The following is a 144,179-nucleotide window of genomic DNA, read 5'->3' as shown; positions in this document are numbered from 1 at the left end:
CAGGTAACTGGGGTGTAGCCTCTACTACAGATGTCAGGTAACTGGGGTGTAGTCCCCGGCCTCTACTACAGGTGTCAGGTAACTGGGGTGAAGTCCCCGGCCTCTACTACAGATGTCAGGTAACTGGGGTGTAGTCCCCGGCCTCTACTACAGATGTCAGGTAACTGGGTGTAGTCCCCGGCCTCTACTACAGATGTCAGGTAACTGGGGTGTAGCCCTACTACAGATGTCAGGTAACTGGGGTGTAGTCCCCGGCCTCTACTACAGATGTCAGGTAACTGGGGTGTAGTCCCCGGCCTCTACTACAGATGTCAGGTAACTGGGGTGTAGTCCCCGGCCTCTACTACAGATATCAGGTAACTGGGGTGTAGCCTCTACTACAGATGTCAGGAACTGGGGTGTAGTCCCCGGCCTCTACTACAGATGTCAGGTAACTGGGGTGTAGTCCCCGGCCTCTACTACAGATGTCATGTAACTGGGGTGTAGCCCCCGTCCTCTACTACAGATGTCAGGTAACTGGGGTGTAGTCCCCGGCCTCTACTACAGATGTCAGGTAACTGGGGTGTAGCCCCCGTCCTCTACTACAGATGTCAGGTAACTGGGGTGTAGCCCCCGGCCTCTACTACAGATGTCAGGTAACTGGGGTGTAGTCCCCGGCCTCTACTACAGGTGTCAGGTAACTGTGGTGTAGCCTCTACTCCAGATGTCAGGTAACTGGGGTGTAGTCCCCGGCCTCTACTACAGATGTCAGGTAACTGGGGTGTAGTCCCCGGCCTCTACTACAGATGTCAGGTAACTGGGGTGTAGCCTCTACTACAGATGTCAGGTAACTGGGGTGTAGTCCCCGGCCTCTACTACAGATGTCAGGTAACTGGGGTGAAGTCCCCGGCCTCTACTACAGATGTCAGGTAACTGGGGTGTAGTCCCCGGCCTCTACTACAGATGTCAGGTAACTGGGGTGTAGCCTCTACTACAGATGTCAGGTAACTGGGGTGTAGTCCCCGGCCTCTACTACAGATGTCAGGTAACTGGGGTGTAGTCCCCGGCCTCTACTACAGATGTCAGGTAACTGGGGTGTAGTCCCTGGCCTCTACTACAGATATCAGGTAACTGGGGTGTAGCCTCTACTACAGATGTCAGGAACTGGGGTGTAGTCCCCGGCCTCTACTACAGATGTCAGGTAACTGGGGTGTAGTCCCTGGCCTCTACTACAGATGTCAGGTAAGTGGGGTGTAGTCCCGGCCTCTACTACAGATGTCAGGTAACTGGGGTGTAGCCTCTACTACAGGTGTCAGGTAACTGGGGTGTAGTCCCCGGCCTCTACTACAGGTGTCAGGTAACTGTGGTGTAGCCTCTACTCCAGATGTCAGGTAACTGGGGTGTAGTCCCCGGCCTCTACTACAGATGTCAGGTAACTGGGGTGTAGTCCCCGGCCTCTACTACAGATGTCAGGTAACTGGGGTGTAGCCTCTACTACAGGTGTCAGGTAACTGGGGTGTAGTCCTTGGCCTCTACTACAGGTGTCAGGTAACTGGGGTGTAGTCCCCGGCCTCTACTACAGATGTCAGGTAACTGGGGTGTAGTCCTCGGCCTCTACTACAGGTGTCAGGTAACTGGGGTGTAGTCCCCGGCCTCTACTACAGATGTCAGGTAACTGGGGTGTAGTGCCCGGCCTCTACTACAGATGTCAGGTAACTGGGGTGTAGCCTCTACTACAGATGTCAGGTAACTGGGGTGTAGTCCCCGGCCTCTACTACAGATGTCAGGTAACTGGGGTGTAGTCCCCGGCCTCTACTACAGGTGTCAGGTAACTGGGGTGTAGCCTCTACTACAGATGTCAGGTAACTGGGGTGTAGTCCCCGGCCTCTACTACAGATGTCAGGTAACTGGAGTGTAGTCCCCGGCCTCTACTACAGATGTCAGGTAACTGGGGTGTAGCCTCTACTACAGATGTCAGGTAACTGGGGTGTAGTCCCCGGCCTCTACTACAGATGTCAGGTAACTGGGGTGTAGTCCCCGGCCTCTACTACAGATGTCAGGTAACTGGGGTGTAGCCTCTACTACAGATGTCAGGTAACTGGGGTGTAGCCTCTACTACAGATGTCAGGTAACTGGGGTGTAGCCTCTACTACAGATGTCAGGTAACTGGGGTGTAGTCCCCGGCCTCTACTACAGATGTCAGATAACTGAGGTGTAGCCTCTACTACAGATGTCAGGTAACTGGGGTGTAGTCCCCGGCCTCTACTACAGATGTCAGGTAACTGGGGTGTAGTACCCGGCCTCTACTACAGATGTCAGGTAACTGGGGTGTAGTCCCCGGCCTCTACTACAGGTGTCAGGTAACTGGGGTGTAGTCCCCGGCCTCTACTACAGATGTCAGGTAACTGGGGTGTAGTCCCCGGCCTCTACTACAGATGTCAGGTAACTGGGGTGTAGTCCCCTGCCTCTACTACAGATGTCAGGTAACTGGGGTGTAGTACCCGGCCTCTACTACAGATGTCAGGTAACTGGGGTGTAGTCCCCGGCCTCTACTACAGGTGTCAGGTAACTGGGGTGTAGCCTCTACTACAGATGTCAGGTAACTGGGTTGTAGCCTCTACTACAGATGTCAGGTAACTGGGGTGTAGTCCCCGGCCTCTACTACAGATGTCAGGTAACTGGGGTGTAGCCTCTACTACAGATGTCAGGAACTGGGGTGTAGTCCCCGGCCTCTACTACAGATGTCAGGTAACTGGGGTGTAGCCTCTACTACAGATGTCAGGTAACTGGGGTGTAGCCTCTACTAACAGATGTCAGGTAACTGGGGTGTAGTCCCCGGCCTCTACTACAGATGTCAGGTAACTGGGGTGTAGCCTCTACTACAGATGTCAGGAACTGGGGTGTAGCCTACTACAGTTGTCAGGTAACTGGGGTGTAGTCCCCGGCCTCTTACTACAGATGTCAGGTAACTGGGGTGTAGTCCCCGGCCTCTACTACAGATGTCAGGTAACTGGGGTGTAGTCCCCGGCCTCTACTACAGGTGTCAGGTAACTGGGGCGTAGTCCCCCGGCCTCTACTACAGATGTCAGGTAACTGGGGTGTAGTCCCCGGCCCTCTACTACAGGTGTCAGGTAAACTGGGGTGTAGTCCCCGGCCTCTACTACAGATGTCAGGTAACTGGGGTGTAGTCCCCGGCCCTCTACTACAGATGTCAGGTAACTGGGGTGTAAGTCCCCGGCCTCTACTACAGATGTCAGGTAACTGGGGTGTAGCCTCTACTACAGACTGTCAGGTAACTGGGGTGTAGTCCTTCTACTACAGATGTCAGGTAACTGGGGTGTAGGCCCGCGCCTCTACTACAGATGTCAGGTAACTGGGGTGTAGTCCCCGGCCTCTACTACAGATGTCAGGTAACTGGGGTGTAGTCCCCGGCCTCTACTACAGATGTAAAGTAACTGGGGTGTAGTCCCCGGCCTCTACTACAGATGTCAGGTAACTGGGTGTAGTCCCCGGCCTCTACTACAGATGTCAGGTAACTGGGTGTAGCCTCTACTACAGATGTCAGGTAACTGGGGTGTAGTCCCCTGGCCTCTACTACAGATGTCAGGTAACTGGGGTGTAGTCCCCGGCACTCTACTTACAGATGTCAGGTAACTGGGGTGTAGCCTCTACTCCAGATGTCAAGGTAACTGGGTGTAGCCTCGTACTACAGATGTCAGGTAACTGGGGTGTAGTCTCCGGCCTCTCTACAGATGTCATGGTAACTCGGGGGTGTAGTTCCCGGCCTCTACTACAGATGTGCTGGAACTGGGGTGTAGTCCTCGGCCTCTACTACAGATGTCAGGTAACTGGGGTGTAGTCTCCGGGCCTCTACTACAGATGTCAGGTAACTGGGGTGGTAGCCTCTACTACAGATGCAGGTAACTGGGGGTGTAGTCTCCCGGCCTCTACTACAGATGTCAGTAAACTGGGGTGTAGTCCCCGGCCTCTACTACAGGTGTCAGGTAATGGGGTGTAGTCCCCTTGCCTCTACTACAGGTGTCAGGTAACTGGGGTTGTAGCCTCTACTACAGGTGTCAGGTAACTGGGGTGTAGTCCCCGGCCTCTACTACAGATGTCAGGTAACTGGGGTGTAGTCCCCGCCTCTACTACAGATGTCAGGTAACTGGGGGGTAGTCCACGGCCTCTACTACAGATGTCAGGTAACTGGGGTGTAGTCCCCGGCCTCTACTACAGATGTCAGGTAACTGGGGTGTAGCCTCTACTACAGATGTCAGGTAACTGGGGTGTACTCCCCGGCCTCTACTACAGATGTCAGGTAACTGGGGTGTAGCCTCTACTACAGATGTCAGGTAACTGGGGTGTAGTCCTCGGCCTCTACTACAGATGTCAGGTAACTGGGGTGTAGTCCCCGGCCTCTACTACAGATGTCAGGTAACTGGGGTGTAGTCCCCGGCCTCTACTACAGATGTCAGGTAACTGGGGTGTAGTCCCCGGCCTCTACTACAGATGTCAGGTAACTGGGGTGTAGCCTCTACTACAGATGTCAGGTAACTGGGGTGTACTCCCCGGCCTCTACTACAGATGTCAGGTAACTGGGGTGTAGCCTCTACTACAGATGTCAGGTAACTGGGGTGTAGTCCTCGGCCTCTACTACAGATGTCAGGTAACTGGGGTGTAGTCCTCGGCCTCTACTACAGATGTCAGGTAACTGGGGTGTAGTCCCCGGCCTCTACTACAGATGTCAGGTAACTGGGGTGTAGTCCCCGGCCTCTACTACAGATGTCAGGTAACTGGGGTGTAGTCCCCGGCCTCTACTACAGATGTCAGGTAACTGGAGTGTAGTCCCCGGCCTCTACTACAGATGTCAGGTAACTGGGGTGTAGTCCCCGGCCTCTACTACAGATGTCAGGTAACTGGGGTGTAGCCTCTACTATAGATGTCAGGTAACTGGGGTGTAGTCCCCGGCCTCTACTACAGATGTCAGGTAACTGGGGTGTAGTCCCCGGCCTCTACTACAGGTGTCAGGTAACTGGGGTGTAGTCCCCGGCCTCTACTACAGGTGTCAGGTAACTGGGGTGTAGTCCCCGGCCTCTACTACAGATGTCAGGTAACTGGGGTGTAGCCTCTACTACAGATGTCAGGTAACTGGGGTGTAGTCCCCGGCCTCTACTACAGATGTCAGGTAACTGGGGTGTAGTCCCCGGCCTCTACTACAGGTGTCAGGTAACTGGGGTGTAGCCTCTACTACAGAATGTCAGGTAACTGGGGTGTAGTCCCCGGCCTCTACTACAGATGTCAGGTAACTGGGGTGTAGTCCCCGGCCTCTACTACAGATGTCAGGTAACTTGGGGTGTAGTCCCCGGCCTCTACTACAGATGTCAGGTAACTGGGGTGTAGTCCCGGGCCTCTACTACAGATGTCAGGTAACTGGGGTGTAGTCCCCGGCCTCTACTACAGATGTCAGGTAACTGGGTGTAGTCCCCGGCCTCTACTACAGATGTCAGGTAACTGGGGTGTAGTCCCCGGCCCTCTACTACAGATGTCAGTAGACTGGGGTGTAGTCCCCGGCCTACTACAGATGTCATTGTACCTGGGGTGTAGCCTCTACTACAGATGTAAGGTAACTGGGGTGAGTCCCCGGCCTCTACTATAGATGTCAGGTAACTGGGTGTAGTCCCCGGCCTCTACTACAGATGTCAGGTAACTGGGGTGTAGTCCCCGCCTCTCACTACAGATGTCAGGTAACTGGGGTGTAAGTCCCCGCGCCTCTACTACGATGATGTCAGGTAACTGGGGTGTAGTCCCGGCCTCTACTACAGATGTCAGGTAACTGGGGTGTAGTCCCCGCCTCTACTACAGATGTCAGGTAACTGGGGTGTAGTCCCGGGCCTCTACTACAGGAGGTCAGGTAACTGGGGTGTTAGTCCCCGGCCTCTACTACAGATGTCAGGTAACTGGGGGTGTAGCCTCTACTACAGATGTCAGGTAACTGGGGTGTAGCCCCTGGCCTCTACTACAGATGTCAGGTAACTGGGGTGTAGTCCCGGCCTCTACTACAGATGTCAGGTAACTGGGGTTAGTCACCGCCTCTACTACAGATGTCAGGTAACTGGGGTGTAGTCCCCCGGCCTCTAACTACAGATGTCAGGTAACTGGGGTGTAGTCCCCGGCCTCTACTACAGATGTCAGGTACTGGGTGTAGTCCCCGGCCTCTTACTACAGATGTCAGGTAACTGGGGTGTAGTCCCCGGCCTCTACTACAGGTGTCAGGTAACTGGGGTGTAGTCCCCGGCCTCTACTACAGATGTCAGGTAACTGGGGTGTAGTCCTCGGCCTCTACTACAGATGTCAGGTAACTGGGGTGTAGTCCCCGGCCTCTACTACAGATGTCAGGTAACTGGGGTGTAGTCCCCGGCCTCTACCACAGATGTCAGGTAACTGGGGTGTAGCCTCTACTACAGATGTCAGGTAACTGGGGTGTAGTCCCCGGCCTCTACTACAGATGTCAGGTAACTGGGGTGTAGTCCCCGGCCTCTACTACAGGTGTCAGGTAACTGGGGTGTAGCCTCTACTACAGATGTCAGGAACTGGGGTGTAGTCCCCGGCCTCTACTACAGATGTCAGGTAACTGGGGTGTAGCCCCCGGCCTCTACTACAGATGTCAGGTAACTGGGGTGTAGCCTCTACTACAGATGTCAGGTAACTGGGGTGTAGTCCCCGGCCTCTACTACAGGTGTCAGGTAACTGGGGTGTAGCCTCTACTACAGATGTCAGGAACTGGGGTGTAGTCCCCGGCCTCTACTACAGATGTCAGGTAACTGGGGTGTAGTCCCCGGCCTCTACTACAGGTGTCAGGTAACTGGGGTGTAGCCTCTACTCCAGATGTCAGGTAACTGGGGTGTAGTCCCCGGCCTCTACTACAGATGTCAGGTAACTGGGGTGTAGTCCCCGGCCTCTACTACAGATGTCAGGAACTGGGGTGTAGTCCCCGGCCTCTACTCCAGATGTCAGGTAACTGGGGTGTAGCCTCTACTACAGATGTCAGGTAACTGGGGTGTAGCCTCTACTACAGATGTCAGGTAACTGGGGTGTAGCCTCTACTCCAGATGTCAGGTAACTGGGGTGTAGTCCCCGGCCTCTACTACAGATGTCAGGTAACTGGGGTGTAGTCCCCGGCCTCTACTACAGATGTCAGGTAACTGGGGTGTAGTCCCCGGCCTCTACTACAGATATCAGGTAACTGGGGTGTAGTCCCCGGCCTCTACTACAGATGTCAGGTAACTGGGGTGTAGTCCCCGGCCTCTACTACAGATGTCAGGTAACTGGGGTGTAGTCCCCGGCCTCTACTACAGATGTCAGGTAACTGGGGTGTAGTCCCTGGCCTCTACTACAGAGGTCAGGTAACTGGGGTGTAGTCCCCGGCCTCTACTACAGATGTCAGGTAACTGGGGTGTAGTCCCCGGCCTCTACTACAGATGTCAGGTAACTGGGGTGTAGTCCCCGGCCTCTACTACAGATGTCAGGTAACTGGGGTGTAGTCCCCGGCCTCTACTACAGGTGTCAGGTAACTGGGGTGTAGCCTCTACTACAGATGTCATGTAACTGGGGTGTAGTCCCCGGCCTCTACTACAGATGTCAGGTAACTGGGGTGTAGTTTCCGGCCTCTACTACAGATGTCAGGTAACTGGGGTGTAGTCCCCGGCCTCTACTACAGATGTCAGGTAACTGGGGTGTAGTTTCCGGCCTCTACTACAGGTGTCAGGTAACTGGGGTGTAGTCCCCGGCCTCTACTACAGATGTCAGGTAACTGGGGTGTAGTCCCCGGCCTCTACTACAGATGTCAGGTAACTGGGGTGTAGTCCCCGGCCTCTACTCCAGATGTCAGGTAACTGGGGTGTAGCCTCTACTACAGATGTCAGGTACCTGGGGTGTAGCCTCTACTACAGATGTCAGGTAACTGGGGTGTAGTCCCGGCCTCTACTACAGATGTCAGGTAACTGGGGTGTAGTCCCGGCCTCTACTACAGATGTCAGGTAACTGGGGTGTAGTCCCCGGCCTCTACTACAGATGTCAGGTAACTGGGGTGTAGTCCCCGGCCTCTACTACAGATGTCAGGTAACTGGGGTGTAGCCTCTACTACAGATGTCAGGTAACTGGGGTGTAGTCCCCGGCCTCTACTACAGATGTCAGGTAACTGGGGTGTAGTCCCCGGCCTCTACTACAGATGTCAGGTAACTGGGGTGTAGTCCCCGGCCTCTACTACAGATGTCAGGTAACTGGGGTGTAGCCCCCGGCCTCTACTACAGATGTCAGGTAACTGGGGTGTAGCCTCTACTACAGATGTCAGGTAACTGGGGTGTAGTCCCCGGCCTCTACTACAGATGTCAGGTAACTGGGGTGTAGTCCCCGGCCTCTACTACAGATGTCAGGTAACTGGGGTGTAGTCCCCGGCCTCTACTACAGATGTCAGGTAACTGGGGTGTAGTCCCCGGCCTCTACTACAGATGTCAGGTAACTGGGGTGTAGTCCCCGGCCTATACTACAGATGTCAGGTAACTGGGGTGTAGTCCCCGGCCTCTACTACAGATGTCAGGTAACTGGGGTGTAGTCCCCGGCCTCTACTACAGATGTCAGGTAACTGTGGTGTAGTCCCCGGCCTCTACTACAGATGTCAGGTAACTGGGGTGTAGTCCCCGGCCTCTACTACAAATGTCAGGTAACTGGGGTGTAGTCCCCGGCCTCTACTACAGATGTCAGGTAACTGGGGTGTAGTCCCCGGCCTCTACTACAGATGTCAGGTAACTGGGGTGTAGCCCCCGGCCTCTACTACAGATGTCAGGTAACTGGGGTGTAGCCTCTACTACAGATGTCAGGTAACTGGGGTGTAGTCCCCGGCCTCTACTACAGATGTCAGGTAACTGGGGTGTAGTCCCCGGCCTCTACTACAGATGTCAGGTAACTGGGGTGTAGTCCCCGGCCTCTACTACAGATGTCAGGTAACTGGGGTGTAGTCCCCGGCCTCTACTACAGATGTCAGGTAACTGGGGTGTAGTCCCCGGCCTCTACTACAGATGTCAGGTAACTGGGTGTAGTCCCCGGCCTCCTACTACAGATGTCAGGTAACTGGGGTGTAGCCCCCGGCCTCTACTACAGATGTCAGGTAACTGGGTGTAGTCCCCCGGCCTCTACTACAGATGTCAGGTAACTGGGGTGTAGTCCCCGGCCTCTACTACAGATGTCAGGTAACTGGGGTGTAGTCCCACGGCCTCTACTACAGAGTCAGGTAACTGGGGTGTAGCCCCCGGCCTCTACTACAGAATGTCAAGGTAAACTGGGGTGCTAGCCTCTACTACAAGATGTCAGGTAACTGGGGTGTAGTCCCTGGCCTCTACTACAGATGTCAGGTAACTGAGGTGTAGTCCCCGGCCTCTACTACAGATGTCAGGTAACTGGGGTGTAGCCTCTACTACAGATGTCAGGTAACTGGGGTGTAGTCCCCGGCCTCTACTACAGATGTCAGGTAACTGGGTTGTAGCCTCTACTACAGATGTCAGGTAACTGGGGTGTAGCCTCTACTACAGAGGTCAGGTAACTGGGGTGTAGTCCCCGGCCTCTACTACAGGTGTCAGGTAACTGGGGTGTAGTCCCCGGCCTCTACTACAGATGCCAGGTAACTGGGGTGTAGTCCCCGGCCTCTACTACAGATGTCAGGTAACTGGGGTGTCGCCTCTACTACAGATGTCAGGTAACTGGGGTGTAGTCCCCGGCCTCTACTACAGATGTCAAGGTAACTGGGGTGTAGCCTCTACTACAGATGTCAGGTAACTGGGGTGTAGTCCCCCGGCCTCTACTACCAGATGTCAGGTAACTGGGGTGTAGCCTCTACTACAGATGTCAGGTAACTGGGGTGTAGTCCCCGGCCTCTACTACAGGTGTCAGGTAACTGGGTGTAGTCCCCGGCCCTTACTACAGATGTCAGGTAACGGGGGTGTAGCCTCTACTACAGATGTCAGGTAACTGGGGTGTAGTCCCCGGCCTATACTACAGATGTAAGGTAACTGGGGTGTAGTCCCCCGGCCTCTACTACAGATGTCAGGTACCTGGGGTGTAGTCCCCGGCCTCTACTACAGATGTCAGGTAACTGGGGTGTAGCCTCTACTACAGATGTCAGGTAACTGGGGTGTAGTCCCCGGCCTCTACTACAGATGTCAGGTAACTGGGGTGTAGTCCCGGCCTCTACTACAGATGTCAGGTAACTGGGGTGTAGTCCCCGGCCTCTACTACAGGTGTCAGGTAACTGGGGTGTAGTCCTCGGCCTCTACTACAGGTGTCAGGTAACTGGGGTGTAGTCTCTACTACAGATGTCAGGTAACTGGGGTGTAGTCCTCGGCCTCTACTACAGATGTCAGGTAACTGGGGTGTAGCCTCTACTACAGATGTCAGGTAACTGGGGTGTAGCCTCTACTACAGATGTCAGGTAACTGGGGTGTAGTCCCCGGCCTCTACTACAGATGTCAGGTAACTGGGGTGTAGTCCCCGGCCTCTACTACAGATGTCAGGTAACTGGGGTGTAGTCCTCGGCCTCTACTACAGAGGTCAGGTAACTGGGGTGTAGCCTCCGGCCTCTACTACAGATGTCAGGTAACTGGGGTGTAGTCCCCGGCCTCTACTACAGATGTCAGGTAACTGGGGTGTAGTCCCCGGCCTCTACTACAGATGTCAGGTAACTGGGGTGTAGTCCCCGGCCTCTACTACAGATGTCAGGTAACTGGGGTGTAGCCTCTACTACAGATGTCAGGTAACTGGGGTGTAGTCCCCGGCCTCTACTACAGATGTCAGGTAACTGGGGTGTAGTCCCCGGCCTCTACTACAGATGTCAGGTAACTGGGGTGTAGTCCCCGGCCTCTACTACAGATGTCAGTAACTGGGGTGTAGTCCCCGGCCTCTTACTACAGATGTCAGGTAAACTGGGGTGTAGTTCCCGGTCTCTACTACAGATGTCAGGTAACTGGGGTGTAGTCCCCGGCCTCTACTACAGATGTCAGGTACTGGGGTGTAGTCCCCGGCCTCTACTACAGATGTCAGGTAACTGGGTGTAGTCCCCGGCCCTCTTACTACAGATGTCAGGTAACTGGGGTGTAGCCTCTACTACAGATGTCAGGTAACTGGGGTGTAGTCCCCGGCCTCTACTACAGATGTCAGGTAACTGGGGTGTAGTCCCCGGCCTCTACTACAAATGTCAGGTAACTGGGGTGTAGCCTCTACTACAGATGTCAGGTAACTGGGGTGTAGCCTCTACTACAGATGTCAGGTAACTGGGGTGTAGCCTCTACTACAGATGTCAGGTAACTGGGGTGTAGTCCCTGGCCTCTGCTCCAGATGTCAGGTAACTGGGGTGTAGTCCCCGGCCTCTACTACAGATGTCAGGTAACTGGGGTGTAGCCTCTACTACAGATGTCAGGTAACTGGGGTGTAGTCCACGGCCTCTACTACAGATGTCAGGTAACTGGGGTGTAGCCTCTACTACAGATGTCAGGTAACTGAGGTGTAGTCCCCGGCCTCTACTACAGATGTCAGGTAACTGGGGTGTAGCCTCTACTACAGATGTCAGGTAACTGGGGTGTAGTCCCCGGCCTCTACTACAGATGTCAGGTAACTGGGGTGTAGTCCCCGGCCTCTACTACAGGTGTCAGGTAACTGGGGTGTAGTCCCCGGCCTCTACTACAGATGTCAGGTAACTGGGGTGTAGTCCCCGGCCTCTATTACAGATGTCAGGTAACTGGGGTGTAGCCCCCGGCCTCTACTACAGATGTCAGGTAACTGGGGTGTAGCCTCTACTACAGATGTCAGGTAACTGGGGTGTAGTCCCCGGCCTCTACTACAGATGTCAGGTAACTGGGGTGTAGTCCTCGGCCTCTACTACAGATGTCAGGTAACTGGGGTGTAGTCCCCGGCCTCTACTACAGATGTCAGGTAACTGGGGTGTAGTCCCCGGCCTCTACTACAGATGTCAGGTAGCTGGGGTGTAGTCCCCGGCCTCTACTACAGATGTCAGGTAACTGGGGTGTAGTCCCCGGCCTCTACTACAGATGTCAGGTAACTGGGGTGTAGTCCCCGGCCTCTACTACAGATATCAGGTAACTGGGGTGTAGTCCCCGGCCTCTACTACAGGTGTCAGGTAACTGGGGTGTAGTCCCTGGCCTCTACTACAGGTGTCAGGTAACTGGGGTGTAGTCCCCGGCCTCTACTACAGATGTCAGGTAACTGGGGTGTAGCCTCTATTACAGATGTCAGGTAACTGGGGTGTAGTCCCCGGCCTCTACTACAGATGTCAGGTAACTGGGGTGTAGCCTCTATTACAGATGTCAGGTAACTGGGGTGTAGTCCCCGGCCTCTACTACAGATGTCAGGTAACTGGGGTGTAGTCCCCGGCCTCTACTACAGATGTCAGGTAACTGGGGTGTAGCCTCTATTACAGATGTCAGGTAACTGGGGTGTAGTCCCCGGCCTCTACTACAGATGTCAGGTAACTGGGGTGTAGTCCCCGGCCTCTACTACAGATGTCAGGTAACTGGGGTGTAGTCCCTGGCCTCTACTACAGATGTCAGGTAACTGGGGTGTAGTCCCCGGCCTCTACTACAGGTGTCAGGTAACTGGGGTGTAGCCTCTACTACAGATGTCAGGTAACTGGGGTGTAGCCTCTATTACAGATGTCAGGTAACTGGGGTGTAGTCCCCGGCCTCTACTACAGGTGTCAGGTAACTGGGGTGTAGTCCCCGGCCTCTATACAGATGTCAGGTAACTGGGGTGTAGTCCCCGGCCTCTACTACAGATGTCAGGTAACTGGGGTGTAGTCCCCGGCCCTCTACTACAGATGTCAGGTAACTGGGGTGTAGTCCCCGGCCTCTACTACAGATGTCAGGTAACTGGGGTGTAGTCCCTGGCCTCTACTACAGATGTCAGGTAACTGGGGTGTAGTCCCCGGCCTCTACTACAGGTGTCAGGTAACTGGGGTGTAGCCTCTACTACAGATGTCAGGTAACTGGGGTGTAGCCTCTATTACAGATGTCAGGTAACTGGGGTGTAGTCCCCGGCCTCTACTACAGGTGTCAGGTAACTGGGGTGTAGTCCCCGGCCTCTATTACAGATGTCAGGTAACTGGGGTGTAGTCCCCGGCCTCTACTACAGATGTCAGGTAACTGGGGTGTAGTCCCCGGCCTCTACTACAGATGTCAGGTAACTGGGGTGTAGTCCCCGGCCTCTACTACAGATGTCAGGTAACTGGGGTGTAGTCCCCGGCCTCTACTACAGATGTCAGGTAAATATAATCTAATACAGAACTAAACTAGGACTCCCCCCCGACCAGACTCCCCCAGACTTGGTCACCATAAACCAATATAGTGCCGGTCCAGATCCCTGAACTGATACAGACCCAAGACCAATAGAGACATAGAGAGACGGCTGTAGCTGACATCTTCCTGACCCCCCCCACCCGGTCACAGATTGGAAGCTCCAATAGAATCGGAATAATACAACGTGCCCAGTCCTGTACGGCAGAGTCTGTGTTTCTTCTTCTCTATGAGTATTAGACCAGATATGACCTTATATTCTATGGGAGGATTATAGAGTTTCGTCTTATATTACTGGTGAGGTACTCAGAAAATCCTCAGGTTACAGATCTACATGGTGACTAATGGGACAATCCATGTAGGTTATATAGAGCCCAGGAGCTTGTGCGGCCGTGCAGCATATCCAGGTGTCACTCATCCTCCGTATTCCCCTCGTGTACAGAACCATTGCAGCATATCCAGGTGTCACTCATCCTCCGTATGTCCCCCGTGTACAGGAACATTGCAGCATATCCAGGTGTCACTCATCCTCCGTATGCCCCCCGTGTGCAGGACCATTGCAGCATATCCAGGTGTCACTCATCCTCCGTATGCCCCTCGTGTGCAGGACCATTGCAGCATGTCCAGGTGTCACTCATCCTCCGTATGCCCCTCGTGTGCAGGACCATTGCAGCATATCCAGGTGTCACTCATCCTCCGTATTCCCCTCGTGTGCAGGACCATTGCAGCATATCCAGGTGTCACTCATCCTCCGTATGCCCCCCGTGTGCAGGAACATTGCAGCATATCCAGGTGTCACTCATCCTCCGTATTCCCCCCGTGTGCAGGACCGATGCAGCATATCCAGGTGTCACTCATCCTCCGTATGCCCCCTCGTGTGCAGGACCATTGCAGCATATCCAGGTGTCACTCATCCTCCGTATTCCCCTCGTGTGCAGGAACATTGCAGCATATCCAGGTGTCACTCATCCTCCGTATGTCCCCCGTGTGCAGGACCATTGCAGCATATCCAGGTGTCACTCATCCTCCGTATGTCCCCCGTGTGAAGGACCATTGCAGCATATCCAGGTGTCACTCATCCTTCGTATGTCCCTCGTGTGCAGGAACATTGCAGCATATCCAGGTGTCACTCATCCTCCGTATGCCCCTCGTGTGCAGGAACATTGCAGCATATCCAGGTGTCACTCATCCTCCGTATGCCCCCCCGTGTGCAGGACCATTGCAGCATATCCAGGTGTCACTCATCCTCCGTATGCCCCCCGTGTGCAGGACCATTGCAGCATATCCAGGTGTCACTCATCCTCCGTATGCCCCTCGTGTGCAGGACCATTGCAGCATATCCAGGTGTCACTCATCCTCCGTATGCCCCCCGTGTGCAGGACCATTGCAGCATATCCAGGTGTCACTCATCCTCCGTATGCCCCCCGTGTGCAGGACCATTGCAGCATATCCAGGTGTCACTCATCCTCCGTATGCCCCCCGTGTGCAGGAACATTGCAGCATATCCAGGTGTCACTCATCCTCCGTATGTCCCTCGTGTGCAGGAACATTGCAGCATATCCAGGTGTCACTCATCCTCCGTATGCCCCCCCGTGTGCAGGACCATTGCAGCATATCCAGGTGTCACTCATCCTCCGTACGCCCCCCGTGTGCAGGAACATTGCAGCATATCCAGGTGTCACTCATCCTCCGTATGTCCCCCGTGTGCAGGAACATTGCAGCATATCCAGGTGTCACTCATCCTCCGTATGTCCCCGTGTACAGGACCATTGCAGCATATCCAGGTGTCACTCATCCTCCGTATGTCCCCCGTGTGAAGGAACATTGCAGCATATCCAGGTGTCACTCATCCTCCGTATTCCCCTCGTGTGCAGGAACATTGCAGCATATCCAGGTGTCACTCATCCTCCGTATGCCCCCCGTGTGCAGGACCATTGCAGCATATCCAGGTGTCACTCATCCTCCGTATTCCCCTCGTGTGCAGGACCATTGCAGCATATCCAGGTGTCACTCATCCTCCGTATGCCCCTCGTGTGCAGGACCGATGCAGCATATCCAGGTGTCACTCATCCTCCGTATGTCCCTCGTGTGCAGGACCATTGCAGCATATCCAGGTGTCACTCATCCTCCGTATTCCCCTCGTGTGCAGGACCATTGCAGCATATCCAGGTGTCACTCATCCTCCGTATGCCCCCCGTGTGCAGGAACATTGCAGCATATCCAGGTGTCACTCATCCTCCGTATGTCCCTCGTGTGCAGGACCATTGCAGCATATCCAGGTGTCACTCATCCTCCGTATGCCCCCCGTGTGCAGGACCATTGCAGCATATCCAGGTGTCACTCATCCTCCGTATTCCCCTCGTGTGCAGGACCATTGCAGCATATCCAGGTGTCACTCATCCTCCGTATGCCCCCCGTGTGCAGGACCGATGCAGCATATCCAGGTGTCACTCATCCTCCGTATGTCCCTCGTGTGCAGGACCATGCAGCATATCCAGGTGTCACTCATCCTCCGTATTCCCTCGTGTGCAGGACCATTGCAGCTATCCAGGTGTCACTCATCCTCCGTACGCCCCCCGTGTGCAGGAACATTGCAGCATATCCAGGTGTCACTCATCCTCCGTATGCCCCCCGTGTGCAGGAACATTGCAGCATATCCAGGTGTCACTCATCCTCCGTATGCCCCCCGTGTGCAGGACCATTGCAGCATATCCAGGTGTCACTCATCCTCCGTACGCCCCCCGTGTGCAGGACCATTTCAGCATATCCAGGTGTCACTCATCCTCCGTATGCCCCCCGTGTGCAGGACCATTGCAGCATATCCAGGTGTCACTCATCCTCCGTATGCCCCTCGTGTGCAGGACCATTGCAACATATCCAGGTGTCACTCATCCTCCGTATGTCCCCCGTGTGCAGGACCATTGCAGCATATCCAGGTGTCACTCATCCTCCGTATGCCCCTCGTGTGCAGGACCATTGCAGCATATCCAGGTGTCACTCATCCTCCGTATGCCCCCCGTGTGCAGGACCATTGCAGCATATCCAGGTGTCACTCATCCTCCGTATGCCCCCCGTGTGCAGGACCATTGCAGCATATCCAGGTGTCACTCATCCTCCGTATGTCCCTCGTGTGCAGGACCATTGCAGCATATCCAGGTGTCACTCATCCTCCGTATGTCCCTCGTGTGCAGGACCATTGCAGCATATCCAGGTGTCACTCATCCTCCGTATGCCCCTCGTGTGCAGGACCATTGCAGCATATCCAGGTGTCACTCATCCTCCGTATTCCCCTCGTGTGCAGGACCATTGCAGCATATCCAGGTGTCACTCATCCTCCGTATGCCCCCCGTGTGCAGGACCATTGCAGCATATCCAGGTGTCACTCATCCTCCGTATGCCCCTTGTGTGCAGGACCATTGCAGCATATCCAGGTGTCACTCATCCGCCGTATTCCCCGTGTGGATTAGAGCTGCTAACACATGCACCTGTGTGCAGTTTTTTGATTGGGAACAGCAGAAAACTTAGTATAAAATCCAGAGTGACAGAAGAAAGGGGACAGTCGTGTCGGGGAGCGAACTCTCCTGGCAATCTGAAGCATAACATCTAAGATGTTGCTCTAGGGACTAATTGAGTCTTTCAGTTTGCCCGTAGCTTTCAGGGTGGAAGGCCAAAGAGTAAGATAACTAGATACCAATTTTGCAGCAGAAAGCCCTCCAGAACCTGCAAGTGGCATTAGGCAACTTTTTTAATGTAACAAGAGGGCACATTTTGGTAAACCAGTCAACTGTTACCCAAACCATGGTCTTCCCCTTGGAGGGAGGAAGATCCATAATAAAGTCCATGGACTCGTGAGACCAGGACCTACTGGGCAGAGGAAGAGGTTTTAACAGTCCCCCAGGCAGTGACCAAGGGGTTTTGGCCCTGGCACAGGTCTCACAAGCCTTTATAAATTCTTGAACCTCAAATTGCCACAATAGCCACCAGCAAGAGCGAGACAATAAGTACCTGGTGCCTGCAATACCCGGATGACCATACAACACAGATGAATCAATCTCCTCCAACACTTTTAAACGAAGGTGACCTGGAACCAAAGGCTTTTTAGTGGGTAAAGTTGCAGGCGCAGTATGTTGTGAATTCAAAATAGAGGACAACAAATCACAGGACAAGGTAGCAACAACCACTAAAGGGGAGAGGATGTTCTCAGTTTCATCATCTGGGACATCACGGGGACCAAAACTCCACGACAGAGCATCGGCTTTAACATTTTGGGCTCCAAGGCCTAACATGCCTGGTGGGGGTTCAATATTTTGGCACTGTCCCAGTACAGGAGGTTTTTGTGATCATTTATGACCATTATCTGATGCCATGCTCCATTCAGAAAGTGTCTCCACTATTCTAAGGCCCACTTAATGGCCAGTAACTCCCTGTCTCCTACGTCATAATTTATCTCAGCAGTGGAGAACATTGTGGAGAAGAATGCCACAGGTCATAGGTTAGTATAGGGTTCCTTACCCTGAGACAGGACTACCCTAACCCCCGTCTCTGAGGCGTTTACCTCCACCACAAATGGCAATTCTAAGCAAGAATGTACTGTACCAGCGCTGTGGCGGGAGAAGAACTTTTCTTTAAAGTCTCAAAGGCTTGCTCAGGTCTGACTATCAGCGATAAATTTCAAATGAATTTCCAGTAGAAATTAGCGCACCCTAAAAATCACAGAATTTCATTCATCAAGGTTGGTTGAACCCAGTCAGCAATGGCTGAGACCTATTTGGGGTCCATCATGACAGAATTGGATGTAACCGAGAAATCTGACCTCTTGGACACCAAATAAATATTTTGACAATTTGGCATAATTGATTTTTGTGTAACCTGGATAACCCCTCTCTTACATGCTCCGGGTGTGACTTCCAGTCTGGGGAAAAGATGAGAGTGTCATTAAGGTAGATAACCACATAGCGACCAAACAAATCTCGAGAAACGTAATTTAAAAAGCGATGGAAGACATTGGGTGTGTTACTTAGTTCGAAGGGCATCACAAGATATTCAAAAAACCCACTCATCACCCTCTCTGATCCCAATCAAATTGTAAGAGCCGTGGAGGTCGATTTCAGAAAACCACTGGGCGCCTAACGCCTGGCTCAGAAGATTCATTATCAGAAGAAGTGGATGCTGGTCTTTGATGGTGATTTTGTTTAACTCCCTGTAATCAATGCTGGGCTGCAGGCCACCATCTTTTTTCCCACAAAGAAAAAACAGCACCCAAAGGTGTCACTGAGGGACGGATATGGCCTTTTTAAAGATTAACCTGAATGTGCTGACACATTGACTCTCGTTCTGGGCAGACAAGTTAAGAATACAACCTTTAGGAAACTTGACCCCATGAACAAGATCAATGGCGCAGTCATACGGGCAGTGTGGTGGCAAGGCGTCAACATCCCTGAAATCAAAAACATCAGTGAAAACAAGAATAGAATCTAGAAGATTTGCAGCATCACTCAAGTTACAGAGAGATGGAAAAACAAAACTGCAGGAATTTCCCCATTTGACTAGTTATGTAGTTCTCCGATGTACATCAAGTCAGCACATTTTTTCATTACAAAAAATCACTTCACTATGAGGATACCCGAACCTCATGGTGACTTCAGAAGTACAAGAATTGATTCTCCCTTCGCTCAAGGACCCCAACACCCAATCAGCCCCCAACACCGAAAAAGGAGAACACAAAGGAATACGTTTTAAAGCCAATCTGTACCCACAATCTGACCCCCAAACCACTTGTACCTTCGGATAGCTGCTTTTAACCCAAGATCTGTCATGCGGTCCGTTTGGCAGATGATGCAGTTATTGTCATAAAAATTTACTTTTAAACATGCAGCCCTGTGCCCTATGGGAGTGGCCTGGATTGTGTATGCCTTAGTCTGGCACACCCTCTCTGTCCCTCCTCCCCGCCCTCCTCATCATTAGGAATGCTCCAGGCAGATTGCCTTCTATTCCCCACCTGTGTCAGCACGGCACATGGGCTGGATCGTTAAGGACCTGTGCAATATTCAGCATGGAGAGAATGTTCCAGTGGCATTCCTAATGATGAGGGTGGGGAGGAGGGATGGAGGGGTGGTGCAAGGTTAGGGCACAGATACTTCCGTAGGGCACAGGGTTGTAAGTTTAAAAGTTGTTTTTTGGACAATAACTGCATCACCTGCCGAACGGACCCCAGGACAGATCTTGGATTAAAAGCTGCTATCCGAAGGTACAAGTGTTTTGGGGGGGTCAGATTGTGGGTACAGAGTCCTTTTAAACCTAAAGACAAAGTGACTGAGGTCCTCATGCTCCTGAGTCCACTATGGCCTTGCAACAAAAGGAATTATTCCATGAGATCAGGGTAACAGGTAGAAGAAACTTATCAACAAGATTAGGAGATACCTGAATGCCTGAGTGACCCTCCTGGACATCGCTCAGGCACTGGCCTTTCCATGCTGCTGGCTGGGTCTGGATTTGGCACTCTTCCATCGTGCCTTGGTTTCCCGCAGTGGAGACAGAGCATTCTCCAGGTGATGCTTCCTTCAGCCTGCAGCTGACATATATCCCAGCATCATAGGTTCCTCGTTGGACACTTGAGGAGGTAGTGGGGATGCTGCAGCTTTAGGTAGGGGTTGAAGAGGATCTAACAGACTGATTTGACTTGGGAAGGACTATGTAGAAACACAGTTAAAGACATAAAGTTGCTGAGGGTGTCAGGAATGGGGTGCCTAACCATTGCGTCTTTTATGGCATCAGACAGACCTTGGTGGAAGAGGCATATTCAGGCGGCCTTGCTGGATTGACGGGAGCCGAGCTTCTGCCAATGCTGTTCTGTAGGAATCCTTGTAAACTTGGTCTAAGGCCACAGAAAACCTCTCTACAGAATTCCACTCAGGGGCCTCAGGAGGGAGAGACAAGACCCAATCCTGAGGATACCCTTGAAAGAGAGAGACAAACACTGCGACTCTCTCAGCTCCCGGAGGAAAAGTGTTAAAATGGAAGTATAAGTAACAGGACTCTCTGAAGGTCTATAATCTTTCCGGATTTCCATAAAAGCAACCCGGGATCAGCATTTTAGGCTTGTGCTGGCCATTTTGGACAGGGGTGGCTGGTATAGACTGTGCTGGACTCAGTAGCGGTTCGGGTGTGATAATTCCAGGCATTCCTCTAAACTGGGTAGACCACTCGTCTAGATGGTCGACGACCGATGGTTTGGTACTCATGCCGAATCACTGTGAGCATCTATTTAGGTAATGGCCTGTTATAATGTCAGGACGGGAGACAAGGACGCAAGACAAGGTGAAGCCCTGACGCTAAACGCACCAAACTGTCCCTGCCTTTTGAAATAGTCAGCTCCTTAACAGGCCGGCCACAACCTGGAGACTGGTTGCTACTGTGCATAATAAACATACACAACATCTGGACCCATTGGCCAGGGAAGGTGAGGTCCCGGCCACGGCAACAACACTATGGACCCCACCGAGTGCCCCTAGCAACTGGCCGGGCTGGTTGTCAAGGACGAAATGGCGATTCCGGGCCGCCGGCTGCGTGCTGCTGCAGAGCGGGGAGCAGAGTGCGCTGGCTGGCTCCTGACAGGGGTATTTTTAAAGGATGTTTGTCACGGCCGCGGTGGCGTCCCGTGCTCCAGGCCCGGGGGGCGCCTTACCTCGCCCCGCTCCTGTCACCCGCTGTGCCGGCCGGCGCGTGCGTCCCCGCCTCCTAGGGCGCGCGTGCCGGCTGTCTAAGATGTAAAGGGGCAGGCCGCCCCTAATTGGTTGCTGCACATCACACTCTGCTATAAGTTCCAGCCCTGCCCCCTCCCAGGTGTTGGAGCCTCTACATGCTTTCCATAGAGTTTGGCCCAGCTCCCTAGTCCTTGTTCCTGATTCCTGTCCGCTACCTGGTCCCTAGTCCTTGTTCCTGGTTCCTGCTCCTCTGTTACACTATTGCTCCTGTGTTCAGCCTGTCACCTGCGGTTACGCCTACAGACCTCTGCCAGCACCATCTCCTGCCTACTGCTCCTGCCACGCCTCGCCTGCCGTCACCAGCAACCAAGCCAGGGGTAGCGACCTGGGGGTCGCCTGCCGCAGCAAGTCCATCCCGCCTTGCGGCGGGCTCTGGTGAAAACCAGCGGCCCCTTAGACTCCGCTCCCTGGTGAGGTTAGTGCCATCGCTGGTGACGGTCCAGTGGATCCACTACTCCAGGTGTTACAATGTTTAGTTCAATTTGTTCTGCTTTTTTTTGGGCTTTCGCATGGACGTCTGAAGGATACTCACCTTCTCTAAATCTACTGAATAGGTTCTCTGATTGCTCATGGTAGGTACCACTACTACTGTTAATCCTTCTCAGTAGTTGGCCATAGGGAACGTCTTCTTTTCCACTCTGTGGGTGTCAGGTTTTACCATGTAGAAGTGTATTAGAGGCTGTAGGTTTGCGCTCACTCATATACAGACGGAGACATCCAGGCAATCACCCCAGTGTATAGAATGTTTATAGAATTGACAGAGTGTAGATGAAGGATAAAGCCACAGAACTCCCATCATCCTCCCATATCATCAAAACATCATCTATGTATAAAAGATCCAATGAACAAAAGAGTTATTAAGGGAAAAAAACATCTTTACATTCAAACATAGGCAAAAAAATATCAGAATAAGTGCATGAGGCAGGGGTCCCCATGGCTGTACCGACCATCCGCTTATACCAGGATTCTTCTTATTCTTCTCAAGAATTATTGGTTAGAATAAATTCCAAGTCTGGAGCTTTGTGTGTATGGAGGAGGAATTAGTTGATGGTGACAGGACAGAGGTAAGTGGCTTACCCCCGCCTGCTGCTACAAGTGATCAGGACCCCTGCAGGTCCCGATCAGTCAGTGACAGGTCCTTGTCCTGTCACTGACTACCTTAAACGCTGCAATAGCTGTGCATCGCAGCAATTAAGGGGGTTAATGACAGGCAGCTGCAGGGCTGCGGCTGCCCGTCATTATGCCTGGATCTTTAGACAGTAATGTGTGCGGGACTGCAGCTGGCTGTCATTATGCCCGCATCCGGGGACAGTAATGTGTGCGGGACGGTAGCTGCCTGTCATTATGCCCGTGACTCTAGACAGTAACGTGTGCGAGACTGCAGCTGCCTGTCATTATGTCCAGGTCTGGGGACAGTAATGTGTGCGAGACTGCAGCTGCCTGTCATTATGCCCGGGTCTGGGGACAGTAATGTGTGCGGTATTGTAGCTATCTGTCATTATGCCGGGGTCTGGGGACAGTAATGTGTGCGGTATTGTAGCTATCTGTCATTATGCCGGGGTCTGGGGACAGTAATGTGTGCGGGACTGCAGCTGCCTGTCATTATGTCCGAGTCTTTGGACAGTAATGTGTGCGGGACTGCAGCTGCCTGTCATTATGTCCGATTCTTTGGACAGTAATGTGTGCAGGGCCAATCACAATGAAAAGGCCCTGCACACAATAAAACCCCTTCACAGCCAGGAAGGTTTATACACGCAGCAGGAACGTATATAGCCGTTTGGCTGACGTGAAGGGGTAAAACCTTTAGATAATAAAGAAATACAGTCATCATCAGGTGGAATTTCCGAGATGTTCACTACATTGGACGTTTTTTCTAACAAGGCCGTGACACTTTTGTTTCATGTTCCTCTTTCTTCCATAATTCTCTCTTCCCTCTGCCCCTTCTGCTCCATCTCCTGAAGGGACATCGGCCCTATTCACATTAGCTTTACTGGACGTTTCATCAGATTGAACCCTATCTGACTCGGTTGTCCAAAAATACGATTATTATTCTTTCTTTTTGTTGTTTTTTATCCCTTTTATCACACAAAAAAGCTTCTCTAACTGCAGAAGGAAGATGATGGTAGTTTATCCGGAGACGCAGTGGCGGAACTACCGCCATATCAGCCGTAGCTGTTGCTATGGGGCCCGGCGCATCAGGGGGCCCGGTGTCCGATCCTGTAATGGAGCAGGCCCCCTGAGCCGTCATTTGCAGCATCCGGCCACCGAGCGGGCCTCCCGGGTGCTGCAAATCCTTTCAGAAGATATGTTGCTTTGACTGTGAACTGATGAGCACTCACAGTCCGGCTGTATCTGCCAGTGGCTCCGGGCCCTGCCAATCACTCCTGCAGGGCCGCCATCAGGGGCCCGGCGCTGCCTCCCACACACTTCAGCCAACTTTGTAGAGTCTGGTATACAGAGAGGGCAGGGGAAGGGGACGAGAGTTGCTGAGGATGATTCTTTTGGGCTCTTGCATCAGCAGGACTCATCCGCTCCCCCTGCACTCTCTGTGGACAGGCTGCACAGGCTCACCCCCCTGGTCTCCCTCCTCAGCAGCTGACCCGCTGTGCCCTCTCCCAGGTGACAGGAAGAGGCAGAGACATGTGGGCCCCTCTCCTGCCTCCCCCTCCCTCCCAGCAGTTAGGTCTGTTCCCTCCAGTGCATAGCTCTGCAGTCGGTGCTGAGGGGGAGGGGCTGCAGGCAGGGCCTCTTTAACCAGAGGGCACATGGTGCACGTGCACTGGGACCACTGGTTAAAGGGGCCCCCCCGAGCAGGCCGGCCGTTGCTATGTGCGACCAGTGCGGTCGCACAGGGCTCCGGCCGCCAGCCTGTCAGGAGGGAGCGCCATGGATGGGTAATCTACTTACCCCTCCATGGCGCCCCCTGCAGGGCCCACCCGCTGCCCGCCCACCCACTGCCCCCGCCCGCTGCTGCTGTGGAGCTTCAGCATCAGCGATACTGACAGAGAGAGAGAGCCATTGGCTCCCTCCCTGTCAGTCACTCTTGTGGCCGCACTTCCTGCGGTCACAAGAGGCCGCACTCTCCCTCTAGCGCCCGACGTCACGGGAGCGTCGGCGCGAGGGTGAGGGGAGTGCAGCCTCTTGTGACCGCAGGAAGTGCGGCCTCAAGAGGGAAGAGAAGAGGAACGCGTGGACCTAGGTGAGTAAGTGTTTGTTTTTTTCAATGTTATATGGGGGAGCGCATATACTATGGGGGAGCACAGGGGAGCTATATACTATGGGGGAGCACAGGGAGCTATATACTATGGGGGAGCACAGGGGAGCTATATACTATGGGGGAGCACAGGGAGCTATATACTATGGGGGAGCACAGGGGGCTATATACTATGGGGGAGCACAGGGGACTATATACTATGGGGGAGCACAGGGGGCTATATACTATGGGGGAGCACAGGGGAGCTATATACTATGGGGGAGCACAGGGGTCTATATACTATGGGGGTGCACAGGGGAGCTATATACTATGGGGGAGCACAGGGAGCTATATACTATGGGGGAGCACAGGGGAGCTATATACTATGGGGGAGCACAGGGAGCTATATACTATGGGGGAGCACAGGGGAGCCATATACTATGGGGGAGCACAGGGGAGCTATATACTATGGGGGAGCACAGGGGAGCTATATACTATGGGGGAGCACAGGGGAGCTATATACTATGGGGGAGCACAGGGGAGCTATATACTATGGGGGAGCACAGGGGAGCTATATACTATGGGGGAGCACAGGGGAGCTATATACTATGGGGGAGCACAGGGAGCTATATACTATTGGGGAGCACAGGGGGCTATATACTATGGGGGAGCACAGGGGGCTATATACTATGGGGGAGCACAGGGGAGCTATATACTATGGGGGAGCACAGGGAGCTATATACTATGGGGAGCACAGGGGAGCTATATACTATGGGAGCACAGGGGGCTATATACTATGGGGGAGCACAGGGGGCTATATACTACTGGGGAGCACAGGGGGCTATATACTATGGGGGAGCACAGGGGAGCTATATACTATGGGGGAGCACAGGGAGCTATATACTATGGGGGAGCACAGGGGAGCTATATACTATGGGGGAGCACAGGGGAGCTATATACTATTGGGGAGCACAGGGGGCTATATACTATGGGGGTGCACAGGGGAGCTATATACTATGGGGGAGCACAGGGGGCTATATACTATGGGGGAGCACAGGGGGCTATATACTATGGGGGAGCACAGGGGAGCTATATACTATGGGGGAGCACAGGGGGCTATATACTATTGGGGAGCACAGGGGGCTATATACTATGGGTGAGCACAGGGGGCTATATACTATTGGGGAGCACAGGGGAGCTATATACTATGGGGGAGCACAGGGGGCTATATACTATGGGGGAGCACAGGGGGCTATATACTATGGGGGAGCACAGGGGAGCTATATACTATGGGGGAGCACAGGGGAGCTATATACTACTGGGGAGCACAGGGGTCTATATACTATTGGGGAGCACAGGGGGCTATATACTATGGGGGAGCACAGGGGGCTATATACTATTGGGGAGCACAGGGGAGCTATATACTATTGGGGAGCACAGGGGAGCTATATACTATTGGGGAGCACAGGAGAGCTATATACTATTGGGGAGCACAGGGGAGCTATATACTATGGGGGAGCACAGGGGAGCTATATACTATGGGGGAGCACAGGGGGCTATATACTATGGGGGAGCACAGGGGGCTATATACTATGGGGGAGCACAGGGGAGCTATATACTACTGGGGAGCACAGGGGGGCTATATACTATTGTGGGAGAGCACAGGGGGGCTATATACTATTGTGGGTGAGCACAGGGGGCTATATACTACTGGAGAGAGAGCACAGGGGGGCTATATACTAATGGGGGAGCACACAGGAGGGCTGTATATAACTGGAGGAGCACATGAGGGGCTATATACTACAGGGACACCTTAAAACTATGGAGGCACAGAGGGGTGTAACTATGTAGGGGTACAGAGGGGTGTAACTACTGTATAGGGGTACAAGGGACCTAACTACTGGATGTGTTGGAGCCTAAAATATTTGTCTGGCAGATTCTGGAGAGAAGATTCACAGCCAGGGGAAGACTTCAAGGTGGCCCAGGCTGGATGGAGAGAAAAAGAAAAGGTGACAGACTCTGATCGGAGAAGACGCCCCCGGTGAGTCACTGGATGTAACTGCACTCTGTTATAGGGTTGTAGTGTTAGGGGTCATGGTGTGGCGGTATTATGTAATGGTATCATAGGTGATATCTTTCTGTTTTGTTTAGTGCAGTTTTTATGTAATATGTAATCACTGTATGGTGGAAATAGTGTTATAAGGTAACTACTGTATGTATTGGGGCTCCTGATACAGTGTGGGGGCAAATTCAGTACATTATACAATGTGCCGAAAGGGAAGGGGGGGGGGGGGCCCACGCTTGATGGCTGTGCACTGGGCCCACCAATGTATTAAAACGGCCCTGGCTGCACAGTCCTGAACCGAGTGTCAAGGATAAAAAGTAAGTGTATAAGTGTGCCTGTGTTCATATTGGTATCTGTGTAATGTGTGTATAATAAGTGTATCTATTACTGTGACTGTGTGTATAATAAGTGTATGTATGTGTGACTGTGTATGTGTGTATAATAAGTGTATGTGTGACTGTGACTGTGTATAATAAGTGTATGTGTGACTGTATGTGTGTATAATAAGTGTATGTGTGAATGTGTATGTGTGTATAAGTGTATGTGTGACTGGGTATGTGTGTATAATAAGTGTATGTATGACTATGTGTATAATAAGTGTATGTGTGACTGGGTATGTGTGTATAATAAGTGTATGTGTGACTGTGTATGTGTGTATAATAAGTGTATGTATGATTATGTGTATAATAAGTGTATGTGTGACTGGGTATGTGTGTATAATAAGTGTATGTATGATTATGTGTATAATAAGTGTATGTGTGACTGGGTATGTGTGTATAATAAGTGTATGTGTGACTGTGTATAAGTGTATGTATGACTGTATGTGTGTATAATAAGTGTATGTGTTACTGTGTATGTGTGACTGTGTATGTGTGTATAATAAGTGTATGTGTGACTGTGTATGTGTGTATAAGTGTATGTGTGACTGTGTATGTTTGTATAAGTGTATGTGTGACTGTGTATGTGTGTATAAGTGTATGTGTGACTGTGTATGAGTGTATAATAAGTGTCTGTATGTGTGACTGTATTCATATTTATCTGTGTAATGTGTGTGTGTCTGCATCTATGTTATGTGTCTGTGTGTTAGTGGAGGTATATATGTAATCTGCCTGTGTTTGTATCTGTGTAGTTGGCATATTTGTATCCTGTAATGTGTGTGTATACATGTATTGTGGATCTGTGTATATCTGCCTGTGCTTGTATCTGTGTGATGTGTGTGTGTATACTTGTGTATATCTGCCTGTGTTTGTCTCTGTGTGAGTGTGTGTGTATACTTGTGTATATCTGCCTGTGTTTGTATCTGTGTGAGTGTGTGTGTATACTTGTGTATATCTGCCTGTGTTTGTATCTGTGTGAGTGTGTGTGTATACTTGTGTATATCTGCCTGTGTTTGTATCTGTGTGAGTGTGTGTGTATACATGTATTGTGGATCTGTGTATATCTGCCTGTGTTTGTATCTGTGTGATGTGTGTGTATACTTGTGTATATCTGCCTGTTTGTATCTGTGTGAGTGTGTGTGTATACTTGTGTATATCTGCCTGTTTGTATCTGTGTGAGTGTGTGCATACTTGTGTATATCTGCCTGTGTTTGTATCTGTGTGATGTGTGTGTATACTTGTGTATATCTGCCTGTGTTTGTATCTGTGTGAGTGTGTGTATACTTGTGTATATCTGCCTGTGTTTGTATCTGTGTGAGTGTGTGTGTATACTTGTGTATATCTGCCTGTGTTTGTATCTGTGTGAGTGTGTGTGTGTATACATGTATTGTGGATCTGTGTATATCTGCCTGTGTTTGTATCTGTGTGATGTGTGTGTATACTTGTGTATATCTGCCTGTTTGTATCTGTGTGAGTGTGTGTGTATACTTGTGTATATCTGCCTGTGTTTGTATCTGTGTGAGTGTGTGTGTATACTTGTGTATATCTGCCTGTGTTTGTATCTGTGTGAGTGTGTGTGTATACTTGTGTATATCTGCCTGTGTTTGTATCTGTGTGAGTGTGTGTGTGTATACATGTGTTGTGGATCTGTGTATATCTGCCTGTGTTTGTATCTGTGTGATGTGTGTGTATACTTGTGTATATCTGCCTGTTTGTATCTGTGTGAGTGTGTGTGTATACTTGTGTATATCTGCCTGTGTTTGTATCTGTGTGATGTGTGTGTATACTTGTGTATATCTGCCTGTGTTTGTATCTGTGTGATGTGTGTGTGTATACTTGTGTATATCTGCCTGTTTGTATCTGTGTGAGTGTGTGTGTATACTTGTGTATATCTGCCTGTTTGTATCTGTGTGTGTGTGTGTGCATACTTGTGTATATCTGCCTGTGTTTGTATCTGTGTGATGTGTGTGTATACTTGTGTATATCTGCCTGTGTTTGTATCTGTGTGAGTGTGTGTGTGTATACTTGTGTATATCTGCCTGTGTTTGTATCTGTGTGAGTGTGTGTGTGTATACTTGTGTATATCTGCCTGTGTTTGTATCTGTGTGAGTGTGTGTGTATACTTGTGTATATCTGCCTGTTTGTACAGTATGGGTTTGTGCATCCATTATATATTTACGTCATATATCTTTCTGTGTGATAGTACAATATGTTGTGTGTAGTGTGTGGATATGTGTATATATTAGTGGATTATCCTGTAATATGGGCGGTATGGGGGGGGGGGCATATCCGCTCACACTGTCCATATTCAGCCGCAGCCCCCACTGTACAATCCCGATTCCCAGCCAGTTGCTGTTTTGCAGAGGTAGCTGCCTTCACATGTATGGCATCCTAGTGGATTTCACTTCTCTGGCTCCCCGGCGTCCTGCTGAGACAGTTAGTGCGCTGTCCGGTCGCAGCCATGAATTGGCTGAGCAGGACGCCAGGGAGCCAGGTGGGAGCGCGGACAGGGACAGGTAGTGTATTAGCCGGAGAGCAGTGGGTTAAGTGGGAACGGGCCACAGACTTTCATTCTGCTGCGAGACTGTACAGCAATAGGGAATGACACTACAGAGTATCGCTGCGGATTAGACTGCAGAACTCACAGCATGAAATCCTGTATGTGTGAAAGCACCCATAGAATAGCCAGCCGCTGTACACTCCCTTGTAGCTGCATTAGGCCTGTGGCCTGCAAGGGAGTAGCTGTAGCCGACAGTGTCACATCCAGCTACTAGGAGGGCTACCTGCACAGGGAGGCCTAACTACTATACAGATGCACAGAGAGGGGCCTGACCACTATATAGGGGCATAGAGGGGAAATAGAGGGGCCTAACTACTATACAGATGCACAGAGAGCGGCCTGACCACTATATAGGGGCATAGAGGGGTCTAACTACTATACAGATGCACAGAGAGGGGCCTGACCACTATATAGGGGCATAGAGGGGTCTAACTACTATACAGATGCACAGAGAGGGGCCTGACCACTATATAGGGGCATAGAGGGGTCTAACTACTATACAGATGCACAGAGAGGGGCCTGACCACTATATAGGGGCATAGAGGGGTCTAACTACTATACAGACACACAGAGAGGGGCCTGACCACTATATAGGGGCATAGAGGGGTCTAACTACTATACAGACGCACAGAGAGGGGCCTAACCACTATATAGGGGCATAGAGGGGGCATAGAAGGGCCTAACTACTATACAGATGCACAGAGAGGGGCCTGACCACTATATAGGGGCATAGAGGGGCCTAACTACTATACAGATGCACAGAGAGGGGCCTGACCACTATATAGGGGCATAGAGGGGGCATAGAAGGGCCTAACTACTATACAGACGCACAGAGAGCGGCCTGACCACTATATAGGGGCATAGAGGGGTATATTGGGGGCATAGAGGGGTCTAACTACTATATGGATACAGAGGGGACTAACCACTACATGAGGGCACAGTCAAGGCATTATAGATATGGAGGATGATGATGGTGCAAGAGTGAGGAGCCTAAAATGTTTGTCTGGCAGATCCTACATGGAGGACTTGTGATTGAGAGAAGTCCTCATGATGGCCGCGCCGGATGGAGAAGAAGAGGAAAAGTGGGCATTGCCGATCGGAGTAGAAGCCCCTGTGATTCTCTCAAAGAAGACGTCTCCTGTGAGTGATTGGCTGTAACTGCACTGTAGTCACTTCTGGTGGCCGTAGCCTGGGTACAGCTGGTACTTCTCTATATGGTCTCTGTATAAGGTAATATTGGTCTTTGTACAGTGGATCTTATTCAGTAGTAGAGTGGTGGTATCAGTCAGTATATGGCGGTAATATTTGGCCCTTGTAAGCTGGTACTATTCATCTTACTGTACTGTATTTGGTGGTGATGTTAGTGGTCATGGTGTGGTGGTAATAGTTGCTCCTTGTATACTGGTATTATTAGTTATATTGGTCTCGGTATACAGGATTTGATTTATGTGACGGTGATAAATATGGTAATAATGTATGATCATTTTGGTAATAATTTTTGCTCCTTACATACAGGTTAGGGGGGGGGGGGGGGTACAATCAAAAGTTTGCTATGGGGCTCGGCCATTTCTAGTTACGCCCCTGCGGAGACGTCTTTCAGGAGCTAAGAGATTTGCTAGCGTTGGGCATGAGGCTCGATGATCCATGTTTAGTGATTAGCCGTGATCCAGGGTCACTTCTATAGAATAATGTGGGAGAATTCTTATTACATGTACCCAGACACCATTATGGAGTCATCCATAATGGTCGCAGGTTTATAGGTTTCATCTAATGATGGACCTTGGGACTTATACACATGTAGTTGCATCTATATCAGTCACAGGGCGGACATGCGCAGTATACGGGAATACTTGGACATGCGTGGTGGAGAGTCTTTTTCCTGACATGTGTAATAGGTGTTGTGAGGGACTTGGAGGAGCACCCTCATTACTGATCCAGAAGCACTTCTTTATTGGCTACAGTCGGGTACGTACGTAGAGACGTATATGAGCCCTTATTTTTTGCGAAACCAATTGTACTTTGCAATGACCGCCATTATTTTTCCATAACATATGCTGCGAAACCGGAAAAAAATCATTTGCGCTGTCAAATTGAAAAAAACCAAACAAATTTGTTTTGATTTCGGGGAGTTTTGCATTTACGCCATTCGCCCTGGGGTAAAACTGACTTGTTATATATGTTCCTCAAGTCGTTACGATTACAACGATATATAACATGTATAACTTTTATTTTAACCTGTAAAACATTCAAACCATTGTTACCAAATATATGTTCCTTACAATCTCTCCATTCCCGGCTTATAACGCTTTTATCCTTTGGTCTATGGCGCTGTGTCAGGTGTCAGTTTTTGCGCCATGATGTGATCTTTCTATCGGTACCTTGATTGCGCTTATATGACTTATTGATCACTTTTTATTACATTTTTTCTGGATTTGATGCGACCAAAAATGCGCAATTTTGCACTTTGGAATTTTTTGGCGCTGACGCTGTTTACCGTACGAGATCAGGAATGTGATTAATTAATAGTTCGGGCGATTACGTGCGCGGCGATAGCAAACATGTTTATTTCTTTGTTTAATTATTAATATATATTTATAAAATGGGAAAAGGGGGGTGATTTGAACTTTTAATAGGGGAGGGGGCTTTTTATTAATAAAAACACTTTTTTTACTTTTTTTTTTCATAAACTAGAAGTCCCCTGGGGTCTCCTATATAGACAGCACTGATCCCCTATATACACAGCACTGATCCCCTATATACACAGCACTGATCCCCTATATAGACAGTACTGATCCCCCTGGGGGACTTGTATATACACAGCACTGATCCCCCTGGGGGACTTGTATATACACAGCACTGATCCCCCTGGGGGACTTGTATATACACAGCACTGATCCCCCTGGGGGACTTGTATATACACAGCACTGATCCCCCTGGGGGACTTGTATATACACAGCACTGATCCCCCTGGGGGACTTGTATATACACAGCACTGATCCCCCTGGGGGACTTGTATATACACAGCACTGATCCCCCTGGGGGACTTGTATATACACAGCACTGATCCCCTGGGGGACTTGTATATACACAGCACTGATCCCCCTGGGGGACTTGTATATAGACAGCACTGATCCCCCTGGGGGACTTGTATATACACAGCACTGATCCCCCTGGGGGACTTGTATATAGACAGCACTGATCCCCCTGGGGGACTTGTATATAGACAGCACTGATCCCCCTGGGGGACTTGTATATAGACAGCACTGATCCCCCTGGGGGACTTGTATATACACAGCACTGATCCCCCTGGGGGACTTGTATATAGACAGCACTGATCCCCCTGGGGGACTTGTATATACACAGCACTGATCCCCCTGGGGGACTTGTATATAGACAGCACTGATCCCCCTGGGGGACTTGTATATACACAGCACTGATCCCCCTGGGGGACTTGTATATAGACAGCACTGATCCCCCTGGGGGACTTGTATATACACAGCACTGATCCCCCTGGGGGACTTGTATATACACAGCACTGATCCCCCTGGGGGACTTGTATATACACAGCACTGATCCCCCTGGGGGACTTGTATATAGACAGCACTGATCCCCCTGGGGGACTTGTATATACACAGCACTGATCCCCCTGGGGGACTTGTATATACACAGCACTGATCCCCCTGGGGGACTTGTATATAGACAGCACTGATCCCCCTGGGGGACTTGTATATAGACAGCACTGATCCCCCTGGGGGACTTGTATATACACAGCACTGATCCACCTGGGGGACTTGTATATACACAGCACTGATCCCCCTGGGGGACTTGTATATACACAGCACTGATCCCCCTGGGGGACTTGTATATACACAGCACTGATCCCCCTGGGGGGACTTTTATATACACAGCACTGATCCCCCCGGGGGACTTGTATATACACAGCACTGATCCCCCTGGGGGACTTGTATATAGACAGCACTGATCCCCCTGGGGGACTTGTATATACACAGCACTGATCCCCGTGGGGGACTGGTATATAGACAGCACTGATCCCCCTGGGGGACTTGTATATAGACAGCACTGATCCCCCTGGGGGACTTGTATATAGACAGCACTGATCCCCCTGGGGGACTTGTATATAGACAGCACTGATCCCCCTGGGGGACTTGTATATAGACAGCACGGATCCCCCTGGGGGACTTGTATATAGACAGCACGGATCCCCCTGGGGGACTTGTATGTAGACAGCACGGATCCCCCTGGGGGCTTCTATATACACAGCACTGATCCCCCTGGGGGACTTGTATATACACAGCACTGATCCCCCTGGGGGACTTGTATATAGACAGCACTGATCCCCCTGGGGGACTTGTATATAGACAGCACTGATCCCCCTGGGGGACTTGTATATACACAGCACTGATCCCCCTGGGGGACTTGTATATACACAGCACTGATCCCCCTGGGGGACTTGTATATACACAGCACTGATCCCCCTGGGGGACTTGTATATACCAGCACTGATCCCCCTGGGGGACTTGTATATACACAGCACTGATCCCCCTGGGGGACTTGTATATACACAGCACTGATCCCCCTGGGGGACTTGTATATAGACAGCACTGATCCCCCTGGGGGACTTGTATATACACAGCACTGATCCCCCTGGGGGACTTGTATATACACAGCACTGATCCCCCTGGGGGACTTGTATATAGACAGCACTGATCCCCCTGGGGGACTTGTATATACACAGCACTGATCCCCCTGGGGGACTTGTATATAGACAGCACTGATCCCCCTGGGGGACTTGTATATAGACAGCACGGATCCCCCTGGGGGACTTGTATATAGACAGCACGGATCCCCCTGGGGGACTTGTATATAGACAGCACGGATCCCCCTGGGGGCTTCTATATACACAGCACTGATCCCCCTGGGGGACTTGTATATACACAGCACTGATCCCCCTGGGGGACTTGTATATAGACAGCACTGATCCCCCTGGGGGATTTGTATATATACAGCATTGATCCCCCTGGGGGTCTCCTATATACACAGCACTGATCCCCCTGGGGGACTTGTATATAGACAGCACGGATCCCCCTGGGGAACTTGTATATAGACAGCACTGATCCCCTATATACACAGCACTGATCCCCTATATACACAGCACTGATCCCCTATATACACAGCACTGATCCCCCTGGGGGACTTGTATATACACAGCACTGATCCCCCTGGGGGACTTGTATATAGACAGCACTGATCCCCCTAGGGGACTTGTATATAGACAGCACGGATCCCCCTGGGGGACTTGTATATAGACAGCACGGATCCCCCTGGGGGCTCCTATATACACAGCACTGATCCCCCTGGGTGACTTGTATATACACAGCACTGATCCCCTATATACACAGCACTGATCCCCCTGGGGGACTTGTATATAAACAGCACTGATCCCTCTGGGGGACTTGTATATAGACAGCACTGATCCCCCTGGGGGACTTGTATATATACAGCACTGATCCCCCTGGGGGACTTGTATATACACAGCACTGATCCCCCTAGGGGACTTGTATATACACAGCACTGATCCCCCTGGGGGACTTGTATATAGACAGCACTGATCCCCCTGGGGGATTTGTATATATACAGCATTGATCCCCCTGGGGGTCTCCTATATACACAGCACTGATCCCCCTGGGGGACTTGTATATAGACAGCACTGACCCCCCTGGGGACTTCTATATACACAGCACTGATCCCCCTGGGGAACTTGTATATAGACAGCACTGATCCCCTATATACACAGCACTGATCCCCTATATACACAGCACTGACCCCCTGGGGGACTTGTATATACACAGCACTGATCCCCCTAGGGGACTTGTATATAGACAGCACTGATCCCCCTAGGGGACTTGTATATAGACAGCACGGATCCCCCTGGGGGACTTGTATATAGACAGCACGGATCCCCCAGGGGGCTCCTATATACACAGCACTGATCCCCCTGGGTGACTTGTATATACACAGCACTGATCCCCTATATACACAGCACTGATCCCCCTGGGGGACTTGTATATAAACAGCACTGATCCCCCTGGGGGACTTGTATATAGACAGCACTGATCCCCCTGGGGGACTTGTATATACACAGCACTGATCCCCCTAGGGGACTTGTATATACACAGCACTGATCCCCCTGGGGGACTTGTATATAGACAGCACTGATCCCCCTGGGGGATTTGTATATATACAGCACTGATCCCCCTGGGGGACTTGTATATACACAGCACTGATCCCCCTGGGGGACTTGTATATACACAGCACTGATCCCCTATATACACAGCACTGATCCCCCTGGGGGACTTGTATATAGACAGCACTGATCCCTCTGGGGGACTTGTATATAGACAGCACTGATCCCCCTGGGGGACTTGTATATAGACAGCACTGATCCCCCTGGGGGACTTGTATATAGACAGCACGGATCCCCCTGGGGGACTTGTATATACACAGCACTGATCCCCCTGGGGGACTTGTATATAGACAGCACTGATCCCCCTGGGGGACTTGTATATAGACAGCACTGATCCCCCTAGGGGACTTGTATATAGACAGCACGGATCCCCCTGGGGGACTTGTATATAGACAGCACGGATCCCCCTGGGGGCTCCTATATACACAGCACTGATCCCCCTGGGGGACTTGTATATAGACAGCACTGATCCCTCTGGGGGACTTGTATATAGACAGCACTGATCCCCCTGGGGGACTTGTACATACACAGCACTGATCCCCCTGGGGGACTTGTATATACACAGCACTGATCCCTCTGGGGGACTTGTATATACACAGCACTGATCCCCCTGGGGGACTTGTATATAAACAGCACTGATCCCTCTGGGGGACTTGTATATAGACAGCACTGATCCCCCTGGGGGACTTGTATATAGACAGCACTGATCCCCCTGGGGGACTTGTATATACACAGCACTAATCCCCCTGGGGGACTTGTATATAGACAGCACTGATCCCCCTGGGGGATTTGTATATATACAGCACTGATCCCCCTGGGGGTCTCCTATATACACAGCACTGATCCCCCTGGGGGACTTGTATATAGACAGCACTGATCCCCCTGGGGACTTCTATATACACAGCACTGATCCCCCTGGGGAACTTGTATATACACAGCACTGATCCCCCTGGGGGACTTGTATATAGACAGCACTGATCCCCCTGGGGGACTTATATATAGACAGCACTGATCCCCCTGGGGGACTTGTATATACACAGCACTGATCCCCTATATACACAGCACTGATCCCCCTGGGGGACTTGTATATAAACAGCACTGATCCCCCTGGGGGACTTGTATATACACAGCACTGATCCCCCTGGGGGACTTGTATATAGACAACACTGATCCCTCTGGGGGACTTGTATATAGACAGCACTGATCCCCCTGGGGGACTTGTATATAGACAGCACTGATCCCCCTGGGGGACTTGTATATAGACAGCACGGATCCCCCTGGGAGACTTGTATATAGACAGCACTGATCCCCCTGGGGGACTTGTATATACACAGCACTGATCCCCCTGGGGGACTTGTATATACACAGCACTGATCCCCCTGGGGGACTTGTATATACACAGCACTGATCCCCCTGGGGGACTTGTATATACACAGCACTGATCCCCCTGGGGGACTTGTATATACACAGCACTGATCCCCCTGGGGGACTTGTATATACACAGCACTGATCCCCCTGGGGGACTTGTATATACACAGCACTGATCCCCCTGGGGGACTTGTATATACACAGCACTGATCCCCCTGGGGGACTTGTATATACACAGCACTGATCCCCCTGGGGGACTTGTATATACACAGCACTGATCCCCCTGGGGGACTTGTATATACACAGCACTGATCCCCCTGGGGGACTTGTATATACACAGCACTGATCCCCCTGGGGGACTTGTATATACACAGCACTGATCCCCCTGAGGGACTCGTATATATACACAGCACTGATCCCCCTGGGGGACTTGTATATAGACAGCACTGATCCCCCTGGGGGACTTGTATATACACAGCACTGATCCCCCTGGGGGACTTGTATATACACAGCACTGATCCCCCTGGGGGACTTGTATATAGACAGCACGGATCCCCCTGGGGGACTTGTATATACACAGCACTGATCCCCTATATAGACAGCACTGATCCCCCTGGGGGACTTGTATATAGACAGCACTGATCCCCCTGGGGGACTTGTATATAGACAGCACTGATCCCCCAGGGGGACTTGTATATAGACAGCACTGATCCCCCTGGGGGACTTGTATATAGACAGCACTGATCCCCCTGGGGGACTTGTATATAGACAGCACTGATCCCCCTGGGGGACTTGTATATAGACAGCACTGATCCCCTATATACACAGCACTGATCCCCTATATACACAGCACTGATCCCCCTGGGGGACTTGTATATAGACAGCACTGATCCCTCTGGGGGACTTGTATATACACAGCACTGATCCCCCTGGGGGACTTGTATATACACAGCACTGATCCCCCTGGGGGACTTGTATATAGACAGCACTGATCCCCCTGGGGGACTTGTATATACACAGCACTGATCCCCCTGGGGGACTTGTATATACACAGCACTGATCCCCCTGGGGGACTTGTATATACACAGCACTGATCCCCCTGGGGGACTTGTATATAGACAGCACTGATCCCCCTGGGGGACTTGTATATAGACAGCACTGATCCCCTATATACACAGCACTGATCCCCTATATACACAGCACTGATCCCCCTGGGGGACTTGTATATAGACAGCACTGATCCCTCTGGGGGACTTGTATATACACAGCACTGATCCCCCTGGGGGACTTGTATGTAGACAGCACTGATCCCCCTGGGGGACTTGTATATACACAGCAATGATCCATCACATCGGTGATAGATTGCTATGGCCTGCTGCAGGCCATAGCAATCTATTGCCGAGCCGAGGCCCGGGCCGGCCAGAAGAATGGATCTCGGGGGGTCGATCGCGGGGGGGAGATCTGACCCACTAGACACCAGGGATGTTGTGCATAAAGCACTTCAATGGAGCTGTCAGGTTTGACAGCTGCATTCAAGTGCTTATTTAGCCGGCGCGGAAACGCGACCCGCGCCGGCTAATAGAGGCACTGCCCGGCTGCTCTGAACACCCCGCGCGGCACCATGACGTACCAGGTACGTCATGGGTCGCTAAGGGGTTAATAGAGATGAGCGACCCTGGAGCATGCTGGAGTCCATCCGAACCCAATCGTTCGCCATTGGATTAGCGGTGGCTGCTGAAGTATAGTATAGGCTGAATATAGTGCTGGGTGAGCACAGACATCACTGAGCCTGAGCGGGCACATTTCACAAACATATCTGGGGTGAGCACAGACATCACTGAGCCTGAGCGGGAACATTATATAGACATATCTGGGTGAGCACAGACATCACTGAGCCTGAGCGGGCACATTATATAGACATATCTGGGGTGAGCACAGACATCACTGAGCCTAAACGGGCACATTTCATAGACATATCTGGGTGAGCACAGACATCACTGAGCCTTAGCGGGCACATTATATAGACATATCTGGGTGAGCACAGACATCACTGAGCCTGAGCGGGCACATTATATAGACATATCTGGGTGAGCACAGACATCACTGAGCCTGAGCGGGCACATTTCACAGACATATCTGGGGTGAGCACAGACATCACTGAGCCTGAGCGGGCACATTATATAGACATATCTGGGTGAGCACAGACATCACTGAGCCTGAGCGGGCACATTTCATAGATATATCTGGGTTAGCACAGACATCACTGAGCCTGAGCTGGCACATTATATACACATATCTGGGTGAGCACAGACATCACTGAGCCTGAGTGGGCACATTTCATAGATATATCTGGGTGAGCACAGACATCACTGAGCCTGAGCGGGCACATTTCATAGACATATCTGGGGTGAGCACAGACATCACTGAACCTGAGCTGGCACATTATATAGACATATCTGGGTGAGCACAGACATCACTGAGCCTAAGTGGGCACATTTCATAGATATATCTGGGTGAGCACAGACATCACTGAGCCTTAGCGGGCACATTTCATAGACATATCTGGGTGAGCACAGACATCACTGAGCCTGAGCGGGCACATTTCATTGACATATCTGGGGTGAGCACAGACATCACTGAGCCTGAGCGGACACATTTCATAGATGTATCTGGGGTGAGCACAGACATCACTAGAGCCTGAGCGGGCACATTTCATAGACATATCTGGGGTGAGCACAGACATCACTGGAGCCGGGGCTATGTATTGTAGATTGTGCTGAAACTTTGCCATCACCATCACTCCACAGGTGCATGTGTTAGCAGCTCTGATCCAGGGCCGCATCTGCCATGAGGCGAAGTGAAGTCTTCGCCTCAGGCGGCAGCTCCCACGACCCTGCAGGGGGCGGCACTGGCCGCCCCTGCACAGTGAGCTTTCATGCATATATTATATACCTGACCGCTCACTGACTACAGGAGCAGAGAGATCAGCCATAGACTGATGTCTCTGCTCCTGTATGTGTATTCCGGGGCGTGCTAGGCTAATAGCGTACCGCCCACGGAATATACGTGCAGAAGCAGGGACTCCAGTGTGATGCCGGACTCCCTGCTCCTGCACTATAGGAGCGCCCCCTGCTGTCAGCTGTGTCTGTGTCCTCATTAGGAGGCGCACACAGCTGACAGGAGGCTCAGAGCAGAGAACTATCAGCCCTCTGCTCTGTGCCAGTCACTTCTAGGTCGCAGGCTGTGTTAGTGCTGCCATCTAGAAGTGATCTGGAGCAGCCAGTGATGTCTTCCTGGTCAGGCTGCTCCATGAGATCTGTGATCAGCCCGACCAGGAAGGACCAGGAAGCATCCAGGAGGCCACAGCAGCAGCAGCAGCAGCGTGGGTTGTGACACTCAGCGTGGGAACGATTGGTGAGGTGAGTAACTGGCCTGTTTGTTTGTTTTTTTACTTTGCTGAAGATGGGGGGGACACAGGGGGGATTATATGGAGATGGGGGGACACGGGGGATTACATGGAGATGGGGGGGACACAGGGGGATTATATGGAGATGGGGAGACACAGGGGGATTATATGGAGATGGGGGAGACACAGGGGGGATTATATGGAGATGGGGGAGACACAGGGGGGATTATATGGAGATGGGGGGACACGGGGGGGATTATATGGAGATGGGGGGGGACACAGGGGGGATTATATGGAGATGGGGAGACACAGGGGGGATTATATGGAGATGGGGGGGGGACACAGGGGGGGATTATATGGAGATGGGGGGACACAGGGGGGATTATATGGAGATGGGGAGACACAGGGGGGATTATATGGAGATGGGGGGACACAGGGGGGATTATATGGAGATGGGGGGGGGACACAGGGGGGGATTATATGGAGATGGGGGGACACGGGGGGGGGGATTATATGGAGATGGGGAGACACAGGGGGGATTATATGGAGATGGGGAGACACAGGGGGGGATTATATGGAGATGGGGAGACACAGGGGGGGATTATATGGAGATGGGGAGACACAGGGGGATTATATGGAGATGGGGGGACACGGGGGGGATTATATGGAGATGGGGGGGACACAGGGGGGATTATATGGAGATGGGGGGACACGGGGGGGATTATATGGAGATGGGGGGGACACAGGGGGGATTATATGGAGATGGGGGAGACACAGGGGGGATTATATGGAGATGGGGGAGACACAGGGGGGATTATATGGAGATGGGGGAGACACAGGGGGGATTATATGGAGATGGGGGAGACACAGGGGGGATATATGGAGATGGGGGGACACGGGGGATTACATGGAGATGGGGGGGGACACAGGGGGGGATTATATGGAGATGGGGGGGGACACAGGGGGGATTATATGGAGATGGGGAGACACAGGGGGGATTATATGGAGATGGGGGGACACGGGGGGATTATATGGAGATGGGGGGGACACAGGGGGGATTATATGGAGATGGGGGGACACGGGGGGGATTATATGGAGATGGGGGGGACACAGGGGGGATTATATGGAGATGGGGGAGACACAGGGGGGATTACATGGAGATGGGGGGGACACAGGGGGGGATTATATGGAGATGGGGGGACACGGGGGATTACATGGAGATGGGGGGGACACAGGGGGGGATTATATGGAGATGGGGGGGACACAGGGGGGATTATATGGAGATGGGGGAGACACAGGGGGGATTATATGGAGATGGGGAGACACAGGGGGGATTATATGGAGATGGGGGGGACACAGGGGGGATTATATGGAGATGGGGGAGACACAGGGGGGGATTATATGGAGATGGGGGAGACACAGGGGGGATTATATGGAGATGGGGAGACACAGGGGGGATTATATGGAGATGGGGGGGGGACACAGGGGGGGATTATATGGAGATGGGGGGGGACACAGGGGGGGATTATATGGAGATGGGGGGGGGACACAGGGGGGATTATATGGAGATGGGGAGACACAGGGGGGATTATATGGAGATGGGGGGGGGGACACAGGGGGGGATTATATGGAGATGGGGGGACACAGGGGGGATTATATGGAGATGGGGAGACACAGGGGGGATTATATGGAGATGGGGGGACACAGGGGGGATTATATGGAGATGGGGGGGGGACACAGGGGGGGATTATATGGAGATGGGGGGACACGGGGGGGGGGGGATTATATGGAGATGGGGAGACACAGGGGGATTATATGGAGATGGGGAGACACAGGGGGGGATTATATGGAGATGGGGAGACACAGGGGGGGATTATATGGAGATGGGGAGACACAGGGGGATTATATGGAGATGGGGGGACACGGGGGGGATTATATGGAGATGGGGGGGACACAGGGGGGATTATATGGAGATGGGGGGGACACGGGGGGGATTATATGGAGATGGGGGGACACAGGGGGGATTATATGGAGATGGGGGAGACACAGGGGGGATTATATGGAGATGGGGGAGACACAGGGGGGATTATATGGAGATGGGGGAGACACAGGGGGGATTATATGGAGATGGGGGAGACACAGGGGGGGATTATATGGAGATGGGGGGACACGGGGGATTACATGGAGATGGGGGGGGACACAGGGGGGGATTATATGGAGATGGGGGGGGACACAGGGGGGATTATATGGAGATGGGGAGACACAGGGGGGATTATATGGAGATGGGGGGACACGGGGGGGATTATATGGAGATGGGGGGGGACACAGGGGGGATTATATGGAGATGGGGGGACACGGGGGGGATTATATGGAGATGGGGGGGACACAGGGGGGATTATATGGAGATGGGGGAGACACAGGGGGGATTACATGGAGATGGGGGGGACACAGGGGGGGATTATATGGAGATGGGGGGACACGGGGGATTACATGGAGATGGGGGGACACAGGGGGGGATTATATGGAGATGGGGGGGACACAGGGGGGATTATATGGAGATGGGGGAGACACAGGGGGGGATTATATGGAGATGGGGAGACACAGGGGGGATTATATGGAGATGGGGGAGACACAGGGGGGATTATATGGAGATGGGGGAGACACAGGGGGGATTATATGGAGATGGGGGAGACACAGGGGGATTATATGGAGATGGGGAGACACAGGGGGGATTATATGGAGATGGGGGAGACACAGGGGGGATTATATGGAGATGGGGGAGACACAGGGGGGATTATATGGAGATGGGGGAGACACAGGGGGGATTATATGGAGATGGGGGAGACACAGGGGGGATTATATGGAGATGGGGGGACACGGGGGATTACATGGAGATGGGGGGACACAGGGGGGGGATTATATGGAGATGGGGGGGGACACAGGGGGGATTATATGGAGATGGGGAGACACAGGGGGGATTATATGGAGATGGGGGGGACACAGGGGGGATTATATGGAGATGGGGGGGACACAGGGGGGATTATATGGAGATGGGGGGACACGGGGGGGATTATATGGAGATGGGGGGGACACAGGGGGGATTATATGGAGATGGGGGAGACACAGGGGGGATTATATGGAGATGGGGGAGACACAGGGGGGATTATATGGAGATGGGGGAGACACAGGGGGGATTATATGGAGATGGGGGAGACACAGGGGGGATTATATGGAGATGGGGGGACACAGGGGGGGATTATATGGAGATGGGGAGACACAGGGGGGATTATATGGAGATAGGGGGGACACAGGGGGGGATTATATGGAGATGGGGAGACACAGGGGGGATTACATGGAGATGGGGGGGGGACACAGGGGGGGATTATATGGAGATGGGGGGGGACACAGGGGGGATTATATGGAGATGGGGGAGACACAGGGGGGATTATATGGAGATGGGGGGGACACGGGGGATTACATGGAGATGGGGGGACACAGGGGGGGATTATATGGAGATGGGGGGGGACACAGGGGGGATTATATGGAGATGGGGGAGACACAGGGGGGATTATATGGAGATGGGGAGACACAGGGGGGATTATATGGAGATGGGGGGCCACAGGGGGGGATTATATGGAGATGGGGAAGACACAGGGGGATTATATGGAGATGGGGAGACACAGGGGGGGATTATATGGAGATGGGGGAGACACAGGGGGGATTATATGGAGATGGGGGACACAGGGGGGGGATTATATGGAGATGGGGAAGACACAGGGGGGATTATATGGAGATGGGGAGACACAGGGGGGATTATATGGAGATGGGGGGGACACAGGGGGGATTATATGGAGATGGGGGGGACACAGGGGGGATTATATGGAGATGGGGGGACACAGGGGGGATTATATGGAGATGGGGGGGGACACAGGGGGGGGATTATATGGAGATGGGGAGACACAGGGGGGATTATATGGAGATGGGGGGCCACAGGGGGGGATTATATGGAGATGGAGAAGACACAGGGGGATTATATGGAGATGGGGAGACACAGGGGGGGATTATATGGAGATGGGGAAGACACAGGGGGATTATATGGAGATGGGGAAGACACAGGGGGGATTATATGGAGATGGGGGAGACACAGGGGGGGATTATATGGAGATGGGGAAGACACAGGGGGATTATATGGAGATGGGGAAGACACAGGGGGGATTATATGGAGATGGGGAGACACAGGGGGGGATTATATGGAGATGGGGGGGACACAGGGGGGATTATATGGAGATGGGGGGGACACAGGGGGGATTATATGGAGATGGGGGGACACAGGGGGGATTATATGGAGATGGGGGGGACACAGGGGGGATTATATGGAGATGGGGAGACACAGGAGGGGATATGAGAAGATGGGAAAACACAGGTGAAATTATAAGGAGATGGGGGGGACACAGGAGGGAATATGAGGAGATGGGGGACACGGAGGGCTAATGAGGAGATGGGGAGACACAGGGGGGTTTATGAGGAGATGGGGGGGACACAGGAGGAATATGAGGAGATGGGGGATTATGAGGAGATTGGGGGATAGGAGGATTATAGCTACATGGGGACATGGGAGGAAGATTTTGACTATATGCGGAGATGGAGGGGATTATAATAGGGGGAATTATTCATATTGGTGCACTATGGATAGGGTATTGTATAAGGGTGAAGAGAGTGTTGGTAAATTGTGGAGCCTAAAATGTCTGTCCGATAGATGCTGCTGGGACAAGTCATGGCTTACAGAAGTCTTCATGATTGAGCCGGATTCGAATGGAGAAGAAACGAGAAATTGAACGACTTGAATTGATGAGAGAAGACGTCACCTGTGAGTCACTGGATGTAACTGCACCCTGATCACTATACTGTCACTATGTGGGGGTAATGCTGGACTCTATACGGTAATTTTTTTCAGTAGCAGTACTGGTGGTATTGATCAGTCATTAAGATGGGGTAGTGTGTTCAGGATGTGGTGGTATTTTTCCCTTGTGTAGTGATAATATTGGCGATAATATTTTGTCACTACGGGGTGGTGATATGCAGTCATTATGTAGTGGTATTGGGTTTTTATATGATATTGATCTCAGTATAGGGGGGGGGGGGGCGCTATTTCAGTTCTCGCCTCAGGCAGCAGAAAAGCTAGAATCGGCCCTGCTCTGATCCACACGAGGGGCATACGGAGGATGAGTGACACCTGGATATGCTGCAATGGTCCTGCACACGGGGGGCATACGGAGGATGAGTGACACCTGGATATGCTGCAATGGTCCTGCACACGAGGGGAATACGGAGGATGAGTGACACCTGGATATGCTGCAATGGTCCTGCACACGGGGGGCATACGGAGGATGAGTGACACCTGGATATGCTGCAATGGTCCTGCACACGGGGGGCATACGGAGGATGAGTGACACCTGGATATGCTACAATGGTCCTGTACACGGGGGGCATACGGAGGATGAGTGACACCTGGATATGCTGCAATGGTCCTGTACACGGGGGACATACGGAGGATGAGTGACACCTGGATATGCTGCAATGGTTCTGCACACGGGGGACATACGGAGGATGAGTGACACCTGGATATGCTGCAATGGTCCTCTACACGGGGGACATACAGAGGATGAGTGACACCTGGATATGCTGCAATGTTCCTGCACACGGGGGGCATACGGAGGATGAGTGACACCTGGATATGCTGCAATGTTCCTGCACACGAGGGACATACGGAGGATGAGTGACACCTGGATATGCTGCAATGGTCCTGCACACGGGGGGCATACGGAGGATGAGTGACACCTGGATATGCTGCAATGTTCCTGCACACGAGGGACATACGGAGGATGAGTGACACCTGGATATGCTGCAATGTTCCTGCACACGGGGGGCATACGGAGGATGAGTGACACCTGGATATGCTGCAATGGTCCTCTACACGGGGGACATACGGAGGATGAGTGACACCTGGATATGCTGCAATGGTCCTGCACACGGGGGACATACAGAGGATGAGTGACACCTGGATATGCTGCAATGTTCCTGCACACGGGGGGCATACGGAGGATGAGTGACACCTGGATATGCTGCAATGGTCCTGCACACGGGGGACATACGGAGGATGAGTGACACCTGGATATGCTGCAATGGTCCTGCACACGAGGGGCATACGGAGGATGAGTGACACCTGGATATGCTGCAATGGTCCTGCACACGGGGGGCATACGGAGGATGAGTGACACCTGGATATGCTGCAATGGTCCTGCACACGGGGGGCATACGGAGGATGAGTGACACCTGGATATGCTGCAATGGTCCTGCACACGGGGGGAATACGGAGGATGAGTGACACCTGGATATGCTGCACGGCCGCACAAGCTCCTGGGCTCTATATAACCTACATGGATTGTCCCATTAGTCACCATGTAGATCTGTAACCTGAGCATCTATCTAACACACATAAGATATGACAATAAGGAGAGCGTATACATGACTAGGGGATAGTCTATCCGTCACCACCATCACCTCCCCCCCCCCCCCAATAAAGACACCACACCTTATTGGAAGGAAACGGCAGCCCCATTTATTTGCATAGAAGTCTTAATAACATTTTATTACAGTAACTGAGAACATTGCAGTAAATGTGGGCGGGGTTCTGGGAGGCAAACCACAACTACTCCACCATTAACATCATAAACCAGACCACACAATCGCCCGTTTACCTTCAGCCGCTGTCACCGGACCCAAAGACACTCACTGGGAGACCACCCCGGTAACCCTGCCCACGGGCACCAACTGTAGCTGGGTATCACCCCAGCCCCACAAACACTAAATACCATAACAGGTATCTATGAGGCTAACGTCTGCCTCCTCCCCAATCCACCGGATTAGGCAATTGCCGAGGCCTTCAAAAGCCCCTCCCACTTCGACCAACGCGACTATGAGTGACACCTTACACATGGTTCGCCCTCCACAACTCCAGTGCCCGCTCAACTCCCTCCCAGATCCCCAGATTCCATAAATCCTGCCCCATCTCATTAAGATGCACCCCAACCGCACCATCAGCGACTCCATCCTCCAAGTCCCTATGGTGCACAACAATGCCCCCATTATGAGCCACAAATCTCCCCACAACCTTGTTCACTGTAATCCTCGCTTTATTAAGGTTAGCTACAGACCTGGCCTGCCTCCAGGTCTGCCTGGCAACAATATCGGACCAGACAATGATGATGATGCCAGAAAAAGTCCACCATAGCCGGAGCAAGTGCAGCTTGATGTCCCTCATCAGAGCCCTCGAAGTTCGCACCCCCAAATCGTTTTCCCCAGCATGTATAACCAGTATGTCTGGCCCCCGATCTATACCAGCATAATATTGAATTTTGGGCAGCAGCTGCGACCACATCAAGCCGCCAACCCCCAACCACCAAACTGGCACATCGGACCTTGGAAAACCTAACTGTCGTCCTTCGGGCCTTACTGCAGCTTGTGCACCCCCTCTGCGCACATCGGAGTGCCCTGCGATCCATACCAAGCACAGGGAACCACCTAGGAAACAGAAGCAGCAGAAACATAAGTAACCCCCCCCCCCCTAAACACAACCAAGCAACCCCCACTCACACCAACTGCGGGCGCATATAAACCCCACCACGCCGAGACATTTCCGAAAAACCTGAACAAATTGGAAAACAGATAAAAGGGAACTGTCAGGATGCCGCAGCAGAGGACCCTCTCTGGGCGGACAAAGCATAATGAAATCTCTATAAGGATGCCTTCACACCTACCGGATTCACAGCGGATCTCACTTCTGCGGATTCGAAGCTAGAACCGCTGCGGATCCGGTATCAATTCATCCCTATGATAGCACATATTCGCAGCGGGATTAACATCCCGCTGTGAATATGTGCTTTAACTCCCTGGTGCCCGAAGCCCCTCCGTCGCATCCCCGTCGCATCCCCCCCATCCCGGCCACATCCCCCCATCAGCCCACCCTCAGCCCGCCGCCGCCCGCATCCTGCCGCCGAGAGCATACAGTACCTGCTCGGCAGCGTAGCTGCAGTGAGGCTCACGGCTCCGCTCCCGCTCAGATCAGCTGAGCGGGACCGGAGCCGGGAGTCTCACTGCAGCCGCGCCGCCGAGCAGGTAATGTATGCTCGTAGCGGCGGGCCTGAGATGGGCTGATGGGGGGATGTGGCCGGGATGGGGGGGATGTGCCGCCGCCGGGGATCGGGGATGCGACGGCGGGGCTGCGGGCACCAGGGAGTTAAAGCACATATTCACAGCGGGATGTTAATCCCGCTGCGAATATGTGCTATCATAGGGATGAATTGATACCAGATCCACAGTGGTTCTCGCTTCGAATCCGCAGAAGTGAGATCCGCTGTGAATCCGGTAGGTGTGAAGGCACCCTAAGGGTGCCTTCACACCTACCGTATTGCAGTAGAAAATCCGCTGCGGATCCGCAGCAGATTTAACTAAATGAATGAAAACAGCATTAAATACGCACTGTCAAATCCGCTGCGGATCCGCAGCAGATTTGTAAGTGCGGATTTAATGCTGTGTTCATTCATTTAGTTAAATCCGCTGCGGATCTGCTGCGGATCCGCAGCGGATTTTCTACTGCGATATGGTAGGTGTGAAGGCACCCTAACTCTGAACTGGGCACACCGCCGAGCCCATCCATGCCCCAAAACGCACCACCAAACCTTTACCCCTTTGGTCAGTCTTAGTCTTTCCCAAATGGCATTCCAGGACCGAACCCCGAAGCACCGTGCACTTCGCCGACAATCCCCCCACCCTAACCTTAATGGGCGCAACCAATTCTGACACTCTGAATGCCCCAAAAAACGCCAGCGAAAATACCAAAGTAAACAAACAACCCTCATATGCCAACGAACAGACCGACGGCACCACCTTTGCCAAGCGGAGCAACAAGGGCAGGGACACCGGCCTACGCGCGTCCCTCACCACCCTGCCTCTCCGAAAACCCTGTAACGACCTGGCAACCAAAAAAGACTTAGTCATGTCACGCTCCCTTCTCGCCTGAAACCAAAAGGCCAAGGTCGACCCCTGAGGGAGACATGCCTTCCTCGTAAACCCTCGACCAAACCCCCCGAAAGCCAGGCATCCGACCACCGCTCTGCACTCCAACGCCCCTGCAGAAACGCCCCGTAACTGTGTCCCCCTGCCGCGTCAGTAAACAACTTCAGGTCAGTGCTAGAAACCACCCCCTCCATCACGATATTGCGGCCGTTATATTTTCCCAAAAACTCCCTCCACACCAGTAGATCCTCCTGCAACTCAGCCAAACATAATGATAAAGGCGCCCCACCCCCACAGTGGCCATAGCAAGCCGCCTACAAAAGATCCGCCCCATGGGCATGATCCTGCAAGCAGAGTTGAGACATCCCAGCAGCGACTGAATCACCCGCAAGCGCAACTTACGCCTACCGCAAGCCCCAGACAGCGCCTCCTTAAGCTCGGCTAGCTTGTCATACGGCAACCGGCATTCCCAACACACCGTATCGATGACAATCCCCAAAAAATGTATGACCGTAGCAGGCCCTTCCGTCTTCTCTGGCGCAAAAGAAACCCCAAACCACTTCGCTAACGGCTCCATAGTCTGCAAAAGCACGGCACAAACCCGAGCCCCCCCCCCAGGCCCCACGAACAAAAAATCGTCGAGATGGGCCTCCTGCAGCACCACCCACTCCAAAAAGGTACCGAAGGTCTCAAAAAGAGTGCACGAAATAGAGCAGCCCATGGGCAAACACATATGCACAAAAAACTGTCCCTGCCAACAACAAACCAACCAACGAAAGCTATCAGGATGCACAGGCAACAGCCTAAAAGCAGACTCTATCTGATTTTGCTAGTAAAGCTCCTCATCCGTACCTGTGCACCCACCGCAATGCCACATCCAATGAATTATATGAAACAGAACACAACGTCGGATCGATACCATCGTTCACCGACGCACCAACCGGGTGCGAAAGGTGGTGAATGAGACAAAACTTGTTCGGCTCTTTCTTAGGCACCAATCCCAACGGATAAACCCACAACCCGACAGCGGGCACGTATCAAAAGGCCCCGCCATCCGGCCCAGTGCAACTTCTTTAACAACTTGTCCGTAACGACTTCCGGCCCTGATAGCGTACAAACCAGATTACGCCCCACACCACTCGGAGCCCCAGCCGGACCTGGGATCTAAAACCCATCCAGAAAACCGTCACCAAGTAAGCGAGCCGCCTCCCTATTTGGGTACTGCCCAAGAAACAGCAACATCCTTTCCACCCTCACCGGCGTTGCCCCCTTTCTGGTTAGTTTCCCCAGCTCTCCCTTTTCCCTTCCGGAAAAACCGAGCGAGGCTGTGAGCGCCCTCACAGCCGGAGCACTCGTGCTTATAACGGCAGTCGGAGGCAAATTTACAAAGCCCTTTGTTAAACTGCCAACAACAGCCCCGCCCTCCTGACGCCGACTGCCCAGGGGAAGAACCTGGGCTGCCGGCAGCATCCATAGACTGCCCAGACCCCGTACCTTTTTGACGCCGCCATAAGCCGCATCCACAAACTGATATCTTTGTGGTCCCAGAGTATTGAGGGACGAACCGCCTTATGCTGGCGGAATTGCTCATCGTACCTGAGCCACGCGTTACCCCCCATACACTCTATAGGCCTCCCCGATGGAGTCTAGGTAGCAGAACAGCCCGGGACAATGTTCCGGCGCCTTCTCCCCCACCATGCTAGCGAGAATAGCGAAGAACTGAAGCCAACTCAAACAAACGTCCGCTGGATAGACCGGTAACGCCTACGCTCCTCCTCCTCCTTGTTACACTCATTTGGCTTCACCCGATGTAGATTAAACTTTTCAAGGGGAAGTAGAGAAAATATCTCCACATATTCCCCTTTCCAAATCCGCTCCCTAACCTCTAGCTTCAAATGGGCCCCCAAGCGCACCTTATCCACCACTTTGTCCGCAGCCACTGGCGCCATCCCTGGCCCGACACCAGCTGCCCCACCGCTAACAGCCACCGATCCCCCAGATGCATCCCCGCCTGCAGCCGTACTACCAACACCAGGCCCCCCAACGACTCTCAGACCTGCTGACGCACCGCCAGCCTCTGGAATACCGGCAACCGGCCCTTCAAGTGCAACTACACCTGCCGGCGCCCTCCCCGCCTCCGTCACCCCCAGCCAGAGGAGCCCCGCACAAGCCCCGGTGAACCAGCCGCCTGCGCCACGCCCTGCCCTAACAAGGCCTGACCCCCTTGCAGAAAGGCCTGGACGCCATGTTAAGAGAAATGTCCCCCCAACTCCCGTGTGTGCTGCAACGGTGGTACACTCACCCAACTGCACCGAGGTAGAGGACTTCCGGTTCCGGCGCACGACTAATGGCCGCAGCCTAACTGAGCTCCGCACCACCCCAAGCTGAAGCGCTCCCCCCGCACACTTACCGACCGCAGAATCGGGGCATCAGACCCTCATCCGAACCCCTGTGACACCGGGTGTCGGATGGACAAGTTTGTGCGACGCGGCGGGGAGGAGAAACAGAAGCAGTCCCCTCAGACCAGGCAGCCCTGTGAGACGGAGAGGGGGAAGGACAAGATGGCGCTTCCGCCGCAGACACAGCGCACAGTGCCGAAACCGTCAGCCGACAGACAAGCTGAGGAGGATGACAGCGACGTGCCTCTGACTCCACTGAGTGCCTGCCTCTTAGACACAGACGGTGAGCCTCTTCTACCTGGTTTAAACCTTACCTGCAAAGCGCTGGCCATAGAGGTGGCAAATATCCTATCCCCAGACCTTAAGTCCTCACTGGAATCTACAGTAGCAGCATCTCTTACTCAGCTCCAGGGAGAGGTAAAGCACCACTCCAAGCAGATCTCAGAACTACAAGAGAGGATGAGTGTGGTTGAGGATGAGCTGATTACAGCTAAAAGCCAGCTCCAGAGAACTCTCAGACAGAACGCCTACCTCAGAGATAAGACCGACGATTTGGAGAACCGCTCCCGTAGGAGCAACCTGCGTATTGTTGGCCTCCCTGAGACTATCCCGGTATCGCAGCTCATGGAAATATGTTCTACAGAATTGCCTGCAGCACTAGGTCTGACAGCCACATTTATGGTAGAAAGGGCCCATAGGATTGGCCCTCCTCTTCATCAGGCACCAAACTCGAAGCAACGTGCCCACAATAAGCCGCGACAAATTATAGCAAAATATCTAAACTACGCGGACAAAGCTCTGCTGCTTCAGACCTATAAGAAAGCAAACACAGATCTGCTCCTGAGAGGCCATAAAGTGCTCCTTTTTCACGATTACTCCGCGGAAGTGGTGAAACGACGCAAGACTTTCTCGCAAATCTGGACCACCCTGGTTCGTAAACAAATACGCTTTGCCCTCCTGTTTCCAGCTGTGCTGAAAATCTTCCGTGCTGACGGCTCATTCCAACTTTACCAATCACCGTAAGAAGCCTGGGCTTTCCTGGACTCGCTCAAGGAACCGGCCGCGTCGCCAGCAGACAAGACAAAGCGGCGCAGAACAGACTCACCACCGTCAGAACAAGCACCGGACATGGAGGTCGCGACCTGAGAACACTATGCCTGGGGAAGGCAACTTCTTTAGATCCGCGTATTACTGATAGGTGGTATGGCACGAGCCATCATATATGTCACTCCTCTACTGTTACCTGATCTGTTTCAGAACCTCCCCTCCACATCTCCCCGCGAAATACCTCATTCCCTCTCACTTCTTTGCCCCCTCTCCTGCCATTTATACCTCTGATACCGCCGTATCTCTTTCCTAATACTGCAACCTTCCTTTTCTTTTTTTTTTCTTATGAGCTCTTCTGTTTCTAAGTAAGATAACGCTCATAGGGAGCTTAACCCCTTATTTCTTTTTCCGCTGCCGCCCTGATTATTACGCATATTTTGACACCATGCTGCTTCCTGTGAGGGAGTTACTCCACTCATATTCTGAGTGGGGTTCCCTCGCGGAAAGCAGCGTATGGAAGACACCACCATAACGCCTTAGGGGCAAGAGTAGGGGTGGATAACGGCCTAGGTTAGATACATACATGTTGTAACACCTAGCGGCACGGGTTTAGCGAGACCCCATTTACGTTTAGTGTGAAAAAAGTGAAGTCCACTATGTGCTGGGATTCGCATGGGTGGAAATTTAGTTTTCTGTTACTTGTTTTTCTATTGTTCAGTTGTAACCTGTTCTTTGTTTTGCCCTGTGTAGAAATGAACCCAAAAATGATATCTGTAAGGACGAAGTTGAGTGAGGCCGACCGACAAATCAGATCGATACCGCCTGTGATCCGGGACACACAGCGTTTTCAAAATCGGGTATGAAAATCACATCATGGAATGTGCATGGGTTACGATCTCCCAGTAAGTGATCGTTAGTACACCTAAAAAAACTAAGATCAGATGTGGCTCTATTAGAAGAGACGCATCTAACTAAAGCTGATTTTTTTAGACTAAAAAAATGGTGGGTAGGTGAAGTCCTGGGATCCCCGGCGGTAGATGGTAAAGGTGGGGTGATCATCTTACTGCATAAACAGCTAGAGGATGATCAAGGCAGGTTGATCCGTATCTTACTAGACTCCCCGGCGGGGCGCCTATCACTATACAACGCATACGCCCCCAATACCAAACAGACACCCTTCTCAGTAGTCTCAGTGGCAGAGGATAGGAAAAGAACCACTCCCGTAAGCTATATAGGAGGGACGGAAAAGACCCTGGCGCATTTTCTTGAGATAACTGGGCTGCAGGATACATGGAGATATCTGTCACCAGAAGGAAGGGAGTACTCACATTACTCCCATTCCAATTTGTCATGGTCCAGGACAGACTACACCTTGGTGTCACAACCTCTTCTCAGTAGAGTCGATAAAGCTGACATCCATGACCTGGTTATTTCAGACCATGCGCCAATCAGTCTACTTCTTAAAGAATCGTTCCCGAAAGGAACCGACATTATCTGGCGATACCCCGCATATTTGGCGGCAGATGAGGACTTCCGTCAACTACTAAAACATTGGTGGATGGAATTCACCCTCAACAATCCTAAACAAGACTGTTCCCCAGTCACACACTGGGAGACTGCGAAAGCTGTCATTAGAGGGAAGATAATAGCTCACGCAGACTCACTGAAAAAGAAAGTTAAACAATCATATCACACACTTACCCAGTCCCTAAGGAAAGCTTACACCCACTTCCTAGCTAATCCTACCGAACAGAATAAACTGGGATGGGCGGCGGCGAGGAAGAGCTTTGAGGTGGCACAAAAAAGGGCTAGACGGTATCACCAGAGACCAACAATTAGCCAAATTATACAGTTTTGGGAATAAGTCAGGGTCATTGCTAGCAAATTTAGCAAGAGGGCAAAGGAAATGGTCGCATATTAAAAAGTTAGTAGATAAGGCAGGAGTATTACATAAGAACCCGGAAAAGATCTCGGACATCTTGCAACAATATTATAGAGATCTTTATACACAAGCACCTCTCCAGACGGAGGAAGGCAAAAAGTTTTTACAGGGCCTTTCCTTACCCCGTCTAGACGAAGAAACACTGAACGCCCTGAATGCCCCCATAACAGTGGAGGAACTCACCTCAGTCATTAAAGCACTCCCAAACCACAAGGCGCCTGGCCCCGACGGCTACACAGGCGAATTTTATAAAGCCCTGGTCTTAGATGTAGCCCCCTCACTACTAGATACTTATAACTCTATCATAACGAATAAGACAATGATGCCAACGGGTAATGTGGCACTGATCAAAGTAATCTACAAACAACGCAGAGACCCCACCCATCCTGGCTCCTACCGCCCGATCTCATTGATCAATGTTGACCTAAAAATCCTCTCTAAATTGATGGCGAACTGCTTGGCCCTAGTGCTTCCTGATCTGATATGCCAACATCAAGTGGGCTTTATTAAAGGCCGCTCGGCCGTTACAAACATACGGACGGTGCTATCGGTCCAAGACGAAGTCATGAAGAGGAGATACTCCAGCCACTCCCCAGCCCTGTTGGCAATCGACGCGGAGAAGGCGTTTGATAACGTCAGCTGGGGATGGCTGGAGTTGTCCCTTGACAAATTTGGTATCGTAGGTCCTTTTCGTGACTTCCTCAAAACAATTTATACAAATCCAACAGCCAGAGTACACACTCCAGGATTTTTATCAGCCATCTTCCCCCTCCAAAAAGGGACGAGACAGGGCTGCCCCTGTCTCCCCTCCTATTTAATTTAGCCATGGAACCTATAGCCCAACACCTTATTACTTCTGATACCTTCCAGGGCATACGTGTGGGAGCCAGGGAGGTGAAGGTCGCCTGCTTTGCCAACGATCTTCTTCTATTCCTTGAACACCCAGAACGCCACACTGAGAAAATACTCAAAACCTTAGAATATTATGGGACGTTCAGAGGTTACAAAATAAATGCAAGCAAGTGCCAACTACTATACTTATCCCCACACTCTGCTTACCATCGCTCACCTCTGCTGCACTCCATTACCTGTAATACATTAGTTTACTTGGGAATAAAGATTGGCAAGACCCCGAGTTCCATCTATAACTTAAATTATCCCCCCCTCATCAGAAAAGTTGAATTAGAACTACAGAGATGGATGACCCTCCCATTGTCCCTCTTAGGTAGGATACATCTCATTAAAATGATGAGCTTCCCAAAACTCTTATATCCAATCCAAACTATACCGATGTTGATAAAACACATAGACATAAATAAAATTACCGCTCTCTTTAACGGTTTTGTATGGCAAAAAAAGAAAGTGAGAATAGCATACTCCACTCTTTGCTTGCCAAAAGTAGATGCGGGAACACAACTCCCGAACGTGCGACTATATAACCTGGCAGCACCGATGAGACATGCCAGGGACTGGATCTTCAGTACCAGCCATTTCTCAAATCTGCTGCTAGAATCTGAACTGGCCGCCCCATGGGCCCTCACTGCGCTTTTACATATGAAATACACAGAGATGCCTCCTCCCCTCAGGGCCAATGTATTGTTCAGAGACAAGGTGGCAGCCTGGAAGCATACCCGAAAACTATACCGCCTACCTTTCTCCCTGTCAAAGTTCTTCCCTCTATGGCACAACCCGACTTTCCCACAAGGTCACCAAAACTCCCTTTTCACATATTGGAAAGTACACAATATAAATTCCTTGGCAGACTTGCTAAATACTGAGACAGGTACATACCGCACCTGGGAAGAAATATCCACCACTTATGGCCTGCCCCCGACACAGAAACTACAATATATGCAAATTCTTAGCTTCTGTAAAGTGAGAGTTAAATTACTCCCTATAGCAGAAAAACCTGGTAACTTTGACCACCTGATGACACCCACGACTACCAATCTCTCACTGTCACAATTGTACCACCTGCTGTTAGAAGAACAATCACAAGGTTTGTCTGACAAGGTCTTGGGTCGCTGGACGGGCGACATCTCAGAGGAAGATCTAAGAACCAAGCTGTTAAAGGGTCTGACACTTGTCCGATCAGCTACACAAATGAGCGTCTAAGAGAAACGCACCTGAGAATACTCCACAGGGCAATTTATACATTTAATTTCCAACGCAAAACGCCATCAGAATCCTATCTGCAACATTGCCCTAAATGTAAAACCCCAGCCACTACTCTATTTCATGGCCTGTGGACCTGCCCAGCGACCCAGACCTATTGGGGTCACATACGAGACCTAATCTCCACCATATGGGGTAAAACACTCTCATTATGCCCACTAGGCTTCCTGTTTCATTATCTCCAGGAAGACCCCACAGCTGAAAGCAATACGGTTATCGCCACCAAGGGTATACATCTACTGCTCTTAATAGCAGTCAAGAACATTTTGCAACACTGGTTAGACGACTCCCTCCCCTCTATAGCAGAAACTATTAAGACATTTAAAGACACACTACACTGGGAACTATTACACGTCCTTAAGACGAAGGAACAATCAACAAAAAACTTTATCCTAAAGTGGCGCAAGTTCATAGAACACGTTCTCAATGTAGAGGAGAGGAATAACATCATGGAGCATTTTAGGCTCACTGGTTGGTACTGTACAGAGGACCTCAAGGGTACATTGGGTGTGTTGAAGGTGTTAAGTTCTTCCTCAGGTTTGGTCTACCAACGCTAGGATCAACAGTCGGTCGGTCTCACTCACTCGTCCATTTCTGTTCCGTATACTACATCCTCTACTAGGACCTCTACCATTTTGGTAGGTATACTGTATAGTTTCTATGTTTGAGACTTGTACTCCTGCTGGATGCCTCCTCAGACAATCGCATTTGTTCCAGGGCCAGTTCCTCTTTTAGAGTTTGTTTTATTGTGTCGTTTTTTTTTTTTTTTGTTTTTTTTTTTGGATTAACCTAGCTCTTGCCAAATTTTAGGCGACAGTTATCTAAGGGAACTGATTCCTCAACGCTCATGTGCATGACTTATGGCCTGCTGAGCATGACCCGTTAACAAGTCTCGGACGCTAGGAATACTTCTGGAAGGCAATACCCTAGAAGGCGACTACCAGAAATGATCAGACTTGCTTAGGACATTATACCTCGGCTTGGCAATCATTGTATATAATGTTATGAAACAACGAAGTGTTTCTGTATCAGTATTTGTGTCGTCTTAAGCCATGTACATGCTCTTGTTTTCTGTAAAATATCTCTTTTCTGAACGCTAGTGAAATAAAAAATTTTCTTGAAAAAAAAAAAAAAACTGCACTGAGGTAGACCTCGCCGTCTGGACACTGAAACTTGCAGCCACATAAATCTCCTGTTGCGCAGACCCAGGCCAGGTCGTCCTGCCACGGTGCCTCAGGTCTCCTGATCACTGAGCGGGGGCCAGGCCGATCCCCGGAGGGGCGGCAGGAACCCATGGGAATGCTGCTGGAGAATCTTCCACTTCCCCCTCATCCCTGATGCAGTCTTCCAGACTGTCTGCGCTGAAGGCATGGCTGGCATCACCCTCCCTGCTGCTGTCTTCCACCTCACCGCTCACTGACTCGTTGTCCAGACTCCGGCCCCCGAGGAGCGGGGCCGCCACCACCCACACCTGGTAGGGCCGGGCATACCCACCAGCAGCCGCTCTCCTCCCAGCTGACTCTGGCTGAGTGGATTGTGGATTATACTCTGTGGACTCTGGCTGAGTGGATTATACTCTGTGGACGCTGGCTGAGTGGATTATACTCTGTGGACTCTGGCTGAGTGGATTATACTCTGTTGTCTCTGGCTGAGTGGATTATACTCTGTGGACGCTGGCTGAGTGGATTATACTCTGTGGACGCTGGCTGAGTGGATTATACTCTGTGGACTCTGGCTGAGTGGATTATACTCTGTGGACTCTGGCTGAGTGGATTATACTCTGTGGACGCTGGCTGAGTGGATTATACTCTGTTGTCTCTGGCTGAGTGGATTATACTCTGTTATACCACCGGCGCCCGCTAGGGGCGCCCCGGAACGCCTTGCCTCTGTATACCATCCTTATTGCAATAAACCTGGCTAAGATTATACTCTGTGGACTCTGGCTGAGTGGATTATACTCTGTGGACTCTGGCTGAGTGGATTATACTCTGTGGACTCTGGCTGAGTGGATTATACTCTGTGGACGCTGGCTGAGTGGATTATACTCTGTGGACTCTGGCTGAGTGGATTATACTCTGTGGACTCTGGCTGAGTGGATTATACTCTGTGGACGCTGGCTGAGTGGATTATACTCTGTGGACTCTGGCTGAGTGGATTATACTCTGTGGACTCTGGCTGAGTGGATTATACTCTGTGGACGCTGGCTGAGTGGATTATACTCTGTGGACTCTGGCTGAGTGGATTATACTCTGGCTGAGTGGATTATACTCTGTGGACGCTGGCTGAGTGGATTATACTCTGTGGACGCTGGCTGAGTGGATTATATTCTGTTGTCTCTGGCTGAGTGGATTATACTCTGTGGACGCTGGCTGAGTGGATTATACTCTGTGGACGCTGGCTGAGTGGATCATACTCTGTGGACGCTGGCTGAGTGGATTATACTCTGTGGACTCTGGCTGAGTGGATTATACTCTGTGGACTCTGGCTGAGTGGATTATACTCTGTGGACGCTGGCTGAGTGGATTATACTCTGTGGACTCTGGCTGAGTGGATTATACTCTGTGGACGCTGGCTGAGTGGATTATACTCTGTGGACGCTGGCTGAGTGGATTATACTCTGTGGACTCTGGCTGAGTGGATTATACTCTGTGGACGCTGGCTGAGTGGATTATACTCTGTGGACGCTGGCTGAGTGGATTATACTCTGTGGACGCTGGCTGAGTGGATTATACTCTGTGGACGCTGGCTGAGTGGATTATACTCTGTGGACGCTGGCTGAGTGGATTATACTCTGTGGACTCTGGCTGAGTGGATTATACTCTGTGGACTCTGGCTGAGTGGATTATACTCTGTGGACTCTGGCTGAGTGGATTATACTCTGTGGACGCTGGCTGAGTGGATTATACTCTGTGGACGCTGGCTGAGTGGATTATACTCTGTGGACGCTGGCTGAGTGGATTATACTCTGTGGACGCTGGCTGAGTGGATTATACTCTGTGGACGCTGGCTGAGTGGATTATACTCTGTGGATGCTGGCTGAGTGGATTATACTCTGTGGACGCTGGCTGAGTGGATTATACTCTGTGGACGCTGGCTGAGTGGATTATACTCTGTGGATGCTGGCTGAGTGGATTATACTCTGTGGACGCTGGCTGAGTGGATTATACTCTGTGGACTGCTGGCTGAGTGGATTATACTCTGTGGACGCTGGCTGAGTGGATTATACTCTGTGGACGCTGGCTGAGTGGATTATACTCTGTGGATGCTGGCTGAGTGGATTATACTCTGTGGACGCTGGCTGAGTGGATTATACTCTGTGGATGCTGGCTGAGTGGATTATACTCTGTGGACGCTGGCTGAGTGGATTATACTCTGTGGACTCTGGCTGAGTGGATTATACTCTGGCTGAGTGGATTATACTCTGTGGATGCTGGCTGAGTGGATTATACTCTGTGGACGCTGGCTGAGTGGATTATATTCTGTTGTCTCTGGCTGAGTGGATTATACTCTGTGGACGCTGGCTGAGTGGATTATACTCTGTGGACGCTGGCTGAGTGGATTATACTCTGTGGACGCTGGCTGAGTGGATTATACTCTGTGGACGCTGGCTGAGTGGATTATACTCTGTGGACTCTGGCTGAGTGGATTATACTCTGTGGACGCTGGCTGAGTGGATTATACTCTGTGGACTCTGGCTGAGTGGATTATACTCTGTGGACTCTGGCTGAGTGGATTATACTCTGTGGACGCTGGCTGAGTGGATTATACTCTGTGGACGCTGGCTGAGTGGATTATACTCTGTGGACGCTGGCTGAGTGGATTATACTCTGTGGACTCTGGCTGAGTGGATTATACTCTGTGGACTCTGGCTGAGTGGATTATACTCTGTGGACTCTGGCTGAGTGGATTATACTCTGTGGACTCTGGCTGAGTGGATTATACTCTGTGGACTCTGGCTGAGTGGATTATACTCTGTGGACGCTGGCTGAGTGGATTATACTCTGTGGACGCTGGCTGAGTGGATTATACTCTGTGGACGCTGGCTGAGTGGATTATACTCTGTGGACGCTGGCTGAGTGGATTATACTCTGTTGTCTTTGGCTGAGTGGATTATACTCTGTGGACTCTGGCTGAGTGGATTATACTCTGTGGACGCTGGCTGAGTGGATTATACTCTGTGGACGCTGGCTGAGTGGATTATACTCTGTGGACGCTGGCTGAGTGGATTATACTCTGTTGTCTTTGGCTGAGTGGATTATACTCTGTGGATGCTGGCTGAGTGGATTATACTCTGTTGTCTTTGGCTGAGTGGAATATACTCTGTGGACGCTGGCTGAGTGGATTATACTCTGTGGACGCTGGCTGAGTGGATTATACTCTGTGGACGCTGGCTGAGTGGATTATACTCTGTGGACGCTGGCTGAGTGGATTATACTCTGTGGATGCTGGCTGAGTGGATTATACTCTGTGGACTCTGGCTGAGTGGAATATACGATGTGGACTCTGGCTGAGTGGATTATACTCTGTGGACTCTGGCTGAGTGGATTATACTCTGTGGACGCTGGCTGAGTGGATTATACTCTGTGGACGCTGGCTGAGTGGATTATACTCTGTGGACGCTGGCTGAGTGGATTATACTCTGTTGTCTTTGGCTGAGTGGATTATACTCTGTGGATGCTGGCTGAGTGGATTATACTCTGTTGTCTTTGGCTGAGTGGAATATACTCTGTGGACGCTGGCTGAGTGGATTATACTCTGTGGACGCTGGCTGAGTGGATTATACTCTGTGGATGCTGGCTGAGTGGATTATACTCTGTGGACGCTGGCTGAGTGGATTATACTCTGTGGATGCTGGCTGAGTGGATTATACTCTGTGGACTCTGGCTGAGTGGAATATACGATGTGGACTCTGGCTGAGTGGATTATACTCTGTGGACTCTGGCTGAGTGGATTATACTCTGTGGACTCTGGCTGAGTGGATTATACTCTGTGGACGCTGGCTGAGTGGATCACCTGGTCTATAAGCATCTAGGAGGGAGATCTTTACCCTGCCTCTCCCCCACAGTGCAGGAAGTCCTATATCTTAGCGGTGATACTTTGACCTTCCCCTTTAGATGTTCTGTATACGCTCTCCGAGCTCTGCTGCTGCCTTTTTTGTCATATCCTTAGCAGATTGTTTGGCCAATGTGGATCGCTTATCCGGTTTGTACTGAGCGCACTCCTATGTGGATATTCAGGTGAACAGAGATGCTTATACAATTTTAGCTAACGTGGACTGACGTGGGTGATACTACATGGACGATATGACGTGGGTTATATGATGTGGGTGATACGACGCGAGCGATACAACGTGGGTGATACGAAGTGTATGATACTACATGGGTGATATGATGTGAGTGATGCAACGTGGGTAATGCGGCGTGGGTGATACGACGTGGGTAATGCGACGTGGGAGATATGACATTGGTGATACTACATGGGTGATATGATGTAAGTGATGCAAAGTGGGTAAGACGACGTGGGTAATGTGTTGCAGGCAATAGGGCGCGGGTGATGCGACGCAGGTGATATGACATGGGTGATATGATGTGAGTGATGCGATGTGGGTGATACTACGTGGGTGATATGATGTGAGTGATGCGACGTGGGTGATATGACGTGGGTAATGCGACGTGGGTGATACTACATGGGTGATATGATGTGAGTGATGCGATGTGGGTGATACTACGTGGGTGATATGATGTGAGTGATGCGACGTGGGTGATATGACGTGGGTAATGCGACGTGGGTGATACTACATGGGTGATATGATGTGAGTGATGCCATGTGGGTGATATGACGTGGGTAATGAGACGTGGGTGATACTACATTGGTGATATGACGTGAGTAATGCGACGTGGGTGATACTACATGGGTGATATGATGTGAGTGATGCGATGTGGGTAATATGACGTGGGTAATGCGACATGGGTGATATGACGTGGGTGATACTACATGGGTGATATGATGTGAGTGATGCAATGTGGGTGATATGACGTGAGTAATACGACGTGGGTGATATGACATGGGTGATATGATGTGAGTGATACGACGTGGGTGATATGACATGAGTAATGCGATGTGGGTGATACTACATGGGTGATATGATGTGAGTGATGCGATGTGGGTGATACTACGTGGGTGATATGATGTGAGTGATGCGACGTGGGTGATACTACATGGGTGATATGATGTGAGTGATGCGATGTGGGTGATACGACATGGGTTCTAAGCCTTTCACCAAGATACACCAGGTGTATCACTACCAACACCTATATCTGTTGTTATGAATTGGATGAGCACTCTCCTATTTCTCTTTTGCATCCTTGTAACATTTGTTTCTATCCCACCAGTCTGATAAGACGGAACACTACAATCCTCCCATATAATATATGGTCATATCTGGTATAATACTTATAGAGAAGAAGAAACACAGAATGTGGACTAAGCATATCCCATTATAAGCCAAACTAATACAGACCCCAGACCAGACCCCATCAACTAATACAGACCCCAGACCAGACCCCCATCAACTAATACAGACCCCAGACCAGACCCCCATCAACTAATACAGACCCCAGACCAGACCCCCATCAACTAATACAGACCCCAGACCAAATATACATCAACTAATACAGACCCCAGACCAGACCTCCATCAACTAATACAGACCCCAGACCAGACCTTCATCAACTAATACAGACCTCCATCAACTAATACAGACCCCAGACCAGACCCCCATCAACTAATACAGATCCCAGACCAGACCCCATCAACTAATACAGACCCCAGACCAGACCCCCATCAACTAATACAGACCCCCATCAACTAATACAGACCCCAGACCAGACCCCATCAACTAATACAGACCCCAGACCAGATATCCATCAACTAATACAGACCCCAGACCAGACCTTCATCAACTAATACAGACCCCAGACCAGACCCCATCAACTAATACAGACCCCAGACCAGATATCCATCAACTAATACAGACCCCAGACCAGACCTTCATCAACTAATACAGACCCCAGACCAGACCTCCATCAACTAATACAGACCCCAGACCAGACCTTCATCAACTAATACAGACCCCAGACCAGACCTCCATCAACTAATACAGACCCCAGACCAGACCTCCATCAACTAATACAGACCCCAGACCAGACCTCCATCAACTAATACAGACCCCCATCAACTAATACAGACCCCAGACCAGACCCCCATCAACTAATACAGACCCCAAACCCCCATCAACTAATACAGACCCCAGACCAGACCCCATCAACTAATACAGACCCCAGACCAGATATCCATCAACTAATACAGACCCCAGACCAGACCTTCATCAACTAATACAGACCCCAGACCAGACCCCCATCAACTAATACAGACCCCAGACCAGACCTCCATCAACTAATACAGACCCGACCCCCATCAACGAATACAGACCCCAGACCCCCATCAACTAATACAGACCCCAGACCACATATCCATCAACAAATACAGACTCCCATCAACTAATACAGACCCCAGACCAGATATCCATCAACTAATACAGACCCCAGACCAGACCTCCATCAACTAATACAGACCTCAGACCAGATATCCATCAACTAATACAGACCCCAGACCAGACCTCTATCAACTAATACAGACCCCAGACATGACCCCCATCAACTAATATAGACCCCCATCAACTAATGCAGACCCCAGACCAGACCTCCATCAACTAATACAGACCCCAGACATGACCCCCATCAACTAATATAGACCCCCATCAACTAATACAGACCCCAGACCCCATCAACTAATACAGACTCCCATCAACTAATACAGACCCCAGACCAGATATCCATCAACTAATACAGACCCCAGACCAGACCTCCATCAACTAATACAGACCTCAGACCAGACCCCCATCAACTAATACAGACCCCAGACATGACCCCCATCAACTAATATAGACCCCCATCAACTAATGCAGACCCCAGACCAGACCCCCATCAACTAATACAGACCCCAGACCAGACCCCCATCAACTAATACAGACCCCAGACCAGACCCCCAACAACTAATACAGACCCCAGACATGACCCCCATCAACTAATATAGACCCCCATCAACTAATACAGACCCCAGACCAGATATCCATCAACTAATACAGACCCCAGACCAGACCCCCATCAACTAATACAGACCCCAGACCAGACTACCATCAAGTAATACAGACCCCAGACCAGACCCCATCAACTAATACAGACCCCAGACCAGATATCCATCAACTAATACAGACCCCAGACCAGACCTTCATCAACTAATACAGACCCCAGACCAGACCTCCATCAACTAATACAGACCCCAGACCAGACCTTCATCAACTAATACAGACCCCAGACCAGACCTCCATCAACTAATACAGACCCCAGACCAGACCTCCATCAACTAATACAGACCCCAGACCAGACCTCCATCAACTAATACAGACCCCCATCAACTAATACAGACCCCTGACCAGACCCCCATCAACTAATACAGACCCCAGACCAGACCTCCATCAACTAATACAGACCCCAGACCAGACCTTCATCAACTAATACAGACCCCAGACCAGACCTCCATCAACTAATACAGACCCCAGACCAGACCTCCATCAACTAATACAGACCCCAGACCAGACCTCCATCAACTAATACAGACCCCAGACCAGACCTCCATCAATACAGACCCCAGACCCCCATCAACTAATACAGACCCCAGACCAGACCCCCATCAACTAATACAGACCCCAGACCAGACCTCCATCAACTAATACAGACCCCAGACCAGACCTCCATCAACTAATACAGACCCCAGACCAGACCTCCATCAACTAATACAGACACCAGACCTTCATCAACTAATACAGACCCCAGACCAGACCTCCATCAATACAGACCCCAGACCCCCATCAACTAATACAGACCCCAGACCAGACCCCCATCAACTAATACAGACCCCAGACCAGACCTCCATCAACTAATACAGACCCCAGACCAGACCTCCATCAACTAATACAGACCCCAGACCAGACCCCCATCAACTAATACAGACCCCAGACCAGATATCCAACAACTAATACAGACCCCAGACCAGACCTCCATCAACTAATACAGACCCCAGACCAGATATCCATCAACTAATACAGACCCCAGACCCCTATCAACTAATACAGACCCCAGACCAGACCTCCATCAACTAATACAGACCCCAGACTCCCATCAACTAATACAGACCCCAGACCCCCATCAACTAATACAGACCCCAGACTAGACCTCCATCAACTAATACAGACCCCATACCAGACCTCCATCAACTAATACAGATCCCAGACCAAATATACATCAACTAATACAGACCCCAGACCAGACCCCCATCAACTAATACAGACCCCAGACCAGACCTCCATCAACTAATACAGACCCCCATCAACTAATACAGACCCGACCCCCATCAACTAATACAGACCCCAGACCCCAGACCCCATCAACAAATACAGACTCCCATCAACTAATACAGACCCCAGACCAGATATCCATCAACTAATACAGACCCCAGACCAGACCCCCATCAACTAATTCAGACCCCAGACCCCCATCAACTACAGTAATACAGACCCCCATAAACTAATACAGACCCAAGTCCAGACCCTCAACAACTAATACAGACCCCAGACCAGATCTCCATCAACTAATACAGACCCCAGACCAGATCTCCATCAACTAATACAGACCCCAGACCAGACCCCCATCAACTAATACAGACCCCAGACCAGATCTCCATCAACTAATACAGACCCCAGACCAGACCCCCATCAACTAATACAGACCCCAGACCAGACCTCCATCAACTAATACAGACCCCAGACCAGATATCCATCAACTAATACAGACCCCAGACCAGACCCCCATCAACTAATACAGACCCGACCCCCATCAACTAATACAGACCCCAGACCCCCATCAACTAATATAGACCCCAGACCACATATCCATCAACAAATACAGACTCCCATCAACTAATACAGACCCCAGACCAGACCTCCATCAACTAATACAGACCTCAGACCAGACCTCTATCAACTAATACAGACCCCAGACATGACCCCCATCAACTAATATAGACCCCCATCAACTAATGCAGACCCCAGACCAGACCTCCATCAACTAATACAGACCCCAGACATGACCCCCATCAACTAATATAGACCCCCATCAACTAATACAGACCCCAGACCCCATCAACTAATACAGACTCCCATCAACTAATACAGACCCCAGACCAGACCCCCATCAACTAATACAGACCCCAGACCAGATATCCAACAACTAATACAGACCCCAGACCAGACCTCCATCAACTAATACAGACCCCAGACCAGATATCCATCAACTAATACAGACCCCAGACCCCCATCAACTAATACAGACCCCAGACCAGACCTCCATCAACTAATACAGACCCCAGACTCCCATCAACTAATACAGACCCCAGACCCCCATCAACTAATACAGACCCCAGACTAGACCTCCATCAACTAATACAGACCCCAGACCAGACCCCCATCAACTAATACAGACCCCAGACCAGACCTCCATTAACTAATACAGACCCCAGACCAGACCTCCATCAACTAATACAGATCCCAGACCAAATATACATCAACTAATACAGACCCCAGACCCCCATCAACTAATACAGACCCCAGACCAGACCTCCATCAACTAATACAGACCCCCATCAACTAATACAGACCCGACCCCCATCAACTAATACAGACCCCTGACCCCATCAACTAATACAGACCCCCATCAACTAATACAGACCCCAGACCACATATCAATCAACAAATACAGACTCCCATCAACTAATACAGACCCCAGACCAGATATCCAGCAACTAATACAGACCCCAGACCACACCTCTATCAACTAATACAGACCCCAGACATGACCCCTATCAACTAATATAGACCCCAGACCAGACCCCCATTAACTAAAACAGACCCCAGACCCCCATCAACAGATACAGACCCCAGACCAGATATCCATCAACTAATACAGACCCCAGACCAGACCCCCATCAACTAATACAGACCCCAGACCCCCATCAACTACAGTAATACAGACCCCCATAAACTAATACAGACCCAAGTCCAGACCCTCAACAACTAATACAGACACCAGACCAGACGCCCATCAACTAATACAGACCCCAGACCAGATCTCCATCAACTAATACAGACCCCAGACCAGATCTCCATCAACTAATACAGACCCCAGACCAGACCCCCATCAACTAATACAGACCCCAGACCAGATCTCCATCAACTAATACAGACCCCAGACCAGACCCCCATCAACTAATACAGACCCCAGACCAGACCTCCATCAACTAATACAGACCCGACCCCCATCAACTAATACAGACCCCAGACCACATATCCATCAACAAATACAGACCTCCATCAACTAATACAGACCTCAGACCAGACCTCTATCAACTAATATAGACCCCAGACCCCATCAACTAATACAGACTCCCATCAACTAATACAGACCCCAGACCAGATATCCATCAACTAATACAGACCCCAGACCAGACCTCCATCAACTAATACAGACCTCAGACCAGACCCCCATCAACTAATACAGACCCCAGACATGACCCCCATCAACTAATATAGACCCCCATCAACTAATGCAGACCCCAGACCAGACCCCCATCAACTAATACAGACCCCAGACCAGACCCCCATCAACTAATGCAGACCCCAGACCAGACCCCCAACAACTAATACAGACCCCAGACATGACCCCCATCAACTAATATAGACCCCCATCAACTAATACAGACCCCAGACCAGATATCCATCAACTAATACAGACCCCAGACCAGACCCCCATCAACTAATACAGACCCCAGACCAGACTACCATCAAGTAATACAGACCCCAGACCAGACCCCATCAACTAATACAGACCCCAGACCAGATATCCATCAACTAATACAGACCCCAGACCAGATATCCATCAACTAATACAGACCCCAGACCAGACCTTCATCAACTAATACAGACCCCAGACCAGACCTCCATCAACTAATACAGACCCCAGACCAGACCTCCATCAACTAATACAGACCCCAGACCAGACCTCCATCAACTAATACAGACCCCCATCAACTAATACAGACCCCTGACCAGACCCCCATCAACTAATACAGACCCCAGACCAGACCTCCATCAACTAATACAGACCCCAGACCAGACCTTCATCAACTAATACAGACCCCAGACCAGACCTCCATCAACTAATACAGACCCCAGACCAGACCTCCATCAACTAATACAGACCCCAGACCAGACCTTCATCAACTAATACAGACCCCAGACCAGACCTCCATCAATACAGACCCCAGACCCCCATCAACTAATACAGACCCCAGACCAGACCCCCATCAACTAATACAGACCCCAGACCAGACCTCCATCAACTAATACAGACCCCAGACCAGACCTCCATCAACTAATACAGACCCCAGACCAGACCTCCATCAACTAATACAGACACCAGACCTTCATCAACTAATACAGACCCCAGACCAGACCTCCATCAATACAGACCCCAGACCCCCATCAACTAATACAGACCCCAGACCAGACCCCCATCAACTAATACAGACCCCAGACCAGACCTCCATCAACTAATACAGACCCCAGACCAGACCTCCATCAACTAATACAGACCCCAGACCAGACCCCCATCAACTAATACAGACCCCAGACCAGATATCCAACAACTAATACAGACCCCAGACCAGACCTCCATCAACTAATACAGACCCCAGACCAGATATCCATCAACTAATACAGACGCCAGACCCCTATCAACTAATACAGACCCCAGACCAGACCTCCATCAACTAATACAGACCCCAGACTCCCATCAACTAATACAGACCCCAGACCCCCATCAACTAATACAGACCCCAGACTAGACCTCCATCAACTAATACAGACCCCATACCAGACCTCCATCAACTAATACAGATCCCAGACCAGACCTCCATCAACTAATACAGACCCCAGACCAGACCTCCATCAACTAATACAGACCCCCATCAACTAATACAGACCCGACCCCCATCAACTAATACAGACCCCAGACCCCATCAACTAATACAGACCCCCATCAACTAATACAGACCCCAGACCACATATCCATCAACAAATACAGACTCCCATCAACTAATACAGACCCCAGACCAGATATCCATCAACTAATACAGACCCCAGACCAGACCCCCATCAACTAATTCAGACCCCAGACCCCCATCAACTACAGTAATACAGACCCCCATAAACTAATACAGACCCAAGTCCAGACCCTCAACAACTAATACAGACCCCAGACCAGATCTCCATCAACTAATACAGACCCCAGACCAGATCTCCATCAACTAATACAGACCCCAGACCAGACCCCCATCAACTAATACAGACCCCAGACCAGATCTCCATCAACTAATACAGACCCCAGACCAGACCCCCATCAACTAATACAGACCCCAGACCAGACCTCCATCAACTAATACAGACCCGACCCCCATCAACTAATACAGACCCCAGACCCCCATCAACTAATACAGACCCCAGACCACATATCCATCAACAAATACAGACTCCCATCAACTAATACAGACCCCAGACCAGACCTCCATCAACTAATACAGACCTCAGACCAGACCTCTATCAACTAATACAGACCCCAGACATGACCCCCATCAACTAATATAGACCCCCATCAACTAATGCAGACCCCAGACCAGACCTCCATCAACTAATACAGACCCCAGACATGACCCCCATCAACTAATATAGACCCCCATCAACTAATACAGACCCCAGACCCCATCAACTAATACAGACTCCCATCAACTAATACAGACCCCAGACCAGACCCCCATCAACTAATACAGACCCCAGACCAGATATCCACCAACTAATACAGACCCCAGACCAGACCTCCATCAACTAATACAGACCCCAGACCAGATATCCATCAACTAATACAGACCCCAGACCCCTATCAACTAATACAGACCCCAGACCAGACCTCCATCAACTAATACAGACCCCAGACCAGACCCCCATCAACTAATACAGACCCCAGACCCCCATCAACTAATACAGACCCCAGACTAGACCTCCATCAACTAATACAGACCCCAGACCAGACCCCCATCAACTAATACAGACCCCAGACCAGACCTCCATCAACTAATACAGACCCCCATCAACTAATACAGACCCGACCCCCATCAACTAATACAGACCCCTGACCCCATCAACTAATACAGACCCCCATCAACTAATACAGACCCCAGACCACATATCCATCAACAAATACAGACTCCCATCAACTAATACAGACCCCAGACCAGATATCCAGCAACTAATACAGACCCCAGACCACACCTCTATCAACTAATACAGACCCCAGACATGACCCCTATCAACTAATATAGACCCCAGACCAGACCCCCATTAACTAAAACAGACCCCAGACCCCCATCAACAGATACAGACCCCAGACCAGATATCCATCAACTAATACAGACCCCAGACCACATATCCATCAACAAATACAGACTCCCATCAACTAATACAGACCCCAGACCAGATATCCATCAACTAATACAGACCCCAGACCAGACCCCCATCAACTAATTCAGACCCCAGACCCCCATCAACTACAGTAATACAGACCCCCATAAACTAATACAGACCCAAGTCCAGACCCTCAACAACTAATACAGACCCCAGACCAGATCTCCATCAACTAATACAGACCCCAGACCAGATCTCCATCAACTAATACAGACCCCAGACCAGACCCCCATCAACTAATACAGACCCCAGACCAGATCTCTGTAACGCCCGGAGTAGTGGATCCACTGGACCGGCACCAGCGATGGCACAAACCTCACCAGGGAGCGGAGTCTAAGGGGCCGCTGGTTTTCACCAGAGCCCGCCGCAAGGCGGGATGGACTTGCTGCGGCAGGCGACCCCCAGGTCGCTACCCCTGGCTTGGTTGCTGGTGTCGGCAGGCGAGGCGTGGCAGGAGATGGCACAGGCAATAGTCTGCAGATGAGAGAGCACGTGACAGGCTGGACACGGGAACAGGTGGAGTGACAGGGGAACAGGAACCAGGAACGGGGACTTGGGACCAGGTAACGGACAGGACTCAGGAACAGGGACTTGGGACCAGGTAACGGACAGGACACAGGAACAACAGGGAGCTGGGCCAAACGCTATGGGAAGCATGTAGAGGCTCCAACCCAGGGGACAGGGCATGCTGGGATTTATAGGGGAGTGATTGGGTGCAACTACCAATTAGGAGCGCACTGCCCCTTTAAATCTGAGACAGCCGGCGCGCGCGCGCCCTAGGAGGCGGGGACGCGCGCGCCGGCCGGCAGAGACCGCGACATGCACGGAGGAGAGGTGAGGCGCCCCAGGGACCGAAGCAGCAGCAGCGCCGGGTCCCTACACAAGGACCCCGGCGGCTGCACGGGACAGGAGGCGGTCGCGGCGGCAACCCGGAACGCGGGAAGCCGCCGCGGCCGTGACAATCTCCATCAACTAATACAGACCCCAGACCAGACCCCCATCAACTAATACAGACCCCAGACCAGACCTCCATCAACTAATACAGACCCGACCCCCATCAACTAATACAGACCCCAGACCCCCATCAACTAATACAGACCCCAGACCACATATCCATCAACAAATACAGACTCCCATCAACTAATACAGACCCCAGACCAGACCTCCATCAACTAATACAGACCTCAGACCAGACCTCTATCAACTAATACAGACCCCAGACATGACCCCCATCAACTAATATAGACCCCCATCAACTAATGCAGACCCCAGACCAGACCTCCATCAACTAATACAGACCCCAGACATGACCCCCATCAACTAATATAGACCCCCATCAACTAATACAGACCCCAGACCCCATCAACTAATACAGACTCCCATCAACTAATACAGACCCCAGACCAGACCCCCATCAACTAATACAGACCCCAGACCAGATATCCAACAACTAATACAGACCCCAGACCAGACCTCCATCAACTAATACAGACCCCAGACCAGATATCCATCAACTAATACAGACCCCAGACCCCTATCAACTAATACAGACCCCAGACCAGACCTCCATCAACTAATACAGACCCCAGACTCCCATCAACTAATACAGACCCCAGACCCCCATCAACTAATACAGACCCCAGACTAGACCTCCATCAACTAATACAGACCCCAGACCAGACCCCCATCAACTAATACAGACCCCAGACCAGACCTCCATCAACTAATACAGACCCCAGACCAGACCTCCATCAACTAATACAGATCCCAGACCAAATATACATCAACTAATACAGACCCCAGACCCCCATCAACTAATACAGACCCCAGACCAGACCTCCATCAACTAATACAGACCCCCATCAACTAATACAGACCCGACCCCCATCAACTAATACAGACCCCTGACCCCATCAACTAATACAGACCCCCATCAACTAATACAGACCCCAGACCACATATCCATCAACAAATACAGACTCCCATCAACTAATACAGACCCCAGACCAGATATCCAGCAACTAATACAGACCCCAGACCACACCTCTATCAACTAATACAGACCCCAGACATGACCCCTATCAACTAATATAGACCCCAGACCAGACCCCCATTAACTAAAACAGACCCCAGACCCCCATCAACAGATACAGACCCCAGACCAGATATCCATCAACTAATACAGACCCCAGACCAGACCCCCATCAACTAATACAGACCCCAGACCCCCATCAACTACAGTAATACAGACCCCCATAAACTAATACAGACCCAAGTCCAGACCCTCAACAACTAATACAGACACCAGACCAGACGCCCATCAACTAATACAGACCCCAGACCAGACCTCCATCAACTAATACAGACCCCAGACCAGATCTCCATCAACTAATACAGACCCCAGACCAGATCTCCATCAACTAATACAGACCCCAGACCAGACCCCCATCAACTAATACAGACCCCAGACCAGATCTCCATCAACTAATACAGACCCCAGACCAGACCCCCATCAACTAATACAGACCCCAGACCAGACCTCCATCAACTAATACAGACCCGACCCCCATCAACTAATACAGACCCCAGACCCAAATCAACTAATACAGACCCCAGACCACATATCCATCAACAAATACAGACTCCCATCAACTAATACAGACCCCAGACCAGACCTCCATCAACTAATACAGACCTCAGACCAGACCTCTATCAACTAATACAGACCCCAGACATGACCCCCATCAACTAATATAGACCCCCATCAACTAATGCAGACCCCAGACCAGACCTCCATCAACTAAAACAGACCCCAGACATGACCCCCATCAACTAATATAGACCCCCATCAACTAATACAGACCCCAGACCCCATCAACTAATACAGACTCCCATCAACTAATACAGACCCCAGACCAGATATCCATCAACTAATACAGACCCCAGACCAGACCTCCATCAACTAATACAGACCTCAGACCAGACCCCCATCAACTAATACAGACCCCAGACATGACCCCCATCAACTAATATAGACCCCCATCAACTAATGCAGACCCCAGACCAGACCCCCATCAACTAATACAGACCCCAGACCAGACCCCCATCAACTAATGCAGACCCCAGACCAGACCCCCAACAACTAATACAGACCCCAGACATGACCCCCATCAACTAATACAGACCCCAGACCAGATATCCATCAACTAATACAGACCCCAGACCAGACCCCCATCAACTAATACAGACCCCAGACCAGACTCCCATCAAGTAATACAGACCCCAGACCAGACCCCCATCAACTAATACAGACCCCAGACCAGACATCCATCAACTAATACAGACCCCAGACCAGACCTCAATCAACTAATACAGACCCGACCCCCATCAACTAATACAGACCCCAGACCCCCATCAACTAATACAGACCCCAGACCCCCATCAACTACAGTAATACAGACCCCCATCAACTAATACAGACCCCAGACCACACCCTCAACAACTAATACAGACACCAGACCAGACCCCCATCAACTAATACAGACCCCCATCAATTAATACAGACCCAGGACCAGACCTCCATCAACTAATACAGACCCCAGACCAGATATCCATCAACTAATACAGACCCCAGACCAGACCCTCAACAACTAATACAGACCCCAGACCAGACCTCCATCAACTAATACAGACCCCCATCAATTAATACAGACCCAGGACCAGACCTCCATCAACTAATACAGACCCCAGACCAGATATCCATCAACTAATACAGACCCCAGACCAGACCCTCAACAACTAATACAGACACCAGACCAGACCCCCATCAACTAATACAGACCCCCATCAACTAATACAGACCCAGGACCAGACCCCCATCAACTAATACAGACCCCAGACCAGACCCCCATCAACTAATACAGACCCCCATCAACTAATACAGACCCCAGACCAGACCTCCATCAACTAATACAGACCCGACCCCCATCAACTAATACAGACCCCAGACTCCCATCAAGTAATACAGACCCCAGACCAGACCCCCATCAACTAATACAGACCCCAGACCAGACATCCATCAACTAATACAGACCCCAGACCAGACCTCAATCAACTAATACAGACCCGACCCCCATCAACTAATACAGACCCCAGACCCCCATCAACTAATACAGACCCCAGACCAGATATCCATCAACTAATACAGACCCCAGACCCCCATCAACTACAGTAATACAGACCCCCATCAACTAATACAGACCCCAGACCAGACCCTCAACAACTAATACAGACACCAGACCAGACCCCCATCAACTAATACAGACCCCCATCAACTAATACAGACCCAGGACCAGACCCCCATCAACTAATACAGACCCCAGACCAGATATCCATCAACTAATACAGACCCCAGACCAGACCCCCATCAACTAATACAGACCCAGGACCAGACCTCCATCAACTAATACAGACCCCAGACCAGATATCCATCAACTAATACAGACCCCTGACCAGACCTCGATCAACTAATACAGACCCCCATCAACTAATACAGACCCAGGACCAGACCCCCATCAACTAATACAGACCCCAGACCAGATATCCATCAACTAATACAGACCCCAGACCAGACCCCCATCAACTAATACAGACCCCAGACCAGACCTCCATCAACTAATAAAGACCCCAGACCAGACCTCCATCAACTAATAAAGACCCCAGACCAGATATCCATCAACTAATACAGACCCCAGACCAGACCCCCATCAACTAATACAGACCCAGGACCAGACCTCCATCAACTAATACAGACCCCAGACCAGATATCCATCAACTAATACAGACCCCAGACCAGACCCCCATCAACTAATACAGACCCCAGACCCCCATCAACTAATACAGACCTCAGACCAGACCCCCATCAACTAATACAGACCCCAGACCCCCATCAACTAATACAGACCCCAGACCAGATATCCATCAACTAATACAGACCCCAGACCAGACCCCCATCAACTAATACAGACCCAGGACCAGACCTCCATCAACTAATACAGACCCCACACCAGATATCCATCAACTAATACAGACCCCAGACCAGACCTCGATCAACTAATATAGACCCCCATCAACTAATACAGACCCCAGACCAGATATCCATCAACTAATACAGACCCCAGACCAGACCCCCATCAACTAATACAGACCCCAGACCAGACCCCCATCAACTAATACAGACCCCAGACCCCCATCAACTAATACAGACCTCAGACCAGACCCCCATCAACTAATACAGACCCCAGACCCCAAACAACTAATACAGACCTCCATCAACTAATACAGACCCCAGACCAGACCCCCATCAACTAATACAGACCCCAGACCCCCATCAACTAATACAGACCTCAGACCAGACCCCCATCAACTAATACAGACCCCAGACCCCCATCAACAAATACAGACCCCAGACCCCAATCAACTACAGTAATACAGACCCCCATCAACTAATACAGACCCCAGACCAGACCCTCAACAACTAATACAGACACCAGACCAGACCTCCATCAACTAATACAGACCCCCAACAACTAATACAGACCCCCATCAACTAATACAGACCCCCATCAACTAATACAGACCCCCATCAACTAATACAGACCCCAGACCCCCATCAACTAATACAGACCCAAGACCAGACTCCCATCAACTAATAAAGACCCCAGACCAGACCTCCATCAACTAATACAGACCCCAGACCAGACCCCCATCAACTAATACAGACCCCAGACCAGACCTCCATCAACTAATAAAGACCCCCATCAACTAATACAGACCCCCATCAACTAAAACAGACCCCCATCAACTAATACAGACCCCCATCAACTAATACAGACCCCAGACCAGACCTCCATCAACTAATACAGACCCCAGACCAGACCCTCATCAACTAATACAGACCCCAGACCCCCATCAATTAATACAGACCCGACCCCCATCAACTAATACAGACCCCAGACCCCATCAACTAATACAGACCCCCATCAACTAATACAGACCCCAGACCACATATCCATCAACAAATACAGACCCCCATCAACTAATACAGACCCCAGACCAGACCCCCATCAACTAATACAGACCCCAGACCAGATATCCAGCAACTAATACAGACCTCAGACCAGACCTCCATCAACTAATACAGACCCCAGACATGACCCTCATCAACTAATATAGACCCCAGACCCCCATCAACTAATGCAGACCCCAGACCAGACCCCCATCAACTAATACAGACCCCAGACCAGACCCCCATCAACTAATACAGACCCCAGACCAGATATCCATCAACTAATACAGACCCAAGACCAGACCCCCAACAACTAATACAGACCCCAGACCAGACGCCCATCAACTAATATAGACCCCCATCAACTAATGCAGACCCCAGACCAGACCCCCATCAACTAATACAGACCCCAGACCAGATATCCATCAACTAATACAGACCCAAGACCAGACCCCCAACAACTAATACAGACCCCAGACCAGACGCCCATCAGCTAATACAGACCCCCATCAATACAGACCCCTGACCAGACCCCCAACAACTAATACAGACCCCAGACCAGATATCCATCAACTAATACAGACCCCAGGCCAGACCCCCATCAACTAATACAGACCCCAGACCAGACCTCCATCAACTAATACAGACCCCAGACCAGACCTCCATCAACTAATACAGACCCCAGACCAGACCCCCAACAACTAATACAGACCCCAGACCAGACGCCCATCAACTAATACAGACCCCCATCAACTAATACAGACCACTGACCAGACCCCCAACAACTAATACAGACTCCAGACCAGATATCCATCAACTAATACAGACCCCAGACCAGACCCCCAACAACTAATACAGACCCCAGACCAGATATCCATCAACTAATACAGACCCCAGACCAGACCCCCATCAACTAATACAGACCACTGACCAGACCCCCAACAACTAATACAGACTCCAGACCAGATATCCATCAACTAATACAGACCCCAGACCAGACCCCCAACAACTAATACAGACCCCAGACCAGATATCCATCAACTAATACAGACCCTAGACCAGACCCCCATCAACTAATACAGACCCCAGACAGACCTCCATCAACTAATACAGACCCCAGACCAGATATCCATCAACTAATACAGACCCCAGACCCCCATCAACTAATAAAGACCCCAGACCAGACCTCCATCAACTAATACAGACCCCAGACCAGATATCCATCAACTAATACAGACCCCAGACCAGACCCCTATCAACTAATACAGACCCCACACCAGACCCCCATCAACTAATACAGACCCCACATCAGACCTCCATCAACTAATACAGACCCCAGACCAGATATCCATCAACTAATACAGACCCCAGACCCCAAACAACTAATACAGACCCCAGACCAGACCCCCATCAACTAATACAGACCCCAGACCAGACCCTCATCAACTAATACAGACCCCAGACCCCCATCAACTAATACAGACCCCAGACCCCCATCAACTAATACAGACCCCAGACCAGATATCCATCAACTTATACAGGACTAATAGGATGGAAGACGATAGGACCCTTATTACTATCGAGTGTTGTACACTACCCCCCCCCCCCCTCTGCTTCCAGGTCCACTTACCTGTATTACATGCCACACGGTCCAATCCCACCAACCTGCGGCTGCCCATTGTCTATAATCACCAAGTATAATGTTATAGGGCTTTGTTGTTTTTGCTTTCTTCACTATTTTTACAAGTTTGGCATACTTTACTATTGATGGTTCACAAGAAGACAAAAAGAAAGAGAACCCAGAGGGCGGCCATTAGTTTCGGGGTGGGCAGAGCGGAGGTACAGGTTTAACCTGTCAGACAATGGTTACTGAGGAACAGGAGAAAAAAACTAGAGACACAGCAGCACGGGCATCAGATGGAGACGGCAGCAGGTGAGTGACTGCTACAGGTGCTCCTACAGATGGAGACCGCAACAGGTGAGTGACTGCTACAGGTGCTCCTACAGATGGAGACGGCAGCAGGTGAGTGACTGCCACAGGTGCTCCTACAGATGGAGACGGCAGCAGGTGAGTGACTGCCACAGGTGCTCCTACAGATGGAGACGGCAGCAGGTGAGTGACTGCCGAAGGTGCTCCTACAGATGGAGACCGCAACAGGTGAGTGACTGCCACAGGTGCTCCTACAGATGGAGACAGCAGCAGGTGAGTGACTGCTACAGGTGCTCCTACAGATGGAGACAGCAGCAGGTGAGTGACTGCCACAGGTGCTCCTACAGATGGAGACCGCAACAGGTGAGTGACTGCTACAGGTGCTCCTACAGATGGAGACCGCAACAGGTGAGTGACTGCCACAGGTGCTCCTACAGATGGAGACAGCAGCAGGTGAGTGACTGCCACAGGTGCTCCTACAGATGGAGACGGCAGCAGTTGAGCGACTGTCACAGGTGCTCCTACACATGGAGACGGCAGCAGGTGAGCGACCGCCACAGGTGCTCCTACAGATGGAGACGGCAGCAGGTGAGTGACCGCCACAGGTGCTCCTACAGATGGAGACGGCAGCAGGTGACTGCCACAGGTGCTCCTACAGATAGAGACGGCAGCAGGTGAGTGACTGCTACAGGTGCTCCTACAGATGGAGACGGCAGCAGGTGAGTGACTGCCACAGGTGCTCCTACAGATGGAGACGGCAACAGGTGAGTGACTGCCACAGGTGCTCCTACAGATGGAGACGGCAGCAGGTGAGTGACTGCCACACGTGCTCCTACAGATGGAGACGGCAGCAGGTGAGTGACCGCCACAGGTGCTCCTACAGATGGAGACCGCAACAGGTGAGTGACCGCCACAGGTGCTCCTACAGATGGAGACGGCAACAGGTGAGCGAATGCCACAGGTGCTCCTACAGATGGAGACGGCAGCAGGTGAGTGACTGCCACAGGTGCTCCTACAGATGGAGACCGCAACAGGTGAGTGACTGCCACAGGTGCTCCTACAGATGGAGACGGCAGCAGGTGAGTGACCGCCACAGGTGCTCCTATAGATGGAGACGGCAGCAGGTGAGTGACTGCCACACGTGCTTCTATAGATGGAGACGGCAGCAGGTGAGCGACTGCCACAGGTGCTCCTACAGATGGAGACAGCAGCAGGTGAGTGACTGCCACACATGCTCCTACAGATGGAGACCGCAACAGGTGAGTGACTGCCACAGGTGCTCCTACAGATGGAGACGGCAGCAGGTGAGTGACTGCCACAGGTGCTCCTACAGATGGAGACGGCAGCAGGTGAGTGACTGCTACAGGTGCTCCTACAGATGGAGACGGCAACAGGTGAGCGACCACCACAGGCGCTCCTACAGATGGAGACGGCAGCAGGTGAGCGAATGCCACAGGTGCTCCTACAGATGGAGACGGCAGCAGGTGAGCGAATGCCACAGGTGCTCCTACAGATGGAGACAGCAGCAGGTGAGTGACCGCCACAGGTGCTCCTACAGATGGAGACGGCAGCAGGTGAGTGACTGCCACAGGTGCTCCTACAGATGGAGACGGCAACAGGTGAGTGACCGCCACAGGTGCTCCTACAGATGGAGACGGCAGCAGGTGAGTGACTGCTACAGGTGCTCCTACAGATGGAGACGGCAACAGGTGAGTGACCGCCACAGGTGCTCCTACAGATGGAGACCGCAACAGGTGAGTGACTGCTACAGGTGCTCCTACAGATGGAGATGGCAACAGGTGAGTGACTGCTACAGGTGCTCCTACAGATGGAGACGGCAGCAGGTGAGTGACTGCTACAGGTGCTCCTACAGATGGAGACAGCAGCAGGTGAGTGACCGCCACAGGTGCTCCTACAGATGGAGACAGCAGCAGGTGAGTGACCGCCACAGGTGCTCCTACAGATGGAGACGGCAGCAGGTGAGTGACCGCCACAGGTGCTCCTACAGATGGAGACAGCAGCAGGTGAGTGACCGACACAGGTGCTCCTACAGATGGAGACAGCAGCAGGTGAGTGACCGCCACAGGTGCTCCTATAGATGGAGACGGCAGCAAGTGAGTGACTGCCACACGTGCTCCTATAGATGGAGACGGCAGCAGGTGAGCGACTGCCACAGGTGCTCCTACAGATGGAGACAGCAGCAGGTGAGTGACTGCCACACATGCTCCTACAGATGGAGACCGCAACAGGTGAGTGACTGCCACAGGTGCTCCTACAGATGGAGACGGCAGCAGGTGAGTGACTGCCACACGTGCTCCTACACATGGAGACAGCAGCAGGTGAGTGACCGCCACAGGTGCTCCTATAGATGGAGACGGCAACAGGTGAGTGACTGCTACAGGTGCTCCTACAGATGGAGACGGCAGCAGGTGAGTGACCGCCACAGGTGCTCCTACAGATGGAGACGGCAGCAGGTGAGTGACTGCTACAGGTGCTCCTACACATGGAGACGGCAGCAGGTGAGTGACCGCCACAGGTGCTCCTACAGATGGAGACGGCAGCAGGTGAGTGACTGCTACAGGTGCTCCTACAGATGGAGACGGCAGCAGGTGAGTGACCGCCACAGGTGCTCCTATAGATGGAGACGGCAACAGGTGAGTGACTGCTACAGGTGCTCCTACACATGGAGACGGCAGCAGGTGAGTGACTGCTACAGGTGCTCCTACAGATGGAGATGGCAGCAGGTGAGTGACTGCTACAGGTGCTCCTACAGATGGAGATGGCAGCAGGTGAGTGACCGCCACAGGTGCTCCTACAGATGGAGATGGCAGCAGGTGAGTGACTGCTACAGGTGCTCCTACAGATGGAGATGGCAGCAGGTGAGTGACCGCCACAGGTGCTCCTACAGATGGAGACGGCAGCAGGTGAGCGACTGCCACACGTGCTCCTACAGAATGATACAGAGGCATAGCCAGGTGAATTGCTTTGTTACAGAGAAAAGTGATCCTGATGTCTTACCGGAATGTAATAATACATTACATTATTGGTGTGTAATAATATTACAGGTTATAGTGACTACAGTCTGTTGTGTAATAATATTACAGGTTATAGTCACTACAGTCTGGTGTGTAATAATATTACAGGTTATAGTGACTACAGTCTGTTGTGTAATAATATTACAGGTTATAGTCACTACAGTCTGGTGTGTAATAATATTACAGGTTATAGTCACTATAGTCTGGTGTGTAATAATATTACAGGTTATAGTCACTATAGTCTGGTGTGTAATAATATTATAGGTTATAGTTTGGTGTGTAATAATATTATAGGTTATAGTCACTATAGTTTGGTGTGTAATAATATTACAGGTTATAGTCACTACAGTCTGGTGTGTAATAATATTACAGGTTATAGTCACTATAGTATGGTGTGTAATAATAATACAGAATATAGTCACTATAGTCTGGTGTGTAATAATATTAACCCTTAGGGGACACAGCCAGTTTTCATTTTTGCATTTTCGTTTTTCCCTCCTCGTGTATATAAGGCCATAGCGCCTGCATTTTTCCACCTAGAGACCCAAATGAGCCCTTATTTTTTGCGCAACTAATTGTACTTTGCTATGGCAGATGTAATTTTTGCCTAAAATGTGCCGGGAAACCAGAAAAAAATTATATGTGTGGTGAAATTTAAAAAAAAAATGTTTTTGTTTTATTTGGGGGGGGGGGGGTTGTTTTTACTATGTTCGCCCTGGGGTAAAACTGACTCGTTATATATGTTCCTTAAGTTGTTACGATTACAACGATATGTAACATGTATAACTTTTATTTGATTTGATGCCTTGTAAAAAATTAAAACCTTTTAAAGAAAATATATGTTCCTTAAAATCGCTCCATTCCCGGCTTATAGCGCTTTTATCCTTTGGTCTATGGGGCTGTGTGAGGTGTCAGTTTTTGCGACATGATGTGTTCTTTCTATCGGTACCTTGATTGCGCATATATGACTTTTTGATTGCTTTTTATTACAATTATTCTGGATTTGATGCGACCAAAAATGCGCAATTTTGCACTTTGGGATTTTTTTGCGCTGACGCCGTTTACCGTACGAGATCAGGAATGTGATTAATTAATAGTTCGGGCAATTACGCACGCGGCGATAGCAAACATGTTTGTTTATTAATTAATTTATTTATTTTTATTTATAAAATGGGGAAAGGGGGGTGATTCAGACTTTTATTAGGGGAGGGGTTTTGTGTTATTAAAAATACATTTTTCTTTTACTTTACACATATACTAGAAGCCCCCCTGGGGTTAGGGTTATTCCCCCTGGGGTTAGGGTTATTCCCCCCTGGGATTAGGGTTATTCCCCCCTGGGGTTAGGGTTATTCCCCCCCTGGGGTTAGGGTTATTCCCCCCTGAGGTTAGGGTTATTCCCCCCCTGGGGTTAGGGTTATTCCCCCCCTGGGGTTAGGGTTATTCCCCCCCTGGGGTTAGGGTTATTCCCCCCCTGGGGTTAGGGTTATTCCCCCCTGGGGTTAGGGTTATTCCCCCCTGGGGTTAGGGTTATTCCCCCCTGGGGTTAGGGTTATTCCCCTGGGGTTAGGGTTATTCCCCCCTGGGGTTAGGGTTATTCCCCCCTGGGGTTAAGGTTATTCCCCCCTGGGGTTAAGGTTATTCCCCCCCTGGGGTTAGGGTTATTCCCCCCCTGGGGTTAGGGTTATTCCCCCCCTGGGGTTAGGGTTATTCCCCCCTGGGGTTAGGGTTATTCCCCCTGGGGTTAGGGTTATTCCCCCCTGGGGTTAGGGTTATTCCCCCCTGGGGTTAGGGTTATTCCCCCCTGGGGTTAGGGTTATTCCCCCTGGGGGACTTCTAGTATATGCACTCTGATCTCTCATAGAGATCCATGCAGTATAGTTATACTGCATGAATCCATGAGATCGGTGTTCTATTACTTTTGGCTGCTGCAGCCAAAAGCAATAGAATGCCGAGCCGGGATCAGCGCCATTATGGAGCAGACCCCGGCCCGGGATGGATGCAGGGATCGCCCCCCCCCGCAATCGCGCCGCAGGGGGGCGATCCCCCCACTAGACCACCAGGGATGTATAACAGCAAGTATTTAGAAGCAGCTGTCAACTTTGACAGCTGCTTCTAAGTACTTAATTAGCGGGCACGGCGATCGGACCGTGCCCGCTAATAGCCGCGAGCCCGGGCTACATGCGGCACCCGGGATCGCAGCAGTTCAGAGGGGGGTCGCCGCGCGACCCCCCTCTGAACTCCCATAGCGGCACGAGGACGTTCAATAACGTCCTGGTGCAGCTATGGGTTAATATAGGTTATAGTCACTATAGTCTGGTGTGTAATAATATTACAGGTTATAGTCACTATAGTTTGGTGTGTAATAATATTACAGGTTATAGTCACTACAGTCTGGTGTGTAATAATATTACAGGTTATAGTCAATACAGTCTGGTGTGTAATAATATTACAGGTTATAGTCACTATAGTCTGGTGTGTAATAATAATACAGGTTATAGTCACTATAGTATGGTGTGTAATAATATTACTGGTTATAGTCACTATAGTCTGGTGTGTAATAATATTACAGGTTATAGTCACTATAGTCTGGTGTGTAATAACATTACAGGTTATAGTCCCTATAGTCTGGTGTGTAATAATATTACAGGTTATAGTCACTATAGTCTGGTGTGTAATAATATTACAGGTTATAGTCACTACAGTCTGGTGTGTAATAATAATATAGGTTATAGTCACTATAATCTGGTGTGTAATAATATTACAGGTTATAGTCACTACAGTCTGGTGTGTAATAATAATATAGGTTATAGTCACTATAGTCTGGTGTGTAATAATATTACAGGTTATAGTCACTATAGTCTGGTGTGTAATAACATTACAGGTTATAGTCACTACAGTCTGGTGTGTAATAATAATATAGGTTATAGTCACTACAGTCTGGTGTGTAATAATAATATAGGTTATAGTCACTACAGTCTGGTGTGTAATAATAATATAGGTTATAGTCACTACAGTCTGGTGTGTAATAATATTACAGGTTATAGTCACTACAGTCTGGTGTGTAATAATAATATAGGTTATAGTCACTACAGTCTGGTGTGTAATAATATCACAGGGTATAGTCACTACAGTCTGGTGTGTAATAATAATATAGGTTATAGTCACTATAGTTTGGTGTGTAATAATATTACAGGTTATAGTCACTATAGTCTGGTGTGTAATAATATTACAGGTTATAGTCACTATAGTCTGGTGTGTAATAATATTACAGGTTATAGTCACTATAGTCTGGTGTGTAATAATATTACTGGTTATAGTCACTATAGTCTGGTGTGTAATAATATTACAGGTTATAGTCACTATAGTCTGGTGTGTAATAACATTACTGGTTATAGTCACTATAGTCTGGTGTGTAATAATATTACAGGTTATAGTCACTATAGTCTGGTGTGTAATAACATTACAGGTTATAGTCCCTATAGTCTGGTGTGTAATAACATTACAGGTTATAGTCACTATAGTCTGGTGTGTAATAATAATACAGGTTATAGTCACTATAGTCTGGTGTGTAATAATATTACAGGTTATAGTCCCTATAGTCTGGTGTGTAATAATATTACTGGTTATAGTCACTATAGTCTGGTGTGTAATAATATTATAGGTTATAGTCACTATAGTCTGGTGTGTAATAATATTACTGGTTATAGTCACTATAGTCTGGTGTGTAATAATATTATAGGTTATAGTCACTATAGTCTGGTGTGTAATAATATTACTGGTTATAGTCACTACAGTCTGGTGTGTAATAATAATATAGGTTATAGTCACTACAGTCTGGTGTGTAATAATAATATAGGTTATAGTCACTACAGTCTGGTGTGTAATAATATTACAGGTTATAGTCACTATAGTCTGGTGTGTAATAATATTACAGGTTATAGTCACTATAGTCTGGTGTGTAATAATATTACAGGTTATAGTCACTATAGTCTGGTGTGTAATAATATTACTGGTTATAGTCACTATAGTCTGGTGTGTAATAATATCACAGGGTATAGTCACTACAGTCTGGTGTGTAATAATATTACAGGTTATAGTCACTATAGTCTGGTGTGTAATAATATTACAGGTTATAGTCACTATAGTCTGGTGTGTAATAATATTACAGGTTATAGTCACTATAGTCTGGTGTGTAATAATATTACAGGTTATAGTCACTATAGTCTGGTGTGTAATAATATTACAGGTTATAGTCACTATAGTCTGGTGTGTAATAATATTACAGGTTATAGTCACTATAGTCTGGTGTGTAATAATAATACAGGTTATAGTCACTATAGTCTGGTGTGTAATAATATTACAGGTTATAGTCACTACAGTCTGGTGTGTAATAATATTACAGTTTATAGTCACTATAGTCTGGTGTGTAATAATATTATAGGTTATAGTCACTACAGTCTGGTGTGTAATAATATTACTGGTTATAGTCACTATAATCTGGTGTGTAATAATAATACAGGTTATAGTCACTATAGTCTGGTGTGTAATAATAATAATAATAATATAGGTTATAGTCACTATAGTCTGGTGTGTAATAATACTATAGGTTATAGTCACTATAGTATGGTGTGTAATAATAATACAGGTTATAGTCACTATAGTCTGGTGTGTAATAATATTATAGGTTATAGTCACTATAGTCTGGTGTGTAATAATATTACTGGTTATAGTCACTACAGTCTGGTGTGTAATAATAATATAGGTTATAGTCACTACAGTCTGGTGTGTAATAATAATATAGGTTATAGTCACTACAGTCTGGTGTGTAATAATATTACAGGTTATAGTCACTATAGTCTGGTGTGTAATAATATTACAGGTTATAGTCACTATAGTCTGGTGTGTAATAATATTACAGGTTATAGTCACTATAGTCTGGTGTGTAATAATATTACTGGTTATAGTCACTATAGTCTGGTGTGTAATAATATCACAGGGTATAGTCACTACAGTCTGGTGTGTAATAATATTACAGGGTATAGTCACTACAGTCTGGTGTGTAATAATATTACAGGTTATAGTCACTATAGTCTGGTGTGTAATAATATTACAGGTTATAGTCACTATAGTCTGGTGTGTAATAATATTACAGGTTATAGTCACTATAGTCTGGTGTGTAATAATATTACAGGTTATAGTCACTATAGTCTGGTGTGTAATAATATTACAGGTTATAGTCACTATAGTCTGGTGTGTAATAATAATACAGGTTATAGTCACTATAGTCTGGTGTGTAATAATATTACAGGTTATAGTCACTACAGTCTGGTGTGTAATAATATTACAGTTTATAGTCACTATAATCTGGTGTGTAATAATAATACAGGTTATAGTCACTATAGTCTGGTGTGTAATAATAATAATAATAATATAGGTTATAGTCACTATAGTCTGGTGTGTAATAATAATATAGGTTATAGTCACTAGTCGGACCGACGGGAAGAGAAGAAGACAGCCGCAGCGGGGAACGAGGTGCTAGGTGAGTTGTTTTTGTTATTTTTTTTTTCTGTCTGGGGGGCATCTACAAGGGGAGAGCGCACAGGTGGACTATATACTACAGGGGGGACCTCACAGGGGGCTATATACTACTGAGGGGGCTATATACTACTGGGGCGAGCGCACAGGGGGCTATATACTACAGGGGGGACCTCACAGGGGCTATATACTACTGAGGGGGCTATATACTACTGGGGGGAGCGCACAGGGGGTTATATACTACAGGGGGGACCTCACAGGGGCTATATACTACAGGGGGAAAGCACAAGGGGGGCTATATACTACTGGGGGGGACTTCACAGGGGGCTATATACTACTGGGGGGAGAGCACAGGGGCGCTATATACTACTGGGGGGAGCTCACAGGGGGCTATATACTACAGGGGGACAGCGCACGGGGGGGCTATATACTACAGGGGGAGCTCACAGGGGGCTATATACTACAGGGGGGAGCTCACAGGGGGGCTATATACTACTTGGGGGGAGCTCACGGGCGCTATATACTACTGGGGGGAGCTCACAGGGGGCTATATACTACAGGGGGAGAGCTCACAGGGGGCTATATCTACAGGGGGAGAGCACAGGGGGGCTATATACTACTGGGGGGAGCTCACAGGGGGCTATATACTACTGGGGGACAGCGCACAGGGGGCTATATACTACAGGGGGAGAGCGCACAGGGGGGCTATATACTACTGGGGGGAGCTCACAGGGGGCTATATACTACAGGGGGAGAGCGCACAGGGGGGCTATATACTACAGGGGGGAGCTCACAGGGGGCTATATACTACAGGGGGAGAGCGCACAGGGGGGCTATATACTACTGGGGGAGCAACAGGGGGCTATATACTACTGAGGGAGAGCGCACGGGGAGGCTATATACTACTGGGGGGAGCTCACAGGGGGCTATATACTACTGGGGGACAGCGCACAGAGGGCTATATACTACAGGGGGAGAGCGCATAGGGAGGCTATATACTACTGGGGGGAGCTCACAGGGGGCTATATTCTACAGGGGGAGAGCGCACGGGAGGCTATATACTACTGGGGGGAGCTCACAGGGGGCTATATACTACAGGGGGAAGCGCACAGGGGGGCTATATACTACTGGGGGAGCAACAGGGGGCTATATACTACTGAGGGAGAGCGCACACGGGGGGCTATACACTACTGGGGGAGCAACAGGGGGGCTATATACTACCAGGGCTGTCACCCTCTTTGTACCTAATATCAAAGGCCTGGTGACAGAGAAAAAAATGCCAGTTTTCCCGCTAATAAGCAGCAATTCTATATATAAATAGTTGAACGTTTGTGACAAAGTAACAAAACACGTTTCCTACTGATGTTCAGCTCGGACCTTCACCTGACAATAGACCCCGGTAAGTGACCTTCACTAAAAGTTGTTGAGTACCCCTGGTCTAGTGTGTAATAATATCACAGGTTATAGTCTGGTGTGTAATAATATCACAGGTTAAAGTCTGGTGTGTAATAATATTACAGGTTATAGTCTGGTGTGTAATAATATTACAGGTTATAGTCTGGTGTGTAATAATATTATAGGTTATAGTCTGGTGTGTAATAATATTATAGGTTATAGTCACTACAGTCTAGTGTGTAATAATATTACAGGTTATAGTCACTACAGTCTAGTGTGTAATAATATTACAGGTTATAGTCACTATAGTCTGGTGTGTAATAATATTACTGGTTATAGTCACTACAGTCTAGTGTGTAATAATATTACAGGTTATAGTCACTATAGTCTGGTGTGTAATAATATTACAGGTTATAGTCACTATAGTCTGGTGTGTAATAATATTACAGGTTATAGTCACTACAGTCTGGTGTGTAATAATATCACAGGTTATAGCCTGGTATGTAATAATATTACAGGTTATAGTCTGGTGTGTAATAATATTATAGGTTATAGTCTGGTGTGTAATAATATTATAGGTTATAGTCTGGTGTGTAATAGTATTACACGTTATAGTCACTATAGTCTGGTGTGTAATAACATTACAGGTTATAGTCACTATAGTCTGGTGTGTAATAGTATTACACGTTATAGTCACTATAGTCTGGTGTGTAATAACATTACAGGTTATAGTCACTATAGTCTGGTGTGTAATAATAATACAGGTTATAGTCACTATAGTCTGGTGTGTAATAATATTATAGGTTATAGTCTGGTGTGTAATAGTATTACACGTTATAGTCACTATAGTCTGGTGTGTAATAACATTACACGTTATAGTCACTATAGTCTGGTGTGTAATAATATTACAGGCTATAGTCACTATAGTCTGGTGTGTAATAATAATACAGGTTATAGTCACTATAATCTGGTGTGTAATAATAATACAGGTTATAGTCACTATAGTCTGGTGTGTAATAATAATATAGGTTATAGTCCCTATAGTCTGTTGTGTAATATTATTACTGATGATGTCCATTTCTGGTGACCGGGCTGCCCAGTCCTGGAGCTCCATGATGTTCATGTCTGGTGACTGGGACGGCTAGTACTGGAGCTCCATGATGTCCATGTCTGGTGACTGGGCTGACCAGTCCTGGAGCTCAATGATGTCCATGTCTAGTGACCGGGCTGGCCAGTCCTGGAGATCAATAATGTCCATGTCTGGTGACCAGGCTGGCCAGTCCTGGAGCTCCATGATGTCCATGTCTAGTGACCGGGCTGGCCAGTCCTGGAGATCAATAATGTCCATGTCTGGTGACCAGGCTGGCCAGTCCTGGATCTTAATGATGTCTATGTCTGGTGACTGGGCTGCCCAGTCCTGGAGCTCCATGATGTTCATGTCTGGTGACTGGGCTGCCCTGTCCTGAAGCATAATGATGTCCATGTCTGGTGACTAGACTGCCCAGTCCTGGAGCTCCATGAGGTTCATGAATGGTGACTGGGACGGCCAGTCCTGGATCTCAATGATGTTTATGTCTGGTGACTGGACTGACCAGTCCTGCAGTTCCATGATGTTCATGTCTGGTGACTGGACTGACCAGTCCTGGAGCTTCATGATGTCCATGTCTGGTGACTGGGCTGGCCAGTCCTGGAGTTCAATGATGTCCATGTCTGGTGACTGGGCTGGCCAGTCCTGGAGATCAATGTTGTCCATGTCTGGTGACCGGGCCGGCAAGTCCTGGAGCCTAATGATGTCCATGTCTGCTGACTGGGCTGACCAGTCCTGGAGCTCAATGATGTCCATGTCTGGTGACTGGGCTGACCAGTCCTGGAGCTCCATGATGTCCATGTCTGGTGACCGGGCTGCCTAGTCCTGGAGCTCAATGAAGTTCATGTCTGGTGACCGGGCTGGCCAGTCCTGAAGCTCAATGATGTCCATGTCTGGTGACCAGGCTGGCTAGTCCTGGAGCTCAATGATGTCCATGTCTGGTGACGAGGCTGGCGAGTCCTGGAGCTCAATGATTTCCATTTCTGGTGACTGGGCTGGCCAGTCCTGGAGCTCCATGAAGTCCATGTCTGGTGACTGGGCTGACCAGTCCTGGAGCTCAATGATGTCCATGTCTGGTGACTGGGCTGACCAGTCCTGGAGCTCCATGATGTCCATGTCTGGTGACCCGGCTGACCAGTCCTGGAGCTCAATGATGTTCATGTCTGGTGACTGGACTGACCAGACCTGGAGCTCCATGATGTTTATGTCTGGTGACTGAGCCAACTAGTCCTGGACCTCCATGATATGCATGTCTGGTGACTGGGCTGGCCAGTCCTGGAGATCAATGTTGTCCATGTCTGGTGACCGGGCTGGCCAGTCCTGGAGCTCAATGATGTCCATGTTTCGTGACCGGGCTGGCCAGTCCTGGAGCTTCATGATGTCCATGTCTGGTGACCGGGTTGACCAATCCTGAAGCTCAATGGTGTCTATGTCTGGTGACTGGGCTGGCCAGTCCTGGAGCTCCATGATGTTCATGTCTGGTGACTGGGCCGGCTAGTCCTGGAGCTCCATGATGTCCATGTCTGGTGACTGGGCTGCCGAGTCGAGTTCAATGACTTACATGTTTGGTGACCGGGCTGGCCAGTCCTGGAGATTAATAATGTCCATGTCTGGTGACCGGGCTGGCCAGTCCTGGAGCTTAATGATGTCCATGTCTGGTGACTGGGCTGCCCAGTCCTGGAGCTCAATGATGTTTATGTTTGGTGACCGGGCTGCCCAGTCCTGGAGCTCAATGAAGTTCATGTCTGGTGACCGGGCTGGCCAGTCCTGAAGCTTAATGATGTCCATGTCTGGTGACTGGGCTGACCAGTCCTGGAGCTCCATGATGTCCATGTCTGGTGACCGGGCTGCCTAGTCCTGGAGCTCAATGAAGTTCATGTCTGGTGACCGGGCTGGCCAGTCCTGAAGCTCAATGATGTCCATGTCTGGTGACGAGGCTGGCGAGTCCTGGAGCTCAATGAAGTTCATGTCTGGTGACCGGGCTGGCCAGTCCTGAAGCTCAATGATGTCCATGTCTGGTGACCAGGCTGGCTAGTCCTGGAGCTCAATGATGTCCATGTCTGGTGACCAGGCTGGCGAGTCCTGGAGCTCAATGATTTCCATGTCTGGTGACCGGAATGGCCAGTCCTGGAGCTCCAGGAAGTCCATGTCTGGTGACTGGGCTGACCAGTCCTGGAGCTTCATGATGTCCATGTCTGGTGACCTGGCTGACCAGTCCTGGAGCTCCATGATGTTTATGTCTGGTGACTGGGCCGACTAGTCCTTGACCTCCATGATATGCATGTCTGGTGACTGGGCTGGCTAGTCCTGGAGATCCATGATGTTCATGTCTGGTGACTGGGATGGACAGTCCTGGAGCTCCATGATGTCCATGTCTGGTGACCTGGCTGACCAGTCCTGGAGCTCCATGATGTTTATGTCTGGTGACTGGGCCGACTAGTCCTTGACCTCCATGATGTTCAGGTCTGGTGACTGGGCCGGCTAGTCCTGGAGCTCCATGATGTCCATGTCTGGTGACTGGGCTGGTCAGTCCTGGAGCTCCATGATGTCCATGTCTCGTGACCGGGCTGCCCAGTCCTGGAGCTCCATGATGTTCATGTCTGGTGACTGGGCCGGCTAGTCCTGGAGCTCCATGATGTCCATGTCTGGTGACTGGGCTGCCGAGTCGAGTTCAATGATTTACATGTCTGGTGACCGGGCTGGACAGTCCTGGAGATCAATAATGTCCATATCTGGTGACCGGGCTGGCCAGTCCTGGAGCTTAATGATGTCCATGTCTGGTGACTGGGCTGCCCAGTCCTGGAGCTCAATGATGTTTATGTCTGGTGACCGGGCTGCCCAGTCCTGAAGCTCTATGATGTCCATGTCTGGTGACTGGGCTGCCCAGTCCTGGAGCTCCATGATGTTTATGAATGGTGACTGGGACGGCAAGTCCTGGTGCTCCATGAAGTCCATGTCTGGTGACTGGGTCAGTCAGTCCTGGAGTTCCATGATGTCCATGTCTGGTGACTGGCTGGCCAGTCCTGGAGCTCCATGATTTCCATGTCTGGTGACTGGGCTGGCAAGTACTGGAGCTCCATGATGTACATGTCTGGTGACCAGGCTGCCCAGTCCTGGAGCTTCATGATGTCCATGTCTGGTGACTGGGCCGGCTAGTCCTGGAGCTCAATGATGTTCTTGTCTGGTGACTGGGTTGCCCAGTCCTGGAGCTCAATGATTTCCATGTCTGGTGACCAGGCTGGCCAGTCCTGGAGATCAATAATGTCCAAGTCTGGTGACCGGGCTAGCCAGTCGTGAAGCTTAATGATGTCCATGTCTGGTGACTGGGCTGCCCTGTCCTGGAGCTCCATGATGTTCATGTCTGGTGACAGGGCTGGCCAGTCCTGGAGCTCAATGATGTTCATGACTGGTGACTGGGACGGCCAGTCATGGAGCTCAATGATGTTTATGTCTGGGGACCGGGCTGGCTAGTCCTGGAGCTCCATGATGTTCATGACTGGTGACCGGGCTGGCCAGTCGTGGAGCTTAATGATGTCCATGTCTGGTGACTGGGCTGCCCTGTCCTGGAGCTCCATGATTTCCCTGTCTGGTGACTGGGCTGGCCAGTCCTAGAGCTGAATGATGTCCATGTCTGGTGACTGGGCTGGCCAGTCCTGGAGCTCAATGATGTCCATGTCTGGTGACCAGGGCTGTCAATTCCTGGAGCTCATGATGTTCATGTCTGGTGACCGGGCTGGCCAGTCCTGGAGCTCCATGATGTTCATTTCTGGTGACTGGGCTGGCCGGTCCTGGAGCTCCATGATGTCTATGTCTGGTGACTGGGCCGGCCAGTTCTGGAGCTCCATGATGTCCATGTCTGGTGACTGGGCTGCCCAGTCCTGGAGCTCCATGATGTTCATGACTGGTGTCTGGGACTTCCATTCCTGGAGCTCAATGATGTCCATGTCTGGTTACTGGGCTGGCCAGTCCTGTAGCTCCATGATGTCCATGTCTCGTGACTGGGCTGACCAGTCCTGGAGCTCAATGATGTCCATGTCTGGTGACTGGGCTGACCAGTCCTGGAGCTCAATGATGTCCATGTCTGGTGACTGGGCTGACCAGTCCTGGAGCTCCATGATGTCAATGTCTGGTGACCGGGCTGACCAGTCCTGGAGCTCAATGATGTTCATGTCTGGTGACTGGACTGACCAGTCCTGGAGCTCCATGATGTTCATGTCTGGTGACTGGGCTGGCCAGTCCTGGAGCTCAATGATGGTCATGTCTGGTAACTGGCCTGGCCAGTCCTGGAGCACCTTAATCTTCTTTGCCTTGAGGAACTTTTGATGTAGAGATGGATGGATGAGATGGAGCCCCATCTTGATGCAAAATGTCACCCCTTTAATGATTAGGAATGTAAGAGGTAGCTAAAACTTCTTGATATTTTAGGCTATTGATATTACCTTCCACCCTGCAATTGTTTTGCACACCCCATACCATGATCTTTCCACCACCAAACCTAACTGTTTTCTGGGTGTATCTTGGATCCATATGGGTTGCAGTTGGTCTCCTACAGTATTTGCGGCGGCTGTGGTGTAATTCAACTGAAGATTCACCTGAGAAATCAACCTTCTGCCACTTTTCCAGTGTCCATCTGTGTAGCAGTCTGTGGGCCTTGACAAATGCCACACGTTTTTTTACTTGCCTTTTATTTAGTATTTCTGGTCACTGATTCCACCATGAAGGACATTTTCAGACATATTCTTACAAAGTCTTCTAGTTGACACAGGGATTTGAGGGCTGGCTTTTGATTTTTGAACCAAGAAACGTTTCACCTGAGCTGTTGTCTTGTGGTTTCAGCTTTTATATGAGTCATTTCCAAAACCAATGGACGAATTTTAAGTCAGGTTATAAGCTTTGGTTTCCACAACATGGAGAAGCGACAGAACTTCTGTCAGGGATTGTAGATAGATGATAGATAGATAGATAGACAAGAAAAAAAGCCGCAAATCCAAGGTTTGTGTGGCGGGTGCTGAATGGGTTTAGTCCCTGGCTCGGGATCCCTTCAACAGATAGCAACAGATCCCTTCTACAGCATGCCAGCTCAGATGGTGAAAAACAGTGTAATTTATTCCAAAATAAGTACAAAACAGGAGATGCAACGTTTCGGTTTTCTCACAAAATGCTTGAAAATGGTTTTGTGAGAAAACCGAAACGTCGCATCTCCTGTTTTGTACTTATTTTTGAATAAATTGCACTGTTTTTCACCATCTGAGCTTGCGTGCTATGGACTCTTGCTATCTAGGTAGCTAGCTAGCTAGATACAAAGCAATGGTCCGCAGCACACCAGCATAGATGAAAAAAATGGGTTTATTGGCAAAAGTGCAAAATACAAAGTACAACGTTTCGATTTCCTCTCAAAATCGTTTTCAAGCTTGGCCGAGGCACTTACTCTGTAACTGATAACTGATGGCCCGATGATGGTTCCTGTGTATTGGGAGGATAGGATAACTGATGGCCGGATGATGGTTCCTGTGGATGGGAGAGATAACTGGTGGCCGGATGATGGTTCCTGTGGATGGGGGATGGGAGAGATAACTGGTGGCCGGATGATGGCTCCTGTGCATGGGGGATAGGAGAGATAACTGATGGCTGGATGATGGTTCCTGTGGATGGGGAGGACTGGAGATAACTGATGGCCGGATGATGGCTCCTGTGCATGGGGGATAGGAGAGATAACTGATGGCTGGATGATGGTTCCTGTGGATGGGGAGGACTGGAGATAACTGATGGCCGTAGGATGGTTCCTGTGTATGGGGAGGACAGGAGAGATGACTGAAGGCCGTATGATGGTTCCTGTGTATGGGAAAGACTGTAAACTTTGATGACCAGAATGTCCCCCCCCCCCCCCCCCCGGCTTGGTATGTGGCCGCACCCTTTTACATTTTGACGATCACCTTTTCCAGCTCCGCACTGAGGCGGGCTTTAATATAAGTATTCAAACCATCCAAATAGATGACAAGTCATCTTCAGTTGAGGTAGAATCTCCTGGGGGTATATAGAATCTCCCACAATTACTCTGCCATATCTTTTTCACAGGGAGGTCACTCGACTGGGTTAGCATTTTGCTCTAGGCACAAATGGTAGAGTGAATATTTACCCTGCTGTCGGAGGACTTATACGTTGCCATGTCACAATGAGAGATATAGCAGGACAAACAAGTGTACCGTGTCAGGCATGTGAACTTTGTCCAGTCTGCACATTCCTACAAAATTCTCCAGTCCACCAAAGGATTGTGAGTGTAGACTTACCCCAGCCCTGGAGATTATACTGTCATTTACAGTAAGCTCTGATATGTCCTCGGGCATGGGAAAAGCTTCTGATTGGACCAGGTCTCACTCCTGAGACCCTGTGTGATCCTGAGATACAGCCGGGGGAGTGGCCAGTGGCTGGCAGGGACATTCAATACTTCTATAGACTCTAATACAATGGATACGTCAGAATTGATTGATTTGATTAACTACCAGGGAGTGAAGCATGTTGTCAGGCCCTCCTCCCGGCTTTATCTCAGGATCGCTGGGGTCTCGGCAGTGATATGTCTGAAAAAGGGTCCTATTAGACAATCACTGCAAACCAGAGCCCTCTTCTTCTAATCTCAGCAAAAGAACGAGCGATATAACATTTAGCCGATATTTAGCGAGCGATTAACAATAATTTTATGGTCAGTTTAAAATATGTGATTAATGAGACGAGAACAATTTCGATTGTTGCCTCATTTACACCAAACAGTTGTTTAACCCCTGGCCGCACCAGTCAGTTGTTGTACGTCCTGGCAGGAGGTTACTTTCCGCACCAGGAGGTACAATAACTCCCGGTGCCCACTATCTACATACACAGTGATCGGAGCCGCAGCTTAACTGCCAACTGATAGCTGAGAGTTTAGTGTTACTGTTCCTGGACCACCAGCACCAGCACCAGCACCAGCGGTCACCGACATTAGTGGTTCAGTAACAATCCACTGATGCCGGTGATAACAAAAGTAAAACCCCCAGTCTCGGTCTCCACTGATATCTGGGATCCAGGGGAAACTGTGCCAGAGCTCCTCATCCCTGCCTCCAATACCATCCCCCAACTCTCGCCACCGCATCCACCGGACCACCAGCCCCAACCTCAGCACCCCCTCATGCGATCGCCACCACCGCCTGCCTTAACCCCGTCTCAATCCCATCCGCCGCACAACTGGAAGCTGATCATCTCAGGAGAAGTACAGAGCATTGATGCAGGTTCTGGTCCCTCACCAGGCAAAAGCTGTGAGATCAGAGCCTGCACCCGGGGGCTATGTTCACACTACGTAAGTCTCCGGATGTAGCGCGTTCTGTGAATAAGCGGCCGGAGACTTACGTAGTTTGCGTACAATGGGAAGTATAGGAAGTACGGCCGCACAGTTCACACTACGTACAAACTTACGCCAGGATCGTACGCGGCGGCGTAAAAAATGAGCCAGACCATTGTTTGAGGACGAAAATGTCGTAACTTACGCCCGTAGCGTAACATGCGGTCCCGTACGGAGTGGTGATTTCTTCTTTTTTGCAGCTTTTTGTGCCGATCCAAAAGGTTCTGTGGGGTGTCCGGGGCTAGGCGAAGCTTTCCAAGTAAAAGACCGCTGTCAAATCGCTACGTAGGGGGCTCGGGAAGCGTAAGTAGACTCCTGGTGTCAGTTCGCGCTCCGTACGTAGCCGGCAGCAAGTAGTGTAAATCCCCGGCCGGAGTTTAACGCGTATATGTCCGGCCGCGAAAATATGCGGCCGAACATATACGCAGTGTGAACATAGCCATATAGTGTAAAAACACACATAATATTAAATACCCCTTCCCCTGTGATCTCCTAGTGATAAGTGAGCTCTTAGTTTCCCATAGTTTTGGTAGTGTCCGTCAGTAAGCGTCCATTAGTAAGCATCAGTCAACGCCCGTTAGTAAGCGTCAGCGTCCATTAGTAAGCGTCAGTCAGTGTCTGTTAGTAAGTACCAGTGTCAGTCAGTGTCCGTTAGTAAGTGCCAGTGTCAATCAGGGTCCGTTAGCAAGCATGTCAGCGTCCGTTAGTAAGCACCAGTGTCAGTCAGCGCCATTAGTAAGCGCCAGTGTCAGCCTGCGTCTGTTAGTAAGTATCCGTTAGTAAGAGTCAGTCAGCGTCCCTTAGTAAGTGTGAGTAAGTGCCAGTCAGCATCCATAAGTAAGCGTTAGTTAATGGCCATTAGTAAGCATCAGTTAGTGTTAGGACTCGAGCCGTGCATTCAGCTCCTGGCATCGCAGATGTGTGCGGCCAAAGCATTCATAACAACCGCTCAGGTCGGTTGCTGGGGGCGCGATGACGACGTCCATAGCAGCCGGACTGCTTCTCTTGTTTTTCACCTACTCTGCTCTGCTATTCCATGTTGTAGCAGAGGCCGGGGTGTCACTCCCCTGGCTGATCAACTTAGGTGTTGGGAGCGCTCACTGATTGTTGACTGACAGCTGACTCACCAGTAAGCTGTCAGTATCTGTGCAGGACCTGGTGCCTCAGCTCCAATCAAGCCTGAGGCTGGGACTACAGGTTCCATAAGTACCAGCATTTGTATCATGTTGCTGCCTGTGATAGTATCTAGCCCCTAGTTTACTTGACCTAGCGGTTTCCTGCATTTATTCTCTGGTTACCTGACTTCGGCTATTAACCCTTTGACTTCCCCTCTGGACACGATTTTTGTACTTTGCTGCTCGGTTGGTTTTGACTTGGACTCTTGACTTTCCCCTTATTGTGTTGTGTATTGTCTTGTTTTGTTCTGTGTTCCACTCAGTTAGATCAGTGACTGCCGTCCAGTTGTCCGTTGCTATTAGAGCTTCTGAGGCAAGCAGGTAGGGGCAGTGGGGCGGGTGCCAGCTTCAGGGCTCACCTGTCCTTGTGTTTCCCTGTCCCTATCCTAACAGTCAGCATCCGTAAGTAAGCGTAAGTCTGTGTCCATTGGCAAGCATCAGTCAGCATCCGTAAGTAAGCGTTAGTCAGTGTCCATTGGTAAGCATCAGTCAGCATCCGTAAGTAAGCGTAAGTCTGTGTCCATTGGCAAGCATCAGTCAGCATCCGTAAGTAAGCGTTAGTCAGTGTCCATTGGTAAGCATCAGTCAGCATCCGTAAGTAAGCGTAAGTCTGTGTCCATTGGCAAGCATCAGTCAGCATCCGTAAGTAAGCGTTAGTCAGTGTCCATTGGTAAGCATCAGTCAGCATCCGTAAGTAAGCGTTAGTCGGCGTCCATTAGCATCAGTCAGCATCCGTAAGTAAGCGTTAGTCAGTGTCCATTGGTAAGCATCAGTCAGCATCCGTAAGTAAGCGTTAGTCGGTGTCCATTAGCATCAGTCAGCATCCGTAAGTAAGCGTTAGTGAGTTTCTGTTAGTAAGCGTCAGTCAGCATCCGTAAGTAAGCGTTAGTCAGTGTCCATTGGTAAGCATCAGTCAGCATCCGTAAGCGTTAGTCAGTGTCCATTGGTAAGCATCAGTCAGCATCCGTAAGTAAGCGTTAGTCGGTGTCCATTAGCATCAGTCAGCATCCGTAAGTAAGCGTTAGTCAGTGTCCATTGGTAAGCATCAGTCAGCATCCGTAAGTAAGCGTTAGTCGGTGTCCATTAGCATCAGTCAGCATCCGTAAGTAAGCGTTAGTCAGTGTCCATTGGTAAGCATCAGTCAGCATCCGTAAGTAAGCGTTAGTGAGTTTCTGTTAGTAAGCATCAGTCAGCATCCGTAAGTAAGCGTTAGTGAGTTTCTGTTAGTAAGCATCAGTCAGCATCCGTAAGTAAGCGTTAGTGAGTTTCTGTTAGTAAGCATCAGTCAGCATCCGTAAGTAAGCGTTAGTGAGTTTCTGTTAGTAAGCGTCAGTCAGCATCCATAAGTAAGCCTCAACATTGGTTAGAAAGGGGCAGTAAATGTCCGTGCATTTGCTGGTAGAGCAGGAGTGCACACCGAGACAGAGGTGCTCCTTCTCTTCTGAGCTCTGCACCCGCACAATACTTTGTGTTCACAAATGGGGTATTTCCGTACTCTGGAGAAATTGCTTTACGAATATTGAGGCTTTTTTTATTCAAGATTTTTGAAATTTGAAAAATATGGGTTTTCAGCAAAGTATAAGTGTGAAAATTGTGATTTTTTTTTTATTTTCACAGCCCAATTTTGCAAAAAACTTTAAAAAGCCTTTGTAGTCCAAATGCTCATTGTACCTATTGTCACATTCCTTAAGGGGTGTAGTTTTCAAAATGGAGTCACCTGTGGGGGTATTCCCGTCTATTCACCAAGCCCATGAAATAATATGTTATTTCTGTTTTTTTCAGCAATGGGACGCTCTCATGGTCTGCCGTGCCTCCTGCTGCTCTCCCTGGCAATCAGTGAGTATAGGTTACAGCAAGACAATAGGGGTTCATAGAAATAATCCATGAAAATGACCAATGAAAAGTGTCCAAGTAACTGTGGTGGGAGAATGATCCAGAAGAGCACAGTAGGGAAGCAATTGTATCCGTCTCCTGCCGTGCCTTACTTGTTTTTGTGTCTCACAAGGACCTTCCTGCTCAGCCAATAGTTGCAGCAGGATCCCGCGCCCATCTGATTGGCTGAGTGGGAAGGTCCTAGTGCAACACAGACACATGGTAGTGGAGCAAGGTGGTAAGGGCCCTATTACAACAAACTATTATTGGCTGTACATGGCTGATTATAGGCCAAAAATAGTTTGGTGTAATAGGTCATGTTAAAAGGCAACAATTATCCGACATACACAATTTTAGCTGATAATTGTCTGTAAATATGACCTATCAAAACAATCACGATAGAGAGGGTCCGCTGGCTGTCGTTCCATGTAACAGGAGTGGCAGCAGCAGACCACCCTTCGCCCCCCCCCCCCCCACTCGCTGTCTGTGTGTCTAACAGCACAGACAATGAGCAGGGAACGAGGAGGAAGCGATTGCTGGCCTCACAGCTCAGCGCCTCCTCCTCTGCATCGCTACGTGTAATATGGCCCTAAGTGGAGGCTGTTTTTTTTTTTTATTTGCCCCTTCAGCTTGGTTAATTAAAAAAAAATTCTAAGGAATGTCTCTTTAACTGACTACAACATGTAGAAAAACAAAATATTCCAATTCTTGTTTGATTTTCATCTAATTTTTCTTCTTTCTCCCTCCCCAGCCCTGTGCACAGCCGGAGTCCCTGGAACAGAGTTCATCACGGCTTTCATGCAGAACCATAACAGAAGTTCCGGCAATCCCACCCTCAGCCTGTCTATCACCGCCTTACAGGACAACACCGCAGTCAGTGTCAGGATCAATACCATCAGCGCCAATTCATTCAATCCAAGGTTTAGCTTAAAAAAACTGGAGAAAAACACAATTGAGCTTCCATCTAAGATCCAGCTGATGGATTCTGTCAGTTCCTCATATGTTGTGTCAGTCACGTCCAATAATCCGGTATCGGTTGTTTCCATGAATTCCAAGCCACAATCCTCGGACAGTGCATCTTTATTTCCATTGACGGTATGAAAACTTCCAGTAAATTTATAGAAAAGATTCTTTACCATAGATAGAATATTTATGGTTTTGGATCCATCTTTTTTGATGGTGGCCTCAGTATCCTGTGCTTCCTACATTCTCTCCTTTACTTTCCATACTCTGTCCTTTTTCCATCCTCAGACCTTCTTCATACGTTGTTAGTCATCATCAGTTTCAAGATTAAATACCCCCAAATCTCTGGGTCACTAATCTGTACAATAAGGCCCCTAGACCAAGTCATGGAGTCATGATGATACCATTAAGATGCAATGTTCCTACTGATTCTGTGTAGGCAGCTGCTCAGTCTTTATCCACCACTGTTCCTCGTCCATCTTCTGGACATGGCCCAATTATTCCAGGATTTAATAAAGCAGATGCCTTCATCTTTCAAGATTTTGATCCAAATTCTAGATTTTTAGATCTACTCTCAATACCTCAGTGGATCATACACAGATTACTGCAAGAGTAATATCTGTACCCCGGCTGTGGTGCCCATTATCAAAGCGTACCTTGGAGCAAGGACCATATGTCTGTAAAAAATGCATTATGGGTCATGGAAATAGAAATCAAACAACAGGCCCTTCTGTCCCAGTTGGTAAAAGCAATTACTAAATTGAGGCACCCGACTGGATCACTTCTATAGGGCCCTTATGGTCTATGTATATCATCACTATATCTGGCTACATACTGTATATATCCTGGGGCTCTGGGATTTCTATAGTAGGATGCCCCCCTAACATGATCTAGAGCCTAAAGCTGTGTAGATTCTTAACTAACATTCATACTACAGATATTTTCGGATACCACGGACGCGTCGGATCCCATTGAGCCTTTGTATCGATGAGAAATAAACCACAGCCAACAGTTATTCATCTATAGAAAGATCACGGGGAGGAATACTGCAGCTATCATTTGAGTCATCTTCTGTAAATATGGCCACCTTTAGCCTTTAGTCAACAAAGTTATATATTTTCCAATATTTTACATGCAAGATATTTTTCTAATGGTTCATTAGATGTAGAACAACCTGTTTTACGGCTGTGCTTTTATGTTGTGAACCTTGGAAAGGGAGTTTTTGCAATGCGATGAATGTGAACTATGCTCTTAATAATGTTTACTTAGCACTATATTATTGTACAATGTTGCTGGCAGATAGTGAAGGGATAACATGACACACACATACACACACATACATATACACACACACACACACACACACATACATATACACACACACACACGCACACACATACACACACACATACACACATACATATACACAAACACACACATACATACATACACACACACATACATATACACACACACACACACACACACATACATATACACACACACACACACGCACACACACACATACACACACACACATATACACACACACACACACATACACATACACACACACATTATCTCATTTAGATCTTTACTGCTATCTGCTTGTGTTTTTTTAGGGGGGGAAAGCTATAGTTTTCATTGCCACTTAGGTTAACATTACAAAAAGTAGTATTCTACCCTGCCTGAGGGGGGAGCGGTCGTACTTTAACATTTGTGGGCTAAGATGGAGGAACAGCATCAGAGCTATGGTGGGACCTAGGTTTACAATGATCCCATTGCTTTCCTTCCGGCCAGAGATTTGTGTCTTAGATGTCATAGCTTTCAAGACCTGCATCTGCAATAGGAAACTGTAGCTCAATTTTTTTAATTTCAACATTTTTAAGAATCCCACCAGCTTGAACTCAACCAATATGAACATTATCGGTCAGGGGAGAAAGAACACAGGGATAAGCACCACACTCTGCATGGGATATTCCTTAAAATGCCTTTCACGCCAAATAAATTTTTATCCATTTTATGTAGTCTGGTCCTGAACTCCTTGCCTCATGCTTGGCTTTCCATACCAGAGTGTGGCGCAGGGGAACCTTTTTCACAAAAATTGTACAGCCTTCTCATCATAGGTGTGGAAACAGGGGACTGCTCTGTGGGATATTAAAGGGGTAGTCCGGTGGGAGGGGCATTTTTTTCCTGGGGCCGGGGAGGAGGTGGCTGAGGGAAACGACATCCACTCACCTCCTTGGTTCCAGCGGCGGGTCCCGCATCGCAGCGCTCCGGGCCCCGGCCGCTTCCATGTTGTCTGACACGGGCCCGAGACGTGACATCTCAGGTCCAAGTTTCAAGTCCGCTCAGATATCACCTCCTTCACTGAGTGGCTGAGTGGACCTGAGACGTATCGTCTTAGGCCCGCGTCAGACACCAGGAAGCGGCCAGGAAGCGGGGACCCGAGCGCTGCAATGCGGGACCCGCCGCTGGAACCAAGGAGGTGAGTGGACGTCGTTTCCCTTAGCCACCTCCTCCCCGGTCCCAGGAAAAAATGCTCCCCCCCGCCGGACTACCCCTTTAATGCTCACTTTGCTGTGATGAGATTGTGGTGAACCATTGGTCTCATCAATACTGTAGGTGAATATCTCCAGCTATTTTCCACAACTAACTCCTCTGTGCCAAAATTTGATGCAGCAAAAAGATATATCAATATGTAAACTTCATTCCCTTGAGCGTCCACCATCATCCATGACTGGGGTTTTATGTTGATCATATTGTTCATTCCACGCTTCCATGTAATTGTCCCTCATCATTGTTTCTCTATAGGAGTTGGGAACAGAATATTACATTATTACTCCCCCTGAAGGGTCATTTAAAGAGTTCGCTATTATTACAAAAGAGCCTACAACGCTGACCATATTCCCGACTGGAGTGTTGTCTTATTCTGGTAAAAACTACAGCAAAGGAAAGTCCATTACAGTCTCACTTGAGAGCTATCAAGCAACTCAGTTCCAAAGTGAGGATGACCTTAGCGGCACCAAAGTTCTGTCAAGCAAGCCAATTGCTGTTCTGAGTGGCCACACCTGCTCCTATAAGTTCACCAAGTGCAATCATGTCTATGAACAGCTGCAGCCCACATTCATTTGGGGAACAAAGTTTTTCATACCAACTGTATCATTCCAGACCAAGTATGATCTCGTGTATGTCACAGCTGCCACCCAGAACACCCTTGTGACCTATCAAGCTGGATCCCAGGAGAACAGCAAGGAACTAGATGCTGGAGATGTCATGGAAGTTCAGCTCAAGGCGAATGCTCCACTATTCATTGACTCAACAGAAGGCATCCAAGTCATGTATTATAGTGCTGGTGGCCGCAAAGGAACAGCAGAATACGACACATTTCTTATGACCGTCCCAGATGTGACATCCTTTTGTACTTCATTCCAAACTCTGGCTCTGGAAGAATTTAGCAATGAAGCCATTCTTGTTGCTAAGACGTCTGAAGTAGAAAGCATAACTGTGAACAAAGCTTCTCTAGAGAACATCGAGTGGAGCCCAATTCAAGGAACTGAGTATTCCTGGGGGGAATTCCCAATGACGTTACGTTCCAACCAATTCGTCTTTGAGAGCAGCAAAAGTCCCTTCAGTTTGAGTGTTTTTGGGATATCCAACCTAAACGCATTTGGTGAAATCGCTACTTGCATCGCTGGTAAGTTGATTTGACCTCTCATTCACCAGATCCTTCCTTTCTAAGAGCCCTATTCCACAGGAACGTGGAATAATCAGCCGAATCGGCCCCATTCGGCCGATTATCGCTCGGTGGAATGGAGAGAATGATCAGCCGATGATCGTGTCATTGGCTGATCGTTCATTTAGGGCCAGACCTAAAATCATCGTTCCCCCACCGCGCATCGCTACGGTGGAATAGCGGTGCGCGGCGGGCGACCGACGATTTGAGAAGCGCAGCATACATTACCTGCCCGGGCTTCTCCTCCGCACCGTCTTCCTCCCCGGGTCCCGCACGCTCTAGCTTCAGAATGGCCAGTCCCAATCACAGGCCGGGACCGCTGCGGTCTGTGATTGGCTGAGCGGCCTGTCAGCTGACAGGCCATTCTAAAGCCATACCGCGCGGGACTCGGGGAGGAAGACAGAGCGGAGGAGAAGCCCGGACAGGTAATGTATGCTGCAAGGACATCGGTAACGATGTCCCTGCAGCCCTCACTCATCGATCATCAGCCCGTGGACTAGGCCCAGTAAACGAGCGACGATCTAGCAGATCGGCGCTCGTTTACATAGTTGATCGGGCCCTGCTCAGCCTGTGGAATAGGACCCTAAGGGTATTATTACACGCAGAGATTATCGGCTGTACTTGACTGATTACCAGCTGTTGTGGCCGATAATCATTTTGTGTAATAGATCATGTTTTAAATCAACGATCAGCTGACATGCAGGATATTTATTTAAAGCATGACCTAAATTTAGTTAACGATAGCAAAGGTCTGCTGGCTGTTGCTCTGTGTAATAGTAACGACAGCAGCAGACGACCACTCTCTCCTAAGGGCCACTCAAACAATCTAAAGATCATCAGGGCAGCCCCTCCCGCTGCTTCTTGGAGCCCTCACGCTGAATGTCTGTGTGTGTAATAGCATAGACAGTGCACAGGGAATGAGGAGCAAGCAAGCAAGCACTGACCTACTTTAAGCTATATTCCCTTTATGTAATAATAAAAAAATTCTATTCATTATTTAGGCTCCTCCAGACCATCATGTAGCCAAATCACCTGCAGGAAAAAAGAAGTCTGTAAAATCGATCATGGTAAAGCTGTTTGCCAAGGAACTGGAGAAGCCACTTGCTGGGCATGGGGAGACCCGCATTACCACACATTTGATGGGAAGAACTATGATTTCCAAGGCACATGCACTTATACTATGTCCAGAACCTGTGATCCCGACCTTCCATTCTTTAATATTGAGACTATGAATGAAAATCGAGGCTCATCTCATGTGTCGTACCTTAAATCTGTAAACATCCAAGTTTACAATTATAATATCACTGGCGTCAGGTCTGAATTTGGAGTAGTGAGGGTAAGTGTATAGTATTTCTATGAATAGTCAGGTCAATCACCTCTGTTTCTTGATGAGTCACCAGGAGAACTCAAAGATACAAAGTATAATAAATCAACATTATTTATCAAATTTTACTAATGGTTTAACACCAAGACTTCTAAGACCCTTACTGATCCTGAACATTAAAGGTCTGCAGCACTGGTATAACACTGCATTCCCTTCATTGTATCTCCTTGTCAGCTGGCTCCCCGTAGAACAGTGATATAGCTGTTACTGTAGTCAATGAAGCCAGCTGTCGCTTCCAGCACTGTGAGGTGACTGGGAGCACCACAGGGGAGAACTATGGAGGGGTCATGGCACAACACTAGAGCAGCATATTCCCCATTCTAGAGGCTGAACCTCCATGGATCAAAAAGTGATAGTATATCCTTTTAACACTTCTATACTGACACAGCTTGTTTCAATTAAAGTGTCACTGTTGTTTTGAAAAACTTTTGGCATGTTCACACCTGTACCGATCATGAGAACGAGTGGGAAGAGGATCGTGCTGCAGTGTCTCCTCTCCTGGTTCTGTGTCACAAGATATGAGTCGGGCTCTATAGACTTCCATAGGCAATCAGACAGAGGCCGACCAATGACGCAGACCGATCAAAAACTTTTGACATGACATGTCAAAAGTTTTTTAAAACAGAAGGTACACTTTAAAGTTGTTTTTTTATTTTATTTTTTTTAAATAATCCACCCCCATATGCAAAAATATACCATTGTTACACCAACTTTCCACCAGACTGAGAAAAGTTTAAGGGCCCTAGGCCAAGTATTTTGTGATGTTATCCCACCTCTGCGACCTCCTACCCCATGTGTCCACCTTTCTTAGCCATATGTGTGAAGCCCTCACCAGTTATGCATATGGCTGTTATGGAGAATCTACTGGTTCTTACCAAGAGAGTCACACACATTTATAGCTACCTCTTCTCATCCATCAGTGCTATTGGGTGGTTTAGACTGCAGGGCAAACGTCAGACACACTCAAAAATCCTTTTATTTAATTTTCTCTGATTTCTTCGTTTAATAGGTAAATAATCAGATTGTTCAGCTTCCCATTTACCTCAATAACAATAAATTGACAATATTGCAAAGTGGAACGTCCTTAATTCTTCAGACAGACTTTAAGCTCAAGCTCATTTACGACTGGAATATCCTCCTGAAAATTACAGTTCCCAGCAGTTATTATAGCTCTGTTTGTGGTCTATGTGGAAACTACAATGATAAACCAAATGACGACCTTAGCAGTAATGGAACGGCCTTAACCCCAATAGCTTATGGCAAACTGTGGAAGGTTAAAGATAACATCGATGAAAATTGCCATGATGACTGCAATGGAGATTGTGTAACCTGCACCAATGACAACAAAAGACTCTATGGAAGCAATCAGTATTGTGGCATTCTCACCCAGAGTAATGGACCCTTTAAAGCTTGCCGTGGAAAAATTGATCCCCTTATATATAAAGAAAATTGCATATATGATATGTGCCTCAATGATGGTTACAATCAGATCCTGTGCCAGACGTTAAAGGCCTACAGTGACGCATGTGCCAGGGAAGGCATAAGGGTTGATGACTGGAGAAATGTTACCAATTGCCGTAAGTAGAACCTCAAGATCTTCTTCATATAGATAAACAAAACGAAAGGTACTTCTTGGCATTAGATAACTGTTACCTGGCTCATTTTGTAAGGATTTGCAATCATTTTGGTAAAAACCACTAGTTGATATAGACTTCTAAAGTATATACTTTGATATTGTTACATTGCTCTCTTCGTTCTTTTGAGCAGACTCAAAAGCAAATTTAGCTAGATGACTAGGCCCACGGGCCTTAGAAAGCTCATAGCGATCTACATAAATATGCACAACACAGGAAACTCACTGTGGCTAAAAGGGAGCCCTAGATTGCTCAAGAGTTTGAAGGTTAGAAGATCTCATTGGCATCTCCGTTTAGTAAAAAAAAAAAATTTTTAATTGCTTTTTTTTCCAATTATGGTGTATTGATGTTCTTACCAATATCACGGTCCATTTTGTAATTTTTCTTCAGCCATGGATTGTCCTGGTAACAGCACCTATAAATCTTGTGGAAGTGCCTGCCCAGCTACCTGCTTGGATCCAAAAGCTCCATCAACATGCAATGAACCTTGTGTCGAAGTCTGCGAGTGTGACGCAGGATTTGTGATGATTGAAGGAACATGTCAACCAAAGCAAAATTGTGGCTGTTTTTACAACGGCCTTTCCATCAATCCAGGCGACTCATTTTGGGATGATCCCAACTGTAAGAAAAAATGTCTCTGCAATCCAACTACTCGTAAAGTTGAATGCAAGAATACTAAGTGCGCAAATGGACAAACTTGCTCTGTCGTTGATGGAATTCAAGATTGTTATACAACCAAATTTGCCACCTGCTCAGGTTCAGGGGACCCTCACTATGTCACCTTTGATAACTTCCATTATGACTTTCAGGGAGCTTGCCAGTACCTGCTGTCAGGCCTTTGTAAGAAAAGAAATGACGTACCCGACTTTAAGGTTATTGTGTTGAATCAAAATCAAGGAAACCTTCTTGTATCTTATAACACCGCTGTGATCCTTAGAATATTTGGCATAGAAGTCCAAATCCGCAGAGAATTCCCAGCAGCAGTTTTGGTAAGTTCATACTATGGATTATGGTAATGTGACAAGATTAATAAGATTTCTTCAGCTGCAGTATGCTGTGATAACGCCTCCTGCCTTCTCCATGGAAGATCGGTGAGGCCTTTTTCTTTAATTATATAAATCTTTTTTTTTTTTTTTTTTTTGCCAAGATGCATAATTTACAAACTTCATTTTAAGAAACATACCTGCTCATTGGGAAGAGTTTTTTTTTTTTTTTAATACATTTTGACTAACTTGAGATGTTTTATTTTAGGTGGATGGAATAAAGTCCAACATTCCGGTAGCTTTGCGGCCTAAGTTTGGTAATATCAACATCTTCCAGTCTGGGAGACAATGCATTGTCCAGACCAACATTGGAATCCGTGTGGCATTTGACTGGGATGCCAGAGTTGGTGTGACTCTCCCCTCAACATACTCTGGATCCGTGTGCGGTCTCTGTGGAAACTTCAATAATAATTCTACAGACGAGCTGATTGATCGTGATGGCAACTTTCAGCCTGATGTTCCTTTATTTGGTCACAGCTGGAGAGAAGGTCAGAATTCTGACCAATGCAAAATTGTCAAGGGAGGAAACTGCACCAAACTTCTTCAACTAGAAAAAGTGCAGAAGAAGAACTTGAAGGAGTGCGGCATGGTACTTGACACCAAGGGTCCTTTTAGAAATTGCCATTCTGTGGTTGATCCTCAAACTTACTTTCAGGATTGTGTCTACGACATGTGCGCATATGGTGAAAGGCAAGACCTCATCTGTAAACTGCTGACCGGATATGCTGCCGCATGTCAGGATGCTGAAGCTGTCATCTATGACTGGAGATCAGACTTCATCTGTCGTAAGTATATTCATAATCTATAGCTGCATTTCTCAAAACTAAGTTAAAAATAGTTACTGTACCCACTATCTAGAATTCAATTGTAATGTGGACAGTGCAAATCTAGAAACACACATTTCATATACCATCTATATGGTCAATAGTAATTAGTATTTTCAGTGGGAAACTCCATGTGGCAGACCCCGTGCATACCAGAGCCCCAAAAAGATAGGGACCCCATGTATACACACTTAAGGGGGGATTTATCAAGATGTGCCCCTGGCGTATGCCTCAGAAAAGGGGAAGATGATCCCCTGGCGTATGCCACAAAAAAGGGGCAGATGATCCTCTGGCGTATGCCACAAAAAAGGGGCAGATGATCCCCTGGCATATGCCACAAAAAAAGGGGCAGATGTGCCCCTGGTGTATGCCACAGGAAAGGGGCAGATGTGCCACTGACGTATGCCACAGAAAAGGGGCAGATGTGCCACTGACGTATGCCACAGAAAAGGGGCAGATGTGCCACTGATGTATGCCTCAGAAAAGGGGCAGATGTGCACCTGGCGTATGCCATAGCCCCTGCGCAAGCTGTATCCCTACTCGCCTGATGGGGGAGGGTGCAGAAAGGTGTGAAGGAAGACACTTTAACAGGCCACAGCATACAATAAAAGGGTTGCAGGTAATCTTCCCCTTGATAACAGTGGCTGCATCCAACGAAACGCCGTTTTCTCTGCGAACTAAATAAACATTGCTGGAAGATTACCTGTGAACCTTTTATCCTATGTTGTGCTCCATTGGAGTGTGGTGCTCCCGAGCAGGTGTAGATTTGTACCGCAATGCTTGAGCCAGGAAAAAGAGGGAAGGGCAAGTGTCCACCTTAGTTCACAAAACTCTTCCATGTACACAAGGCCTCCTCTACCATGTACACTATAGCAGAAATAAAAATAAAAGACAAAAGAAATAAAAGCATAATTTAATACAAGTCTTTATTGTGTTTAATTTGCAGCGATGTCCTGCCCCTTGAACAGCAGATACAATGTGTGTGTCAGCGGCTGTCCTTCCACCTGCCTCTCCTTGTCACTGTCTACAAAATGTGATGCCACCTGCAGAGAAGGCTGTGCATGTCAGGAGGGCTATGTTCTCAGTGGTACAGAGTGTGTGCCCTTGTCTCAGTGTGGATGTGTCTATAACTCTCAATATTACAAGTCTGGGGACATCTTCTATCCAGAAAACACTTGTGAGAAGAGATGTACCTGCAACAGTGGAGGGACTGTCACCTGCGAGTCCACCTCCTGTGGTCCCTATGAAGTATGTAGCATTGTCAAGGGTGTGCAAAGTTGCAATCCTGTGGGAAATGCCGTCTGCTCCGCCATTGGGAGAACAACCTTTAATACATTTGATAATTTCGGATATGATTTCAATGGAAACTGCTCTTACATATTGACGGAGACCTGCCTGACCGAAGGGTCGACATTGACTCCCTATGTCCTCCGAATCAGGAACATAGAAGGCTCAGTGACCACCAGCAAGAAAGTCATGCTTGAAGTCTACAATTATAATGTTACTCTTTTACAAGGAACTGAAAACACAATCCTGGTAAGATCATTGTTGTTGAATATTGTATAATATATGGCCTACTTATAACTCTTACAGGGGTACCCCCATTATATGCATTTATGGCATATCCGGAAATCCTGGACTCACACCTATAGGAAGGATGGGTTCTGGCGAGGCTCATGGTGCATGATTTCCTGCCACTGCAAGCAGGGCCTGGCTCAATGAGTCCTATAGACTTCACAAAGAGAAGCTCAGGCAAGCAAAGTCACCATAACAATGAACCATTGAAGGCAAGGAGCCTGCAAACAACAGGTCCACATCCACATTATACCATGGTCCTATCATTTGCCGATTTACATCCATGTATCATCTATACAGGTCAATGAGGCAGGACGTGGTTGTTGATGGGAATTCGGCTGCCATATAATTACAGTACTTGGTACACTTCCAGGTTATGTGGAGTTACATATAACATACCATTATAAATCATTTCACTCTCCAAACACTCATTGTTTGTCATTGATCCCTCTGATGGTTGTTATCCATCTTATTAGTGAACGTACCCCAATATATAGTGACAGCTCCCCAGAAGACCAACTCTACAAGACACCCATCACTGATCTAAAACACCTTTTTTGCCCTATCATTTGGGAGGACCAACTCTCTAGAAGACCACTTTACTGCAATCGTGTGTGGTTGTCTCAGCGAGGTTGTCCAAGATCATTGTGGGCCAGTGGCAGAGGTTTGGGTGGACATCAGATATTGTGAATGATAAACCCTTCTGGCAATAATAAGTGACGACTTCATGTCTTTAACCAGGTAAATGATATTCTTCGCAATGTCCCATTCGAGGTGGAGGCCGGTCTGCTCAGGGCTGATTATCAGGGTGGCGGACTCGTCCTTAAAACCAACTTTGGCTTAATCATCACTTTAGACAACGCAGTTCATGTAACTATTCCCGCGACCTATCACAACCAGACTTGTGGTCTGTGTGGAAACTACAATGACAACAATAAAGATGACCTTAGTCCATATGGTGATGATGCTGCATCATTCGCTGATTCTTGGAAAGAACCAGAAGAATATTGTCTTACAAATGAAATCTGCACAGGAGTTAACCAAACATGTCCCGACTGTCCCCAATCATTACGGAAAATGCTTAGTGGGGAAAATTTCTGTGGAATTCTGACTTCTCCAAGTGGTCCATTCTCACCGTGCCATGACACCATTGACCCTAAAGTCTACCTGACAAGCTGTGTTAATACACTTTGTATGAAAACTGGAGAACTTTGTACGATTCTTCAAGGCTATGCAAAGCTTTGTCAGGATGCGGGTATAGCTATAAAGTCATGGAGGACACAAAGCTTTTGTCGTAAGTACTGGATTCATACATTCACCACATGTGAAGACAGAGTTTTCTAACTTCATACAATAACGCCAGATCTCCACTTTGTTGTCCCTCACTAGCCATGTCCTATACCGTTCAGTATAAAACAATACTGTTTCTAAAAATCCTACTCAGCAATTATTGTCCAATCTATTTGGATCTGTCATTACAAAGTATCCCCCCCCCCCCCTTAAACAAGATGCATCCATGCAGCTTTAATCACACTTGAATGTAGAGGAGTATGTAACATCAGATGCAAATATAATGCTAAACTAGTGGAACATCAGTGGTGATCTACAGTTTTGCACATAGACAGGGCCTGATTATGGTGGCTGGTTATTTTTTTGGGCCCCCAATTACACCTTTAAGGCAGTGAACCCTACCTCACCCCTATAGTAAGCTACATTCAGGAGAGGATACCAAGCATATCCATGGCCCAGCAGTTCCATTCAGGACTTCTGTGAAAAGAGGGAATCTAAGAATATGTGTGTTATGCTTCCAATAATCCAGAATGTTGTTGATAATAAAGTGAAATAAGTATGGCTGTCCACTGTGTAACTCCCATCCGCTCTGATGTTTCCAGCATACAGCTGCTCCCAGAACAGTCATTATGAGCTCTGCGCTGAGGTTTGTTCCACCAGCTGCTCTTCCCTCTTTGACATAACCAGCTGTCCAACAACCTGCTCCGAGGGCTGCCAGTGCGACCAAGGGTATTTCTTCCAGAATGGGCGCTGTGTGACCCCAGACTTGTGTCACCGATGCATCTTAAACTCAACATTTTACCAGGTGAAGAGATGACAGAGACTCGGCAACTCTCTGATGACATGGTGATAACATGGTTGCTCTGATGTCGTTATACTAATGGCTACATCTAGCTTCCATGCATCATGTCTCTCCTCTTATTCTCCTTCTTTCATCTTTATTCTGCCCCATTCACCTGTAACCTCTCTCCTTCTTTATCCATTTCTTCCTCCTCTCTTGCCTTTATTTTTCTGTAACTTTCTACCTTGTTGAAATAGTTTAAGATTTGAATGTTGTTTTTGCTTTTCTGCAGGTCAATCAAACCATCATCTCAGAAGACTGCAGCCAGTCCTGTACTTGTACATCTCGACATGTGATGGTTTGTGAGCCATACGGCTGTGCTTCTGATGAAGTCTGTACAATCCTAGATGGAAAAGTCCAATGTATTAATAAAGGTCAGGCAATGTTTGGTAACAACACTGGAAAGACATATTATATCTATCCCTACATGATTTTCTCTAAGTAAAGTTGTGTATGGTAACATCGGGAAATACCCCCACCTGCTATAGAAGGATGAGTTACTGCGTGTTAGAGACATTTTCTTATTTTCATTTTCCTAGATCCTTGCAAGTCAGTATCATGCAGAAACAAAGAGCATTGTGAGATCAACGATGGCAACATTGCAGTTTGTGTTCCGGACTATACAAGCTCTTGTACTATCTGGGGAGATCCGCACTTTACAACCTTTGATGGTTACAACTTTGACTTCCACGGCACTTGTGCATATATCCTGGCCACATATGTTGGATCTGATACAACCTTGGAGTCTTTCCATATTGAGGAAAAGAATGACAATCGGGGAAGTCCAACATCCTCCTCTGTCAGACTGATCAATATCCTTGTATACAACTTCAACATTTCTTTTGTGAAAGATGAGCCCGGGCAAGTGCGAGTAAGTGCCCCTCACTCCTATCCATGCCTGCGCGGCTACTACAAAGACCAGTTATGCTTGCTGTAAAGTTCTAGCTGCTGTGTGACAATTCCCTGCCAAAAGGAGATGTAGTATACAAAAGGAGGCATTGAAGGGATAGCCTAGGGAGGATGCCCTCTCACTATATGCTGACTAGACCATGTGGATATCAGAGGGGGGTGTACCACTTGAGACCCCTCTGTGTTTCATTAAAGCTGCATGCACTATGGCTGATATGGTGCCTCCATGCATAACATTGAAAGCTATTAATGAACATTCAATGTAGGGCTGGGCGATATGGGCAAAAAATAAAATCTCGTTTTTTTTTCAAAAATTTGGACGATTCTCGATTTAAATCTCGATTTTTTTTCTTTTTTTGCTAAATAAACAGAACATTTTCTCCCTGCAGCATCAGATACTATTTTAATGATATTTCAGACAACAACTATATTGCTTTCCAGTGTAACAGAGCCCCCATATAGTATAGGAAATCATGTTTGTGCCTTCATCTACGTAGGGTGTAGTAATGGAGGTCTAGTGGATAAGGGGTGTAGTAGTGGAGGTATAGATGAGGGGTGACTGGGGAGACTGAGGGGGAATGGGGTGACACTGGGGGACACTGAAGGCGACTGGGGGGGGACACTGAAGGGGACTGGGGTGACACTGAAGGGGACTGGGGGGGACACTGAAGGGGACTGGGGGGGACACTGAGGGGATGGGGGGACACTGAGGGGACACTGAAGGGGACTGGGGGGACACTGAGGGGACGGGGGGGGACACTGAGGGGATTGGGGGGGACACTGAGGGGATGGGGGGACTGGGGGGACACTGAGGGGACACTGAAGGGGACTGGGGGGACACTGAGGGGATTGAGGAACTGGGGGGACACTGAGGGGATTGGGGGGGACACTGACGGGACTGGGGGGGACACTGAGGGGATTTGGGGACTGGGGGGGACACTGAGGGCATTTGGGGACTGGGGGACACTGAGGTGATTGGGGGGACACTGAGGGGACTGGGGGGGGGGACACTGAGGGGTGACTGGTGCAGCTGGGGGTGATTGGAGCAGGAGGGCACATACATGTCCTTCTCCTCCTCCTCTCACCTCCGCACACATGCTCTCCTCCCGGCCAGACATGGAGGTCCCGGGTCTGTGGAGGAGGAGGCCGCAGGGCTTACAGTAGGTGGTGATCGCGGCGCTGCGGGTCACGGAGCTATACAGCGGGAACGGGGATCTGCACTGAGCCCCCCCCCCCCCCCCCCATCCCGCTGTATAGCTCCAGGACCTGCAGCGCTGCGATCACCACCTACTGTAAGCCCTGCGGCCTCCTCCTCCACAGACCCGGGACCTCCATGTCTGGCCGAGAGGAGAGCGGGACGCTCAGTGGAGGGGGCGGGGGCAGGTCAGCGGCGGCGCTGTCAGTGGCTGGAGGCCGCCGGCACCGCCCCTCTAAAGCCTGGCCACCCAGCATCTTCTCCCCGCTCACCCACACCGCCCCTCTACGGCTCTCCCGCCGGCCCGCACCACAACCCACCTTCCTCTCAGCTCCTCTCCGGCACAGCAGCACGAAATGATTTTTTGTGAAAATCGAATTTACGATTTTCACAAAAAATCAAATCGATTTCAACGTTCTGGACGATTAATCGAATTAATTCGATTAATCGCCCAGCCCTAATTCAATGTATACCTAGATGCAGCCTCCTTCAGTGATGAGAGCTGATAGAAAGAAGATAGAAAATGATCCATTTCAGGAACTTGAATAAAAATGAAGGAATGTTGGTGAAATGTTGAGATCTGTTTCTTCTATATTCTGTGATTTATCTTTATTTTTGGTGTTTTTTTCCTAGCTAAACAATGAAATTCAAAATCTTCCTCTCATTAAAGAGAAATTCACTGTCACTCAAAGTGGATCATCCGCAGTCCTGAAAACGATCTTTGGTCTAACAGTTGAATATGATTACAACCAGCATGTGGAAATCACCATCCCAAGTAGCTATTATGCCACCACTGGAGGTCTCTGCGGAAACTTCAATGGTAACCCTCGAGATGACAAAGTATCTCCTGACAACAAGCAAATGGCCGTGATAACCAAGTGGGCACAGTCATGGAAAGTCTCTGAGGACAACGATTTCTGCTGGGACATTTGTCAAGGAAGCTGTTCTGAATGCAATGAAACAATGAAGACCCTCTACGAAGGAGAAGAGTACTGTGGTCTTCTGGAGGTTGACGATGGACCTTTCAAGGATTGCCGTGATGCTGTCAGCACCGATATATTCCTCAACAACTGTGTCAAAGATGTTTGTAGCCATGAAGGGCTTGGCCTGTGTCAGGCTTTTGAAGCGTATGTTTCAGAGTGTAGGAAACAGGGAGTGCTTATCCCAAACTGGAGAAACATTACAGGATGCAGTAAGCTCAAATTTTATATTTTGTACACTTTTTAGTACTTTTGTGGACAAAATTATTATTGTAACATCATTGTTATTTCAAATGAATATTTTTTCTTCTCTGCTAGATATGGATTGCCCGGAGAACAGTCACTATGAATTCTGCGGTACTGCTTGCCAGGCCACATGCCTCGACAAAACCTTCCCACATCGATGCACAGAACCATGCCGAGAGACATGCCAATGCGATGAAGGATATGTTTTTAGTGCTGGTCGATGTACTGATGTCACAACGTGTGGTTGCGTCCACCAGAATCTTTATTACAAGCCCAACCAAGAGTTCTGGTCTGATGATAAGTGCAGAGTTCGCTGTAAATGTAACCCCGTTCTAGGAATGGTGGTGTGTGCAGATCAAACATGCCAAGACACGGAAAGATGTATGCTGAGAGGTGGGGTCCGAGACTGTTATCCAGTAAGCTACTCCACATGTGTCAGCACGGGAGATCCTCATTATACAACATTTGACGGAAGGAGGTATGACTTCATGGGGACATGTACCTATCAGCTGACTGGATTGTGTCCTTCTATGGATCCTAACCTCACCCCTTTCCAAGTCAAAGTTCAAAATGAGAGAAGGGGCAGCAAAACCGTCTCCTACACAAAGTCAATGACCTTAGAAGTATACAACAAAACCATAACACTGACCAGAGACTATCCACATAGAGTTCTGGTGAGTAGATTACTGGTATATGTTGTGATTTATACTTGTATCTGGTTGCAATGAAAGGAAATTAAAATGTATGAGACCTTTGATCTCCAGGGTATAACACTACCTTGATGACTAGGGCATATATAAAAGAGTAATGGTGGACGTTATATTGTAGTAGAGGCAGTCAGAGGCATATTGTAACTTGAGGTCCTGGAGCCTGATGTAAAATGTGTCCAGCAACCTCTTATCATAGGCCATGTAACACAATAATATTACCATACGTGCCTGGTCATACATCTCTGCACCGCCATAGCTGTGTCCTGCCCAGGTATGACAGCGACTTCTGTATCCCTACAGGTGTTTACCTTAGGAACAATTGTCCAGTTTGAGAGCTACCACTGCACTCTCACAGCTGTATCCCTGAAGGCAACAAAGATGGCTAGATACCTACACAAGGACAATTTATCTGAAATCTAAAGCTAGAATCTGCACATTGTACCTCACCATGTCTTTCCCATAAACTACACATAAAAACATTAAAATTGTTTAAAAATGTATGTTCCAGGTTAATGGAGTCGCCAAATTGTTACCTTTGTCCCTGGAATCCAACAGAATCAAAGCCTTCATGAAAGGAGAGCACGCTTTTATCAGGACGGACTTTGAGGTAACCATCAACTACAACTGGGACAATTATGGCCGAATCATGGTGCCCAACACATATGCGGAAGCCCTCTGTGGTCTGTGCGGAAACTTCAACCAGGATCCTAGTGATGACTTGCCCCTGAATGGCACAGAGGAAGATTTCATAAAGTTTATTGAAAACTATAGAGTTGGGGAAGCAACAGAGTGTGAAAGCGGGTGTGTAGGAAAGTGCGAAGACTGCACTAAGGAGGATTCACTGAAATACTCAGAAAAGAAGTATTGTGGCCTTATCAAGAAGCCGGACGGACCTTTCAGTCAATGTTATGAGGTCATCGACTCTACATCACATTTCACTGACTGCGTGTATGATAGCTGTCAATCTGGAGGCCAATATTCAGTTGTATGTGCAGCCATTAGCAGATATGTGTCTGATTGTCAAGGCAAAGGAGTAACTATAGAAGACTGGAGAAAAAATACAATCTGTGGTAAGTAAACTTTCTTGAGTTACAATAATAACTTGCCAATGTGAAGGTGAGCTGCAAATCCCATAGTGATCACTGACCAGGGTTTCATCGGATGCTCTCGTCTTTTTGGGCATGTAGCTTCTTTAGTGTCAAGGACCACAAACGCGAGAAGGTCATACACTGTGGTGCAGTCAGAGGGCCCCATACACATACCACAGGTTGAGAAGATAGTTATCTAGACATAACCTAATACACCCTATGTGTTCTGCAGTCAGACATAATCATTTGTTCTGAATGTAATTGAGGTACAATGATAGGTAGACAATGCAACCAGTGGACATCGACTATTCAGAGTAAGATTTTATTTAGGCATGTAGCTAATCTATGAACATCAGGAACCCCAAATTAAAGAAATCAAAAACCTCATGACTATGGTCATACATTGTGATGCACCTATAAAAAATACAGTCTGAAGTGAGAGGCACTACTACCTACCATGAAATCTTAGGCTGGGTTCACACTACGTATATATTTCAGTCAGTATTGTGGTCCTCATATTGCAACCAAAACCAGGAGTGGATTAAAAACACAGAAAGGATCTGTTCACACAATGGTGAAATTGAGTGGATGGCCGCCATATAACAGTAAATAACGGCCATTATTTCAATATAACAGCCGTTGTTCTAAAATAACAGCAAATACTTGCCATTAAATGGCGGCCATCCACTCAATTACAACATTATGTGAACAGAGCCTTTCTGTGTTTTTATGCCACTCCTGGTTTTGGTTGCAATACTGACTGACATATACTGACTGAAATATACGTAGTGTGAACGCAGCCTTAGGATACAAGTATCCTGAGAACTATGAGAACTAAGGCCAAGATTTACTGCTGCTAATGTGCACTACTTCTGCTGGATCCGAAGGGGCTTTGGTCAAAGAGCGTTACTTCAGATTGACCTACAAAGGTGCCAAAAGTGTGCCAACATTTTGGTTGCAAAATTTTGGTTTAAAGTAAGTCCCCCAATAGTTGTTCTAAAATTGACTTGATTAGACAGTCTTCAGATATGCCAATATTATCAATTAGCCTGTGATATCACTGTGATAAATCCAGCACATCTGTAGACTGTCTGCCATAAATTTCTGTGTCTACAAATAATGTGTCTAGTAAATCTAGGCCAAAGACTCTCTTCTTCTTCTCCTTTTAGAGCCAATCTGCCCTCCGAATAGCCATTACGAGCTCTGTGGACCCGGCTGTCATGCCACATGTTCCAACTCTGCCTCGGACTGTGAGAAGAGCTGCACGGAGGGATGCTATTGTGACAGTGGCTTTGTGCTCAGTGGAGACACATGTGTCTCCTTCTCTGAATGTGGCTGTGACTACAATGATACCTACTATCAGAGAGGCCAGACGTTTTATGTGGATGAACAGTGCAGCGAGCAGTGCCAGTGTACAGAGAATGGATTGGTCAAATGCCAGGCAGTATCGTGTGCCCCCAATGAAGAATGTAAAGTGGTCAATGGAGCCATTGGTTGTCATTCTAAGACAACTGGCACTTGTGTGACGGCAGGGAACCGTCTCTTCACCACATTTGATGGCCTTAGCTATAACCTTCAAGGTTCATGTTCCTATACCTTGACTGAGGTCTGCAGCGAAAACTCAAAACTTGGAAACTTTTCAATAGTTGCTGAGAGTGGAAACTTTGGAAAAGAAAACATAGTCGGGATACGATCATTGAAAGTGAATGTGCATGGGTATGAGGTTATCATTCATCGGGAGGCACAATGGATGGTGACGGTAAGCCATTAGATCTAACACATTCCAATATACTAATGTCCTTTGCTAACTCTCCCTTCCAGCATAAGGATGTATAATAAATAGGCTCCATTACCTTATAGTTAGTAATATTATTATTGTATCATGTTAATTACCTGTGGAGAATGACAGCAGTCTATTCCACCTTATACCTCCAGTGTTTCTCGTGCAGCACTGTTCATTGCAGCCATTTCTCTAATGTAAATCGATGTTTAATTCTGTGGTGAAATAGGCAGAATGAGACAAGTGCCACAAACGCACATTACTTTAGGTCTTACGCTGGAGACGGGAGCTATGGAGACGCAGTAGGGAGCTCCATGTCATTAGCACTTAGTACTAGTATTTATTTTGCAGGTTTTAAGGAATGCCCATTTAGAAATGATAGGCGAGAGGCTGTGCGCCCCATCTGGTTATTTGCCCCCAAGGCACTGCCCTAATCCCTGAATGTTCAGCCCATCTCTCTTCCTCATCTTTTAGAATAGTATACTAATATAGTCTGCATATATCTTACAGGTCAATGAGGAGATCCACATTTTGCCTTTCGTTCTGGATAATGGTAAAGTTAAAATCAGTCAAGAAGGCTCCAGTATGGTCCTCCAGACTGATTTGGAGGTGGTTGTCCGTTATGATACCATAAACTCTGTTCACATAACTCTTCCCTCTACCTATCAGAGTGCTATATGTGGCCTTTGTGGCGACTTCAATGGTCACTCTGATGATGACCTACGTCTACCATCTGGCCAGCTATCTGCTAGTGCTGAAGACTTTGGGGCAGCTTGGAGCACAAATGGAGACAGAGAAGACTGTAGATGTAAAGATAACTGTGAGGGATGCGATGACATGAGGTCGGCAATCTTCAGCCGATACAAGGCTTGTGGGCTGTTGCTGAAGGATGATGGACCATTTTCTGACTGTTATGAGCATGTCAACGTCACCGACTATTTTAACCAATGTTTGTTTGACATGTGTGCAAGTGATGGTCAAGCAGAGATCTTATGTCAAAGCCTTCAGGCTTATGTGACAGCGTGCCAGGCTGCTGGGGCCAACATAAAGTCCTGGAGGTCATCCGATTTCTGCAGTAAGTTCCTTCTTTACTACCTCACCTATTCTTAGTTATTCATGAGTCTGACCAGTAAGACCCCCATGTATGTACGGTATGGTTACATCTTGTCTCACTTTGTCTTGTAGGTTTCGTGTGTCCAGACAATAGCCATTATGAGTTGTGCCCTTACACTTGTGATGTTTCCTGTTCTGTGGTCTCAGCATCTACTTCTTGCACTCGGCAATGCTCGGAGGGTTGCCAGTGTGACGAGGGATATCTTTTTGACGCAGGTCGTTGCGTGTCAATGGAAAACTGTGGATGCTTTCACAATGGAAGATACTATAGTGTAAGTGGGAGCAGTGGAGGCTTTAAGTTGGTGCCTCTGTTGATGTCCTCCATTATGGGGTATTTTATAGTTCTATATAAAAATGCATTTATATACTGTCCAATCAACAAAGGGAAAGTATCATGTGCCACTGTCTAACTACAAATAATGGAGTGTCAAATTGGGGGTGCGCATTGTAGTTGGCCATTTTGAATCTCTCTATATGTATGTATTTATGTATCTATGTATTTGCTGATTTTCCTCTTTTCCTCTATAGCTTGGAGATTCTCTTGTGGCCTCGGACTGCCTCCAGCAATGCACATGTCAGAATGGTGGCTCGGTTGAGTGCACTCACTTTAACTGCTCGGATGCTGAGTACTGTGGTCTTCAGGAAGGAAAACAAGGCTGCTTTGACAGACGTGGCACTTGCACCCTGAGTGCTAATGGCAACTTGGTCTCATTTGACCATCTTTCTGGCTCTGTTGACCCTGACAACACCTTTGACCTTGTCTCTGTGTGCCAAGAGTCTGAAAGTTGGTTCCGAATTGTTGTGATTGCTCAGAGTTGTGCGGCAGGTGATAAATTTGCCATTTCTGCAGTCCATCTCTATTTCCCAGAATTCTCGGTTGCTCTACGTCCTGATGGACGGGCCTGGGTAAGATGATCTTCACCTATACATTTTTATGAATGATTTTGGCCATTCACATCTCCAGGTTAATAAGAGTAGGAGTCTTATTTGGAGTGTAAGGACATATAACAGAGGGGGATCTATAGCATCTATAGTTATCCTCATTCAGATCTAATCCAAAATACACAGGACAGGTAGGGTCTAGAAATCCCCAACCACTATATGGTGTAGGGAGAAGAAAGGTTTGCCTCTGCCCTGTCCCCCCCCCCCCAAATAACACAGCTTCCCCCATATGATTTATACCCTCCACACTGGACAGAACAGTTTAGTCTAAAGGTGTTGGAGCTAAACCCTTGACAATTGCATTCCTAAAGCCCCTCACAACACCTTCGGCCTCATGTCAAAGGTTATATATCATTGAGTGCAGGGTGTACTTGTCCTTTGTGCCTTCAGGAATATTTCTAGGTAAGGGACTCCAATCTTTCAACTATTATTAATTCTCTCACTAATACTGAGCCTTGTAAATTGATACTACAGCTGAATGGCCGGGCAAAGGAACTTCCATTCACGTCTGGAGTTGTGAAGGTAGAGTCCACGGACGGAGGTGTTCTGCTAACCAGTGGAGAGGAGCTGGAGTTCTCCATGAGCGCCCTGGGAGACCTGAGCCTCAGTGTCCACCAGAAGTTCTTGGGGTCCTTCTGTGGAGCTTGTGGCAACTTTAACAGAGAGAAATCTGATGATCTTCAGACTCTGAGAAGGACATCACTTCACAGCTTCTCTGAGTTCATAATCTCATGGAGAGCACAAGACTTTGTCAAATGGTAAGAACCAAGATCAGATTGTATCCATCTCCTTAGAATTATCACATTGAAATCATCGGTTATATTCACAATTATCAGACAATAACCATTATGTGACTTTTACCTACTTATAACCATCACTAATGATTGCCCCTTAGGCTGCATTCCCACATAGAATGCATGTACCGGAGTCCCCCTGCGCCCGGACAGCCTCTGTAATTAGATGCTGGGAGCGGGGGAGACTGTATTCATAAGCGCCGCACTGTAATGGATCAGCCGCGTGGTGCTGTTACTACAGCGCGGCGCTTATGAATACAGTCAGGGGGTCTCCGGTACATGCATTCCACGTCCGTGATCCGTCAGGATCACGGAACGTGGGAATGCAGCCTTATAATCCATTAGAGGGCTCTCACCTACTTATAAACATATAGCCATCACGTATAATTGCCCCTTATAACCCACACATATAGTCATCACGTATAATTGCCCCTTATAACCATCACGTATAATTGCCCCTTATAACCCTCACATATAGTCATCACGTATAATTGCCCCTTATAACCCTCACATATAGTCATCACGTATAATTGCCCCTTATAACCCTCACATATAGTCATCACGTATGATTGCCCCTTATAACCATCACGTATAATTGCCCCTTATAACCCTCACATATAGTCATCACGTATAATTGCCCCTTATAACCCTCACATATAGCCATCACATATAATTGCCCCTTATAACCCTCACATATAGTCATCACGTATAATTGCCCCTTATAACCCTCACATATAGTCATCACGTATAATTGCCCCTTATAACCCTCACATATAGCCATCACATATAATTGCCCCTTATAACCCTCACATATAGTCATCACGTATAATTGCCCCTTATAACCCTCACATATAGTCATCACGTATGATTGCCCCTTATAACCCTCACATATAGTCATCACGTATAATTGCCCCTTATAACCCTCACATATAGCCATCACATATAATTGCCCCTTATAACCCTCACATATAGTCATCACGTATAATTGCCCCTTATAACCCTCACATATAGTCATCACGTATGATTGCCCCTTATAACCATCACGTATAATTGCCCCTTATAACCCTCACATATAGTCATCACGTATAATTGCCCCTTATAACCCTCACATATAGCCATCACATATAATTGCCCCTTATAACCCTCACATATAGTCATCACGTATAATTGCCCCTTATAACCCTCACATATAGTCATCACGTATAATTGCCCCTTATAACCCTCACATATAGTCATCACGTATAATTGCCCCTTATAACCCTCACATATAGTCATCACGTATAATTGCCCCTTATAACCCTCACATATAGTCATCACGTATAATTGCCCCTTATAACCCTCACATATAGCCATCACATATAATTGCCCCTTCATCCTGACTTAGAGCCATACAGTGTGTAATGTTTTACCTGGTGATGTCTTCGCAGCGACTCCTGAAAACCAATAAGGACGGAGATGAGCGCCATTCCTCCGGTGTCTTGACCCTTCCCCTGCCGCTGCTCCCGCCCGTTACCTAAAATGTTACAATTTTATTAAACAAATTATAAAATTCTGCAGAATAAAATGTTTTCATTCAACATTAAAGTAAAAAAAAATTCTGACACATGAATTAGAATAAAGAATCTGCTGAATGTGATTACTGTATTATTATTATTACCAGGTGCTGCCGGGTATACACCGCCTGTCTGTCTGTCTGGTGAGTGTGGTGTACTCTGGTTACTGTATTATTATTATTATTACCAGGTGCTGCCAGGTATACACCGCCCGTCTGTCTGTATGGTGAGTGTGGTGTACTCTGGTTACTGTATTATTATTATTATTACCAGGTGCTGCCAGGTATACACCGCCAGTCTGTCTGTCTGTCTGGTGAGTGTGGTGTACTCTGGTTACTGTATTATTATTATTACCAGGTGCTGCCAGGTATACACCGCCCGTCTGTCTGTCTGGTGAGTGTGGTGTACTCTGGTTACTGTATTATTATTATTATTACCAGGTGCTGCCAGGTATACACCGCCCATCTGTCTGTATGGTGAGTGTGGTGTACTCTGGTTACTGTATTATTATTATTACCAGGTGCTGCCGGGTATACACCGCCCGTCTGTCTGTCTGGTGAGTGTGGTGTACTCTGGTTACTGTATTATTATTATTACCAGGTGCTGCCAGGTATACACCGCCCGTCTGTCTGTCTGGTGAGTGTGGTGTACTCTGGTTACTGTATTATTATTACCAGGTGCTGCCAGGTATACACCGCCCGTCTGTCTGTCTGGTGAGTGTGGTGTACTCTGGTTACTGTATTATTATTATTATTATTACCAGGTGCTGCCAGGTATACACCGCCCGTCTGTCTGTCTGGTGAGTGTGGTGTACTCTGGTTACTGTATTATTATTATTACCAGGTGCTGCCAGGTATACACCGCCCGTCTGTCTGTCTGGTGAGTGTGGTGTACTCTGTTTACTGTATTATTATTACCAGGTGTTGCCGGGTATACACCGCCCATCTGTCTGTCTGTCTGGTGAGTGTGGTGTACTCTGGTTACTGTATTATTATTATTACCAGGTGCTGCCGGGTATACACCGCCCATCTGTCTGTCTGGTGAGTGTGGTGTACTCTGGTTACTGTATTATTATTACCAGGTGCTGCCGGGTATACACCGCCCGTCTGTCTGTATGGTGAGTGTGGTGTACTCTGGTTACTGTATTATTATTATTATTACCAGGTGCTGCCAGGTATACACCGCCCGTCCGTCTGTCTGGTGAGTGTGGTGTACTCTGGTTACTGTATTATTATTATTACCAGGTGCTGCCGGGTATACACCGCCCGTCTGTCTGTCTGGTGAGTGTGGTGTACTCTGTTTACTGTATTATTATTATTATTACCAGGTGCTGCCGGGTATACACCGCCCATCTGTCTGTCTGTCCGGTGAGTGTGGTGTACTCTGGTTACTGTATTATTATTATTACCAGGTGCTGTCGGGTATACACCGCCCGTCTGTCTGTATGGTGAGTGTGGTGTACTCTGGTTACTGTATTATTATTAATTTTACCAGGTGCTGCCAGGTATACACCGCCCGTCTGTCTGGTGAGTGTGGTGTACTCTGGTTACTGTATTATTATTATTACCAGGTGCTGCCAGGTATACACCGCCCGTCTGTCTGTCTGTCTGGTGAGTGTGGTGTACTCTGGTTACTGTATTATTATTATTACCAGGTGCTGCCAGGTATACACCACCCGTCTGTCTGTCTGTCTGTCTGGTGAGTGTGGTGTACATTGGTTCCTATATATTTATTATTACCAGGTGCTGCCAGGTATACACCGCCCGTCTGTCTGTCTGGTGAGTGTGGTGTACTCTGGTTACTGTATTATTATTATTATTACCAGGTGCTGCCAGGTATACACCGCCCGTCTGTCTGTCTGGTGAGTGTGGTGTACTCTGGTTACTGTATTATTATTATTATTATTACCAGGTGCTGCCGGGTATACACCGCCCGTCTGTCTGTCTGGTGAGTGTGGTGTACTCTGGTTACTGTATTATTATTACCAGGTGCTGCCGGGTATACACCGCCCGTCTGTCTGTCTGGTGAGTGTGGTGTACTCTGGTTACTGTATTATTATTATTATTACCAGGTGCTGCCAGGTATACACCGCCCGTCTGTCTGTCTGGTGAGTGTGGTGTACTCTGGTTACTGTATTATTATTATTATTATTATTATTACCAGGTGCTGCCGGGTATACACCGCCCGTCTGTATGGTGAGTGTGGTGTACTCTGGTTACTGTATTATTATTATTATTACCAGGTGCTGCCGGGTATACACCGCCCGTCCGTCTGTCTGTCTGGTGAGTGTGGTGTACTCTGGTTACTGTATTATTATTATTACCAGGTGCTGTCGGGTATACACCGCCCGTCTGTCTGTCTGTCTGGTGAGTGTGGTGTACTCTGGTTACTGTATTATTATTATTACCAGGTGTTGCTGGGTATTCACCGCCCGTCCGTCTGTCTGGTGAGTGTGGTGTACTCTGGTTACTGTATTATTATTATTATTATTACCAGGTGCTTCCGGGTATACTCCGCCCGTCCGTCTGTCTGGTGAGTGTGGTGTACTCTGGTTACTGTATTATTATTATTACCAGGTGCTGCCGGGTATACTCCGCCCGTCCGTCTGTCTGGTGAGTGTGGTGTACTCTGGTTACTGTATTATTATTACCAGGTGCTGCCGGGTATACTCCGCCCGTCCGTCTGTCTGGTGAGTGTGGTGTACTCTGGTTACTGTATTATTATTATTACCAGGTGCTGCGGGGTATACACCGCCCATCTGTCTGTCTGGTGAGTGTGGTGTACTCTGGTTACTGTATTATTATTATTATTATTACCAGGTGCTGCCGGGTATACACCGCCCGTCTGTCTGTATGGTGAGTGTGGTGTACTCTGGTTACTGTATTATTATTATTACCAGGTGCTACCAGGTATACACCGCCCGTCCGTCTGTCTGGTGAGTGTGGTGTACTCTGGTTACTGTATTATTATTATTACCAGGTGCTGCCAGGTATATACCGCCCGTCCGTCTGTCTGTATGGTGAGTGTGGTGTACTCTGGTTACTGTATTATTATTATTACCAGGTGCTGCCGGGTATACACCGCCCGTCTGTCTGTCTGGTGAGTGTGGTGTACTCTGGTTACTGTATTATTATTACCAGGTGCTGCCGGGTATACACCGCCCGTCCGTCTGTCTGTCTGGTGAGTGTGGTGTACTCTGGTTACTGTATTATTATTATTACCAGGTGCTGCCGGGTATACACCGCCCGTCTGTCTGTCTGGTGAGTGTGGTGTACTCTGGTTACTGTATTATTATTATTACCAGGTGCTGCCGGGTATACACCGCCCGTCCGTCTGTCTGTCTGTCTGGTGAGTGTGGTGTACATTGGTTCCTATATATTTATTATTACCAGGTGCTGCCAGGTATATACCGCCCGTCTGTCTGTCTGTCTGGTGAGTGTGGTGTACTCTGGTTACTGTATTATTATTATTACCAGGTGCTGCCAGGTATATACTGCCCGTCTGTCTGTCTGGTGAGTGTGGTGTACTCTGGTTACTGTATTATTATTACCAGGTGTATCTAGTGTAGCGCAGGATGTCTGGTGTGGCGAGGTGTTTGGCGAGGTGTAGGGATGCATGGTGCACAGAAATATTGATACTATTATCGATATTTTGGGTAAAACAATGGTTTGATGCGAGGATTCCCTGGTATTCAATACTTTGTGTTAGGCTGCGCCATACAGGGCCGGCCTTAGGGTAGATGGCGCCCTGTGCGAAACTTTCTTTTGGCGCCCCCCCGCCCCTGTTGATACCCCCTAATGGTGACAGACTAAATCTCACAGCCTCCCATCCCTCCAGACAACCCCCCACAATAAAACCACAAACGGGACAGGAGGCTGTAGGATGTAGATACAATATACTAAATCCTACTACAACAAGCTCCACCCCTAAACCCCAGCCCCCCCAAACCCCCCGACCCCCGATAGAAGTACCATCTATGTATGTATCTACCAATCATCTACCCCCCCCCCCCGTTATATATGTGACCTTTTAATCACTTTTTGAATTTTTCTCTGGGATGTGACTTCACTAAAAAACTGCAAATTTGGACTTGGCCTATTTGGCAATTACACTGTTTACCGTGCAGGCAGCAGTAGTTATGCACTGTTTAGCTGTTGGGGTATGCTGGGGGCAGTAGTTATGTACTGTTTAGCTGTTGGGTATGCTGGGGGCAGTAGTTATACACTGTTTAGCTGTTGGGGTATGCTGGGGGCAGTAGTTATGCACTGTTTAGCTGTTGGGGTATGCTGGGGGCAGTAGTTATGCACTGTTTAGCTGTTGGGATATGCTGGGGGCAGTAGTTATACACTGTTTAGCTGTTGGGTATGCTGGGGGCAGTAGTTATGCACTGTTTAGCTGTTGGGGTATGCTGGGGGCAGTAGTTATGTACTGTTTAGCTGTTGGGTATGCTGGGGGCAGTAGTTATGCACTGTTTAGCTGTTGGGTATGCTGGGGGCAGTAGTTATGCACTGTTTAGCTGTTGGGGTATGCTGGGGGCAGTAGTTGTGTACTGTTTAGCTGTTGGGTATGCTGGGGGCAGTAGTTATGCACTGTTTAGCTGTTGGGTATGCTGGGGGCAGTAGTTATGCACTGTTTAGCTGTTGGGGTATGCTGGGGGCAGTAGTTGTGCACTGTTTAGCTGTTGGGGTATGCTGGGGGCAGTAGTTATGCACTGTTTAGCTGTTGGGTATGCTGGGGCAGTAGTTATGCACTGTTTAGCTGTTGGGGTATGCTGGGGGCAGTAGTCATGCACTGTTTAGCTGTTGGGTATGCTGGGGCAGTAGTTATGCACTGTTTAGCTGTATGGTATGCTGGGGGCAGTAGTTATGCACTGTTTAGCTGTTGGGGTATGCTGGGGGCAGTAGTTATGTACTGTTTAGCTGTTGGGTATGCTGGGGGCAGTAGTTATGCACTGTTTAGCTGTTGGGTATGCTGGGGGCAGTAGTTATGCACTGTTTAGCTGTTGGGGTATGCTGGGGGCAGTAGTTATGCACTGTTTAGCTGTTGGGGTATGCTGGGGGCAGTAGTTATGCACTGTTTAGCTGTTGGGGTATGCTGGGGCAGTAGTTATGCACTGTTTAGCTGTTGGGGTATGCTGAGGGCAGTAGTTATGCACTGTTTAGCTGTTGGGGTATGCTGGGGGTAGTAGTTATACACTGTTTAGCTGTTGGGGTATGCTGGGGCAGTAGTTATGCACTGTTTAGCTGTTGGGTATGCTGGGGGCAGTAGTTATGTACTGTTTAGCTGTTGGGGTATGCTGGGGGCAGTAGTTATGCACTGTTTAGCTGTTGGGGTATGCTGGGGGCAGTAGTTATGCACTGTTTAGCTGTTGGGGTATGCTGGGGGCAGTAGTTATGCACTGTTTAGCTGTTGGGGTATGCTGGGGGCAGTAGTTATGCACTGTTTAGCTGTTGGGGTATGCTGGGGGCAGTAGTTATGCACTGTTTAGCTGTTGGGGTATGCTGGGGGCAGTAGTTATACACTGTTTAGCTGTTGGGGTATGCTGGGGGCAGTAGTTGTGCACTGTTTAGCTGTTGGGGTATGCTGGGGGCAGTAGTTATGCACTGTTTAGCTGTTAGGGTATGCTGGGGGTAGTAGTTATGCACTGTTTAGCTGTTGGGGGCAGTAGTTATGCACTGTTTAGCTGTTGGGTATGCTGGGGGCAGTAGTTATGCACAGTTTAGCTGTTGGGGTATGCTGGGGATAGTAGTCATGCACTGTTTAGCTGTTGGGGTATGCTGGGGGCAGTAGTTGTGCACTGTTTAGCTGTTGGGGTATGCTGGGGGCAGTAGTTATGCACTGTTTAGCTGTTGGGGTATGCTGGGGGCAGTAGTTATGCACTGTTTAGCTGTTGGGGTATGCTGGGGGGCAGTAGTTATGCACTGTTTAGCTGTTGGGGTATGCTGGGGGCAGTAGTTATGCACTTTTTAGCTGTTGGGTATGCTGGGGGCAGTAGTTATGCACTGTTTAGCTGTTGGGGTATGCTGGGGGCAGTAGTTGTGCACTGTTTAGCTGTTGGGGTATGCTGGGGGCAGTAGTTATGCACTGTTTAGCTGTTGGGTATGCTGGGGGCAGTAGTTATGCACTGTTTAGCTGTTGGGGTATGCTGGGGGCAGTAGTCATGCACTGTTTAGCTGTTGGGTATGCTGGGGAAGTAGTTATGCACTGTTTAGCTGTTGGGGTATGCTGGGAAAGTAGTTATGCACTGTTTAGCTGTTGGGGTATGCTGGGGGCAGTAGTTATGCACTGTTTAGCTGTATGGTATGCTGGGGGCAGTAGTTATGCACTGTTTAGCTGTTGGGGTATGCTGGGGGCAGTAGTTATGTACTGTTTAGCTGTTGGGTATGCTGGGGGCAGTAGTTATGCACTGTTTAGCTGTTGGGTATGCTGGGGGCAGTAGTTATGCACTGTTTAGCTGTTGGGGTATGCTGGGGGCAGTAGTTATGCACTGTTTAGCTGTTGGGGTATGCTGGGGGCAGTAGTTATGCACTGTTTAGCTGTTGGGGTATGCTGGGGGCAGTAGTTATGCACTGTTTAGCTGTTGGGGTATGCTGGGGGCAGTAGTTATGCACTGTTTAGCTGTTGGGGTATGCTGGGGGCAGTAGTTATACACTGTTTAGCTGTTGGGGTATGCTGGGGGCAGTAGTTGTGCACTGTTTAGCTGTTGGGGTATGCTGGGGGCAGTAGTTATGCACTGTTTAGCTGTTGGGGTATGCTGGGGGCAGTAGTTATGCACTGTTTAGCTGTTGGGGTATGCTGGGGGCAGTAGCTATGCACTGTTTAGCTGTTAGGGTATGCTGGGGGTAGTAGTTATGCACTGTTTAGCTGTTGGGGTATGCTGGGGATAGTAGTCATGCACTGTTTAGCTGTTGGGGTATGCTGGGGGCAGTAGTTGTGCACTGTTTAGCTGTTGAGGTATGCTGGGGGCAGTAGTTATGCACTGTTTAGCTGTTGGGGTATGCTGGGGGCAGTAGTTATGTACTGTTTAGCTGTTGGGTATGCTGGGGGCAGTAGTTATGCACTGTTTAGCTGTTGGGTATGCTGGGGGTAGTAGTTATGTACTGTTTAGCTGTTGGGTATGCTGGGGGCAGTAGTTATGCACTGTTTAGCTGTTGGGTATGCTGGGGGTAGTAGTTATGCACTGTTTAGCTGTTGGGTATGCTGGGGGCAGTAGTTATGTACTGTTTAGCTGTTGGGTATGCTGGGGGCAGTAGTTATGTACTGTTTAGCTGTTGGGTATGCTGGGGGCAGTAGTTATGCACTGTTTAGCTGTTGGGTATGCTGGAGGCAGTAGTTATACACTGTTTAGCTGTTGGGGTATGCTGGGGGCAGTAGTTATGCACTGTTTAGCTGTTGGGTATGCTGGGGGCAGTAGTTATGTACTGTTTAGCTGTTGGGTATGCTGGGGGCAGTAGTTATGTACTGTTTAGCTGTTGGGTATGCTGGGGGTAGTAGTTATGTACTGTTTAGCTGTTGGGTATGCTGGGGGCAGTAGTTATGCACTGTTTAGCTGTTGGGTATGCTGGGGGCAGTAGTTATGCACTGTTTAGCTGTTGGGTATGCTGGGGGTAGTAGTTATGTACTGTTTAGCTGTTGGGTATGCTGGGGGCAGTAGTTATGTACTGTTTAGCTGTTGGGTATGCTGGGGGTAGTAGTTATGTACTGTTTAGCTGTTGGGTATGCTGGGGGCAGTAGTTATGCACTGTTTAGCTGTTGGGTATGCTGGGGGTAGTAGTTATGTACTGTTTAGCTGTTGGGGTATGCTGGGGGCAGTAGTTATGTACTGTTTAGCTGTTGGGTATGCTGGGGGTAGTAGTTATGTACTGTTTAGCTGTTGGGTATGCTGGGGGCAGTAGTTATGCACTGTTTAGCTGTTGGGTATGCTGGGGGCAGTAGTTATGCACTGTTTAGCTGTTGGGTATGCTGGAGGCAGTAGTTATACACTGTTTAGCTGTTGGGGTATGCTGGGGGCAGTAGTTATGCACTGTTTAGCTGTTGGGGTATGCTGGGGGCAGTAGTTATGCACTGTTTAGCTGTTGGGGTATGCTGGGGGTAGTAGTTATGCACTGTTTAGCTGTTGGGGTATGCTGGGGGCAGTAGTTATACACTGTTTAGCTGTTGGGGTATGCTGGGGGCAGTAGTTATGCACTGTTTAGCTGTTGGGGTATGCTGGGGGTAGTAGTTATACACTGTTTAGCTGTTGGGGTATGCTGGGGGCAGTAGTTATGCACTGTTTAGCTGTTGGGTATGCTGGGGGCAGTAGTTATGCACTGTTTAGCTGTTGGGTATGCTGGGGGCAGTAGTTATGCACTGTTTAGCTGTTGGGTATGCTGGGGGCAGTAGTTATGCACTGTTTAGCTGTTGGGTAATGCTGGGGGTAGTAGTTATGCACTGTTTAGCTGTTGGGTATGCTGGGGGCAGTAGTTATACACTGTTTAGCTGTTGGGGTATGCTGGGGGCAGTAGTTATGCACTGTTTAGCTGTTGGGGTATGCTGGGGGCAGTAGTTGTGCACTGTTTAGCTGTTGGGGTATGCTGGGGGTAGTAGTTATGTACTGTTTAGCTGTTGGGGTATGCTGGGGCAGTAGTTATGCACTGTTTAGCTGTTGGGGTATGCTGGGGGCAGTAGTTATGCACTGTTTAGCTGTTGGGGTATGCTGGGGGTAGTAGTTATGCACTGTTTAGCTGTTGGGGTATGCTGGGGGCAGTAGTTATACACTGTTTAGCTGTTGGGTATGCTGGGGGCAGTAGTTATGCACTGTTTAGCTGTTGGGTATGCTGGGGGCAGTAGTTATGTACTGTTTAGCTGTTGGGTATGCTGGGGGCAGTAGTTATGCACTGTTTAGCTGTTGGGATATGCTGGGGGCAGTAGTTATGCACTGTTTAGCTGTTGGGGTATGCTGGGGGCAGTAGTTATGCACTGTTTAGCTGTTGGGTATGCTGGGGGTAGTAGTTATGTACTGTTTAGCTGTTGGGGTATGCTGGGGGTAGTAGTTATGCACTGTTTAGCTGTTGGGGTATGCTGGGGGCAGTAGTTATGCACTGTTTAGCTGTTGGGGTATGCTGGGGGCAGTAGTTATGCACTGTTTAGCTGTTGGGGTATGCTGGGGCAGTAGTTGTGCACTGTTTAGCTGTTGGGGTATGCTGGGGGCAGTAGTTATACACTGTTTAGCTGTTGGGGTATGCTGGGGGCAGTAGTTATGCACTGTTTAGCTGTTGGGGTATGCTGGGGGCAGTAGTTATGCACTGTTTAGCTGTTGGGGTATGCTGGGGGCAGTAGTTATGCACTGTTTAGCTGTTGGGTATGCTGGGGGCAGTAGTTATGTACTGTTTCAGCTGATATATAGATAGAGATAGAAAGATAGAAGGAAAAGAGGTAGAGAGACAGAGGAGAGAGAAGCATCAGACTTACAGCAGGGGCCCAGGACCCTGGAGGCTGCAGCATTGCTGAGGAGGAGGAGGGAGGACGCACATGGCTGGGCAGAGGTCACAGGTCACCAAACTGATGGGACCTGAGCACCCTGCAGGCTGCAATGTGGCAAGAAAAAAGTCAGCCTCCCACATGTGGTGGGCGCCGGGGGCGGAGCTTACCGGGATCAACCCGGAACATTACTTTGGCAGGTCCCTAGCCCGTCTATCTTCTGGAGCGCCCAAACCAACTACTATGTAAGGAGGGCAGGCGGCCAGCTAGGGGGGCGCTCTGCCAGATAGACAGAACGTCTGTCTGCCAGACCAGTTAAGTGTGCAGCTGACTGCCAGAGCGCCCCCTGCTGGCCAGGAGTGATGCGCCCTGTGCAACCGCACAGCTCGCACACCCCAAAGGCCGGCCCTGGCGCCATACAGCATACTCCAGATAACACGGCAGGCGGCAAAATGAGTCCCTGCCATGTGATCTCTTGGTGACCGGCCCCCTCCATGCTGTGGTCTGCTATCGTCCACCGTCCCCCCCGATGAGCAGAAGATCAGATCGCACGTCAGAGCGTGGCGGCTCTGCCCACTCACAGGGAGCCTTAGGCGGGCATACAGCGAGTAACTCCCCGGCTCTGTAAAGCTGCTGCGGGGATGTCGGCCCTAAGTAAAGCGCATGGAGGATGTGGGGAGCCGAATACAGCACAACTTTCCTGCGGCCTCGTTCACCCTCTATGGACGCTCTGAGCCGGGGCCATAAAAGAGCCTGTGCTGTTGATGTGATATAGAGATCCTTGGGGGGTGCGGTCAGAGATCGGACCCCCACAATCTCATCCCAGGGGACAAGTATGAGACTGCAGGGGTTGGACCTCTGGGATCTCTATCGACACCCCAGCTCCTCTGTGGAGCGTAGAGGATGAAAGATGCGCTGTATTTGGCTCTGCACATCCTCTATGCTACAAAACCCCTGTAACCATTTAGATGTTGCAGTCCAAAACTGACAGCAGCATTGAAATGGAACTGGCGCGCTGTGCATTAGTGGTGCAGTGGTTTGCGTCAAAGCGACCAGCCAGTCCCTGATGAAGTGTGACAGGCCGAGGCCTCTGGAGGTCTCTGGTGGCTGCCCGCGTTAGCTGTTCATTCACCCAATAAGCACAGAGATAGGATCAATGCAGTACCTAAGCTGCATTAATCCCTATTGCCGGTAACAGTATTGTGAGGGACAAGTGAATCAAGTATGGATGTGTATATTATATATATACACACACACACACACAGATATGCTGTATATATGAATGGAAGAAGCAGCACTCTTTAGTGTAAAAATAATCAGCAGACAGTTAATTTTACACTTCTCCTACAGTACTGATCAATCCATCTTATAACGGTCCAACTCCATTCACCTGTACCATATCGAAGCGGATTTTACGTGTCCATGGCAGTGAAATCCACTGTGATACTGATTTCTATTGAAGTCTATGGCACTCCATTCTTGCAGCTGCTTTTCATCCTTAGGGTACAAACACACTGGGCGTATCTGCAGTGGATTTCCTCCCCTGCCCTGTACACTCTATGGACATCCCACTGCGACTGTCTGCAGCCCACCCTGTTATCCCCCAGCCGCTGGAGCGTATACCTCACCTGCTCCCCGCTTGCTTCAGGGGTTCCCAGCACGTCCTGCTCGGCCAATCAGTGCGCTGCCCTGCCGCAGCGCACTGATTGGCTGAGCGGGAAGTGAACATGCCCAGAGCCCCCAAGCAAGCCGGAGTGGGGAGCAGGTGATGTATACGCTCCGACAGCGTTTTTTTTTTTTTTTTAACCCCCTCGTTCCCATGCCCAGCCCAACCCCCCGAACCTTCCATTTCTCCAAGCAAGGTAAACAAGCATGTAAAGCAACACTCTAATAACAATAACATCCCTGTAAATGATAAGTGTTGTCCAGTAACCGAAGGAGAGAGTCCCAGCTGAGTCCATCATGGTGCCTACTGGCAGACGACTGAGAGGAGAAGGAACACAAATAACCATCACAACACGCAGCTGACATGACGGGAGCCGGGGACACAAGTTCAGGAGTAGCCATCCATTTACCACAAGGCTTGTCAAATTTCTTGGTAGCTTTTCGTTTCTCATATGCATATTTCTCTATGCCAATCAGCCAATTAACCTTTCCCAAGAATCCCGCTACCGAGGGAGGAGCCTCATCAAGCCAGTGTTTGGCAATAGGTTTACGTGTCATTAACCCCTAGACGACCCTGGACGTAGGGTTACGTCATGGAAGTCTGTCCCCAGACGACCCATGACGTAACCTTACGTCATGGGTGTTATTCCCGCTATGAAGCGCGCTCCGGAGCGGAGCGCGCTTCATAGCAGGTGGGGGCCGGCTGCAGTGAGCAGCCGGGACCTCACCGGTAATGACACGCTGCAGCGATCGCGCTGCCGCGTGTCAATAACCCCTTAAACGCCGCAAACGCGGCGCGACCGCAGCGTTTAAGTGTAAGTGACAGGGGGAGTCCCCTGTCACTTACCGATCGGGACCCCCGCAGTGTGACTGCGGGGGTCCCGATCGTTGAAACGGACTGCTGGAGGTCTCTTACCTGCCTCTGTGCGGTCCGATCGGCGATCTGCTACACTGAGCCTGCACAGGCAGGCTCAATGAGCAGATCGCCGATAACACTGATCAATGCTATGCCTATGGCCACAGGCAGGCTCAATGAGCAGAGCGCCGATAACACTGATCAATGCTATGGCCACAGGCAGGCTCAATGAGCAGAGCGCCGATAACACTGATCAATGCTATGCCTATGGCCACAGGCAGGCTCAATGAGCAGAGCGCCGATAACACTGATCAATGCTATGTCTATGGCATAGCATTCATCAGTGTAGCAATCAAAGTACTGTATGTAAAAGTCCCCCAAAGGGACTTCAAAAGTGTAAAAAAAAAAAAGTTCAAAACACTATTACACTACCCCAAAACCCCGCCCCCAATAAAAGTCTAAATCACCCCCCTTTCCCATTATATAAATAAAACATATAAAAATGAATAAATAGATAAACATATAATATATCATAGCGTGCGTAATTGTCCGATCTATTAAAATATAACAAGCGTCATTGCGAACGGTAAACGGCGTACACGAAAAGAGGGGAAAAAGTGCGCAGATTACCGATTTTATGTTACATTATATATTAAAAAAAATCAATAAAAAGTGATCAAAACGTCCGATCTTCACAAATATGGTATTAATAAAAACTAGAGATCATGGCGGAAAAAATGACACCCCATACAGCCCCATAGGTGAAAAAATAAAACCGTTATAAGCGTCACAATAGGCCCATTTTATTAATATTTAATTGCCAAAAAAAAGGATTTCATAAAAAAATATATATATAACATTAGAGAATCTGTGTAACCTGCATATGGTTGTGTTCGGACCTATAGAGTAATAGTATCATGTCGCTGTTACCATATAGTGCATTACGTAGACACAGGAACCCCCCAAACGTTACCATATTGCAGTCTTTTTTACGATTTCACCTATTTATATCTTCATACATAATATATTTGGGATTCCATCATACATTATATATTTGGGGTTCCATCATACATAATATATTTGGGGTTCCATCATACATAATATATTTGGGGTTCCATCATACATAATATATTTGGGGTTCCATCATACATGTTATGGTAAAATGAATGACGCCATTACACAGTACAACTATTCCTGTAACAAATAAGCCATTACATGGCCCTGTAGATAGAAAACTGAGAGTGCTGGAGCTCTTAGAAGGGGAGGAGGGAAAAACGAAAGCACTAAGATCAAAATTTGCGCGGTCCACTGGGTCATTTTGGGCCTGGTCCTCAAAGGGTTAATATGTGCTACTGCAGTTTGTTCTACATATCCCAGAATATAAACCAGTGGGCATTGCTGCAGGTCCACCAAATAGGCTTTACGTATAGCTGAGGCCACCACTCTCCAATGGCGAAATAACATGTGTAAGAGACCCCCCTCATGAATGTGACATCTTGGCACATGGGTGTATCCCGGACGTTGATAGGGTAAAGAAACTGCGGTGTGCGATATACACGGTGTAACAGATAGAGATGTGAGAGGCGATGTTGTTCCCCTCAGGATAGTTTAGGCGTCATTTCTAGCATTTCTTTCCATTGACCTTCCTCTATAGGACCAATGTCCGCCTCCCATTTCTCCCTCAATGTGAGTGGAAACTTGTTTAGAAATAATATGTCTGTATAAACAAGAAATCAGACCCTTAGTGGATTCCGATTCCCCGGCTATACTCATTGGGAGCAGATACGGTACTTCTGATATGAGTAACTCCTTCCGCTTCACATGCAGGACGTAGTGGCAAATATTTCTAGAATTGAGTGTGGGGTAGAGCGAATTGGCTTTGTAATTGATCATAACGTTTCCGCTGTCTACCATAATACAGCTGCATAATTTCCTGAAGTCTCCAGGCAGAGAACCCCTCCAAAAAGTGCAATTCACCCAACCATGGGGTGTCCCAAATAGACGTGTAGGGCGTATATCCTGTGATGCCATATAGATCTCTAAGGCCCCATTCACACATCTGTGTCAGTTTTTACTGTCAGGAAATCCTGATCAGGAGGGCTCAAAAGACATCAGGAAAGTATCAGGATTTCCTGATCAGAAGAAAAATAGGACACGATCAGAGATGTATTTCTGCAAACTGGATGGTCACAGCGTGCAGAAGTGCAACTCCTATCATGCCCGGCCGACAGGTCATGATGGGAGTTCTACTTCTGCAGTCTGTGGTCACCTAGGTTGCAAGAAATGATGGGAGTTGTACATCTGCAACCTGGATGGCCACAGGCTGCAGAAGTACAACTCCCATCATCACCTGTCAGCAGGACATGTTGGGAGTTTTAATTTTTTTTGGGGGGGGGGAATCTCACCTGTCCTGGTCTCCTGATCTGCTGTTCGGTGGGCGATGGCCGCAGGTGAGGATGCTCGGGTGCCACAAGTACCCGGGGGGGGGGGGGGGGGGGGGGGCGGGTGCCGCGAGTGGCCGGGGGAGGCCGCGAGTGGCCGGGGGTTGCTGCAAGGGGGAGGGTGCCGCGGGCAGGGGAGGCGTTTACCGCGGGTCGTTGCTTAGGTCCGGAAATGGAGTGTGGGTGTTGGCGCTGCTGAGGTCCAGGGAATGGAGGAGGAGGCAGCAGGAGGCCGGGGCAGACCAGGAGCAGCGGCAGAAGGTGGTCCAGGTGAGTGGAACTCCGGACGCTTTCCTGATGTGCATCAGGAAAGTATCCAGGGCTCGGGCGCTCCCATAGACGTCCGGTCCTATTTTACAGAACAGACACCCTTCCGGAAAAATCCGAAAGGGTGTCCGTGTCCAATCAAAGTCTATGCGTCCGAAAATCCGGGTGGTTTTTCTGGACGTGTGAAGGGGGCCTAAGTTTCCACCATAACTTGTGGATAAGCAACAACGTTGGTAATTGTGGAGTGAGTAGTAGTATTCTCTCAGCTTCTAATATTTCCAAAAGAAAATCCGACTGTAAATGATGCCCAATAAGTGCCTTGTTTTGGTCTCCCGCCTCACCCACGTTCCATCCCCTGAGGTGTTGTAGTTGGGCCGCTAAGAAATATATGGCTGCATTAGGAATTGTAGGACCCCCGTCGTCTTTCACTCTAATGCGTGGATGTTGGGAGCCCCAGATCAGTGAGCGGAAGAGAGCATGAATCTTATGAAAAAGACGGGAAGGAATCAGGAGAGTTATGCAAGAGATACAGTAATGGCGGCATCCAAATCATCTTCACAAGATTTGCTCTGCCTACCACCGATAATGATAGCTACAGATTCCATATCAAATATATTAGGGGCCTTATGAGCTTCCTGAAGTCTCCGGGCAGTAGCCTCGGTTGGTTGAAGGATATGTCGCTCCTCCCCCTCTCCTCATCAGGTCCTGACACAATTGCCCCCTTCTCCTTTTTACCCCTATAATACGCTGAATGAAATGACCATGGAGATACGCCTTCATGGCATCCCATTCCATCTGGAGAGACACAGAACCCCCATTAAGGGCGAAATACTCATCTGCTGCAGGTATCACTGTCACTGGGTCCAGGACAGTCAGCCAATGCGGATTCAATCTCCAGACACTCCCTCCGCCCACTCCCGTGCCAGGGTAAGTCATCTGAAGTCACAAGGGCGAATGATCAGAGAGAGCTCTAGGGAGAAAATGGTTTAACATGGATGAGGAGCAGCAAGATCTATTCTAGATAGTTGTGTGTAGAGGAATAACAGGAATAGCACCGTTCACCTGGATGCTTTAATCGCCAAACATCAGACAAAGAAAGCTCCACCAGTATTCTGCCCAATGAGGTGATAGTAGCGGCCGGACTCGTAGGTCCCATACTATGCTTGTCCATCGAGGGGTCAATAACCATATTAAAATCCCCTACGATCAATATAGGAACATCGGGGTGAACAGCGCCATCACTCTATTCAATACTGTATAGCTATATGGCGGCAGAATGTATACCGTACTGATAATGCATCCGATTCCATAAATAACACAATATATGCAAATGTATCTACCCTCTTGGTCAATCTTACTGTCTATGCATGTGAAGGGAATATCTTTGTGCATCAGGATCCTCACACCTCTGGAGTATTGGGTGTGCACGGAATGATCGCTCCATCCCACCCATGCACCTTTTAGGCATTGAGTGGTATCAGTGGTCAAGTGTGTTTCCTATAAACATAACACCACAGGATAATACTGCCGCAGGGTATCAACAGTGCGTACCGTATCAGTGTCCCCCAGGCCCCGCACATTCCAGGAAATCACAGCCTATTCACCTTATTTACCACTTAGACCATAATAGAAACGATAATACTGCATAGCAGGCACATCATAGAACAAATAACACACAGATAAAGTACAAGAACAGAAATGCCGCTCTTGTACCGCCAGTACCAACAAGGTGGAAATTAAAGCAGTGTTACAACTTCAAAAACGGCCACTGGGTGGCAGAGGTGCTTACATCTTGTGACATAGTACGTATAGTAGAAAGTCTACGGCACCAGGAAAAAAAGAAACCCCCCAAAATCTAACTTAGAAACAACATCCCTGAGAGCAAAAAGGTCTGCTTCCCAAAACCTGCAGACTGGGGCCCCAGTGCTCCATAACCACAGAAGGGCTGTATATGCAGAGCAGGTCGGATAAATGTCGCCCTGTGGGCCAACAGGAAAGGAGAGAAAGCGCAGATGTCAACAGGAATCAGATAACGTTCCTGCCTTCAGGCTGGAGAATCTCGGTGGTTTGGGCGACATCTACCACAAAGGTGTTGTTCTTCCTGATCCAACCAGCGCGGCGCAGCTTTGCAGGATACAGCATGGCGTATGGTAACTGAAGATTACGCAGCCTCCTCTTCACCGCACGCGGTTTCTGGACCTCCGCACAATGATCGGGGAAGAAGGAAATTTTATAGCAGCCATTTATAGCCGCCTCCGGTAAGTTCTGTATGATATCTCGCTAATGGAGCATCTTCACCAGGACTGCCCGGGGGGCGCTGTGCCAGGTGCTAGGGGCCGTGTAGGCACTCTGTGTGCATGGGGGATGGATTGTCCTTCCCAACCACCTCTGTGTGGGGTCTGCACCCTCAACTCTCTGCGGAACCCCCACAAGCCTGACACTATTCCTCCTGGGACGGTTCTCTAAATCGTCCGTTCTCAGTAACAGTTGAGAGAGGAGCTGATCATGTTTGCGGGAGGTTGAGGCAATTGGTGCAGCTTTGTCTTCTAATTGGCCCACTCTGTGTTTGCGTAAGTCTTGGCGACCCAACCTCTCCCTGCAGGACTGTTGTGTAAGAGAAGAGACAGCAGCATTACAACTAGTGATAGATGAGACGCATGGTGAGACTGCCAGCACAGGCTGTAGTGGGGCACGGACGGGCAGCCTTTCCCCTGCTATGGCGTCAGCTTCATCCTCCTCACCATCTCACTGCAGACCTCCTCCATATTGTCAGTCTCTGAGGGTGCAGAAGCTACTGGGCTCTCCTCTCTCCACCAGGTCAGTGCTCACCGCTGGGGTCTGCATCCAGCTTGGCAGCACTTCCTGCAGTGAGCTGTGATTGGCTGCTGAGAGAGCTGAGCTGTGATTGGTCGCTGTGGGAGCTGAGCTGTGATTGGTCGCTGTGGGAGCTGAGCTGTGATTGTCTGCTGTGAGAGCTGAGCTGTGATTGGTCGCTGTGGGAGCTGAGCTGTGATTGTCTGCTGTGAGAGCTGAGCTGTGATTGGTCGCTGTGGGAGCTGAGCTGTGATTGGTTGCTGTGGGAGCTGAGCTGTGATTGGTTGCTGTGGGAGCTGAGCTGTGATTGGTTGCTGTGGGAGCTGAGCTGTGATTGGTCGCTGTGGGAGCTGAGCTGTGATTGGCTGCAGTGAGGGCTGAGCTATGATTTACTGCTGAGAGAGCTGAGCTGTGATTGGCTGCAGTGAGGGCTGAGCTATGATTTACTGCTGAGAGAGCTGAGCTGTGATTGGCCGCAGTGAGGGCTGAGCTGTGATTGGTTGCTGGGAGAGCTGAGCTGTGATTGGTTGCTGGGAGAGCTGAGCTGTGATTGGTCGCTGTGAGAGCTGAGCTGTGATTGGCTGCTGAGAGAGCTGAGCTGTGATTGGCTGCTGAGAGAGCTGAGCTGTGATTGGTCGCTGTGAGAGCTGAGCTGTGATTGGTCGCTGTGAGAGCTGAGCTGTGATTGGCTGCTGAGAGAGCTGAGCTGTGATTGGCTGCTGAGAGAGCTGAGCTGTGATTGGCTGCTGAGAGAGCTGAGCTGTGATTGGCTGCTGAGAGAGCTGAGCTGTGATTGGTTGCTGTGAGAGCTGAGCTGTGATTGGTCGCAGAGAGAGCTGAGCTGTGATTGGTCGCAGAGAGAGCTGAGCTATGATTGGCAGCTGTGGAAGCTGAGCT

At 49.1% G+C, this 144,179-nt stretch overlaps 2 protein-coding genes across 2 annotated transcripts; both read left to right on the top strand.

Moving 5' to 3' along the window:
• The first annotated feature begins 53,685 nt into the window (after positions 1-53,685).
• On the top strand, positions 53,686-122,684 carry LOC138768859 (IgGFc-binding protein-like). The gene is made up of 20 exons (XM_069946826.1): positions 53,686-53,751; positions 101,091-101,144; positions 101,932-102,275; positions 104,958-105,840; positions 106,881-107,215; positions 108,273-108,840; positions 109,288-109,886; positions 110,149-110,725; positions 111,711-112,300; positions 113,081-113,633; positions 114,232-114,434; positions 114,703-114,844; positions 115,010-115,341; positions 117,208-117,766; positions 117,873-118,474; positions 119,019-119,580; positions 120,768-121,357; positions 121,889-122,453; positions 122,564-122,611; positions 122,671-122,684. Exons 1-20 carry the CDS (start codon positions 53,709-53,711, stop codon positions 122,682-122,684), a joined length of 8,163 nt encoding a protein of 2,720 aa, XP_069802927.1. The 5' UTR covers positions 53,686-53,708.
• Positions 122,685-122,690: 6 nt separating this feature from the next.
• On the top strand, positions 122,691-125,805 carry LOC138769813 (alpha-tectorin-like). The gene is made up of 4 exons (XM_069948501.1): positions 122,691-122,763; positions 123,020-123,397; positions 123,908-124,191; positions 125,655-125,805. The coding sequence occupies exons 1-4, from the start codon at positions 122,722-122,724 to the stop codon at positions 125,662-125,664; spliced, it is 714 nt and encodes a 237-aa protein (XP_069804602.1). The 5' UTR covers positions 122,691-122,721; the 3' UTR covers positions 125,665-125,805.
• Positions 125,806-144,179: the final 18,374 nt, after the last annotated feature.

Source organism: Dendropsophus ebraccatus, chromosome 12 (genome assembly GCF_027789765.1).
Source record: "Dendropsophus ebraccatus isolate aDenEbr1 chromosome 12, aDenEbr1.pat, whole genome shotgun sequence".
Classification (NCBI taxonomy): Eukaryota; Metazoa; Chordata; class Amphibia; order Anura; family Hylidae; genus Dendropsophus; species Dendropsophus ebraccatus.
The sequence above is the reverse complement of the archived record's forward strand: the minus strand, read 5'-3'. Positions and strand labels throughout refer to the sequence as shown.

Excerpts from the sequence above, each read along its gene's own strand:
- LOC138768859 (XM_069946826.1), top strand. The coding sequence starts at position 53,709 with ATGAAAATCACATCATGGAATGTGCATGGGTTACGATCTCCCA. Across the intron at positions 107,216-108,272 it reads CTGAATTTGGAGTAGTGAGG|GTAAATAATCAGATTGTTCA; the intron begins GTAAGTGTATAG and ends TTCGTTTAATAG. Across the intron at positions 122,454-122,563 it reads GAGGTCATCCGATTTCTGCA|GTTTCGTGTGTCCAGACAAT; the intron begins GTAAGTTCCTTC and ends TTTGTCTTGTAG.
- LOC138769813 (XM_069948501.1), top strand. The coding sequence starts at position 122,722 with ATGGAAAACTGTGGATGCTTTCACAATGGAAGATACTATAGT. Across the intron at positions 122,764-123,019 it reads ACAATGGAAGATACTATAGT|CTTGGAGATTCTCTTGTGGC; the intron begins GTAAGTGGGAGC and ends TTTCCTCTATAG. Across the intron at positions 123,398-123,907 it reads GTCCTGATGGACGGGCCTGG|CTGAATGGCCGGGCAAAGGA; the intron begins GTAAGATGATCT and ends TTGATACTACAG.